The 101321-nt window shown below is 41.7% G+C and overlaps 1 protein-coding gene and 1 pseudogene across 1 annotated transcript; one reads left to right on the top strand and one right to left on the bottom strand.

Annotated features, from left to right (window-relative positions):
- Nucleotides 1-567: 567 nt before the first annotated feature.
- LOC114660378 (vascular endothelial growth factor C-like) lies at nucleotides 568-67185 on the bottom strand. The gene is made up of 7 exons (XM_028813047.2): nucleotides 66856-67185; nucleotides 46881-47076; nucleotides 35070-35260; nucleotides 15816-15961; nucleotides 8280-8383; nucleotides 4731-5070; nucleotides 568-1567 (listed from the first exon to the last, which is right to left on the bottom strand). Exons 1-7 carry the CDS (start codon nucleotides 66964-66966, stop codon nucleotides 1453-1455), a joined length of 1203 nt encoding a protein of 400 aa, XP_028668880.2. The 5' UTR covers nucleotides 66967-67185; the 3' UTR covers nucleotides 568-1452.
- LOC114660113 (small ubiquitin-related modifier 2-like) lies at nucleotides 50020-54812 on the top strand (annotated as a pseudogene).
- Nucleotides 67186-101321: the final 34136 nt, after the last annotated feature.

The following is a 101321-nucleotide window of genomic DNA, read 5'->3' as shown; positions in this document are numbered from 1 at the left end:
TTTGATTAGCTATCTTGTCTTGATGATGAATGACTCTGATCAAAGTGTTTGATCTTTTAAGTACATCCACACTCCTTCCTTTATCAAGCTGTAACCTAATTCTTTAATCCTTAGTCCTAAGCCATCCATCCATTCCCTGGATATACATTAATTAAAACGTCTTTTAGCATCTCTGCTTATTTCCCATTCCCAGGTAATAAACTAAATGGAAAAGAAACCGACTGGATGAAATGCATAAATTACTGGCACAATACAAAAGGACGCTTGCAATGCCTGTAACTGGTCCTGTAAATTCAGATCATCCTGGTTCAGAGTAGAATAATTAAAGTTTAATATAAACAGTCTGCAGTGCAAAAGTTGAAGATTTTCCGCATTAAGAAAGGTCTCCTATATCAAAATTAGAGGGTTCATAAAAGTAATAAATTAACTCATTTACTTTTTCTGGGAAATGTTAAATACCATTTGCATTGCTGTCATGAATTACTCTCCGCAGACAGCACATATATGTTCTGACGGAAATACACATAATTGTATACCGCTATAAAAGAAAAGAGTTTTTGTTAATACTTTAATCTTGCTGGTGAGTTTAATTGCTCATTTTATTATAATTTTACACATAATCTTATATATTACATTTACAATAATAAAACACACTGATGTCGACTGTAAAGCACATTTTATTCTGTCGTGCTCCCAGTCAAGGCACTTTGCATATTTCTGAGAGGACACATTGAAATTTGACCTGAGTTGCATTTGTTATTTGAGTTTTGCAACTCCATGAGTGTATTTGAACTTGACTGTCATCTTGATTGAACTAATGCAGGCTGTCATGTTGTTTTGGTACTTGTGTTCTAACCTGATGTATAACGGCATCCACGTTAATTTTGTTCTTCACTTTTCCAAATATCCTTTGCCAGGTTATCCATCATGTTTCAAACATTTCAGAAATGAGCCAGTATTGTTTTATTGGTCACAAAGATGGACAGCATCCCATGTGCGGTTATCCATACAGTGCTTATTGGAATCGCTGCTGTCAGTTCTCTACATAAGGTAATCATTTGTCTTTGGTTCTTTGTGTTAGCTGAAGATGAGGTCTCGTAAATAAATACAGTAAAATCCAGTGATCAGATGGCATATGTTTCATAACTCAATAAATGCAAGTCCTATTCTTCTTGAGTCCAGTGTAACTTTGCTATGAAAGAGTTACTGCTCTCTGTAATATTATAGGAGTCTTGCAGTTAACAGGCACACCCTCTTCATTTCCAACACAAATCTAGACATTGTTATCATAATTAGGAGCTTTGTTTCAAATGTCATCAGCTATGGAATAAATAACCTTCTGTCTGAATGTTTGCTGCCATCATTCTTCAAGTGTCCTTGAGTGGCATGTATTTGCTCTCGTTTCAGAATTTTCACGATTACTTAGCTTGTCGATGAAAGCCCACAATCCATTCAGTTTTCTTCGTATACCTTCATGTATTCTGGTAGGCACTGACAGACATAGTGGCTAAAATAATCCCCAGGCTTGCATTTTTTATTTGGAGTTCGGCAGGGCAATCTGTAACAACTGAGAATAATGAAGAAAAAACAAAAACAAGTTAGTTTTCCAATTGTTTCTAAATATTCATCTTTTTTGTTTTAGAGTGTTTTAGGTTTATGGTCTAACAGAACAATTTAAAATCAAATGGATTCCCTAACAAAGTTTGCTGTATAGCACTTATGCAGACTCCATATAAAGTATTCACCCCTTGAAAGTTTTTACATTTTATTGTTATACAACATTGAATCACAGTGGATTTAATATGGCATTTTTAACAATGATCAACAAAGACTCTTTAATGTCAAAGTGAAAACACATCTCTGCAAAGTGGTCTAAATTTTCCAGTAGCCATACCACAGGCACTTCAGAAGATGATATCCACCTGAAGCTAAGCATGTTCCAGTCCGGCCAGTACTTGGATGGGAAACCATCTAGGGAAAGCTTGGGATACTTCTAGAAGAAGTATTGGTGAGTCCAGCAGGGGGCGCTTACCCTGCAGTCTGTGTGTGGTTCCCAATGCCACAGTGCAGTGACGGGGACACTATGCAGTAAACATAGAGATGTCCTTCAGATGATACGTCAAACTGAGGTCCTCACTCTCTCTGGTCAAAAAGAGTACAAAGAGTAGAGTGTTTCCCGATGTCCTGGCTGAATTGCCTATCGCTGCCTGGTCATTCTAGTCTCCTAATCACCCCCTGTGTCTAATTGGCTAACTGTCTTGCTCCGCCCTTCACCACCTTATAACAAATGTATGGAGAGCATACAATATGCAATATTTCAAAAATGAAAGGCATAAACAGATATATTGCCCGGCAGGGTAAAGTTGGAGTTTGTTATTTAAGTGTTGCTGGTGGTCTTAACAGAAGACACACTATGTAAATGAATGAGGGGATGGCTGATTGGTTTTAAATTTCAGAATCAATCGGCCCTCCATCCTCATTAATAGTTTTTTAAAACTTTTTTCTTTGCTCTCCCTCTGCTTTCAGAAGTTCTCCAGTGGCAAGAAAAAATCTGTGAGCCCTTTGGAAATAACCACATTTACGTATGTATAAGTTTATCTTAAAAGATCATCTCATCTTCATTTAAGTTACAAAAACAAACAAGTGCAATCTGTTTTAACTGATAACTTATAAATTATTGCGTTGTTCTTGAACATATTGAATACATCATTCACAGGCATAGGTTGGAAAAAGTATGTCAACCCCTAGGCTGAAGACTTAAACAGAAGCTAACTGGAGTCTGGGGTTAGCAAACATGGAGTCCATTCAATGACTCGAGACTGGAGGGATAGTTTAGAGCTTCTTTGACAAATACAAAAAGACTCAAAGCATTTGAGCTTGCTATTCACAAGAAACATCCGCTGATATGACGGACTCCTTGCAACAAAGAGATCTCCGAAGGTCTACGATCAAGAATGGTGGATTTGCATAAAGCTGTAAAAAGTCATTTAAAGGAGTTTAGATAGTCATCAGTACACCGTTAGACATCCTGTGTATAAATGGAGATGACTTAGTGCTGTGGCTGCACTCCCTACAAGTAGCCACACTATCAAGATTGAATTGAAGGGTACAATGCAGAATGCACAGTGAGGTTAAAAAGAACCCCATGATTAGCAGCTAAATGCTTGACATAGGGATGGTGTCCATAGCAAGACAGCAAGGAGGAAGCCACTGCTCTCCACAAAAAAAAAAAAAAACAAATACTGCATGCCTGAAGTTTGCCAAAGATCATCTTGATACTCCACAATGCTATTAGGAAAAATGTTTTGTGGACTGATGGAACTAAAGTTGAATTGCTCAGGAAGAATACGCAGCAGTATGTATGGGCATACCAGCTGGAAAACACCATCCCAAAGGCAAAGTATGGTGGAGGAAGCATCATGATTTGGGGCTGCTTTGGGGCCTGGATGGCTTGCCATTAATTGAAAGGAACATGAATTTCCAAGCTTATCAAGGAATCCTACAGAATAATGTCAGGGTGGAGGTGCACCAGCTGAAGCTGAACCCCTATGAGATAGGGGGCCCTGAGGTTAAAATGTAACACTGGGGCCCTAATCCTAAAAAGATTTTTAATAGATATTCCTAACCCTTACCCTAATCCTAACCCTTAGAATTATGGGCCCTGATGTTAAGATTTTACTTTTGGGATCAAATATTCATTGTTAGATATTTTATTATTTATTAATATTCATATTTTAGGACCAGTGGGGGGAAAATATCCTTTGTTGTTAATCTCATTTTAATTTTTAAACTTTAAATTCTTGGTTGCCTGCCTTTGGAATTTTATTTGTACCTTTTATTGGTGGTGTAACTACCAATAAGGTTTTATTTATTATTTATTTATTTAATTTTCATTACTAATCAAACACAGGTCCAAATTTAAATATATTTAATAATTAAATTGGGATTTATTGAGCCAAGGCCACACTGTCCAGTTGTTGTTCCCCTAACCCTAAAAACTTACCCTAATTTGACAAAATGGCTTCAAAAAAAGACAATACAGCCAGTTGGAGCCCAGACCTCAACCTAATGGAGATACTGAGATCAAGAGAGCCAATAAACACTTCTGTAACAAAGAATGGTCCAAAATTCCTCCTGAATGTTGTGCAGCTACTAAAAACTCGTGTTGGCAGTAATTGCTACAAAAGGATCAACCTGTTAATTAATTCAAAGGTTCAGTTACTTTTTCCACAGCACACTTTGAGTGTTCAATAAAGACATGGAAGATTATAATTATTTTGTGTGTTATTAGTGTAAGCAAATTATGTTTGTCTTTATCTGAGACTTAGATGAAGATCAAATATCACTTTATGACCAATTAATTTAGAAAACCAGGTCATTCCAAAGTGTTCACATACCCTTTCTTACCACTATTCCGGAATTGTTAGAATAGAAAATATCTCAAATATTGATAAATCTAAAAAATAAAACAAGAAGACAGCATAGATGGTAGCATAGGACTATCTCAGGTGTTCATCTCCATCAATGGGTGAGACTCAACTTCCATCACAGTGAAATTACACTGTGAAGATGAAAAGCGCTATAACGCCTGATGACTGTTTGTGACCATGTTTTTTTATAAAAAAAATTCAGAACAAAAATGAAAAACTTTGGAACATCTACTGAAACATTGATTTATTGATGTTAAATGTTTCTACCCCTTCTAAAGTCCCAACTATGGTGGCACGTACCTGCAGTTTTTGTGGTTGAATTTCTTCCCTTGTAACCTACAGCTGTCAGTGTTTTCTTGACACTCGCACTGACACGTCTCTGCATTGGGTTTCCAACCCTTTGGACAGCTGCTCCTGCAGACACACTTGCAATTTTCCTCATCCCACCTCTGACCTGCTGGGCAGCCTTCGGGTCCTGGAGTCTCCAGGCACACACACTTGCACGAAGACTCGTCAAAGTGTCGTTGCCGGGCTTCGCACATGGCTTGTGTCACTCCATTTTCACATACACACTCGCAGTTCTTTTCATCAAATACCATATTGTGCCCACAGAAGTTATACCCGAGTGTGTTTGTGATACCTGCAGGAAAGGGAGAGGTACATCAAGTGTGTAGTGTCAGAATTCACTGATGTCAGAATTAATTGATGATATACAAGAAGTCAGGATCCACATCTATTTTTGTGATAATTTTCTAATGAAACAATAAATATGAAGGCAAGTCGATTAAGAAGAGGACAGTGACCCTTTGGCACTCCTGCCACCCCAACCTCCCCTGCCTCTGACAATCATACCCACTCCCACCATTTAGAACCTAGGAGCAAAAAACACTGAAGACTGATGTATAGGTAAAGGGGGAAAAAACAACAGTGGAGAACTAATAGAGAATGAATCCCACTGATTAAGCAGGCTAGAAGAATGAAAAGAACAATCTCAATGGGACCCAGCCAACCAGGTTGTAGTTGTCTGATCCAAGGCTGACCAATTCTCAGTGTATTTACCTGAAGGATGATTGATTCAGCATGAGGTGAAGTCAGGGACATTGAGTCTGAATACACCCTGCTCATGACCTCAGTTGTGGAAATGGCTGCTAAAAGCTGCGGTCTTAAAGTGGTCAAGTCATCTCATGATGTTAACCTGAGGACCCAGTGGAGGAAACCAGAGATGAGGGAAGCCGTCAGCCTGAAGACAATCTCACTGGGACTTGGACAACTGGGTTCTAGTTGACTAAGCCAAGGCAAACCAATTCTCAATGGATTTAATTGAAGCACGATTGATTCGGCATGAGTAAAATCAGGGACCTTGATTCCAAATAGAGACTGCTCAAGACAGGTGTGGAAGTGGTGTTAAAAGCTGTGGTCTTAAAGTGGTTAAGACAGCTCACAGTGGTAACCCAAGGACCTGATGGAGGAAACCAGAGGCGAGGGAACCTGTCAGACTGAAGAAGGTGGCCTTCAGGGAAATGCTGTTTGTGGGATCTCCTGACTCAGTTGAGAGGTACCAACAGGCTAAGACGACTGCTGCAAAAGTGGTTGTGGAAGCAAAAGATCAAGCATAGGAGGAATTAGGGTTAGAGAGGCCATGTAGAAAGGACTATCAGGTGGCCTCAAGGTTGTTCTGGCCAACTGTTTGATGCCTCAGGAGAGGAAGGTATGACCTTGCCCAAACTGTGTTAAGTACGTATGGGAAGGTGCTGACCTTCTCAGGAGAAATTGTACATCTCTGGGAGGAACTCCTCAACATAGTGGGCATGCCCTCCTATCAGGAAGCAGCATTGGATACGTGCAATGGAGGGGATCCCATCACCGTTGCCGAAGTCACTGTGGTGGTAAGGCAGCTGGGGTGGGATGAAATCCAAGTGGAGATGTTGAAAGCACTGGACATTGTGGAATAGCGTGGTTAACGCGTCTATTCAATGTTGCATGGAAGGCAAGTAAAACACCCTTAGGATGGCAAACTGGTGTGGGGGTCCCCATATTTGAGAAAGGGGACCAGAGGGTTTGTTCTCAGTACAGAGGGTTCACACTCCTTACCCTCCCAGGTAAGATATATACAAGGATGCTGGAGGGAAGAATCTGTCCAATGATTTGAGCCAAAGATATAGAAGGAACAATGTAGATTCCATCCTAGCCATGGAAGAGTACACCAGCTCTTCTCACCAGCTCAGTTGCTGGAGGGTGCATGGAGGTATGATAGCCCAGTCTATATGTGTTTTGCAGATTTGGAAAAAGCATACAACTGTGCCCCTCCACCTGCATTGTGGGGGGTGCTGCAGGAATATGTGGGAACAGGGCTGCTCTTGTGTGTTGTTCATTATTTATATAAGTTTATATCCGTTACTAGCGGTCCCCTGCAGCTCCACCCACGTAGTAGTGAAACAGGACAAACTTTAATAATCAATAAACAAACTGGTATTGCTAGCTAAGTGGAAGCAAGGTACTCTCCAAAACATGGTCAGAGGTAAACCAATTCGAACGGAGGCTGGCACGTGAGTGAGGAGGGCCCTGCCCGGCCCCCCACTCCAAACGTCACGCTTCCCCCTCAGCCTGCAGCCTGTCTCTCGGTTTAGTGCAAATAAACCACTCCTGCAAGCAAACTATTATACTAAGTGCAATGAGAGAAGTCACAAAATCAACTGGAATGTTCAAGCAAATTATAGAAAAAAACCTAATCTAAATCTGTTAAATAGTTCTCTTGTGACACATGAGGACAAAGATCTTACCTTCTGGTGAGACATCCTCTTGGTCGGATGAATCCAAGATCGAACTGTTTGGCCTTAATGACCATTGTTATGTTTGGAGGAAAAATGGTGTGGCTTGCAAGCCAAAGAACACCATCCCAACCATAAAGCATGGGGGTGGGAGCATCACGATGTGGGGGTGCTTTGCTGCATGAGGGACAGATGCACTTTACAAAATAGATGGCATCATGAGAAAGGAAAATGATGGAGATATACTGCAGTAACGTCTCAACAGCTCAGCAAGGAAGATGAAGCTCAGTCGCTCAATGGGTCTTCCAAATGGACAAGGACCGCAAGCAGACCTCCAATGTTGTGGCAAACTGGCTTAAGGTCAAGGTATTGGAGTGGCCATCACAAAGCCCTGACTTCAATGGGATTGAAAACTTTTGGGCAGAACTGAAAAAGCGTGTGTGAGCAAGGAGACCTATGAACCTGTCCCAGTTACAAAATTCCAGCAGCTTTTTGTAAGACGCTTGTGGAAAGCGACCCAAAACTTTTGGCTCAAGTTAAACAATTTAAAGGCAATGTGACAATATATTAAAATGAATGTAAACTTGTGATCCACTGGAATTGTGATATCATCAAGAAAATTTAAATACTCTGTGAACATTGTTGGAAAATATTACTGTTTCCCTGCACAAAGTAGATGTCTTAAACAATATGCCAGCTTTATAATTTGTTAACATCAAATCTGTGGAGGGGTTATAAAGTGAGTTTTAAAGAATTCATCCTAAGTGTATGTAAACTTCTGCGGTGGGCTGGCGCCCTGCCCGGGGTTTGTATCCTGCCTTGTGCCCAGTGTTGGCTGGGATTGGCTCCGGCAGACCCCCGTGACCTTGTAGTTAGGATATAGCGGGTTGGATAATGGATGGATGGATGTAAACTTCTGACATCAACTGTATTTGATCTTGAGAAGGGGTAAGGAGTGAAAAGGAAGGATAATACTGTAGTGTTCATGGGGATGTGACAGCAAAGTGAACAGCCACGGATACCATAGGACTGCCTGTAGAGGACAGCATGAGTACAGAGCAGTAGCACAAGCCATACTCACCTGTTTTCATAGCTGGCAAGGCAGGTTCACCATCTGACACACACTTACAGACACTGGCATCCCAAAGCTGACCGTCGGGGCAGGAAGCATCCATCTCACTGCACCTAGGAAAAGAGAGAAAGACAGAGACATACAGAGTCTTACCAACAGAACTAAAGGAGATCTTCTGTCTGTATAGTTTTGCGGGGCCAGATGTAATTCTTAAACAAGAATACACATCCGGGTACAATCCTTTAAAAAGTTTGTAGTTAACTGTGGCAAAATCCTGTGCTCCACTCACGGGGTTTCTTCCTAAAACACTTGCACCTCCAATTTCTCCAGTCCGTGTGTTTTAAACTGCAGCCAGGGTTTCACTGAACAAAAGACTTGATGCTGAGAGAACATAAAAAGCTAAAATTGCTGTTATTTATTCAGGAGCTCAGTAGCATAAGGTAGCTGAAGCTTAATGATAAGATTGTGTGTTTTATGGAACTGTGCAACAGAAGAGAGAGCTACTTCGCTGCAGGTTTTTTTTGTTCTTTATTTCACCTTATACAATTTCTTGTATTAAGAATCTGCTAGTTTTCGCATAGCCCTTGGGGTCAGAGCACAGGGTCACCCATTGTACAGTGCCCCTGGAGCAACTGCAGGTTAAGGGTCTTGCTCAAGGGCCCAGCAGAGCAGGATCTCTTTTGGCGGTAAGGGTGACTCGAACTGGCAACCTTCCAGATGCGTTTGAGACATGCTTCTCCCTGCTATGAAATCATTTTGTCATCTTGACTATTGACTACTGATTATGGATATACAACGTGTTTTAACACTGGCTGCTTTGTCGTGGCATGTTTGCATCTCCTGTTAGACAGTAATGTTAATTTCTTCAGTTATGTGTTTAGACGTGCAGTCCGAAGGTGGATATTGTGCAGCCTCATCTGTGCATCTACTTGGTGTCGTTAGCCAGATTTGTTGATTCAGGTGTTTTGAGTCCTAAATTCTGCACCTCCTGTGACTCTTCATTATCAGCTCTCTTAACGACATTCCCTTTTGATGGAGTGTAACACACCGTTTACTTCAAATGCATATTTTGCACTTCAAATTTTCATGCATATATAGTGCATCCGGAAAGTATTCACAGCGCATCACTTTTTCCACATTTTGTTATGTTACAGCCTTATTCCAAAATGGATTAAATTCATTTTTTTCCTTAGAATTCTACACACAACACCCCATAATGACAATATGAAAAAAGTTTACTTGAGGTTTTTGCAAAACTGAGAAATCCCATGTACATAAGTATTCACAGCCTTTGCTCAATACTTTGTCGATGCACCTTTGGCAGCAATTACAGCCTCAAGTCTTTTTGAATATGATGCCACAAGCTTGGCACACCTATCCTTGGCCCGACTCACACTACCTCACAGAGACAAAAAAGCAACTGGTAATAAAACAGAATGTATTAAACAATAATAAATTAAATATATGCAAACTACAATGATCCCACCCCAGTTCCCCTTATGGCAATATACAATAAACACGAATTCAACAATAACAAACCACTAACAACAACCACACACTATGAAGTCCATGAAAACGGCAACTGATGAAATGACGGAGGTTGACAGTCCAGAGATCGGCACGCTGTATGTGAATGTGAAGGTCAGTTCTAATGGTATTTTCTGATGAATGGGATCAGGAGTGCTCCTTTCTAAGCGGGACGTCAAGAAATCCTCAGACAGTCCTCATGCAGTAGGAAGACACCAGACAGTCCATACACCTGAAACAGGAGATGATCCGGGACAAAACAAGAATCCACAAGTAGAAAAACGGGAAGGCAAACAGACAGGCAACTCCAGACACGAAACACAAAAGACTTTCTCCTCTGTATAACTGGCGCTGTCTCCTTGTCCACAGCAGCCCCTGCCACCCTCAGCAGATGACCAATCAGAGCCACTGCAGGGACTGTTGGGAGTTGAAGTTTCATTCCCCAGTAGCACCGCTACACTTTAATATGCTATATACTTTCCCTAGGGATTGTAGATAATTCTTAGGCATTATACAGAATGACAAATACTATTTAGGTAAATTATGAAATCGGCTGATATAACTACTGATAGAACATAGTGTCACACACGTGTGAATAGGAGGCAGCTGATGGGCATGGAGAATAATGGTAACACATCTGCCCAGGGGGTGGCGGAGAGCACTAACGCTCCTTCTAAGTTCCCTTGTAGACCTTTCCCGGGATATCCCACCAGGAGCCACTGCCTCAACTCGGGACACGCCACTTCTGGTCCCGGCCCCCAGACTTCCTATAAAGCCTCACTCCCTTCCTCTGGAATTCAGTTCTGTTTTGGACTCTGTCTTGTAAACTTGACTTACATTCAAACTTTTACTTTTTGCAGCCAAGATACAGATTATACGGGTGGCGGCCCCAAACCTTTGCCATGTCTCATGTCTCTTCTTGTCACAATAGATATTGCGAATATTTAGTTTTGTCGTAAAATATTTAGCAAAATTGCATAATTATACAGCACACCTATGAAAATAATTAGAGGAAACATTGGTCACTTTGTGACTTTGTCAGTTTGCCTTTTGGAATTGCATAGAATTTCTAGGAAATGTTTGAAATTTTAATTGTTTCATTTTTTTTGATCGTTTCATATTTTGACGTGCCATTTTCATCATTTTATAGATTTCCTAGGCATTCTACACAATGCCTTATTTCACACATTGACGGTAACAGATATAATATGTACAGCATATAGGCTCAGTTATGGGTTGCCATCTGGACACGCTGGAGGTAGCAGAGGAGGAGAGAATGAAGACAAACATGATGGCCATTTTGAGAATTGCTGTACATTGAAGACTTTGAAGAGTTTCAGCCAACTAATTACTTAGTAGAAGTGTACCAAGTAACATTATTGAGGCTCCTTCATGCTTACGTCTGCAATACACCTTAATAATGCCTCACTGGGACTCCTCGTTTATCTTTAATTCTTTTGTGTTTTTTTAGGGGCGCCATGAGTTTGGATTATTGTTTTTTGTTATAGTGTTTCTGTGAAAAGCTACATTGGGTTGAAATTATGGCTTGGTCAGGTCACTACCTGTGTGGACTTCTACATTTATATTTATTTCTTAACATGTGCTTTTATTGATTTTTATTGAGTTTGAGAATGTATGTACTTTATGTATAATCTATATGGTAATTGTTTGATTCTTTGTATGGAGCTAACCGGTAGTGAAGAGCACTGTGAGAAGCTGTGTAGAAGTTAGGGTCTTCACTTCTGGGACTCACGACTGTGTTTATCAATGGAAGCCAATCCTTATTCTCCTTGTCATCTGCTATATCCTAGAATCCAGTGGAGAAGCATTTACAAAACAGAAAATTAAGTGAAATATGCAGATGCTTAAGATAAGCAATCTAGTGCAAGTATCTGCATAACCCACTTAAACCAATCCAAGGTGACAGAGAGTTTTTTATTGGGAGCATCAGATGGAAGGCAGGCATCTGCCACGGACACTGCAACTCCTACATATGCACATTCCCATAATTACACTCACACCGGACTGATTGACCTGTATGTGCTTGTAGATGTGGGAGGAAAACCACAAAAGACTCCTTCAGGCATAGGGAGAGCACAAAAATTAAACCCTGGACGCATGATCCATGAATCAGAAGAGGTAACCTCACCATTAAACTACCTGGGTATAGATATTTTGAAAGGGTGAAAGTTAAACAAAAGTAATGCTTTCTTTTTTCCACAGACATTAGCAGCAGCCTGTGTAATTATGCTCTAAAGCTCTTAAATCCCTGGGCATTAGCTCGGAAGTGAGAGAAATCAAATGTGGCAATGAGTAGGAGCTTCCTGGATTTAAAGGCTCAGTGAATGTCTTCGTCAAATCGTTTAGGAAAGACAGCTCTTTGTGACATCAGAAACCTTCTCCATAATGTGCTGCTTATTAAACTTCCATCAGATAAGTTCTATAGAAGTGTGGTGAGTATAGCGGTTTTCACTTTTGAGGTAGGGCTGTAGGCAGTGGTTTTTATCAGCTTCTGGGAATTAACATTCAAAAACATTTAATGAGAAGGAGCCATTCAGACCAACAAAGCTTGGCAATCTATCTATCCATCCATCCATCTTTATCCTGGGCAGCATTACAGGCAAGCTGGGAACTCCTCCAAAATGACGTCAAGTTGAGTTTTGAATGTCTCTGGAGTTCTACCACCCGCCACACTACTTGCTACCTTATTCCAAGTGTCCACTCCCAAATGTTTGTGCGAAACTTACCCTTAACAAGTGTCCAACTCAATTTAAAGTAACATCTGGGATCCACTGGACTAATTCCTTTCATACTTTTGAACACTTCAGTCATGTCACCCATCTTAATCTCCATTAGCTTAAATGGAAAAGGTTCGACACTTTCAATCTTTCCTCATAACTCATCCCCTGCACTCCTGGAATCAGCCTGGTCGCTCTTCTCTGGACTTTTTTTACTGTTGTTATATAGTCTGTGGACCAAAACTGCACACAGTACTCCAGATGAGGTCTCACCAATGTGTTTTAAAGCTCATTGCTAATTAAACAATGTAGCCCCCTGCTAATTATGGCCTAGGGCTGTAAAATCAGAAATCAGACTCAGTCCCCACCACTGATTCACTATGAGTGGGTTACATAATCTGCTAGTGTTCTGATTGTGGAAACAGTAGCTATGTTGTAAATTAAAGCCACATTTAAAGCCAAGCTTGTAATAACCTCTTAAATAAGCACTAGGAAACATCTGCCGTGAGGTGGAGGATCGCTAATTAGCTCTCCTTTCTTCCTCCTTTCCTTATTTTGCAAAACACTTGTACATGCTGTGTCTAAAAAAGTCTCTTCTGTCTTTGTACAGTCCGGTTTCAGAAGGAGCCACTCCATTGAGACAGCTCTACTGAGTGTAGTCGACCAGTTACGGTTAGCTGGCCAGCATGTCATGAGTCCTGATCCTTCTAGATCTCTCCTCTGCCTTTGACACAGTCAACCAGGAGATCCTTCTTGCAACCCTCTGTAACCTTGGCACCACCATGACTGCTCTCAAATGGGTTGAGTGGTACCTCTTGGACACTTTCACACTAAACTAAAAGAAGTGGCTGTTCAGGGTGATGGGTGTAAAACTGGCTCAGATACAGGAAGCAGAGGGTGATGGTGTGAGGAACCTTATCAGATTTGGCTGTTGTTAAGAGTGGTGTCCATCAGGGGTCACTGCATGGTGCTGCTGCTATTTCTAATATATATAGACGATTTGGATAAGAATATAAATAACAAAATGGTTAAACTTGCAGATGATACCAAGATAGGTGGATTAGCAGGTAATCTTAAATCCGCTGAATCATTACAGTAGGACTTGGATACCATTCAGGCTTGGGCAGATTTGTGACCGATTAAATTTAATGCAAGTAAATGGAATATACTGCATGTAGGAAGTAAAAATGTGACATCTAAATACACAATGGGTGGGGGGGGGGGGGGGGGTCTTAAAATTGAAAGTACACCATATGAGGAGGATTTAGGCGTCGTAGTGATCTTGACACTATCAACTCTCATGCTGTGTTCAGAAAAAGGCTAACAGAATGTCAGGTTATATAGCTCCCTGATGTGCAGAGTTCAACTCCAAGTTGGTTCTGCTCAAGCTTTATAACACACTGGTGAGGCCTCATCTGGAGTACTGGGGGCAACAAAAAAAGGACATAACAGCACGAGAAAAAGTCCAGAGAAGAGCGACAAGGCTGATTCCAGGGCTACAGGGGATGAGTTATGAGGAAAGATTAAAAAAGCTGAGCCTTTACAGTTTACTCAAAAGAAGATTAAGAGGAGACCTGACCAAAGTGTAAACCAGAGGCACATTGAAAAAGGGATCAAGTAGTGTGGTAGATAATAGGACTTGATGTTATTTTGGAAGAATTAAGTAGATAGAACTGGTAAGCTTCATTGGGCTGAATGGCCTCTTCTCATCTAGATTGTTCTAATGTGTGTACTGGTTAGGGTTAGGCTTAGGGTTCGCATACATCAGACAGGCACAGGGTTGCCTCAAGGATCAGTGCTTGGTCCTCTACTCTTCTCTCTCTACATAACCTCACTGAGCCCCATCATGCAATCCCATGGTTTCTCATTTCAGTGCTAAGCTGAAGATACACAGCTACTGCATACCTGTCATTCCCTCTTGAGAACAACACAATCTCAGCTAGACTCTCTGCATGTCTACCTGATATTTTAGCCAAGATGAAGGACCACCAGTTAGATCTCAACCTGGAAAAGACTTAGCTTCTTGTTACCCCAACCAGCTAGTTTGTTCAACTCCCTATCTGTGTACAGCTTCGCTCAATGTCACTAACACCTGAGAAGTCAGTACGCAACCTTGGGATGATGACGGATTAGCACCTATCTTTCTTTGACCATATTTCAACTGTCTCTCATTCCGGCGGAGTCACTCTGTACAACATCTGTAAAATAAGCCCTTTTTGACTGAATATGCAGCACAGTGTCTGGTCCAGGAATTGGTCTTGTCACATCTGGAATACTGAAACTCACTACTAGCAGGAGGACTGGCATTTGCCATCAAGCCACTGTAGTTGACTCAGAATGCAACAGCCAGTCCTGTATTCAACCAGTCAAGATGGACACATGTCACTCCTCTTTTTAATTTACTTCATTGGCTTACTGTAGCAACACACATCAAGTTCAAATCCCTGATGCTTGGCTACATACAGAGTATTCAATGGGTCAGCACCCGTATATGTGGAGACATTGGTGGGGTGCTATGCTCCGTCTTGCCCACTCACATCTGCCAGTGAAAAGCATCTAATGATGCCACTTCTGCATGGTATCAAATCTCAATGCAGACTCTTTTCCAATGAATCTCATAGTTGGTGGAATGAGCTGCCCACCTCCATCTAAATTGCTGACTCCCTTAATGTGTTTAAGACATGATTGAAAATCCTACTTTTCTGTAAATATCTGTTTAATTGTTAATTAATGGTTTTTGCTCTATGGGTATCTGCCATATTATTAATTGATCATTTTCTTGGTATGCTAGCTTTATATTTCATCACTTGTGGTGGTCAACATTTGTATTGTGTCCTACTATGCTTGTTTCAAAACAGTCCCTAGACTGATGCTTACTCGATTATGTTGACCTCTCTTTGGATAAAAGCACATTCTAAACAAACAGATGTAAATGTAAATGTATTCATTCATTCATTTTTCAAAACCAGGTCATGGGGACAACAGTCATGGTAGTGAAACCCATAAGGCCTTTTTCCCAGTCACACTTGCAAACTCATACTGTGGGATCCCAAGACGTTCCCAGGCCATCTGGGAGATGTAATCCTCCCAGAGAACTCTGGGTGTTCCCCGGGGTCTCTTCCTAGCTGGTTGTGCCTGTAATAAAAGGGAGGTGGGTCCATATCAGATGCCCAAATCATGTCAATTGACTTCTGTCAATGTGGATGGTCAGTCAGAAATGTAAATGTAGCTGCAAGCAAATAATACAAGCAATAAAAAAGGAAGGTGAAGCCACACTTACTGGACAGAACTGTCCTCAGCACTTCTTCTAATTATGGAGCGGGAGGGATGACTGGTTTCACTTCGTAGTCTGCAGCTGCACTCAGTGTGATTGACGAAACTGATGTCAATGACCTGCCCTGGCTGGAAATTTGTGTGCTCCAGCACCTAAAAAAGATAAGACAGACACAAAATATCCATCCATCCATCCATCCATTATCCAACTCGCTATATCCTAACACAGGGGTCTGCTGGAGCCAATCCCAGCCAACACAGGTCGCAAGGCAGCCCACCGCAGGGCATACATACACACCCAGGACAATTTAGGATTGCCAATGCACCTAACCTGCATGTCTTTGGACTGTGGGAGGAAACCGGAGCATCCGGAGGAAACCCACGCATACATGGGGAGAACATGCAAACTCCACACAGGGAGGACCCGGGAAGTGAACCCGGGTCTCCTTACTGCGAGGCAGCAGTGCTACCACTGCACCACCGTGCCATCCGACACAAAATATCATTGATGAAATCTCAGGATACAGAGTTGGATTTATTTTAATGTTGCAATCCATCATTTTCCAAATCCTACTTACAGTGCCCACAAAAATGTATTCAATCCCTTGGAAGTTTTCGCAATTTATTGCTGTAAAACACTGAATCCTAGTTGATTAAATTTGGCTTTTTAGACACTGATTAAACTTTTTAAACCCCTCCTTTAACCGTCACCTTATCGTGGTGGAGGGGTTTGCGTGTCCCAATGATCCTAGGAGCTCTGTTGTCCGGGGCTTTATGCCCCTGGTAGGGCCACCCAAGGCAAACTGGTCCTAGGTGAGGGATGAGACAAAGAGCGGTTAAACAAACCTCCTATGAAGAAAAACCATTTTGGACGGCGTTTTCCCTTGCCCGGACGCGGGTCACCGGGGCCCCACTCTGGAGCCAGGCCTGGAGGTGGGGCTCGATGGCGAGCGCCTGGTGGCCGGGCCTGCACCCATGGGGCTCGGCCGGGCACAGCCCGAAGAGGCAACGTGGGTCCCCCTTCCCATGGGCTCACCACCTATGGGAGGGGCCAAGGAGGTCGGGTGCAGTGTGAGTTGGGTGGTGGCCGAAGGCGGGGACCTTGGCAGTCCGATCCTCGGCTACAGAAACTGGCTCTTGGGACGTGGAATGTCACCTCTCTGAAGGGGAAGGAGCCTGAGCTAGTGCGCGAAGTTGAGAGGTTCCGGCTAGATATAGTCGGGCTCACCTCGACGCACAGCTTGGACTCTGGAACCAATCTCCTTGAGAGGGGCTGGACTCTCTACCACTCTGGAGTTGCCCCCGGTGAGAGGCGCCGAGCAGGTGTGGGTATACTTATTGCCCCCCAACTTGGAGCCTGTACATTGGGGTTTACCCCGGTGGACGAGAGGGTAGCCTCCCTTCGCCTTCGGGTGGGGGGACGGGTATTTACTGTTGTTTGTGCGTATGCACCGAACAGCAGTTCGGAGTACCCACCCTTTTTGGAGTCCCTGGAGGGGGTGCTAGAGGGCATACCTTCTGGGGACTCCCTCGTTCTGCTGGGAGACTTCAATGCTCACGTGGGCAATGACAGTGAACCTGGAAGGGCGTGATTGGGAGGAATGGCCCCCCCGATCTGAACCCGAGCGGTGTTTTGTTATTGGACTTCTGTGCTCGTCACGGATTGTCCATAACGAACACCATGTTCAAGCATAGGGGTGTTCATATGTCCACTTGGCACCAGGACACCCTAGGCCTCAGTTCGATGAATGACTTTGTGGTCGTGTCGTCGGACTTGCGGCCACATGTCTTGGACACTCGGGTGAAGAGAGGGGCGGAGCTGTCAACTGATCACCACCTGGTGGTGAGTTGGCTTCGATGGTGGGGGAGGATGCCGGTCAGGCGTGGTAGGCCCAAACGTGTTGTGAGGGTCTGCTGGGAACGTCTGACAGAGCCCCCTGTCAGAAGTAGCTTCAACTCCCACCTCCGGCAGAACTTCGACCACATCCCGAGGGAGGTGGGGGACATTGAGTCCGAATGGGCCATGTTCCGTGCCTCTATTGTTGAGGCAGCTGACCGGAGCTGTGGCCGTAAGGTGGTCGGTGCCTGTCGTGGCGGCAATCCCCGAACCCGCTGGTGGACACCGGCGGTGAAGGATGCCGTCAAGCTGAAGAAGGAGTCCTACAGGACCCTTTTGTCCTGTGGGACCCCGGAGGCAGCTGATAGGTACCGGCAGGCCAAGCGGAATGCGGCTTTGGTGGTTGCTGAGGCAAAAACTCGGGCGTGGGAGGAGTTTGGGGAGGCCATGGAGAATGACTTTCGGACGGCTTCGAGGAGATTCTGGTCCACCATCCGGCGTCTCAGGAAGGGGAAGCAGTGCAGTGTCAACACTGTATATGGTGGGAATGGTGCGCTGCTGACCTCGACTCGGGACGTTGTGGGTCGGTGGGGGGAATACTTCGAAGACCTCCTCAATCCCATTAACATGCCTTCCAATGAGGAAGCAGAGCCTGGGGACTCAGAGGTGGGCTCCCCCATCTCTGGGACTGAGGTCACCGAGGTGGTCAAAAAACTCCTTGGTGGCAGGGCCCCGGGGGTGGATGAGATACGCCCGGAGTTCCTCAAGGCTCTGGATGTTGTAGGACTGTCTTGGCTGACACGCCTCTGCAACATCGCATGGACATCAGGGACAGTGCCTCTGGATTGGCAGACCGGGGTGGTGGTCCCCCTCTTTAAGAAGGGGGATCGGAGGGTGTGTTCCAACTACAGAGGGATCACACTCCTCAGCCTCCCTGGAAAAGTCTATTCAGGGGTCCTGGAGAGGAGGGTCCGTCGGATAGTCGAGCCTCGGATTCAGGAGGAACAGTGTGGTTTTCGTCCTGGTCGCGGAACAGTGGACCAGCTCTATACCCTTAGCAGGGTCCTGGAGGGTGCATGGGAGTTTGCCCAACCAGTCTACATGTGTTTTGTGGACTTAGAAAAGGCATTCGACCGTGTCCCTCGGGGAATCCTGTGGGGGGTACTCCGAGAGTATGGGGTACCGGCCCCCCTGATAAGGGCTGTTCAGTCCCTGTACGATCAGTGCCAGAGCTTGGTCCGCATTGCCGGCAGTAAGTCGAACCCGTTTCCAGTGAGAGTTGGACTCCGCCAGGGCTGCCCTTTGTCACCGATTCTGTTCATAACTTTTATGGACAGAATTTCTAGGCGCAGCCAGGGTGTTGAGGGGGTCCGGTTTGGTGGGCTCAGGATTGGGTCACTGCTTTTTGCAGATGATGTTGTCCTGTTTGCTTCATCAGGCCGTGATCTTCAGCTCTCTCTGGATCGGTTCGCAGCCGAGTGTGAAGCGGCTGGGATGAGAATCAGCACCTCCAAATCCGAGACCATGGTCCTCAACCGGAAAAGGGTGGAGTGCCCTCTCAGGGTTGGTAGCGAGATCCTGCCCCAAGTGGAGGAGTTCAAGTATCTCGGGGTCTTGTTCACGAGTGAGGGAAGAATGGAGCGTGAGATCGACAGGCGGATCGGTGCGGCATCCGCAGTAATGCGGGCGTTGCATCGGTCTGTCGTGGTGAAAAAGGAGCTGAGCCGCAAGGCGAAGCTCTCAATTTACCAGTCGATCTATGTTCCTACCCTCACCTATGGTCATGAGCTATGGGTAGTGACCGAAAGAACGAGATCGCGAATACAAGCGGCTGAAATGAGTTTCCTCCGCAGGGTGTCTGGGCTTTCCCTTAAAGATAGGGTGAGAAGCTCAGTCATCCGGGAGGGGCTCAGAGTAGAGCCGCTGCTCCTCCGCATCGAGAGGAGTCAGATGAGGTGGCTCAGGCATCTGATCAGGATGCCTCCTGGACGCCTCCCTGGTGAGGTGTTCCGGGCACGTCCAACCGGGAGGAGGCCCCGGGGAAGACCCAGGACACGCTGGAGGGACTATGTCTCTCGACTGGCCTGGGAACGCCTTGGGATTCTCCCGGAAGAGCTAGAAGAAGTGGCCGGGGAGAGGGAAGTCTGGGCATCTCTGCTCAAGCTGCTGCCCCCGCGACCCGACCTCGGATAAGCGGGAGACAATGGATGGATGGATGGACACTGATTAACAGAAATGGGCTGTTTAATGTGAAGACAGTTCTCTTTAAAGTGGTCTAAATTAATAATGATACCACTAAATCATCCCAAGGGCAACTGACTTGGTTTTAGAAGTTACAGAATAAATTCAATGGAGACCCTGTCTGGAGTGTCAGTTGATTACAGTATAAATGCACCTGTCAGTATGTGGAGGGGCCAACTTATAGTTAGTCAGCATGGTGGCCTAATCTACACAATGAAGACAAAAGAGCTCAAGGGCAGCAGTGAGCAGAAGCACGAGCGGCATCTCACATACGCATGTAGTGTGTTTACAAGCACCAGAAAAGAACAGCTAAAAAACAAATGAAATCTGTTAGTAAAGTCCAACTGGGGTAAAAGACGACGTCCGATGAGGAGAAGTAACCAACAGTTGATCGCCCAACGGGTGGTGAAAGCTTAAAGCCGACGGCTTCTTAGCGATTCACCTGAACACAGAAAGCACCAATGCTCCTGCAGACAGGGATAAAAACGAACTTGCCGCTGAACATAAGTTCCATCCATTATCTGTCCATTGAGGGCCCGTTTGAATGTTGTGTATTCTGCAGCATTTACAGTTCAGGTTGGCAATAGAGACAGCTTCACCTGCCAAAAATGCTTAGTTAATTTAGAGTGTGATTTTGGGGAATCAAGTTAGGAACTTGATAGGGATGACTGTGTTATTATTATTCGGTGCTATCAACTCAGGTTCAAGTCCTAGCGACTAGATGAATTAAAGCTCTAAAAAGAAGTCAGTTGTGTTCTAGTCTGCCAAGATCCTCCAGAGTCATCCCCATGGTTGTTGTCAACATGTCCAGCCATCTGGTTACAGGTCGCCATCTTCGCCTGGTTCCTTTGATCTTCCCAAATATGATGTCGTTCTCCAGTGATCTCTCTCTTCTGATGATGTGACCAAAATAAGACAGTCGTAACTTCATCATTTGGGCTTTGAGTGGCTTCTAAAAACAATTTGTTTGTTCTTCAGGAGGTCCATGACACACATAGAATCCTTCTTCATTCTGTCTTGTTTCTTTAGTGTCCAGCTTTCACACCCATAATTGACCACTGAGAAAATGAGCGCATGGACAAGTCTGAGCTTCATTTTGAGTGTTATTTCCTCCCCATGAATATCTTATCGAGAGCCTTCATTGTAGAGTGACCAAGTGCTATTCTACGGAGTATGGATGACAGTATTAAGCAAACCGAAAACTGGATTGACTCGGATTGCTTAGACAATTCGGTTACTTGTGATTTGGCTTCAGTCTCTCCAGGTCCCACTGTAGTCAGTGTGTGGCTAAAATCAGCAGCATCGAATGGGTAACAGTGAGACAGGAATCTAAGAAGTCAAAGCCAAGAACAGTCCCTTGGCATGCAGAAGAGATTTTCAGCACTATGCAGCACACCGGTGGAGTCTGTGAACAATAAAGTGCTCATAACTGGCGACTCAATAATGCGGAATTATAGAATTCCAAACTATGTTAACCCAGCAGTTAATTTTAAATGATGCACAGGGGCAAAGATTTCTGATATTGAGGCTAAATTGGATCTTCTGGCCAATGATGAAGTATCTATCTTATTGCTGCATGTCAGCACTAACAATATTTATTTACAACAATGTGAGGTGTTAATGGGGAACTTCATCTCTCTTTGCATCAAAGCAAAAAGAAATGTCAGAATTTAATTGTGTCTAGTCCCTAACCAAGATTATAGAGATGGATGTGATTTATAGCACATTGCATTCCCTTCACTGCTGGTTAGAGACCTGGTGTGCAAATAAAAGCACAGCCTTTGTGAACAATTGGGATGATATTTGAAAACGCTCTGTATTTTTTCAAGAGAGATGGTCTTCATCCTAACTGGAGAGGATGTTTTGTTTTGCCAAAAATGCCAAAATATGGCAGCAAAACTGCCTGGCTGAATGACCAGAGCACCATTCAGGCCACAGTCTTGTGATTTTAAAGCACAGGCTGTTGTTTTTTCCACCTGTTACTGTCCTGTAGCTCTTACCCAGAATCCTGTTATGGGGCATCTGGTAAATTTAGTCATGAAGCAAACCTTAAGGAGCATAATAAGACCTAGAGATAAAATTATAGTATCCACTAGGGATGCCTGTAATAGTTATTTAAGTCAAATTAAAACAAATAACATATCACACATTCACAAACATCTTTGCAGTTTTAAAAGCTGCTTAGTAAACATTTGCACTTTTGCAAGTAAAGCTGCTTTGGTAAATTACATTATATTATTATAAATACAAAATCTGATTTGTGTCTTCTCACTGAAACCAGGCTCTTTAAATCTGACACTGTTCCCTTATCTGAGGTGTCACCAGACGGATACACATTCCTTCATAAATCTACAGATACTGGTCAAGGAGGTGACAAAATGCAAACTGTTTCTAAAAATTTAGGTGAATTCACATCCTTTGTTATTATTACCAACAGACATTAGCAGTACAAAAATAAGATCCCAGATGTCAGCATCACAATGCAGACCTAATACTAGCTTGGCAAACCCTGTCTCGCCTTGCATACGCCACTTTAGAAATTTTAATCTTGTAACAGAACAGGAAGTCTTAACTTTAATTTCTAAAATGAAACCTACCACTTATTCCTTAGATCCAGTGCCAACAAAACTAGTAAAAAGGGCAATGGATGTTCTTGCAGCACCTATTGTTATCATTATCAGCGGTTCATTATTGCATGGCGCACTACCTGATGCACTAAAACTGCCAGCTATCAAACCATTACCTAAACAGTCAGACCTAGACCTGCTTACGCTTAATAATTACAGACCCATTTCAAATTTACCCTTTCTCTCTAAAATACTTGAAAAAGTAGTCTCCAATCAGCTTCAGTCTCACCTTACACATCACAATTTATTTAAGAAATTCCAGTCTGGCTTCTGCACCGGTCATACTACATAAATGGTACTAACACGTGTTGTGAACGACATTCTGATATCCTCTGATCAAGGAAATTCCACTCTAATTATGTTGTTAGACTTAAGTGCCACGTTTGACAGCACTGACCATTCTGTTTTACTACACAGGCTGGAAACTGATATGTTTGTCAGTCCTTGCCTGGTTTACTTTTTATTTATCAAATTGAGTCCAGTACACACAAAAATGTGTCATTGTTTGAATCTGTGAATGCATTGGTAAGGGCACAATCAAATCAAATGTAATTAAGTAGTGATGAGAAATAACTTACTGTAGCAGTGCTACTTAAGAACTGCATCTCCCAGCAGTCCCTGCTGGGGCTGCTGGGGTCAAAGGTAGCCACAGGCAGTTAAAAGGAGGGCAGAGGGCAAAGAGAGAAAAAGTTTGTTTTGTTTTTGTTGCGGTTATCTGTCGTTTCTGCCTGCTGTTATTGGTTTTCTAATCTTTTTGTCCTGGACTGTATTCGTTTGTTGGGGTCTGGATTGTCTGTCTACCTGTACACTGAGAACTGTGTTGGATTATTTGGTTTTCCGTAAGAGTGGAGCGCTCCTGAATCAACCATCAACCATCAACATCATCAGTAACTACCGGTAGGACAGTAGTTTTCCTTCTCCGTTTCAACATACAGATCGCTGGACTTAACTTGGTCACTTTTGTCTTTCAACCTGTTTGGTATATATGGACTTTGCTGTGTGGTGTTTGTGTTTATTTTGTTTATGTGTAATATCGCCGAAGGGATCAGGGGTGGTATTACTGTTTCATTACGTATTTTCGGGTCATTATATTTGTAATTGTTTGCCATTCCCAGTGTGCTTTATTGTCTCTGTTGTGAGTGTGTGTGTGTGTGTGGGTCGATCCAAGGCTGGGGACGTTCCTGGGATCTCTGCTATTAAAATAAATAAATCACCGTCATCTTTGACGGTGTGAATCTTAGCGACCCCTGACTTTACCTTACTTTAATGGAGTAGCATTTAAACTTTGAATTTCAATTCTGTAAGTTATAATTAGATCTAATGTGTGGTTATAATTATGAGTTGGACTGTTGACAATTTGACAAAATCCTACCATCTCAGATAAAGGAGCGCTGGGTACTTTTATCTGATTGGCTGGCCCAGCCCTTACTCAGCTGTAGAATGGCCAATAGCAGGGGGACATCTTGTTGGCTGAGGTCTCCAGGACTCTAACGGTTTCTGGCTTGTCTGACTTGTTTTCTATAACCTGGCAGCGGGTTCTACAGAGACTGCATCTCTGTTGTTAGTCATTAGCACTAAAACATAAGTAACATGATAGTTAGAATTGGATACTAACCCTCACCTTTTCTGTTTCTCTTTTCTGTACTTAAATATGGCACTTGGCACCACGGCCCACCTGCTAAGTTGTTTTGCCTGCCTAAGGTAAAGTCATCCCTGATGGAGGATCGCAGGAATCGCGGGGTAGAGGTGTCCTTTCATCGGATTGGCTGGCCCAGCGCTGTTCCCGCTGTGGAATGGCCAAATGGGGGAGGCAGCTTGATGGATGAGGTCTTCCAGAACTCTAAAAATATCCAGATCTTATTATGTGATATCATCCATCCATCCTGCATGTCTTTGCACTGTGGGAGGAAACCCACGCAGATACAGGGAGAATATGCAAACTCCACGCAGGGAGGACCCGGGAAGCGAACCCAGGTCTCCTAACTGCGAGGCAGCAGCGCCATCGTGCCGCCCTATGTGATATCATCTACTGTTAAATTCTGGTCCATACTTCTAAAATTTTTATTTTTTTTACTTCTAAAAAAAAAAAAATTTTACTTTATATTGTATTGAGGATTTGTTCTGTTCTCTGTATTGTATTGTATTATATTGACCCCCCTTCTTGTTGACACCCACTGCACGCCCAACCTACCTGGAAAGGGGTCTCTCTTTGAACCGCCTTTCCTAAGGTTTTTCCAAATTTTTCCTACAAGGTTTTTTTTGGGAGTTTTTTCTTGCCTTCTTAGAGATTCAAGGCTGGGGGGCTGTCAAGAGGCAGGGTCTGTTAATGCCCATTGCGGCACTTCTTGTGTGATTTTGGGCTATACAAAAATAAACTGTATTGTATTGTATCTTGCTTTTTTCATTCCTGATAATCATTTTTTACTTTGTTTTTGGTATATTTGAACAAATTTGTATCCACATATATTGTAGTTGTGTATTTAGGGAGTAGTGTAATCTCTTCTTGCATTTTGCCTTGTAGTTTCTAGTATTGTATTGTATTCCTGGGGTGGCCATGACAGATTACCTATCTAGCTCTGTGAATATAGGATTACTTGTGTTATGTTTTGCGTGTTGTATTTACCCCACTTTTTGACTTCCATTGCACACCCAACCTACATGGATGGAGGCCTATCTCTGAATTGCCCTTCTCAAGATTTCTTCTATTCTTTTTCCCTACAAAAGATCATTAGTTGGGGAGCTTTATCTTGTATTCTTAGGGAGTCAAGGCTTAGGGGCTATCAGACACCAGCCCTGAGGCACTCCATGTGTGATTTTGGGCTATACAAGAAATACATTGTTGCTGTTGTTATTGTCGTCATAAACCTGAAGCCTAATTGTGGATGTCCTCAGCAGAGCTCGCCTACCTGAAGCATGTCCTTTTTGTGCCATATTTTGCACCTCATACTTTTTCATAGTATTTTTCTACTTACTCGATAGTCTGCATTTTGCTCAGAGAGCTTTATTTGGTAAATAAACCAAAGAATTATGGAAAATGTGGCAGTATGCAAAACACAACTGTAGTCAACCCTCAATGTTACTTTTTCAAAGAAAAAAAATGTTTCTGGCTAATAAAAGTTTATTGATGTTTAGTTTGCATGAATGTTTGCAGCGTGAAATGCAACTGAATGAAGTGGAAATTGAAACAACATAACAAAACATACATCCATCCTATTATCCAACCCGCTACAGTAATCCCTCGCTATATCACGCTTCACTCCATCGCGGATTTTATATGTAAGCATATTTAAATATATATCGCGGATTTTTTGCTGGTTCGTGGATTTCTGTGGACAATGGATCTTTTAATTTCTGGTACATGCTTCCTCAGTTGGTTTGCCCAGTTGATTTCATACAAGGGACGCTATTGGCAGATGGCTGAGAAGCTACCTGGCTTACTTTTCTGTCTCTCTTGCGCTGACTTTCTCTGATCCTGACGTAGGGGGATTGAGCAGGGGGGCTGTTCGCACACCTAGACGATACGGACGCTCGTCTAAAAATGCTGAAAGATTATCTTCACGTTGCTATCTTTTGTGCAGCTGCTTCCTGAAACGACATGCTGCACAGTGCTTCGCATACTTAAAAGCTCGAAGGGCACGTATTGATTTTTGCTTGAAAAACAAACTCTGTCTCTCTCTCTCTCTCTCTCTCTCTCTCTCTCTCTCTCTCTCTCTCTCTTTGTCTGCTCCTGACGGAGGGGGTGTGAGCTGCCGCCTTCAACAGCTTTGTGCCGCGGTGCTTCGCATACTTAAAAGAAAAAACAGCCCTATTGATTTGTTTGCTTTTCTCTATCTCTCTGACATGATCTGCTCCTGACGCGCACTCCTTTGAAGAGGAAGATATGTTTGCATTCTTTTAATTGTGAGATGGAACTGTCATCTCTGTCTTGTCATGGAGCACAGTTTAAACTTTTGAAAAAGAGACAAATGTTTGTTTGCAGTGTTTGAATAACGTTCCTGTCTCTCTACAACCTCCTGTGTTTCTGCGCAAATCTGTGACCCAAGCATGACAATATAAAAATAACCATATAAACATATGGTTTCTACTTCGCGGATTTTCTTATTTCACGGGTGGCTCTGGAACGCAACCCCCGCGATGGAGGAGGGATTACTGTATATCCAAACTACAGGGTCACAGGGGTCTGCTGGAGCCAATCCCAGCCAACACAGGGTGCAAGGCAGGAAACAAAACCCGGGCAGGGCGCCAGCCCACCGCAGGGCACACACACACACACCAAGCGCACACTAGGGACAATTTAGAATTGCCAATGCACCTAACATGCATGTCTTTGGACTGTGGAAGGAAACCAGAGTACCCGGAGGAAACCCATGCAGACACTGGGAGAACATGCAGACTCCACGCAGGGAGGACCCGGGAAGCGAACCTGGGTCTCCTAACTGTGAGGCAGCAGCGCTACACAAAACATTCCCTTGATTAATAATAATAATAAGAAGAAGAAGACTTTACAGTTATATAGTGCTTATCACACTATTTAAAGCTCTTTATATAAAGATTGGAGAGCCACCACCAATGTGTAGCATCCACGTAGGTGATGCAACAGCAACCATTTTTGCTCCAGTACGCTCACCACACTTGAGCAATTAGGTGGTGAATGGGTAAGAGAGATAGCCAATTAGAAACTAGGAAATGATTGGGAGCCTGAATGGCACAGGCTGTGATGGGCAATTTAGCCTGGACATCAGGATACACCCTACTCTTTACGAAGGGATCCTCTATGACCAGAGATAGAGTTGGGACCTTGGTTTTACTTCTCATCTGAAGGACGCCGCCATTTTACAGCATGGTGTCCCCATCACTGCACAGACCACAGTGTAAGTGACCCTGAATGGCCTCACCAACACATCTTCCAAGCTTTTCTTAGATGGTCTTCTATCCAAGTGCTGGTTGGGCCTGAGCATGCTTAGCTTCTGGTGGATGACCTGATCTGAAGTGCATGTGGTATGGCTGCCGGCTGATTTGGAACCAAGCAAATGAAGTAGAAGTGTGAAGACACCTGACGTCTCCTTACCCTGTTAGTCAGCAGTGTTAATAGAAAGGCCTGCTTTGATATTGTAGAGTGTCACTGAGGTCAGGTGCAAGTGAAATCACTAGAGCTCAGACAAAAGAGATTGAATACTCCCAGAGAGTGTGAGCAGACAAAGCCCAGCAGGAACACCTGCCGCAGATCGGGTGACACCATTACAGTAAGAGGAAGGTCCTCCTTTGTCACTGCTGCCTAAAGGCGCCATAGCGGTGCATCAACATGTTTTTGTTTGGCTCCGTTTTTTGGAACAGGTACTGCATTTGGAGTTTGCGTATTGACATTTCAGCCCCATTGTCTGCACATTACAAAAAGAAATAAAAAAAAAAAAAAAAAGATAACCGGTTAGGGCTGATCGGTTGTGCTGTGCGCCATTTGGGAGATCATGTTTGTGTCTTAAATGTGAGAAGTGCCAGGATGTGATATGGCGAAGGCGTCTATAAGAGAATTCATTGCACTTGTGGGCTGAGCCCTTCACTCCTACAGTGGACTCGGGGCGTATTCAGACCCTTCTGCTTTTGGCACACTTTGTGTTGAACATTTAATTTGAAATGGATACACGTTTGCTATTTGTCCCCATCAATCCAAACTCAATAATACTTAATGACAAAGAGAATACATGTACTTATAAAGGTTTGCAAATTTAATTAAAATCAAAAACTGAAATCTTTCATTCCTAGAAGTATTCAGACTTTCTACTGTGGCACTCCAAATTGTGGTCTGGTATCCCCAGTGTGCTTTCATTCTCCTTGAGATGTGTCGAGAAGTTCATTGAATTCCACCTGTTGTGGCAAACTGAATTATTTGGATGTCATTTAGAAAGGCACACACACGTATGTATGTAAGGTCCGCAATTCACACTACATGTCAGGACAAAAACATTCAAGGAACGCTCTGCAGACCTCCATGATCAAATTGCGGTGAGGCACAGATCAGGACAAGAGGACAAAGCCACCTGTAAAGCATGAAGTGTCCCCAGGAGGACAGGGGTTTCAACAATTGTGAAATGCAAGGTATTTGGGACCACAAAGACTCTTCCTAGGGTGGGTCCAAACTGAATAAGCAAGCAAGAAGTGCCTTGGTCATTGAGGTGACCAAGAACCCAAAGGTTACTCTAACAGAACTTCAGAAGTCTTTTGTTGAGAAGAGAGACCCTGTCAGAAAGATGACTGTCTCAGCAGCATTTCATCAATCAGGCATTTATAGTTGAGTAGCTAGAAGGAAGACATTCTTAAATTAATGGCATATGACAGCTTAATGGACTCTAAGAACATGAGCAGAAAAGTTTCCCTGGAATGATGAGATAAAACATTAACTCATCGGGCAGGTGTACAAGGACTATATCTGGTAAAGACCATCACCTGCCTGATACCATACCTGCAGTGAAGTGTGGTGGTGGCAGCATCATGCTATGGTGGTGATTGTAAGTAAAAGGCACAGGGAGACTGGTCAGAAGTAATGGAAGGATGAAAACATCCAAAATGTAGAGATGTTCTTTATGAAAACCTGCTCCATAGTGCATCCTACCTCAGAGTGGGGCAACGGTTCACCTTTCAGCATGCCAATAACCTGAAGATTACCATCAAGAAAATGTTGAAGTGGCTTTGGTACCAGTGCTTGAACTGGGCAGGTACTCACCAGTATGCAGTGCTGGAATTTCTGGTCATTTCCAGATAGAGTAAAAGCACCTTTACGCAAATCATTTAAAATTAATTAAAAGTAATTAAAATTATTGCATTGTTATCACTCTTTAATTTAATATTGTTCTTTATCAGTATGCTGCTGCTGGAGTATGTGAATTTCCCCTTGGGATTAATAAAGTATCTATCTATCTATCTATCTATCTATCTATCTATCTATCTATCTATCTATCTATCTATCTATCTATCTATCTATCTATCTATCTATCTATCTATCTATCTATCTTCAAGAGGTCTGTAACCCTTGCTCTTTAACTGAATGTTGAGGTATTCTGATGCTCAAAGCTTCACGGGGAACCCACCTCTCAATTCTTTGATCAAATGTCACTGTATCACCATAAACAGAGCACTGCTAGTAGTTTGGTTCTACTTCAAGAATGGTTCAGGACTGGTCTTGAGTGGGCCAGACAAAGTCCAGACCAGACTTAACACTAGAATTACCAGAGCCTACGAAAAAACTCGTAAATCCGTCCCACCTTAAATCGCGTCTTAAATCCGTTTGCACGTCTCTGCCAGAGTCCTTTGTCATCTAAATGTGCTGATAAACAAAAGCTACTAGCAGCCAGCTATTCCATCCCCCCACCGACTTAGAACGAACTTCTCCTAGCTCAAGCCTTGCCTTGATTTGATTATCTGGGATTGAAGTGGAGTTTTAGAGTGGAAATAATTCTAGCGTTATTTAGAATACACGCATTTCATGTGTGTTCCGTTTCTAGAGTAGTCTGTGCAAACACATTTTTAAAACAGAAACGTTTTTCATATTCTAATAGTAAATGACAAAATGTAGGCATAAACTATATAACGTATGAAGCCTGAAGTCCATATATCAAAGAAACACTTTCACAAAAGGTACAAATAAGAGAACACGTGCACTTTTATTCAAAAATATAACTGCACAAAAAAAAAAAGGCCGTGTTAGCATGCCACATTGACACACTTACTATCACCGCCGCGGTGGCGTAATGGTATCAGTTCCTGACTGGGAATCAGAGGGTGGCGAGTTTGATCCCGCACGGCTCCACTTCGAGAAGTGAACTGCTCTTATTCTTACAATTTTAGAATAACAACATAAATTTGATTTCAGTCTGTAACAGCCGGTGTAACTTATGATACTGGTAAAGGTTAGCTTTTTTTTTTTTTTTTTAATCCATTTTTCATTCTCGCAGTCGCATTCAGAATCAAAAAGGACATAAATACACTGTACACTGTACTGTAGTAACAGAAAAAATGACAAAAAAATGAGTGTTAAAAAAAAATCCTTACTTTTATTCCTTCTGATCTCTTTACAATGTCTAATTTCACTTCCATCATGATGGCTTTCCTCTTCTTCAAAGCACTACCATCTGAAGACTCTGACTTTCATTTAGGAGCCATGATAAGGGCCAAAAAGTAGCCAAAGAAAGCAATACAAACGGAACACTTGTGCTGCGCGCAACCAAACTAGTTCGCCCACGTAGTGTGTAAGTACGACACTAACGGCGTTAGTTTTAATTGGAATTTAGTGTTGTAAACTCGAAATGTCGTATGTCGAGATGTTGTAACCCGAGGACCCCCTGTACTAGTAAAAAAACTTTGACTAAATATATTTGTGATATTAATGTACCATTAACCAATTCAATATGTATTATCATGTTTAATTATACAATTGTACAATTGTACATATCTCTCTATTATAAAAAAAAATCTTGTAAGGCTTGGAAGGAGACGATTTTCTCGGAGATACTTTAATGTCCCGTGAGACAAGGCAGTGAGACAAAAGGACAGCTGTTGCACAGGCTTTTAAATGATTGACAAGCAGCGTGTCAACCAGAGCACGCAGTTCGGCAGCAGCAAGGTAGCAGATGATCCGACCGCCTTAGCATGTGTTCAATACCCCCCCCCCCCCCACAACGCGAGCAGCAGAGACGCGAAGTGGCAAAAGGACAGCTGCTGTACAGGCTTTTAAATGATCGACACGGAGCGCGACAAGCAGAACATGCAGTTCGGCTGCAGCAGCAAGCTAACAGATGATCCGACCGCATTTCCTTAGCGTGCATTCAGCAACCACCCTTCACAACGTAAGTGGCAGAGACACAAAGTGACCGGGGGTGGGGCGGGGGGGGGGTTAGTGAAGTGAGTAGTGGGCAAGGCCCCCTAGTATTATTATATTTATGTAACCATGCATACAAGTTCCACTGTACACACGTTTAACTGGGACACTGTGAAAGTAAAATTCAGGGCCAATACTAAGAGTGCTGCCTGAATCGCGGCTTTCTAATGAAAACGCCATTAACAGACACTTGGACTTGAACCCAGCATACTGTTTGCAGGCTTAAAAAGAAGAACATGTAAATAATAAAAAAAGACATTATGACCAACACGTTCCGTTCCAAACCCTACTTTATTAATCCCCCCCCCCCCCCCCAGCTGGAGGAGGAGTATAGGGACCTAATCAATGACTTTGTTAAATGGTGCGACTCAAACCACCTACACCTGAACACCAGCAAAACCAAAGAGCTGGTGGTGGATTTTAGGAGGCCCAGACCCCTCATAGACCCCGTGATCATCAAAGGTGACTGTGTGCAGATGGTGCAGACCTATAAATATCTGGGAGTGCAGCTGGATGATAAACTGGACTGGACTGCCAATACTGATGCGCTGTGCAAGAAAGGACAGAGCCGGTTATACTACCTTAGAAGGCTGGCGTCCTTCAACATCTGCAATAAGATGCTGCAGATGTTCTATCAGACAGTTGTGGCGAGCGCCCTCTTCTACGCAGTGGTGTGCTGGGGAGGCAGCATTAAGAGGAAAGACGCCTCACGTCTGGACAAACTGGTGAGGAAGGCAGGGTCTATTGTTGGCATGGAGCTGGACAGTTTAACATCTGTGGCAGAGCGAAGGGCGCTCAGCAGGCTCCTATCAATTATGGAGAATCCACTGCATCCACTAAATAGTATCATCTCCAGACAGAAGAGCAGCTTCAGCGACAGACTGCTGTCACTGTCCTGCTCCACTGACAGATTGAGGAGATCGTTCCTCCCCCAAACTATGCGACTCTTTAATTCCATCCGGGGGGGTAAACGTTAACATTTAACATTATACAAAGTTATTGTCTGTTTTTTCACCTGCATTATTATCATTCTTTAATTTAATATTATTTATTGTATCAGTATGCTGCTGCTGAAGAATGTGAATTTCCCATTGGGATTAATAAAGTATCTATCTATCTATCTATCTATCTATCTATCTATCTATCTATCTATCTATCTATCTATCTATCTATCTATCTATCTATCTATCTATCTATCTATCTATCTATCTATCTATCTATCTATCTATCTATCTATCTATCTATCTATCTATCTATCTATCTATCTATCTATCTATCTTCCCCTTCATCCCCTTCACCTGCTAGATATTGCCTTTGATTCCTGTTTGATTATTTTTCTTCTGATGGTGACACCTGGCAGGCTGACGAAAACTTAGGAATAAAAAACTATTTTAAGATACGTCGTCCTGGGTATGACGTTACTCTGCATCCAGCCCTGCATGTAGGCCGTCCAACCTGTTGGGAAAAACTTGGGGGTTGGTGGAAGAATTGTCACTCCAGCCACCATAAAAAAACCTCGCACTGTTCCACTCCATCTGAACTAGTGTGGTGCTGAGGCTGCACTCGGGTCCTAATCTGGATACTAAGTTGGTTTGTCATGTGGTGGGTGCAGCAATGCGCTGTATCAGTGTGTGCTCCCAACCTCTTAAGATACATGACTCATTTTCTCCCTTTCTGGATCTCTAACTACATTTATTTATTTTATATGTATATTAATTACATTAATATACATTATTATTTATACTTGTGTTTACACAAGCAAATTATTATTATTATTCTGTTTACACAATATTATATTTATATATTATTACTAGTGGGGCAAGCCCCCCTTGCGCCTTTGGTGCCCAACCTCCAGTTGCTGCCAGAATATTAGTAAAAAAGAAAAATTATTATTTATTGGTGTCAAAATCACGAAATTCTATAAATATGTAAAAGAAAAATTTATTATTATTTAACGGAGTAAAAATCATGAAGTGAGAATAAAATATTTACTCTCTTACCAGTTGGAGTATTCCTGTTAAATATGCTCGATGCACGACTTTCCTGTTATTTTAGTTTATAATTTAAATATGGAGTTACAATCTGAAAATCCAACAACATCACATTTAGGTTTGATAAATTCTGAAAAGAATAATACCAAACATATATATGTAGGTTTTAAAATAAACCCGATTTAAAGCGTGACAAAAAACGTCACATAAAATCGTTGCACTTTTAGGCTTAGGATTTTATATATAGAGAGTAGATTTTATGAACATGCCCAGGTACACGTGTGTGTTTCTGTATGACATCCAGTCAATTCGGTTGACCTTGGGTGGACCCCAATCAAGTTCTCATCACATCTCAAGGAGGACTAAAGCAAACAGGAGGCACCTGACCACGATGTGGAGTGCCACAGCAAAGGGTCTGAATACTTTTAGGAATGACTGATTTCAGGTTATGAATTTTAATTAATTTGCAAACATTTATGTGTTCACTTTGTCACTGAGTGTAGATTAAAGGACAAAAACAGCAAATTTATCCATTTAAAATTAAATCTACCACACAGCAATGTGTGTGTGTGTGTGTGTGTGTGTGTGTGTGTGTGTGTGTGTGTTTCTCAGCCTTTTTGGTGCCATGATCCATTTTTTTCCCATGTAAGCTTCTCAGCAGCTTCACCATCAGAGTGGGAATTGGGGGTTAGGGTCTTCCCCTTGGTGAATCGAATGTGATCATCAATGCCAGGGGGCTAACCAAGCACAATCGTCGGAGAAACTCACAACCCACCCATGACGAAGTGACGGAAGTGATGTCATTGTCGGCACAGGAACCAAGTAGGATTTCCTGAGAATGGTCTGCAAGAGACTGAGAGAGACAGTCAGCACACTCCGCCGCCCCCTCTAGATTGAAAATACCATACATTGCATCAATGTTCATATTGCCTACTACACGTCAATTTTGCTGCTACTTCTTTGTCTTGTCTTTGCACAATGTCTTGTCTTGTTTGTGTTTTAATATTAAATTTTAATTTTAATTCTATTTTTAATTTATTATTTGCACATAATGTTGTTACACTATGGACCCTGAGCTTCGCCATTTCATCTATCTGTATACTCGTATATGGTTGAGATGACAATAAAGTTCGCTTTGACTTTGACTTTTGACACTCTTTTGCTTAAGAAACACTCGTCTAAGAAATTACAGGTTAGAATTTCAAGTACTTCACACTTGTTTCCTTAGCTGCATATTTTAATTTTACTATTTCTAATACACTTTGCCTCCTATTTGATTGTTCTTCTGCTGCTTTTGGTTATCTTTCTCATCTCAAAGTGCTTCTCAGCTTTTCTAACTTTGTTGTTATCCATTGCCCTCTTGTGCTCATAAGCCCCCCGGTTAGCACTGCAGGTATTTGTCTCCCATGTATAGTAGCTGCTTTTTCATTTGCAATTTCTTTCTTAACTTCCTGAACTGTGGAGCTCTCTAAAATCTCCCAGTGCTTCTACATTTTGGCCTTTCCCACCAACTCTAAATCATTTCATCATCTATCTAAAGTCCTTTCTGTTGATCCCAGATCCCCTCCCTGTGTTAGTGATGGTTTTGAGTCCCATTATACCCAGCACTTCTGTGTTCATCTTCCATGAAGTCTACACTTAACATTTCTTCCTCTTCTAAGTTCTCATTGACAATCATCCACCTGGACGTACTTACGGTTTTGCTAATGAAGCTGTAACTTGTGTTGGTGCAGTGCAGGGCCTCATTGTCACAGCACCCTCCACAGCGATGTACCAGGACACATGATGGCTTGTAAAACTTATTGGTGATTTGAGGGAACTCCCTGGAGATATCAAGGCAGACCTCCCTTGGGGTGCATCGGGTCTTCTCATATTCCAACATGATGTCTGTAAGGAAAAAATGCAATCCATTAGCTGAAGTTGCTAGACAGGACTCACACAATGCCTCCATGATGTTTGGAATAGCATTTGCTGTATGTGTCAAATGCTTCAGGGCACGCATTCATTTTTTGATCTCCTTTAGTCGAGTAGAGCATTATGGTGGCAGGAACCAATCTTGGACAGAATGCCAGTTAAATAAAGCCATTGTTATTCATTATTATAAAAATAAATCAACTGAAATGTATTTTACAATTATTTGTATACAATGTTGGCTGTAAAGAATGAATGAGTTTGAGTGCATGAATGAGTATGCCCTGCGATAGACTGGCACTGTCCTTGTCGCAGCAAATTAAATTTGGTACACTGTATTAATCCCATTAATCTTGCTTCACAGTCCAGCTCAACAGGTGCCAGTAATGGAACTTACGCTGGTCTGCCAACTGCCATAAAACAGAAGAAGAAGAAGAAGAAGAAGAAGCTAAAACAGGAGAACAAACTAATGTGAAGGAGTTTTGTGAGTATTACCACTTCTTTGTTTCTGCTTTGATCATTTTTCTCGGGTTATTGGATTCTGTTTTCTGGGTTACGTATTGGCACTTTGTTTGCTTAGGGCAATAGCTTTTGGCTATTTTTGCTCTTTGAGTATTTTGCTTGGTCTTTCCTGTTTTTTCTAATAAATGCCATTTTTTAAAGATTTCTTTACAGAAAGTGCGCCACCTAGTGGTTAAGGGGTTGTCTCTTTAATCCCATTACTGTCAGTTTAGGTGCTTTCCCAACACAGGAACTTTGTTTTCTGGAACCAATTAGTTTCTGTACAATGTAGGCCCAAGGCCACTTGAGGTCCCAGGTCACTTTTGTGTGTTGTGTTCCCACTGCATAACAGGAACTGTAACCTTTACGCAAAAATATGTGACGTGCAAAGGAGACTGATGCGGTGCCAAATGAAGTACATTCAGGAGTTCATGGGGGGCCGCCCCCTTATTACTTCAACCCACACTGGGCTTCAAGGTAAACCTCCCCAATTTATTGCTTCAATGCACTGTGTGGCGTGCCACTCCAAGGAGGCAGCTATGATGTCCTCACAGGTGGCGCAGTGGTAGTGCTTCTGCTTTGCAGTAAGGAGACTGTGGAAGATTGTGGGTTCGCTTCCCGGTTCCTCCCTGTGTGGATAGCGCTTTGAGTACTGAGAAAAGCGCTATATAAATGTAATGAATTATTATTATTATTAAGAGTGATACAGTGTGAATGCGGTGCAATCTGCAGTTCATGTGGGATGCCCCCTCCAAACTTATTGCTTCAAAGAAATTGTGACTTCACAGGACAAATGATGGCTTTGATGCAGTGCATGATATGATGCCCCAGGAAGCCAGCTCTGAAGGTTGAGGTGCTAATGTGATGCGATTGGGAGTTCATGTAGGACCCTCCAACCTTATTGCTTCATAGCACTCTGGATTTCATGGGGAATTGTCCCCGCTTATTGCTTCAATGCGGTGTATGGCATGGGGCACCAGGGAGGCAGCTATGAAGAGTGATGTGGTGTGAAGTAAGGCACGATCAGGTGTTTAATAATTCTTTGCATTTATATAGCGCTTTTCTCACTATTCAAAGTGCTCAGCAATTGCAGGTTAAGGGCCTTGCTCAAGGGTCCAACAGAGCAGAGTCCCTATTGGCATTTACGGGATTCGAACCGGCAACCTTCCGATTACCAGTGCAGATCCCTAGCCTCAGAACCACCACTCCACTTCGGACCCTCCAAACTTATCGCTTCAAAGATTATCTTTTTGATGTGGTGTAAGACATGGCACTCCACAGAGGTGGTTATAAAGAGTGATGTGGTGCAAAGTGTGGTGCATTAGCTTCACCAAAAACTCCCCTCCAAAATCCAAACTACTAACAGATTTGTAAGATGGTGCCAGTGATTGTTATCAACCAATCAGCACAATACATCACCTGAGCCCCACCACACAATGATTCCTGGTTGAACAAAAAGTGCATACCCTGGAGTGTGAACTTAAAAAAAAGCACCAGAAGCTACCTACAAGGACCTACAAATGGCTCAAGTTCCTGTGGTGAGAATGTTACAAAGGTTCCTGAAGTGCCTTGTCCTGCAATAGACTGTTGATCCAGCAGGGTTGCTTTGTGTGGTTTGAACCCAGTGCTCCCTGGAGAGGCTCCACATCATTTACAACCCTGAAATTCATTAAGCAGGTTTGTCTTATGTTAGAACTTTGCACCTGACCACCCACAACCCTGAAATGGATCATGTGAGTCTGAGAATGTTATGGTTAAACCTGATCCTTGGAAAGAACCTTGGCATGGTGTTTACTATGGAAAGGCTCCATGTATAATAATGGCTGCCATTGTGTTGTTGAATGAGTTCCATCTCAAGGTACTTTAACTCTTTGAGGGCTGGATATTTTTTCCAAAAAACTTTCTGAAAAGCACACAAAGCAATGGTTTCACACTGAAATCAACATAAAATGTCTGTTGCTATGTGCCGTGGCCACCAGTTTGCAGTCCGCCACTCACAGGCAGCACGACAGCTGGCAGGAATGCGTGGCAGGCTGGCTGCCAGGCTGTCTTCAGTGGCAGTCGCGGTCACAGTGCTTCATAATCAGGTTTCTACCTCTTGTCATTGTATGTGGAGATCTTCCCAGGTGAACATTGCTCCACCAGCTACATGAAAGAGTTCAGCACCACGATCAGCTGGGGACCGATGAACTGATGTGTTTTCGATTACTTGTACTCCAACAAGTCAGAGTCCAATTTAATGATAATACGCAAAACGTTATCCATGAAGTATTTTGCTTTATACATTCGCTTCAGTCTCTCGCCAGATGTTGATGCCATTTTGGCTGTTGTTTCCACTTCGCTACTCACGCAAGTGCAGGGAGACTCGGTCAAACCAATGACGCTAACTTTCCTTCTAGCAAAGAGAGTCCAACTTAAACATAACAGCGAGTTTGGTCACCTTTTACAGTTGAGTACCACCGTCAATGCCTCCTTTTGACAAAAGTCGACATCCGTCCTGAAAGAGTTAAATAGATTTATTTACATTTTTTTTCTTTCTTCTGCAGTGTGTAATAACTTGTTCAATGTCTAGCCAGTGAGTCAGTGATGATGACTGAACCAGCAGGATGAATCAGAATCCAAGGTATGCATCACTCACTCTGTAACTTATTATATCATCCATTCATTATTATCTACCACTCTTCCTCTTTTTTATTTCATTAATACTATAAAACGTTCATTCATTTAATAACTTAACCTTAAGTTTTTAAAAATGACTGTGTTTTCTATTTTTAATTCTTTTCTTTTTTCCTGTGAAATGATCTGAATGAAAATTGTAGCGACATTGGTTAGCATTGCTACTGACAGATCCAGCAGCCTAGGATGGAATTGCGCATTAAGCTGGTAACCAACTGTGCATATAAGTTTAAGTTTTTAAGTTTTATACGAGGGACGTTCAAAACATTTCTGCACTTTTTTTATTTTCGTTGAAAACTGTGAAGGCGGGAGGAGTAGTAATTGGGCATTAAAAAGTTGGTACGACGCTGGGAAAATTACATTGCAAAGAAAGGTGACTATGTAGAAAAGTGATGTCATTTGTTTTTGAAATTCTTAATAATTAGAGTAAAAAAAAAGTGTGGAAACTTTTTGAACCTCCCTCGTATTTATAAAACTCATTTTAAATAACCCACCTTGACCTTAAAATAAATAACAGTTGAAAAAAAATTCTTTCTAAGACAAAAGAAAGTTAAACCAAAAATCTATACTATGTAATAAAACACTAAGTGGTGTGTGCGTGTGTGTCCAGTTCCCCCGAGCAATCTGATTGATCAGTTTGGCTTTGGTGACATGGTTGAAAGAGGACGTGCGAGTGTGAGACACATAAGGACGAGTGAAGGTGTAGGAGGAATGCTGAGAGTCACCTTCAGTGATGGGAAGTAAAGAAGAAGGCACCTCGAAATGACAGAGTCTGAGAAGCAGGGTTTATGGGAATGTGTGCAAAAGAGGAAGCGCCAGTCAAGAGCTGTTCAGACACACAAGGATACCGAGGATAGGTGCTGGTCAGTCCATTAAGTGCTATCATCTGAGGGGCTCCATTTGTGAAACGTAAGGTTTGCGCACAGACCAGAAATGTCGTCAAACTCAGATGATACAGAGTGGGAGTCACTGTCCGCTAGGCACAGTTTATGAAAGCACATGGACATGAAGTGGTGTGTGACCCTTTACGTCCGCGGTATATACACAAAGGTACACTGTTTGTGCTATTAAAGGGACATGAGCTCCAGACACAGAGGAGAGAAAAGGTCATGAAACTCTAATAATACCAACTACCCGGTATGGACAATGAGGGGTGATGTCCCTCAGCCGCCTCTAGGGCTCCATACGGGTGTTGACCAGCACTAGGTGAAGGTACATGTAGAGTAATAGACAGCAAATCATTTTTAATTTCTTTGACAGGAAATGTGGCTAGTAAAACATAAAAGACAACAAAGATAGTAGAGAAACCAATTCTAATTAAAAGCCTTTACATTTTTTTAATACATGGTGTTGTGGTGCCCGGCGGGCGTCCATGCCCGGCCGGGACGCCCAGGAGGAGTGGAGGAGGGCTTGTGCCTCCTCCAGGACATGAGGGGGCGTCCTCCCTGGTGGCTTTGGGGACCACTGCCAGGGGGAACCCCAATGCCTTGGGAGTGTTGGCCTTCAGTACTTCCGCCACACCGGGAAGTACTGGGGGGAAGAGACTTGAAGACACCCGGCGGACTTCTGGCTTCACCATGGGAGCTTCCGCCACACTGGGGTGTGGCTATGAGCCCTCAGGATCCACCTGGAGTCCTTCCGGGGGGAATAAAAGGGGCCGCCTCCCTCCAGTCAGGAGCAAGAGTCGGGAGGAAGAAGGACAGAGCTTGGTGGAGAGGAGTGGAGGTGGACTAGAGACAGTACGAGGCATTGTGTTGTGGCCAAGGACTCAAGGGGTGATTGGTGCTGCGGCACTGGGTTGTGTGCACTACTATATTGTAAATAAACGTGTGTTGGGTGAAACTATGGCGTCTACCTGTCTGTGTCCGGGCTGTTCCCCACAGTGTTTAATGAAGTGGACGGGTGTAGAATGCAGCTAAGCTCCCAAGAAATTCAGGCACATTGCAGTAAAGCGATAAAGCCCAAGGCTACGTCTACACCATCACATTTTCATTTAAAAATGGAGTTTTCAAATGACAACGATCTTAGTCCACAATGGAAATTTCACATTATTTACAAGACGAATCCTAATCCATACTGAAACACCCGAAAACGCATACAATGGAGAACTTCCCCTACGATGGGCATGCACGCATTGGCAGCAAACGCCTTGAAGGGACCGCACTGTGAAAAGTTCAGGGCCTTGTGAAAATCAGATTCTCGTGTGCTTTGTGCGTTTTTAGTACTATCAGCGGGATTTTGAGATTCTGATAGCACATTCACAGCATAGAAAAAGAAATGTGTTAATGCCAGTTTTCAGTTATATTGTCATTAAGTAAATACAAAGCAAATGTTAAAGTGACACTGAACAGAAATAGTGTTTAGCTCTGTGTTTATTCACGACATAAGCGCAGTCATGTAACGTGATGTCATATAATGGGACACCAAACTTACTCACAGCCAAAGTCTTTTATCATACTAATAAAATTTAATAAGAATCTTCACTGTCACCATGAAAAGAGTGTTTGACTTTTTATATATTCATTGTATTTACAAGTACAGAACATCTTACTGCATTAATAAAAGGGTAACACTTTAGTTCAGGTACGGCAAAAACGCATCTATTACCGTAGATACTCGCGTATAAGTCGAAAAATTTATGCCTTAAAATTCATTCAAAAAAACAGGGTCGACTTCTCCGGGGGGCAAAACAATTGTCCATAGAATTTGGGTAATGCATTGTACATTCAACGCTTCATGGTGTTAAGTCACTGGTCATCTTCCGTTTCCCATGGTCTTTGAAATAATTATAAGCCAGCAATACTATTGCTAATTAGCTAGTTTTTTTTTCTAATTTCATTAAATAATTCTTTAAACTGTGAAATACTTGAATTTGAGCATTAACTTTTACAAGTTTTGGATAACAAACATACCATTAGCTGCCACGTGCAACCAGATTTGGAATCAAAAGGCAACGCACGCTATCAATGCGATGCAAGCGCAGCCCGCGATTCAAAAAATTTCTCTGCCTACCTGTTTGTCTCGTCTGACAGTAGCTGAAAAGTAGCATCAGGAGAGAGCAGCCTGAAGTAGTCCAGCAGCGGGTGATCTGTCGTGTCCAACAGCAAGCCATGCTGTCTTGTGAAGTCCGGTAGCCAGTTCGGCTCCCACGGATCAATGTCTGGGTATTCCTCCCACGCGAACCTTGCTGTAGGTGCATCGGCTGCGTGACTGCGTTCAGCTGGCAGCCGATCAGCTGGCGTGGCATCGGCTGGTGTCCGATCAGCTGATGCCGGCTTCTCACTCTCTTCCTGATCACTGTCAATAAAATCCGATTCTGAAAAATCAGAGTCCGACTCAGCGATAATGTGCAAAACATCGTCTGCCAAGTGTTTTCTTTTCTGCACTCGCTTCGCTCCCTTGTGACATATCAACACCATCTTGCTTTTGTTTACATTTGTTTACATTTCGCAACGCACGCACACGCAAGGATTAGTTGCCGAGTCAATGAGTCTAGCAATTTTCCAAGCATAGAGGGAATGCCTGTGACGTGACAGTGAGATTTGTTGCCATTAACAGCTGATTGTCGCCCTTTATCTCTGATAACTGTCAAGTTTTACCCTCGACTTATACGCGCGTCATAACAAATTTCGTAATTTTTGGCTTAAAAATACACTCGACTTATCTGCGAGATCGACTAATACGCGAGTATCTACGGTACTCATTTACTGTTGTGTATCAAAGGCTTATTAACACATACAAAGCATCGGTAAAGTGGCTGTTCATCTGTGCAATGTGGCCTACTAAAATGACTTCACTTTGGAGTGGTCAGAGGTGACTTCAGTGATATTACATATTTCAGTATAAGATTTGTGGATCCTCCATATTAGAAAATAATGTGAAATACACAAATAATGTGCCATGCTGCACAGAGACAAATAAACGCGGATGCTTTGTAAACATTAATAAGCCTTTGTTATACAGCGGTATATGCATTTTGGAGTACCTAAGCTAAAGTGTTACCAGTACAAATAAAATAAAACTTCACAGAGCTGAAGCCACTTGCATGAGATATTGGGACAGGTTAGCTATTAGCTAAATTAATGAGCTTGACAGACTGAATGACCTCCTCTCATTGGTCAGATTCCTTACACTGCCCTCTATAATGTTTAGGACAAAGACACATTTTTCCTTGATTTGCCCCTCTTTTCCACAGTTTAAAATTACAAATCAAAAAAATTCAGTCATTGTAATTAAACTGAACATTGAAGACTTTCATTTAAGGGGATTTGCAGACATTTCAGTCACACAACACTTTTTTTGCACAGTCCCCCCATGTCAGGACACCATAACAATTGCAGGTCTATTAAAGCCGTCATATTCAGGACTTTGTCGCGTATCCCTCACATGCAATGACTATTTAAAGTCTGTGATTCATCGACATCAGTAGGTGCTGATGGTCTTCACTGGTGATGCTCTGCCAAGCCTCTAATGCGGCCATTTTCGGCTCCTGCTTGTTTCTGGAACTTGTACTCTTAAGTTTTCTCTTCAGAATAAGGAAGTACTGCTCAATTGGATTTAAATAGAGTGACTGACTTGGCCATTCAAGACGTTTATAGTTTTTAGCTTTTAAAAACTCCTGTGTTGCCTCAGCAGGATGTTTGGCTCATTATCTTGTTGAAGGATGAAGCACCGTCCAGCGAGTTTGGAGGCCTTTATTGGAACTTGAGGAGATCAGATGTTTCTGTACACCTCAGAATTCATTCTGCCACTGCTGTTAGCAGTTCCATCATCAATGAAGAGAAGTGTGCCAGGACCTATGGCAGCCATACATGCCCAAGCCATAACACCCCCAGCACCATGTTTAACAGATAAGGTGGTCAGCTTTGGATCTCAGGCCGTTCCATTTCATCTCCACATTTTGCTTTTGCCATCACTCTTTTGCAGGTTCATCTTTGTCTCATTTGTCCACAAGACCTTTTTCCAGAATTCTGAAGGCTCTTTGAAGTCGTTTTTCACAAACTGTAACCTGACCATCCTGTTTTTGTGGCTTAGTAGTGGTCTGCATCTTGGAGTGTGGCCTCTGTATTTCTATTCATTACGTTTTCTGCTGATAGTTGTCTCTGACACACACACATTGGCCCCCTGAAAACAGTTTCTGATCTGTCGGACAGGCGTTTGGGGGCTTTTCCTTTACCATAGTGAGGATTTGTCTGTCATCAGCCATGGAGGTCTTCCTTGGCCTACTAGTCCCTTTGCGATTACTGAGCTCACCAGTGCATTATTTCTTCTTCATGATATTCCAGACAGTTGATTTAGGCCATCCTAAGGTTTCACTGATGTCTCTAATGGTTTTCTTCTTGTTTTTCAGCCTCATAATGGCTTCTTTGAATTTCATTGACACAGCTCTTGTCCTCATGTTGAACAATGACAAACTGCAGACTCCAAAGGGTAAAAACAAGCCAAGGTATCTGATGAAGCCATGAAACCCACCTGGGGCCTCATGTATAAATGGTGCATACGCACAGAAATGTTGCGTAAGAACACTTCCACGTTCAAATCGCGATGTATAAAACCTACACTTGGCGTAAAGCCACGCACTTTTCAACAGTATCTCATACCCTGTCGTACACAAGTTCTCCGTTAAGTTTTGCAGACTGGCAGCACCCAGTGTCAAAGCAGTGCTACTGTTCCTCTGTGGTTACCCTTTCTTGGATCCACATCCATGACGGCGGCTCAAGTGCTCCTTGTAGAACTGTTTGTACTTGCAAGTTGCCGTGAGGTAATTGTACTTATGATACAGTTATAATATTGCACTTTATAAAGTGCGTATTTACATATGATGATGATATCATTTTTAAGATGAAATGCAGCAAAATATGTTGATTATATTATCAGATAAAACTTTGACTTTAACTACACGGTGCCGCAGCACTAGTGAGCCTGAGCTTCGTTCATGGTTTGTTCCTGCCTCGCGCTGTTTTCATGCTGTGGCTGGCACGACACTGGAAGGATAGATGGATAGAATAATTAAACATTACGAAGATATTTTGATGTTCCTTAAAAGTTCTGAAGAATCGGCTAAGCTTCTAAGCTTACAGATGGCTTAATGTCTATTACAGAGCTGATTGTGTGGTGATTGGGTATTTGGAGAAAGAAAAGTAAGGACAGGAATTGGGGGTTAGTACGTTTGAAAAAGACAGTACTTCTGTAATAAAGCATTTCATTGAAGGTCGCACGTGGCGCAGCAAGCATCTTACTGTAAGACATGAACAATCACTGCGCCACCGTGTTTCCCATGTTTAATAATATGCTTTAACTCATATCATCATGAAAATGATATCACGTATACTTCTCAGTGTTTTAATTACTAAGAGAGCTGTAATATTACGAACGTAATGGATTCTGTGCCCTGTCGGAGGAAGAGCACGTAGTGATTCAGGCACACAGAGCACATAGAAGATCAAATACAAAACAAAGCATTTAACGTGCTACTTTAGTTACGATGGGATTTGAGAAACTAGTAAATTAAACGATTTTAAGATGAAGCTTATGATGTTCTACTTTAATGACAAAATAAACTACGTGATTAAAGTGGAAATTTCGAGATTAAAGTTGACATTTCGTGCTTTTTTCACACTGTGTGCCTTTTTTTTCTCTGTACCCTAATAAGCTTTCATATGACACTCAGACGTTGGGCTATGAGTCGCCTTTTAACGCCGACTTTGATATGTGACAACTTTTTTATTTGAGCTTTCCAGTTTCTCCGACACGCTATGTCACTCGATCAACTTCCTTTTGTTGCTTATATAACTGTTTAAACCAACAAATGGTACGTTTTTCTTTGCCTCCATTTGGTATTCGCTGAAATTCTTCTGTTTTTCCTCGTACTTTTGCCATTGCCTTTTCACAGAACGCTGGGCTTAAGGGCTATTTATATTGATTTGCATATTCAAAGAAGTGTAATTCTGGGAGGAGTTGGGGCGGGACAGCAAGCGCGTGCACGTGCGTTTATTTCCACGCTGATCGGGATTTATGTAGCGGAAGAACGCGGAAGTTGGTGAACACACAGATTCCTGCATCTGGATTTTTCTGTGCGTAAGCACATTTCGGCTTTTGTGCTTACGTCATGTTATAGTGCGAATTCTACGCACAGCGTTATGCATGAGGCCCCTGAGGAATCACAAACACCTGAGACACCAGTTGTCCCAAACATGATGATGCCCTGAAATGGGGGGGACTGTATAGAAAAAGTGTTGTCATTTCTACATACTGTGTCCGAGATGTATGTGAATTCCCTTAAATGAAAGTCTGCAATGTGCACTTTAATCACAATGTCAGAATTGTTTGATTTGTGATTTTATACTGTGGTGCAGCGGGGTAAAGCAAATAAAAATGTGTCTTTGTCCAAATCATTATTGATGGTACGGTGTGAGGTTAGGTTTTAAGTGTGTCAGAAACAGACAGAACTGAGAAGTCACAGCAGAAAGTATGATATAAACATTGAATGATCTTGCTGATGCCACTCATAGCTTATTATCTAAGTGTCTCAATTAAGTTATAAAAACCTAACCACTTTACTCTCCAGTCTAGATCTTCATTTCAAATTGTTTCTGTAAAACTGAAGTAATGTGAAAGTGACAAAGTCTTTCTCGGGTCTGGAGAATGGCTGATCATATATTAACAAGCGGCACGGTGGCGCAGTGGGTAGCGCTGCTGCCTCGCAGTTGGGAGATCTGGGGACCCGGGTTCACTTCCCGGGTCCTCCCTGCGTGGAGTTTGCATGTTCTCCCCGTGTCTGTGTGGGTTTCCTCCGGGTGCTCCAGTTTCCTCCCACAGTCCAAAGACATGCAGGTTAGGTGGATTGGCGATTCTAAATTGGCCCTAGTGTGTGCTTGGTGTGTGGGTGTGTTTGTGTGTGTCCTGCGGTGGGTTGGCACCCTGCCCGGGATTGGTTCCTGCCTTGTGCCCTGTGTTGGCTGATATTGGCTCCAGCAGACCCCCGTGACCCTGTGTTCGGATCCAGCGGGTTGGAAAATGGATGGATGGATGGATATTAACAAGCAAGTAGCCTGATGATACTTGAAAATCAATTACAACTAGATCAACAGATCATTTCACTGTGTAAAAGCAGACCTGGAGTTTTCATTAAAATTAATACCATGGAACTTGTGATCCACAAGCCAGAAGGGAGTAGGCCAGATGCTGTATTTCATTTTTTTTTTTAGATTTCTCTGAATCTGGCAGTTGTGCCAGACGTTTTTGTAGAGATGATGTAAAACCCACAAAAGGCGATACGCTGATAGTCAAGACTGGGAAAAGCTCTCTTATCTCAGCTTTGCACGGCGCACCCCAGGCTCCACCTTCACAAAATGTGTCTGGAGATAAGTGATGAATTTTGAGTAACCCCATGAGATGCCCTGTGTCTCCCAGCTCTTACTTTTTATGGCCTCTGGAGTCAAGCCCCTAGCAAATATTGCTGCTTCCTTCATGTTGCCCCATGGGTAGTTCCACTCAACAGCTTCGCTGGGCATCCTGTCTGCCTTCCTGCGCAGGCACTGCTCTATGAGATGGTGTTCAGGGTAGAGGAGATCCACCAGCTCTCTGACCCTCAAGATGTAGGGCTCCAGGTGGCTCTGAAAGAACAAAAATTGAGCAGATTTAGCATCCCACCAGCTTTTAATCATTTCACAGCATGGGTGTATGTAGATTGTGCCCAACAGACTCAAGCAAAAGCGGGAGGCGCCACCATTGGGTGTGTTACTATATCCACCGATTTCATTGGTGTACCTGTATATTCTATTCATCTGCAAGGCAGGAGCCCTTCTTGTACAGGGTGCCATCTTCAAATATTCATAACATCCATGGACACATTTCAAGGTAGTAGAGCTCTTACCTGCTGCTTCTTTACACAATAACCATCTGTTTCAATCCTCTCAGATGTAATAATAATAATACTTTATTTATAGAGCACCTTATCATACATTTTTATATGCAACTCAAAGTGCTTTTCACAGATTAATCATCAACAACAATAAGGATATACCATAGTTACTTGGAAATAATTATTAATTATTATTACGATAATCTACATATTTTATATATAAACATTTACGTGTGGAAGTGTGTGTGTTTGTCTGTCCGGCCCGGAAATGCGAGACTACAGCATGAAGCTCAAAGAAAGCGACTCTGTTGTCAAAGTGAAACCTCTGAGGAGAGAGAAACTCGCTTAGCCGCTAATACACAAGTGAGGCAAGCAGACTGGCAAAATGAAACCTCAGAGGAGAGAGAACCTCGCTTAGCCACTAATACACAAGTGAGGCAAGCAGACTGGCAAAATGAAACCTCAGAGGAGAGAGAACCTCGCTTAGCCACTAATACACAAGTGAGGCCAGCAGACTGGCAAAATGAAACCTCAGAGGAGAGAGAACCTCGCTTAGCCACTAATACACAAGTGAGGCCAGCAGACTGGCAAAATGAAACCTCAGAGGAGAGAGAACCTCGCTTAGCAACTAATTCACAAGTGAGGCCAGCAGACTGGCAAAATGAAACCTCAGAGGAGAGAGAACCTCGCTTAGCCACTAATACACAAGTGAGGCCAGCAGACTGGCAAAACGAAACCTCAGAGGAGAGAGAACCTCGCTTAGCCACTAATACACAAGTGAGGCCAGCAGACTGGCAAAATGAAACCTCAGAGGAGAGAGAACCTCGCTTAGCCACTAATTCACAAGTGAGGCCAGCAGACTGGCAAAACGAAACCTCAGAGGAGAGAGAAACTCGCTTAGCCACTAATTCACAAGTGAGGCCAGCAGACTGGCAAAATGAAACCTCAGAGGAGAGAGAACCTCGCTTAGCCACTAATACACAAGTGAGGCCAGCAGACTGGCAAAATGAAACCTCAGAGGAGAGAGAACCTCGCTTAGCCACTAATTCACAAGTGAGGCCAGCAGACTGGCAAAATGAAACCTCAGAGGAGAGAGAACCTCGCTTAGCCGCTAATACACAAGTGAGGCAAGCAGACTGGCAAAATGAAACCTCAGAGGAGAGAGAAACTCGCTTAGCCACTAATACACAAGTAAGGAAAGCAGATTGGCAAAACGAAACCTCAGAGGAGAGAGAACCTCGCTTAGCCACTAATACACAAGTGAGGCCAGCAGACTGGCAAAACGAAACCTCAGAGGAGAGAGAACCTCGCTTAGCCACTAATACACAAGTGAGGCAAGCAGACTGGCAAAATGAAACCTCAGAGGAGAGAGAAACTCGCTTAGCCACTAATACACAAGTAAGGAAAGCAGACTGGCAAAACGAAACCTCAGAGGAGAGAGAAACTCGCTTAGCCGCTAATGCACAAGTGAGGTGAACACATCGACAAAATAAAACCGCCAAGGAAAGAGAAACTCGCTTAACCATTAATACACAAGTGAGGTGAGCACATTGGCAAAACGAAACCTCCGAGGAGAGAGAAACTTGCTTAGCAGCTAATGCACAACCAATGCGATTGATTGATTGAAGTGCCAGAATTCATGGTTACTAGGAGCCCAAGCTTTTTACAGCACTGGCTTACACAGCTAGTATATATATAAAATCCAACATCTGTCTGTCTGTCTGAATGTCTGTCCGCTTTTCACGCAAGAACTACTTAATGGATTTAGATCGGGTTTTTTTCTATAATTTGCTTGAGCACTCCGAGTGATTTTGCAGCTTCTCTCATCACGCTAAGCATTATAATTTGGTTCCAGCAGCGATTTATTAGCGTGAATCCAAGAGACAGGCTGCTGCCTGAGGGGAAGGGGAATTGTGATGTCAGGAGTGGGGAGCCGGGCGGTGCCCTCCTCACTCACGCACCAGCCTCCGTTCGAGTCGCTGTACCTCTCACCACATTTTAGAGCGTACCCTCCCTCCGTTTAGCTAGCGATACCTGTTTGTGTAGCGGACATTATCATCTAGAGATTGTTAAGGAGTAATGTTTCATGTTTTTGAGAGAGAGATCAGAGCTACATGTTTTTTAGAGGGTAGCTGCTGATTGCCAGAGATATCACAGCCACGTGCTCTTGTCCCCACGTGAGGGACGTTCTCCCATCAGAGCTCAGCACGATCAGATACAGTGCTAACGTTTGACATTGGAGTGTACCTACATTCCGCTTGGCAATACATACCTTCCCAACTTTTTACATTTTTGGCAAAGAGATCATAGCTGCATTCTCGCCCCAACAGCAAAACCAAAAATATTGTATAAGAAAGCTGTCAATATAAATTATTCTCAATACAAATTAAATTTTTTTAATTGATTTTTAAAGTTTGTCCTGTTTCACTACTACGCGGACAGAGCTGCAGGGGACATCTAGTTTCTAATAAATGTAAGTATTTTAAATAGAAAATCAACCTGGGCAATGTTAAACAGAATGTAAACACTCAAGTGCAAAACAAACCTTCACTCTTATCAGAAACAGGTTCATATTGTTTTCTGATTTAAAGCCTTATACATAAATAAGGCAAACGAACAACCAGATCTAATTTGCATTTATATAAAAATAAAAATATATACAGTATATAGGCCTATTTACGTTTGACAGGTGTACATGGCAACACATTACGCAGAGACAGTAAGATGTTATTAAATTCAGTAAAAATATACAAAAGCAAATAAAACAGTCCCTAGCAGATTCAGTTGATTAAGGATGGAGATGGAGTTCATGATTCCTAAATGTGATTTGTTGACCATCTGACACAGAGGAGAGGAAAGCAAAAAACCTTTCGGTACGTACTCAGTATTCACGTCATGCGTTTTAAGACACTTAGAGATCTTTCTGTAGACAATGGATTTGTATTTTATGGACAAGAATGCTCCAAATTCAACCTCACAGCTACAGCTTTCCTCCTATATGCAGACTAGAAATGTTATTATAAGAAACCTTCCCAACTTTCCACAACTCAAACTCATATCAGTCCCAAAGGCCATCTTAATGAAGATTCTGATAGTATTTCAACAATAACATTTCAAAGAGTCTACCTCACAAAGATCCTAGGGAAGGTTGGGAAAGGGACCCCTCAATTAGCATCCCAGAAAAGGAGTGGAACTCAGCCATCCATAAAATAAATTTCAATTCTATCTGCATCAAGCATTCCATAATTCAACTAAAGGTCTTCCATCAATCACATTTATCTCATTTAAAATCATCCAAAATGTACCCAGGGCAAGACCGAACCAGCAAGTCCTGTAGCATTTGGCTCCAGCATCAATAGGCCTCATGTTTTAGGAGGGTACCATGTCAGCATCATTTTGGACCAAAATTTTCACATACTTTTCAAAAAACCTCAACGTTACCATCACTCCAAATCCATTCTCAGCAACTTTTGGTGGACTCCCTGTCCTGGTGTTGAAAATCTTCGATTTCTGAACTGCATTAAGTTTTCATTAAGTTTAAATGATGTTGCTCAAATGAACCAGGATGAACTGAATTTACAGGACGTTAATCATGGGCGTTGCAAACTTTTCTTGTACATTCTTCCTGTATTGTACCAGTAATATATGCATTTGTTCTAGTCGGTTTCTTTTCCAATTAATTTATGACCTGGGAATGGGAAATGAGAACAGATTTCATAGAACCCATTTTATTTAACTTATAACCTGGGAAAAGACAGAAGCTGTAGGACTAGGAATTACAGAATTAGTTTACAGCTTGAGAAAGGAAGGAGTGCAGAGGTACTTGAAAGATCGAATACTTTGATCAGAGTCATTCGTCATCAGGGCAAGATAGCCAATCACACGCATGTTCTGAAACTCCACGTATGCATTTTAACATAGATATAACTTGTCCAATGGACCAGAAAAGAAAACGAAAAAATGACAGAAAGGCAGCATAGGAAGCAACGTCAGGGATCAAGAGACGTCAGAAAATGTAACCAATGAATAGCACCGATCGCCAAACCAAAAGCCAGAACAACGTCCACCCCTTGACATTTCTACTTTTCAGTAAGATTTTCAAATACTGTTTATGTCCAGACTTTGCTATCTTTCTTTTATTTTTTATCTTCTATTTGGTATTATTTAACATTACTAAATACCACCCAGCTTTAATATTTTGTATACTTTGTCTTTTATCTAGAGTGAAATAACGAGAGGCTGCCAAGTGTGGGCAAAAATTGCCATTTTCTTGCCTATAGGGCTTATCAAAAATATTGAGGTCACCCTTCAATTATTAGAACAACTACAGTAAACGTAAGACATTGTTTGGTTAGTAAATGGCATAGAACCAAAAGAGCTGTTCTTTTATGTGTGTCAAGACGACACGCGCATGTTGTTTGCCCAATGGGTCAATGTGATGGGTCGTTCCTGAACGATTCGTTCATTTTGAACGAATCTTTAATGTGACTCGGGAAGAACGAGTCGTCTCGTGGGAGTGAGTCGTTCAGTCGCGCATGCGCATTTGCGCAACTTTCTATAGTTTTTTTGAGTCTTCAGGTTTTTCGAGTCATTCGTTCATCACGTGACAGCCCCATAAGCTTAACCAACTCAGTCTGAGCCGGAAAGAGAATTGATTAGTTCATCTCTTGAGTCTTCGGGTTTGAGTCGTTCGTTCATCACGTGACAGCCCCATAAGCTTAACCTATGCAGTCTGAGCCGGAAAGAGAATTGATTAGTTCATCTCTCGAGTCTTCGGTTTTGAGTCGTTCGTTCATCATGTGACAGCCCCATAAGCTTAACCTATGCAGTCTGAGCCGGAAAGAGAATTGATTAGTTCATTCCTCGAGTCTTTCGAGTCGTTCGTTCTTTTGTCACGTGACCACTTACCGGCTCAGTAGTTGCGAATCATAGACTAAAGACCCATGTAAACAATGAATTAATATTTTCTGTTTCTTATAGCATTATAGTTTTGTCTTGTTTGTAGTGTGATCAACATTTGTGTAAGCAGTAGATGTGTTAGGGAGGTAACAGGTAACGTTTTAATTATATTTTGCTAAAATGAACGAAATGAACGAAATGACTCGAAAAAAGATTCGTTCATTTTGCTGAACGAGACTCAAAGGTCAGAGTCGGTAAAATGATCTGAACTTCCCATCACTATTGCCCATCATAAGAATGTCATCTCAAGATAAAGGAGCAGTGGAATCATCAGGAAGAAGGGTTCTTTCATTTGATTGGCTGGCCCAGCACTGACTCAGCTGTAGATTGGCCAATAGGGGGAGGAGGCTTGTTGGCTGAGGTTTCCAGGACTCTGATTGGGTTTGGCTCATCTGACTGAGTTTACTACAGCCTGGCTGTGATTTTACAATTAGCTGATGGACAGATCTTGTTATGGCTTTTCGTATATACTCGCGTATATAAGTCAGGACTTGATTTTGCCGTATAATTTCCGGTATTTTATAATGTCAGTAGTATAAGTCGAATGCAGAAAACTCACGCTATAGGTCCAAGAGATTATGATATGCTAATGCCCACCTGAGAGAGTAACCACGGAGCACACTGTCTTTATCTTCTATGCATTGTGCCTACGTGACCACACTGTAATACCCAAACTATTCCGAAGTGACGTTTGCACTGTTTTGTGTTTTTTGTATCTGACACCCTCATACACTTTATCATAAGAGCATCCCTTATCTACGATGGAGTGTTAGATCAGAAGAAAATACGAAGGTGGTTTTAAATTAAAAGTCGTTGAAGTGGCAAAAGAAATTGGTAAGTGCGCTGCTGCAACAAAATTCAATGTGACTGAGAAACTGGTGGGAGTTTGGAGGAAGCAAGAAGATGTAAAAAAAATGAAATGTCGCATTTTTGAGCGGGAGTATAAGTCAGGGTTTGATTTTATGATCGATTTTTCGGGTTTCAAGACCTGACTTATACGCAGGTATATATGGTAATTAGTTTCTACTTTGTTTTGATGTATTTTAACAAGTCTGTATCCTCATATGTGATAGTTCTGTGTTTGGTGAGTGGTATAAGTATTTTTGGATTTTTTCTTGAGAATTGTTGTGATGCTCTGTACCTGCACTTCATGAGGAGTGTTCTGCAAGAATAAAGTTTTTTGTACTGTTGTGTTGTCATTATGGGGTATTGTGTGTAGAATTCTGAGGAAAAAAATGAATTTAATCCATTTTGGAATAAGGCTGTAACATAACAAAATGTGGAAAAAGTGATGGGCTGTGAATACTTTCCGGATGCACTGTATATTGTGATATGTGGCCGGCTTGTCATTCCGGCCAATACTCCCAGGCCGCCAGGTGGAGCTTTCCCTGCAGCATGGACATGCCCCGAGTTCCAGCAGGGACTCATGGAATATGTAGTTTTTATGCACAGCCCTGCTGGATGCCTTGGGGACCACCAGGAGTCGCTGTAGGGAAACCCGGGGACTCTTATATGCCCTATAACCCGGAAGTACGTCATAATCCCAGGACAGGAGAAAGCGATGTACTTCCGGGGTGAAGAAAAGGACTGTTTACCCTGACCCGGGAGGAATAAGGACTTGTGGGTTGTGCCAGGAACCACTTCCGGGTCAGGGAGTATAAAGGACTATGGGAAAGCCCAGTACGCCGAGCTGAGCTGGGAGGTAGGGTGGCGACGTGTCTGGGAGTGGTGGTTATTGTATTGATTATTGATTAGTTATATATGAGTGTTATAGAGTATAGGGTGCTTGGTGCACATATTTGTCTAAATAAAAGTTATATTTGGACTTTTATATGGTGTCTGACGTCTGCTCAGAGGGTTCAAGGGGTCACGGAGACCTTAATCTCTCACAATATATACTGTATATATTTTTTTTTTTTTACCAAACTTAGTTTTCTAATTTCTATATTGTTCCCGCAACACAGAACTTGGGAAATAACACATCACTGAATTAGCCCAGGAGTCCAATTAAAAAATCTCTGGAGGTGCAGAGGGTGGGATGTCAGCATTTCTGCGTCACTTTTCCTTCAAACTGTCCACCGCATGGAGCGCATCCTCTGTTTTCGGCAAGCGCCCTGTTATCATTGTGGTCAAGTGAGATGACACTCCATTAATTGCAGCTTGTTTTGTGTGGTGGAAAGGAAGGTGTCAAGACAGAAAACAATGATCACATAAATATGAAAGTTGCTGGACAAGATGGGTCTGTGGTTCAATTCAAGATCAAAAGGCATACACCACTGAGTAAGCTTATGAAAGCTTATTGTGAGTGACAGGGTGTGTCAATGAGACAGATACGATTTCGGTTCGATGGACAGCCAATTAATGAAACGGACACACCTGCACAGTTGGAAATGGAAGATGAAGACATAATTGACGTGTTTCAACAACAGACTGGAGGACTCTACTGAAAAACATCCAAATAAACATTACTGTTTGGGAATTCTTCCTGCAACATCACACAAAATTTGGTTCAGAGTTAGAGGTTTTCATTTATAACTTAACTACTGTTGTACAAAATGGAAACACTATACATATAGCCTCAGTGTTGACACACCAATTTAATTATTCAGAATGTTGCCCATGTTATGTTGGACTAGACCTATAAAGGATGTGGTTAGGGGAGAAATGCTTTGGCTCCCCCATCTCTCCCTCTCCCTGCTTCCCGGGCTATTAAGGTAGCTGGTGGCACCTTATTTGAATCGGCTGCTCAGTATTATGTTTCTTTCTGTGGTGATTGAGATTTACGGGTTGTCCAAATTGCTTTATCCATCAGAGCTAATTTCACATAATCCAGCAGCAGCATACTGAGAAAAACAATATTAAATTAAAGAGTGATAAAAACACAGTGCAAGTTAAAAAGTGCAAGGTGGAGAGTGCAAGGCAGGTATAACAGACAATAACTTTGTATAATGTTAAATGTTAACGTTTACCCCCCCCACACACCCCCCCCCCACCCCAGGTGAAATTGAAGAGTCGCATAGTGTGAGGGAGGAACGATCTCCTCAGTCTGTCAGTGGAGCAGGACGGTGACAGCAGTCTGTCGCTGAAGCTGCTCCTCTGTCTGGAGATGATCCTGTTTAGTGGATGCAGTGGATTCTCCATGATTGACAGAAGCCTGCTGAGTGCCCGTCGCTCTGCCACAGATGTCAAACTGTCCAGCTCCATGCCTACAATAGAGCCTGCCTTCCTCACCAGTTTGTCCAGGCGTGAGGCGTCTTCTTCTTAATGCTGCCTCCCCAGCACACCACCGCGTAGAAGAGGGCACTCGCCACAACTGTCTGATAGAATATCTGCAGCATCTTATTGCAGTTAGCAGTTTTTCCAAACTTCAGCTCATCCAGACATACGTGAGGTCATCCATAGCTCAACGACGTCTAAGCAGGTTGGCTATCATCAGTGCCAACTTAGTCCTCACACAGAAGTGGCTGTCTGATGACCTCATAGATGACTTTTCCTTCAGAAAATGTAGACGTGCTGTTGTGATATGCCACAAAGAGACTGAAGAAACCTCTAGTGTAAACATCCATTTTCAAGTTTTGATTATTAAAACAAAATGTGCATTTGTTTATCCGTAATGTATTTATATAGTTGTTGTAAGAAATACTAATGTACTGGACTCATAGGGTTGCCAGATTAGAAAATTAGAAATACGGGACACTCTTAAAATCTCTCTCTATATTATTTTATATATAAATGTATACATGGTGCAGCACGGTGGCGCAGTGGGTAGCGCTGCTGCCTCGCAGTTGGGAGACCTGGGGACCTGGGTTTGCTTCCTGGGTCCTCCCTGCATGGAGTTTGCATGTTCTCCCCGTGTCTGTTTTCTTCGGGCGCTCCAGTTTCCATCCACAGACATGCAGGTTAGGTGGATTGGCGATTCTAAATTGGCCCTAGTGTGTGCTTGGTGTGTGGGTGTGTTTGTGTGTGTCCTGCGGTGGGTTGGCACCCTGCCCGGGATTGGTTCCTGCCTTGTGCCCTGTGTTGGCTGGGATTGGCTCCAACAGACCCCTGTGACCCTGTAGTTAGGATTCAGTGGGTTGGAAAATGGATGGATGAATGGATAGTAGTAATAAATCAATAATAATAACAGCAACTAAGAATAAAAAACAAGTCTGTCTATTCTGTATGGCCTTTATTACAAACCCCAGGCTTCACTCCTTGTATAACCCTAAATTTGGAAACCACATTAGTAAATATGCACAAAGTGGCATGCTGGGTGAAAGGCACTGTACAACCTAATGGTCAATGGACAAAGGAATTTCAGCGGGTTGGATAATGGATGGATGGATGTATACATGTCCCCTACACACCCAGACCAATATATTATGTAAAAGTAGAGACATCAGTTAAAAACAAAAACCAAGGATTTTAATGGGTTATGAGGAAAACAAAAGTAAAATCATCCATCCACCCATTTTCCAATCTGCTGAATCCGAACACAGGGTCACGGGGGTCTGCTGGAGCCAATCCCAGCCAACACAGGGCACAAGGCAGGAACCAATCCCGGGCAGGGCGCCAACCCCCCGGAGAGTAAAATCATTTGAAAATGATTTAATACAAGCTAAAAAAAAATTCTGTAAAAGTGAAATCATTTGAAAATATGTATTTAATACAGACAACACAGAAATATTATTATTATTTAATATAGGCAGTTAGAAAAAAAGTGGGCCATGGCAAGTAGTAACAACACACTTTGTCGACGCTGGATGTTGTAATGCTGATACAGAACGGTAAGAGTGTGGCCGTCCTCAGCCAACCAGAGCAACTGAAGAAGTTTCCTCGTAACATTTGGATTATTTTCATCAAGAGAATCTGAGAAAAGAAAGTATAATTACTTATAAAGTTACAACTAAGTACCGAAAATATACGGGACAGGGGACAAAATGATCAAATATGGGACATGGCCCATATATAAGGGACATCTGGCAACCCTATGGATTCAGGAAGGGGAGAGCCGGGGTGGGTGTGGAGGGGAGGGGGGGATTCCAAGAAGATTCTGTCCAGGGCCCCAGTTTGGGCGGTTTACAGTTAGCAGATTAAGAAAACTTGACGTGAGTGCGGCTTTAAAATTGTGAGCTATTGGTATTTTTCAAATCTGGTGTCGTTTATTTTGAGGTGATTTGCCGTATGGAGTGTGTTATGGATCTAAATAAATGCAGCTTCTTTCTTGATTCATGTGGATGGGTCTTTTAGGAACCAAAAATGGTTGTGTCATCGCTCTGAAGAACCACCTTAAGTTTTAAGAGTGCACTTATAGTTCTAAGCGTGTAGTGCATTAAAAAATAAAATCTAATTTAAACGTAACATAATGGCATAAAAGTAACAGTAAACATTTCAAGCCCGAGGCCAGCGATTGTATTACTCATGCCGTATTATCCGTTTGCCTGTGTCAAGTGTAACTGGAATCCTTTATTTTTTTTTTTTACTTATACTATCTTATACAAATTAATTAAGTCGTGCCTCCAAGGATCTCAGCTATTGAACGCGTTATTTAATTCATTTTACAGGAAATGTAATTAAGAAAAAAAAAATCCCCGAGTTAATGTTATGCTTTATCCTTGCCAGATCATTTTCCTGAAATCGCCCTTTCCCTTTTTTTTTTCCTACAGCATTCCCATTCCTTGCGGGTTGAATTCCCTAACTGGTTGTTACGGTAAAACAAATCCGCCGCGTGCCAGCCCCACTGTTCTGTATAAAATGACTAAACGGCTCCTCCTGCGCTTCATTTCTCGGCGTGCCAGGGCTTGAAGCGCTCCGTCTCAGTATCAACAAAGGAAACGCTTTACGGAGGACAAGAATGTTTATTTGTCTCTAATTTCAGAAAAGATTCACCTTAAAAAATTACACACCTGGAATTTCAGCGGCCGTGAGATACGGAAAAAAACTAACGCTACAAACTCAGCAACTCGTTAATTTTGATCGATTTCTTTATCATGATGGTTGACATTCTGATTCGAACACTTTTCTTAGGTCCCGTTCCGTCCAGTCCCATTGTGTATTGCTGAAACTGACGTGAGCACGTAATATATTTACAACTGACAAAAGAAATGCGCTTATAGCGCTTTCAGTACATCACGCATCCATCCATCCATTTTCCAAACCCGCTTATTTAGCGTAAGGCCGCGGGAGTCAATGCAAGCAAACATGAATGCCATCAAAGAGTAACCATACACACGCACACCCAACACACTTACTTGCGTCAGTTTGGCTTTGGAAATTCACCTAACCTGAATGTCTTTGGACTGTGAGAGGAAACCGGAGCACCAGGAAGAAAGCCACACAGACTTGCGTGGTACATCGGTGACGTGAACCCCACATACTGAACCATAAAGCGTGCCACTGCCATGGCAATTCTTCAGAGCGGTACCATTGGACTGGGGTATCCAACTGTGAACCTGGAGGGTTGCAGTGGCTGCAGGCTCCCATTCTAACCACTTTAATAATACTACTACTACTACTACTAATAATAATAATACGTTATTTATATAGCATATATATATATATATATATATATATATATATATATATATATATATATATATATATATATATATATATATTAACGGCATTCGAAGTCTGTGTCACAATCTGATAGTGTGGGTGGTTACCTACCAGGTAACGCTTTGTGGTTGGCCAGCAATCTGCTAACATCCGCCACGGTGCCCTCAGTTTGTGAAGAGCAGATCATAGAATGGTTGAAATAGTTTACTGTCAAATAAATGCAAAGAGTACGCGACACGTGTTTCGCCCTCATTCTGGGCTCATCAGGTGTACACACTCCACTGCACTCCCTCTCGGGAATCGAACCTCGGAGTCAGAGGCGATGCCCCTAACGTTGCGCCACGGCGTGTGGTTCGTTTATTTGACAGCATGTAGATCGATATATATATATATATATATATATATATATATATATATATATATATATATATATATATATATATGCAGTTGGAGATCCATGAAGGGAGAAAAAACGAATCACGTATCATAAAATAGTTTTATTCCTGAGCTTTCAACCCCTATCAGGGGTCTTCATCAGAGGATAATGCTTAGACTTACAAGAATCAAAGGCAATATATAGCAACACATTCAGTGGGGGGGGTGGGGGGTTTGTGACTAAGTCAGTATGATCAAGGGGGGGGGGGGGGGGGGTTGTACAGTTTAATTAATGTGTACATGTCCTTCTTAAGTTGGCATATGCTGGATTTATGTCCAAGTGTCTGTTGATGGCGTTTTCATCTGATAGCCAAGACTGGGCCAACTCTCTGGCACTTTTTGTACTGCCTTAAATTTTACTTTTACGTTGTCCCAGTTGAATGTGTGTCCTGTCGATTTAGTATGTGCATATATCAGAAGAAAGGACGCACTATCTTTGATATATGCACATACTAAATCGACAGGACACACATTCAACTGGGACAACATAAAAGTAAAATTTAAGGCCAGTACAAAAAGTGCCAGAGAGTTGGCCAAGTCTTGGCTATCAGATGAAAACGCCATCAACAGACACTTGGACATAAATCCAGCATATGCCAACTTAAGAAGGACATGTACACAATAATTAAACTGTACAACCCCCCCCCCCCCCCTTGATCATATTGACTTAGTCACCTCCACCCACCCAAACCCAAATACCTCACACCCCCACTGAATGTGTTGCTATATATTGCCTTTGAATCTTGTAAGTCTAAGCATTATCCTCTGATGAAGACCCCTGATAGGGTTTGAAAGCTCAGGAATAAAACGATTTTATGATACGTGATTTGTTTTTTCTCCCTTCGTGGATCTCCAACTGCAAATATGCAAACCGTATCACAGACCTTCTCTTCCATATATATATGCACGGTGGCGCAGTGGGTAGCGCTGCTGCCTCGCAGTTGGGAGACCTGGGGACCTGGGTTCGCTTCCCGGGTCCTCCCTGCGTGGAGTTTGCATGTTCTCCCCGTGTCTGCGTGGGTTTCCTCCCACAGTCCAAAGACATGCAGGTTAGGTGGACTGGCGATTCTAAATTGGCCCTAGTGTGTGCTTGGTGTGTGGGTGTGATGGTGTGTCCTGCGGTGGGTTGGCACCCTGCCCTGGATTGGTTCCCTGCCTTGTGCCCTGTGTTGGCTGGGATTGGCTCCAGCAGATCCTCGTGACCCTGTGTTCGGATTCAGCGGGTTGGAAAATGGATGGATGGATGGATATATATATATATATATATATATATATATATATATATATATATATATATATATATATTGTGTGTATGGGTTAAGTTTACATGTTCTCCCCATGTCTGTGTGCGTTTCCTCCCACTGTCAAAAGACTTGCAGAATTGGTGAATTAGCAATGCTAAATTGGTCATAGTGTGTTTGTGTGTGTTTGTCCTGCAAGGACATTTGCAAAACTGTTGATTTTCTTTTTTCTGAGAGCACCATCAAAATGTTTTGTGGACCTGAGCAGACCAATATTACTGAGGCCATCACCATTGTTTATTTTCAGATCTTGTATGATGGGCACAGGTTATCTAGTCATGTGTTGGCTCATTTTGTGTCTAATTATTGTTTGGCTGATAATTAAAAAAAAAGGAAAACATAACAACTGTTGTGTCATTTTCTAAGCCTGCTTAATACTGAAAAGGGTACTAGAGCATATCTCAGCAAGCATATGGAACAAGGCAGGAACAAACCCCTGGACAGGGCACCAGTCCATTGCAGGGTAACCCCCCCACATACAAACACACATCACACACACTAGGGCTAATCCAAATAACCCACGACTTTGGACTGTGGGAGGAAACTGGGACCGCTTGGAGAAAAACCCCACGAACACAAGGAGAACGTGTAAACCCCACGCAGGGAGGTCCCGGAATGCGAACCCTGGTCACTTTACTGCAAGATAGCAGTGCTGCCACTGCGTCACCGTGCCGCCCTCAATAATGATATTCGAAGTTAAATTCATAGACAGCACCTGTCATTTAAAGATTCCAGGGTTTCTTATACTTTCCGGTCGTAGTGTCCCACCCTCCACCTTGGTAAATCGAGAGAGATCGTTAAGAGGGGTTGTGAATCAGACGCGATTGTAGTAGAGACGAACCACCACCGTTATAAACATTTGCAACTTACCACCCACCGCCTTCAGGCCGAGACCCAGAGGCTGAGAAACACTGATTTAAACCATTTTTATTGCCAAAACGGAGTGAACTAATGACATTTAGTGAAGCTCAATGCCGGTCGTAGCCCATTTGGAGCCCACAGCCCTAGAAGGGGTGGATGGGCTTCGCCCCTCGATGTCCTTAGCGGGTAATCGGAATTATTAAGACTTCGACGACCCGCATTCCACCTCGGTGTCCGGAGCGCGCCCCTTCAGTTGCACAAACGACGCCCCTTTGTGTATATATCTTTAAGGATCGTGCGCACTTTTACTGTCATACACGGCGCCCACTCAGTATCATCAGTGTACGACGAACTGGTGGATTTTTTTCTTTTTTGCTCAACTTTGTGTCCCTTAATTTTTATAAATGGCGCCTTTCATATGACGGCGCTAATTAATTGACCGGTTTTTGGTAAAGCTCATACTACAACGAATGCAACGAAAACTGAGGAGAGTTCGGTCGATTTGCTGCAGCAGACCGGCCACATGTGTGACAGTGCGGAAATGAGAATTCGCTGCTGTCTCGTGTACGTCTCAGTGCAAGTGCCTTACCTGAGCGCATGCGCGACTCACCCTGTGATAGACTTGATGCGCACTGACTGAACCAGTAGGAGTAAAATCGCTCCACGCCCTTAAGCTTGATTTCATTCACAAAGCTGTTAATGGTTTATTGGCCTGTCAGGGCATAGCAGGACTCATACGCCGGCTGTCTCCCGTGCACACCCAAAGTACCATTCATGTGAATGAGTGAATTTAGTAGCAGATCGATATAAAGACAGAAAGAGTGAGGGTGGACACATCGGGTTTGTTAAAGTGATCGCTTCAGTGATGCAGCCTGAAGGTAAACTGCCTACTAGAATAAAATAACGATCTATACGAGAACGCATACACACACAATGCATTGCTACTTCAGTAAAAGCTACGCGCTTAGTTATAAAATTCAAACAAAGGTGCATTTCAACAAATGACATTGCAATAGCGAATAATTGCGATGATATTATCCGTAGCGACTTAAAATAACTATCGCATATTTCAGTTGCTTCCAATTTTGAAATAATACTGGAATGTGAAATTGTTGTGGTTAAAAATCTAACTCCTTAGCCACTAGATGGCCTAAACTGACTATCGGAATCAATCCATTAATTTTCTTTACCAGCTTCTCTTCTTTGGGGCTTCAGGATGCGAAGCCTACACTCTTAGGGTGTCAAAGTGGTTCTTTAGAGCGATGCCATACAAGGGTGGTAATGCCAACATGAAGGTTCCAGAAATATTTTTAAAAATTATTTAGATCCATAACAAGCCCCAAAAGTAACCATGAACTAATGATAACAAATATGAGAAATATCAATGGGTTCCTGATTTTAAAAGGACTCTTACTGTGTACAATAACCTGGGTTATGTTCAGGTTCGATTGCCCTGTCAGCATCCTGCTGGTTAGCCTACTATCCGTGAAATGCTTCTGTTTTTTCCACATATTAGGAACCTTTTGAAATCCTAAAGAACCAATTTCAAGTACAGAAAACCCTTCTTAGGATGAAATGTAGCTCAATCAAGCCAGAAGTAGACCTCATAATGTCTACTCTAAGAGGAACCCCAATAATGAAACTCTTGCTGGTTCACCCATCCCACCCTAATACTCAATTTCTCCCACTGGCCTCCTTCCGTCAGTCACCTAACTTGCACAAACTTCTTGTCAGCAGCTCACTTCACAGAGGAGAGCCACACTTCACCAGGCACTTGGAGCTGTAATGGGAACTGCTGGAGTCACTCGCAAATATGTCACCAACAATATCCTTCATCTGGTCCGTCAGTAAACTCAGTATTAAGTAAGAGGTCTTTTGCCGGCTAAAAATCGGAAGTGTCCAGCAAACTATACCGTTGAAACAGGGAGATGGCTACCAGACGTTTTTCAGGGGGCATGTTCACATCTGAAATCATAGCCACATTGATTTTTCCATTTGTGTTCCTTCACAGGACTTCAAAGACACCTTTCAAAGAAAACACAGAAGAAGCTCAGCTCATTCCCAGCCTGGGATCCCACATTTCTCCAGGACTCAATGACTGACTACCTTTTCAATCTCTTCCTCATGGCATCTTTTTCCTTCCTACTCTCACCTTTTCTTCTTTCACCTGCTGTAGCTTCATTTTCTTCCTTCTGTGTTATCTGCTCTTTCATTTTCACTTGTACTCCGGATGAAGGCTATGCAGTCTGAATCTTTAAACTTCTTTTCTATTCAGTGTGGAAGTAAACTTTAATGTTTTGAAAAGGTTCTTTGTCAAGCAGTGGTTCTTTGGGGAACAACACATCCCAATAATTGCCATTAAGAAGTTGTTGTTTTTAAGAGTGTATCCCATCAGTATCAGGTCCAACTCAATAAAAAACTATGGCAGCAGTCTGGCTCAGGGGTCACTCACAAAAAAAAACAAAAAAAAAAACTATCACAACACACCCAGTAAGTCGCCAAAGCTGGACAATCAAGTGAGTGAAGATTCATATTCATAATTGTGCAATTCCAGCCCAGGTAAGCTGATCCATGTCACACAGCCATCAATGCATTGAACAATCAAGTTATAACATTATAAAATGTCTTTATAGTGAGTACACTGTAAATCGGGTGCTATATAAATGTAATGAATTATTATTATTATTATTATCACATTAACTCTATTATTTTCTTTAAAGTGTATACATGGAATCATTGCTTCCATATGTACAACTTAACTGTTGATTTAATGCTGAAAAGTCTGTATCACCTGTCCATAATATACTCCTGTTTATAGATATTTTATACATTGCCCAGTTTAGAACAATGCATAGAGTCAGAAGAGCGACAAACCATTGTGTCTTATAACGAGCACCTTTCCAAGTTGATTCACATTTAAAGGGCCACCGTTTCCATATTTCGATAATGTGCACTGGCAAGTTAACCGACTCTCAAAGTGACAATACAGAGGTCAGTGGTTGTTGGCTTACATTCTAGCGACACTTCAGCTATGGGATTCCCCCTCCTGCCTGAATTACCGCCCGGCAGTGACGTTACAATCTTAGACATGCTGGCTCTGTAATGGCACTTTATGGTACTTTACTGGATTGTGTGGTTCCTTATTGAACAATTACTTGACAAAGCACCATTTTATTCTGGGATGGGTTCTTGACATGAAGAAGGTTGTTTGTGATTTGAATAACTTCTTAATATGTAGGGAAAAAAATGAAATCTTTAATGTATAGTAAGCTATACCTAAAAGTTTTGTGAATTTCCCCTTGGGGATTAATAAAGTATCTATCTATCTATCTATCTATCTATCTATCTATCTATCTATCTATCTATCTATCTATCTATCTATCTATCTATCTATCTATCTATCTATCTATCTATCTATCTATCTATCTATCTATCTATCTATCTATCTATCTATCTATCTATCTATTATTAGGGGGTTACCCCCTGCTTGCTTCACTGGCCAACCCCCCTGGTCTGCGCTATGTGCCAGCCACTTCTCGTCTCTGCCACTCGTGGTGTGAAGAGGGGGGCTGAACGCTCCCCAAGGAGACGTGTTTGCTCCTCCGAAACCCCCTCTTAAACAGAGATACAATGGGAAACAAATAGTTTTTTTTTAACCTCATCTTTGCTCGATCAGCTGCTGGAATAAGAATCTGAAAATCTAACAACATCACATTAAAGTTCCAAAAATTCTGAAAGGAATGATACCAAACATATATATGTAGGTTTTAAATTAAGCTTGATTTAAAGTGTGACAAAAAAGTGACATAAAAAGTCACATAAAATCGTTGCACAAAATCATTGCACTTTTAGGCTTAGGATTTTATATATACAGAGTAGATATATAATATACATATAATGTATATATATAATATTTATATGTACATAACATACATATCTATCTATCTATTATATATAATATATAATGTTTATATATATTTATATGTTCATAACATATCTATCTATCTATCTATAATATATATAATTTATATATATATATATATATATATATATATATATATATATATATATATATATATATATAATATTTATATGTGCATAACATACATATCTATCTATCTATTATATATATATATATAATGTTTATATATATTTATATGTACATAACATATCTATCTATCTATAATATATATAATGTATATATATATAATATTTATATGTGTATAACATACATATCTATCTATTATATATAATATATATAATGTTTATATATAATATTTATATGTACATAACATATCTATCTATCTATCTATCTATCTATCTATCTATCTATCTATCTATCTATGGATTTCAGTAGCAAATATTGTTCAGGAACCTTAATACACTTTCTGCAGTACCACCAAATGCTTTGCCCCTTGTCGTATTTTTGCAAGCTTGACTTTTTTCCTTTATATGTTGTGTTGAAACAACTGGAGGTCAGGATTATTTTACGTTGTTGCTATTTGACATTCAAAAATAAATTAACTTTATGGGCATTTACATCGCCTTGTATGTTGTTTGTGTGTAGCACTTGTAGCAGAATTAATTTAAAATCTTGCATTTAACGAAAAATATACACATATAAATAATTAATATCTTTTTTCATCTATAGTCAGCAAGATTATAGTTTAAATAACCGGAATCTTAAGAAAAAGCAAAAATGTGCACAAACGCAAAGCCCTCTTTTAATGTAAGTGCATCTTACACGTATCTTACAACACAATCCATCCATTTTCAAACCCGCTTAGTCTGCGCAGAGTTGACATTTGTTCTTTATTTAATGCACAGCAGCCTGTACTTGACAGGTCGAGAACACCTGAACTTAACCTGTTTGATTACATGCAGCAAGAGTCCTTTCAACATCAGGAGCCCATTGGTATTTCAGACATTTGTTCTCAACTATTCATGGCTATTTCCGGGACCTGTTATGGATCTAATAAAAGTTCACTCTGTGCCCTTCATGTGAATGGTTGTTTCGCTATTCAGAAAATGGTTTCTCTGTGGCATCGCTCTGAACAACTATTTTGGCACCTTCACTTTTAAGAGTGTGTTAACCACTGCGCTGTTTTGAACACATTTCGCTAGTTTGAATACAGATGTCCCCACAGATATTCAAGCTAAACTGAATCTCTGCATTTCCTGTATTTAATGAAACCTGCACTTACTAGTCCTCATTAACAGCGAAGGCGAGTCTTTCCTAATCCTAACCTGTTGATGCCACCCGTCTCATGGTGTGATATTCCCATGACAACAGGTTACAGTCGGCAGTTACGTTTTTGTTTATTTTTTTCTCTCCGTCCATTTTTCTCTATTTATTTATCTCTATTTATTTAGCATTAACAGTTGGTATTGAAAAGTAGAACGAGTCATTTGAAAAGAATAGCAGACGCGCTTACCTGTATTTCGTCAGCGTCTTGGTAGTAGTCGTAATAATCCTGCCCCGATTCATTCTGAAAGCTTGATGTTATGAGACAGAGGGTCCAGACAGTAATATGAATTCTGCACATGCTTTACGGGAACACAACAATCCATGGAATAAAAGTTTAATAGCACCTCTCCTTTCTACAAGTCTGATGCTTCAGTAGGTTTTTTTTTTTTTTTTTTTTTTTTTTTGTTTAGTTTTTTTGTATTTTCCTGTCAGCGCACTTCATTCATTGGAAGTCAGTGGCTGCGAACTTTCTCTGTCTTGTGCTTTAAAGTGAGTGAGAGAGAGAGAGAGAGAGAGAGAGAGAGAGAGAGAGAGAGAGAGAGAGAGAGAGAGAGAGAGCCCACGCCTGCCGAGTGACGGATACCCGCGCCGCGAGAGAAGGCTAAATGACGGCGAGCGAGATCGAGTGCAGCGGACGAGCTCTGCCATTCACGGGAGGAGCCAACATTCTGGGAGGGGTGCCACTCCAGATTTTTTTTTTGGGGCTGTTTACCTTTCACTACTAGGTGAACATGTTCAAACATTTCAAGCATTTTTTTTTTTTACTTATCTTGCCTCGTTTCATTGAATTAGTTCCTGTAAGTCTGCAGTCCAATTTATGATGCTTAGAAGTAAGAGCGGCTAACAAACAGCGTGTCTGTGGAGGATCGCTCAGTTTCAAAACACACAGTTCTTACTCAGTTCAATATTAGTGTCCCAAGACGGGCATTTGGTTTGATAGCAGGACAAAACACACTACACACGCATCACAAAGAACACAGTCATAAATCAGAAACTTAATACAATTGAATAAAATACAGTTATGAGCATAATACTTAACGGTGAAACATTTGATCAAGCATATTAAGCCATAAAAATTAAACCACCATTTTGACTTGACTAATGATGCAAATGCTAACTGTTCATGTGCGATTTTTTGCCAGTAGATGTTTATTAAAATGGAACTTATTTAGAAAATCAATAGCAGGTGGAACGAATGAGGACTTAAACTGGTCGCTTTTGATCCTTTGAACCTTGAACTTGTGACCTGATGGCAATAACTGAAGTTAAGAATCTAGTGAGGGAGCCCTGTCTGACAAAATGCACTCTGCTTACCATAACTTGCTTATTAAACAGTTAAGTCAAGTGGCTTTATTGTCACCGTATTGCAGTATATACCCTCTTAAAAATCAAGGTGCTAGAGCGGGTCTTCAGAGTGATGCCATAGCGGATCCATCCACATGAATGATCCAGAACAAACCTTTATGTATTTAGATCGCAACATACAATGAATAATCATGATCAAATGGTAACAGATTTGTGAAATACCAGTTGGTCATGATTTTAAAAGGCGCCATGGATGGGCGTTTGACGATCTCCTCACCGTCTTCATCAAGGTATGTGATTACACACCGGGGTGAGAGAGGGCACTGTTGCTAACATTCGCTTCTACCTTCTCTCTCCGCAGCACCGAGAAACCATCCAGTGTGGACACTTAACCCCGCCCCTTCTACTACGTATGTTATAAGCGGCCCAGCTACCCATAAAGAGGCGACATTTACAAACAGAGCAAAACACAAGATGGGGCTCCAACAACTGATCATCATTTCCGTGGCAAAGAGCAAAATTACTTTTGTTGTTTATTTTGCCCAAGTGGGCTGCCTATTAAAGTCAAGAGGCATATTTTTTTGTTGGACATTTCATTATTAAATGGGATGACCCCGTTGGTATCCCAATTATTCCTCCACTTTGAGACCTGTCATTCCTGCACGTGGCCACAAAGGACTTTTGCAGCATACATCCAATAACACAGGCTAAGTCAAGGTTTTCTTAATCTGTTATTGTCCTGTCACCTCAATAAACATGCTATTCTTGATAAGTTTCAGTCAGGTTTCAGAACAAATCACAGTACACAAACGGCACTCGTTAAAGTAGTAAATGATTTGCGGGTAAATGCAGACAGGCCGTTTATCTGTTCTCATCCTGTTAGATCTGAGTGCCGCATTTGATACCATTGATCACAGTATTCTTAGAAATCGCTTTAGTCAATGGGTGGGCCTCTCTGGCAGTATCTTAAATTGGTTTGAATCCTACCTGGCAGGTAGAAAATTCTATGTTAGTTGAGGTAATTATACTTCAAAGACACCTGATATTCTATATGGTGTTCCACAAGGCTCTATCCTGGGTCCGCTGGTCTTTTCGATTTACATGCTTCCGTTAGGTCAGATTATCTCGAGGCATAACGTGAACTACCACAGCTATGCTGATGATACACCACTGTACTTATCAATAGCACCTGATGACCCCGACTCTCTTGATTCACTGATACAATGTCTTACTTGTGTTTCTGAATGGATGAGTAGTAATTTTTTCAAACTGTAAAAGGAGAAAACAGAAATTTTAGTGATTGGCAATAATGGATATAATGAGGTTATTAGAAATAAACTTGATCCAGTAGGATTTAAAGTCAAGACAGAGGTATAGAATTTAGGGGTAACTATTACTCTGACCTGAATTTTAAATCACATATTAATCAGATTACTAGGACAGCATTTTTTCACTTAAGAAATATAGCAAAAGTTAGACCTCTTATAACACTACAAGATGCTGAGAAATTGGTTCGCGCTTTTGTTTTCAGTCGACTAGATTACTGTAACGCACTCCTCTCAGGACTACCCAAAAAAGACATCAATCAATTGCAACAAGTGGAGAATGGAGCTGCTAGAATCTTATTTAGGAAAAGAAAATCTGAGCACATCTCTCCAGTTTTGATGTCACTACATTGGTTACCTGTGTCATTTAGAATTGACTTTAAAATACTGTTTATATGGTGGCGCAATGGGTAGCGCTGCTTCCTCGCATTTGGGGGACCTGGGTTCGCCTCCCGGGTCCTCCCTGTGTGGAGTTTGCATGTTCTCCCAGTGTCTGTGTGGGTTTCCTCCCACAGTCCAAAGACATGCAGGTTAGGTGCATTGGTGATTCTAAATTGTCCCTGGTGTGTGTGTGTGTGCCCTGCGGTGGGCTGGCGCCCTGCCCGGGGTTTGTTTTCTGCCTTGCACCCTGTGTTGGCTGGGATTGGCTCCAGCAGACCCCCGTGACCCTGTAGTTAGGATATAGCGGGTTGGGTAATGGATGGATACTGTTTATAGTTTACAAAGCCTTAAATAATCTCGCTCCATCCTATATTTTGGAATGTCTTACACCTTACACTCCAAATCGTAACCTTAGATCCTCAAATGAGTGTCTGCTTCAAATTCCAAGAGCTAAACTTAAAAGAAGTGGTGAGGCGGCCTTCTGCTGTTATGCACCTAAAATCTGGAATAGCTGACCAGTAGGAATTCGCCAGGCTAATACAGTGGAGCACTTTAAAAAACTGCTAAAACCACATTACTTTAACATGGCTTTCTCATAGCTTCATCTTTGTTTAATCCTGATGCTCTCTATATTCAATTAATTATCATTATTATTCATGGTGGCTCTGTAATCCAGATTAACCCCTACTTTCTCTTCTGTTCTTTTTCCGATCTGCGCCACCACCACCTGATCAAAGCACTGTGATGTCCCTACATTGATTTAAGGCTAGAAGTCCACCTGACCATCATCATCAAGTTCTTCCATATGAACCCTGAATACAATGAGGACTGATTGAGGTCATTTATGTTTGAAAGAATGCTTAGAGTGGGCTGGGTGGTCTTGTGGCCTCGGAACCCCTGCAGATTTTTTTTTTTCTCCAGCCATCTGGATTTTTTTTTTGTTTTTTCCTGTCCTCCCTAGCCATCGGACCTTACTTTTATTCTATGTTAATTAGTGTTCCCTAAATTTAATTCTTATTTATTTTTCTTTTTTTCTCTTTCTTCATCATGTAAAGCACTTTGAGTTACATCATTTGTATGAAAAGGTGCTGTATAAATAAATGTTGTTGTTGTTGCAGCCTACCATATGTAAATATGTTACGTTTTGTTCTTTTCTACTTTTTTCCAAGCTCAAAGACCACCTTCAAATGCAAAAAACCTGCCCCAGAATGAAATGGTGCTTTATGAAGCAATGGATCTAATAAGGAACCACACAACCCAGTAAAGAAGCATAAAGTGCCATTAAAGACCCAGTATTTTTAAGAGCGTGCTGTGGCTCATAATAACTTTACTCAGGACCGTGGTGCAACATAAATACAGGACAAGTGCCAGACAGGTGAAAAACTATACTATACTACAAATAGGTGAATAAATAAATAATAGATAAGTCATCCATTCATTATCCAACCCACTATATGCTAACTACAGGGTCACAGGGGTCTGCTGGAGCCAATCCCAGTCAACACAGGGCGCAAGGCCAGGAAACAAACCCTGGGCAGGGTGCCAGCCCACCGCAGGGCACACACACACACACCCATGCACCAAGCACACATTAGGGATAATTTAGAATCGCCAATGCACCTAACCTGCACGTCTTTGGACTGTGGGAGGAAACCCATGCAGACACGGGGAGAACATGCAAACTCTACGCAGGGAGGACCCGGGAAGCGAACCCAGGTCTTCTAACTGCGAGGCAGCAGCGCTAAATAGATAAGTCAATTAGATAATAATAATTTGACATACAGGTAGATAGTTCATTCATTCAAAGTGCCATGCTAGAATCCTGATGTAGGCTTCGTTGTCATTTCTGTATTTGAGATTCCTCAATATGTCGAGTGTCTTCATTCCAGTTACTCATTGTAGCCAGCCAAACAATGTCAATCGCCAACGACCCTTTGCCCATTTACCATCTATCCATCCGGTCAATACTAATTCCTCTCATTTTTCTTTTCACAACACATGGCCAACAAACTGAATTTGTTTTTTCACAATCACCTCTAGCAATTCCAGAGACATTCCAGTTCTATGCAACACCTCCACATCTGTAATCTTTTTAGTCCATGAAATTTCCATCGTCCTTCTGAGAAACTACATTTCCACTGCTTCTAATCGTGCCTCAATAGCTTTGCCAATTGTCCAACTCTCACAACCATACAGAAGACCTGACCAAATGTAACATTTCAATATTCACTGTCGAATTGTTAGTGACATGCTTTTTGATAACAAAACCCATTCCATCTTTTTGAAAGCACTCTTAGCTATGGCAGTTCGGTGCTTTATCTCCTGGTCTGTTCTCGCATAAGCCGCCAACATGTTTCCCAGACATATAAACTGATCCACCTGCTCCAGGGCTTCTCCTTTCACCAAAGTTTTACAGGTAGGACAAGTTGCTTTCTTCAAGAATGCCGGCACCTAAGATTTCTTCCAATTTCTTTCTTATCACTTTCTTCTACTTTTGTTCTTCATCAGCTAATAGCACTGTATCATCTGTGTATCATAAATTGTTTATAGTCACGTCACCAACCTTTATCCCTTCAAGTTCTCTGATATACCACATGATCATTTCTCTATGTAATGAAAAAAGATCAGGAGACAAGACACAACCTTGTCTTGTTCCTCTCTTCTCTTCTGTATACTCACTAATAAGTCCTAGATAGTAGTAATAAATAAATAATAATAACAGCAACTAAGAATAAAAAAACAAGTCTGTCTGTTCTGTATGGCCTTTATTACAAACCCCAGGCTTCACTCCTTGTATAACCCTAAATTTGGAAACTACATTGGTAAATATGCACAAAGTGGCATGCTGCGTGAAAGGCACTGTACAACCTAATGGTCAATGGACAAAGGAATTTCTGCTAGATAGACAGAAACTTTATTAATCCCAAAGAAAACTGAAGGATTACAACTGCAGGCAGAAAAAAGGAACAAATACACTATATTGCCAAAAGTATTGGGACGCCTGCCTTTACACACACATGAACTTTAATGACATCCCATTCTTAATACATAGGCTTTAATATGGAGTTTGCCTACCCTTTTCAACTCTAACAGCTTCAGCTCTTCTGGGAAGGCTTGCCACACGGTGTAGGAGTGTGTTTATGGGAATTTTGGACCAGGAGAGCATTTGTGAAGTCAGGCCCTGATGTTGGACGAGAAGGCCAGACTCGCTCGCAGTCTCTGCTCGAATTCATCCCAATGGTGTTCTATCGGAGTTGAGGTCAGGGCTCTGTGTAGGCAAGTTCCTTCACACCAAACTCACCCATCCATTTCTTTATAGACCTTGCTTTGTGCACTGGTGGGTGTGCAGTCATGTTGCCATCCCCAAACTGTTCCCACAAAGTTGAGAGCATGAAATTTTCCAAAATGGCTTTGTAGGCTGAAGCATTAAGAGTTCCTTTCACTGGAACTTAGGGGCCAAACCCAACCCCTGAAAAACAACCCCACACCATAATCCCCCCGCCACCAAACTTTACACTTGGCACAATGCAGTCAGGTGAGTACCGTTCTCCTGGCATCCGCCAAACCCAGACTCATCCATCGGATTGCATGAATCGTCACTCCAGAGGACACGTCTCCTCTACTCTAGTGGCGGTGGGCTTTACACCACTGCATACGACGCTTTGCATTGCACTTGGTGATGTAAGGCTTAGATGCAGCTGTTCGGCCATGGAAACCCATCCCATGAAGCTTTCTCTCTACGCTGCACTGTTCTTGAGCTTTTGGAGGTCTGTAGCTATGGACTCTGCAGAAAGTTGGTGATGTCTGCACACCTCAGCATGCGCTGTCCCTGTTCTGTGATTTGACGTTGCCTACCACTTCATGGCTGACTTGCTGTTGTTCCCAATCACTTCCACTTTGTTATAATACCACTAATAGTTGACCATGGAATATTTATTAGCGAGGGAACTTCACAAATGGACTTATTGCACAGGTGGCATCCTATCACGGGACCACGCTTGAATTCACAGAGCAGCTGAAATCAATTATTTGGAGGGGGGTCCCAATACTTTTGGCTAGACCAGCATAATATTATTCAGCACACAATGAACATGACCACCTCAGCTGAGGGATGACTCATCACAGAGCCTGATGGCTGACCACAGAAGTGACCTGGCATGGCGCTCTTTCGAGTAATGTACTTGTTTCAGTCTGTTACTGAAGGTGCTCCCTTGTTTAGCCAAAACTTCATACAAGGGGGTGACAGTCATCGTCCAGCACAGTAAGCACCTTCCTGAGTGACCGTCTCTTCTATGACCTGCTCCAGTGAGTCCAACCTGACTCCCAAGACTGAACCAGTTATTTTAGCCTGTTGGCATCACCTGTGCTAATGCAATTTCCCCAGCACACTCCCACTTAGACTAAAGCAGTGGGCACTACAGACTGGCGGAAAACCAGACCTCAACCTCCTCGTGAAGTAGAGGTGACTCTAATAGAGAGTTTGAAGTTAGAGCACCTTGTTCAAGGAGTATGAATTTCATGACATTTATCTTGATTTTATCATAGCATGATTTGGACAGTAATTTGTGGTAGCACAGTAGCACAGAGATCCGTGCTATCATCACAACTAGATCAGTTTGCTGGTTTCAAATCTCATGATTGAAAGTTGTACATGTGGTGATTTGCACCTACTTTCCAGTTGTCCTTCCATGTTCAGGTTTATTTATTTAAGTGGAAGTTGCTAAGGGGGCCCTGTGCGTGTATTAGAGATTTGGACCTAAGATGGACTGAAATCTTATCTGGGATGTTTTCCTGCCTTGTACCCAGTGCTGCTACGTTAGGCTCCAGTTCTCCATTGTGACCCAGAATAGGGTTAAGCAGTTTTGACAATAATGTTTATTGATACCCTTATTTACTAGGATTTCAAAGATCATTATACACATTACAATTGTAGTCAACTTTTTTTTTTGTTTAATTTACAACTGACACACAAGCAAGTTACCTGACATGATCAAAATGACCAATAAGGCTACCTGTTACTTTTGTTTCCTTTTATGTACAGAGATTTCAGCAGTGACAAAGAGGACAGATACAGATGGAGTCTCAGTATTATGGTCATATACAGTATATACTGTATATTATGGTCGAAATTAGGTACTGCATGTCTCAGAAGAAGTATTGGGGCACCATCATGGTTGTCACTTTATAATATAGCCCAACATATGAAACAGAAGGCCCCGCTATGCATGCCTGTATAACTAAAAAATAGCAAACAAGCAAGCCAATCCTGTTTGGCAAATGGTTGTTAGGGATTTCGGAGCACCGTCCTTTGGCTCAGTCGAGTCAGAACTGACTGCTTCTCTCTGGCGTGGTGAGCTTCAAAGGCAGAAGACCAGAAGGGGTGGAGTCAATTGCTCCCACTGGGAGTCTTCTCGCTGCTGAGGAGGAAAAAGAAGATAAGAAGATTAGCATGAGTGCCCCCTCTTGGCCCAGGGTGGTATTACCTGTTTTAGATCCACAGATTCATGTGCATGACAATATATATCTCTCTATATACATATATATTCACGGCATTCGTAGTCTGTGTCACAATCTGATTGTATGGGTGGTTACCTACCAGGTAACGCTTGTGGTTGGCCAGCAATCTGCTAACATCCACCACGGTGCCCTCAGTTTGTGAGGAGCAGGTCATAGAATGGTTGAAATAGTTTACTGTCAAATAATGCAAAGAGTACGCGACACGTGTTTCGCCCTAATTCTGGCTCATCAGGCGTACACACTCTATTATATAAAAAAATCTTGAGTCAAGACATGATCATCTCGGAGAGACACTTTGAAGTCCCGCGAGACTACTTGCACATCACGCCCTAACAAACACCAGAAGGAAAAAAGTCTAACGTATCAAAATTCTTCCAAAATGTTTTAAGAGGGACAAAGGGAAATATTAACTTTTTCAGCACTCTTTTTCAAAAAAAGACACCTTGATGAAAGTGGTATGTGATAACAGGCTTGTCTTAAAGATTACGTGAAAGAGGAAACAGAAAGATCGCAGTTCCCCCTACCTCTTCCATAAAAGTCACCGGTTGCTGAGTTGTCTTTCTCTAACATCCTCTTTCATCTGTTTGAGAGTGGAAGCAAAGCACAGACGCTTACAGTAGACGCTACCACTAACTCACGTGCAGACTTTCATTTCTTATTCTGCTGTTAAAACCAAGAACTTAGCTCAGTTAAACTTCAAGGGCACTATTTAGAGGATCTAATAATAGAAACTGCACTTAAGGTACACCCTGAGGTCTGTACAGAAAACCAGCATGGTGAGTGAGAAGTTTTACACTAACCTATAACTTTATATACACAAAGGTGGTCCTGGGTCATTTGATAACTTAGTTCAGGTCACAAAAGGCACTAAACACACACATGCATTCCCACACATTTCAAGGACTCTAACTATAGTCGGAAATGTTGGTAGTGCACGCTGATCCATTAGCATTCACTATACTGCAATACAACAAATTCTCTCAGAACAGAAACAATTGGCAAGTGCAGCAGTCTGTATCACCTGCTAGACAACAGTCTCTAGTCGAAAACTAATGAAATAGCAAACAATGTTGCACAGTGGTTAAGGCTTTGGACATTAAACTCCAAAGTTGTGGGTCCAAATCCCACTACTGACACCATGTGACCATGAGCAAATCACCTTATCTGCCTGTGCTCAGTCCGACTAGAGGGACTGATTTTATACAGTATAAAGCATGAACATGTCTCTAATTGTAAATGAGGCAAAATGACAGCCTTTGCACTGTATATTATTTGCAGGGGGGATATTTCAAAGGGGTGTTTAAAGAAAGCAGCATGACATTTGGTAGATGTCATTTCACTGAGTTGTAGAATGAAGGATTACAAAAAATAAATGAACTTCTTCACCGCCACTTAGCCGGCCACTTAGGTTTTTTTACTGTTACTGACAGTAGTGGTGGTGGCAGCAGGAGTGTAGAACTGTAAAAGATGTAGAGGAGTGACGTAGTGACAGTTTGGATGTGACATTGTGGAAGGGGGTATACTGGAGCACTCTGTGCAGAGGATGGGACTTTATGTCATTTCCTCTCTCTCTCTCCATCCTGCTTTCTCTCTCTTACTGCTCAAAAAAATTAAAGGAACACTTTGAAAATACGTCAAATCTCAATGGTAAAAAAATCCTGCTGGCTATCTCTACTGATATGGACTGGGTAATGTATTAGGATTAAAAGGATGCCACATCATTTGATGGAAATGAAAATGATCAACCTACAGAGGGCTGAATTCAAAGACACCGAGAAAATCAAGGTGAAAAAAATGATGTGGTAGGCAGATTAGTCCATTTGGCTAAAATTTCATTGCAGCAACTCCAAATCATACTCAGTAGTTTGTATGACCCCCACATTCTTGTAAGCATGCCTGACAATGTTGGGGGGGAAGGCATGTTCCTAATGAGATGACGGATGGTGTCCTGGGGGATCTCCTCCCAGATCTGGACCAGGGCGTCACTGAGCTCCTGGACAGGCTGAGGTGCAACCTGGCGGTGTCAGATGGACCGAAACATAATGTTCCAGAGGTGTTCTATTGGATTGAGGTCAGGTGAGCAGAGCATGGGGGCCAGTCAGTGGTATCAATTCCTTCATCCTCCAGGAACTGCCTGCATACACTCACCATATGATGCCGGGCATTGTCGTACACCAGGAGGAATCCAGGACTCACTGCACCAGCATAGGGTCTGACAATGGGTCCAAGCATTTCATCCCAATACCTAATAGCAGTCAAGGTGCCGTTGTCAAGCCTTTAGAGGTCTGTGCGTTCCTCCATGGGTATGCTTCCCCAGACCATCACTGACCCACCACCAAACTGGTCATGCTGAACAATGTTACAGGCAGAATAACATTCTCCATGGCTTCTTCAGACCCTTTCACGTCTGTCACATGTGCTCAGGATGAACCTGCTCTCATCCGTCAAAAGCACAGGGCACCAGTGGTGGACCTGCCAGTTCTGGTATTCTATGGCAAATGCCAATCAAGCTCCATGGTGCCGGGCAGTGAACACAGGGCCCACTAGAGGATGTCGGCCCTCAGGCCACCCTCATGAAGTCTGTTTCTGATTGTTTGCTTAGAGACATTCATACCAGTGGCCTTCCGCTGGATTTTGCAGGCTCTGCCAGTGCTCATCCTGTTTCTCCTTGCTGCTGGGTTAAGGATCTTCTACGGCTCTGTCCATCTCTCCTAGAGTAACTGCCGGTCTCCTGGAATCTCCTCCATGCCCTTGAGATTGTGCTGGGAGACACAACAAACCTTCTGGCAATGGCATGTATTGATGTGCCATCCTGGAGAAGTTGGACTACCTGTGTAACCAAACTCTGTAGGGTCCAGGTATCGCTTCATGCTACCAGTAGTGACACTGACCGTAGTCAAATGCAAAATGAGTAAAAAAAACAGATGAGGAGGGAAAAATGTCAGTGGCCTCCACCTGTTAAACCATTCCTGCTTTGGGGGTCGTCTCATTATTGCCCCTCTAGTGCACCTCATTAACACCAAAGCAGCTGAAACTGATTAACAAGCCCCTCTGCTACTTAACTGACCAGATCAATAGCTCAGAAGTTTCATTGATTTGATGCTATACTCTGATTAAATTTTTCGAGTAGTAATAATATATACATGTGTATAATATACATATATATATATATATATATATATATATATATATATATATATATATATATATATATATATATATATATATATATATATATATATATAGTGCATCCGGAAAGTATTCACAGCGCATCAGTTTTTCCACATTTTGTTATGTTACAGCCTTATTCCAAAATGGATTAAATTCATTTTTTTCCTCAGAATTCTGCACATAACACCCCATAATGACAACGTGAAAAAAGTTTACTTGAGGTTTTTGCAAATTTATTAAAAATAAAAAAACTGAGAAATCCCATGTACATAAGTATTCACAGCCTTTGCTCAATACTTTGTCGATGCACCTTTGGCAGCAATTACAGCCTCAAGTCTTTTTGAATATGATGCCACAAGTTTGGCACACCTATCCTTGGCCAGTTTCGCCCATTCCTCTTTGCAGCACCTCTCAAGCTCCATCAGGTTGGATGGGAAGCGTCGGTGCACAGCCATTTTAAGATCTCTCCAGAGATGTTCAATCAGATTCAAGTCTGGGCTCTGGCTGGGCCACTCAAGGACATTCACAGAGTTATGTCCTGAAGCCACTCCTTTGATATCTTGGCTGTGTGCTTAGGGTCGTTGTCCTGCTGAATGATGAATCCGTCGCCCCAGTCTGAGGTCAAGAGCACTCTGGAGCAGGCTTTCATCCAGGATGTCTCTGTACATTGCTGCAGTCATCTTTCCTTTATCGTGACTAGTCTCCCAGTTCCTGATGCTGAAAAACATCCCCACAGCATGATGCTACCACCACCATACTTCACTGTAGGGATGGTGCCAGGTTTCCTCCAAACGTGACGCCTGGCATTCACACCAAAGAGTTCAATCTTTGTCTCATCAGACCAGAGAATTTTCTTTCTCATGGTCTGAGAGTCCTTCAGGTGCCTTTTGGCAAACTCCAGGCGGGCTGCCATGTGCCTTTTACTGGCCACTCTACCATATAGGCCTGATTGGTGGATTGCTGCAGAAATGGTTGTCCTTCTGGAAGGTTCTCCTCTCTCCACAGAGGACCTCTGGAGCTCTGACAGAGTGACCATCGGGTTCTTGGTCACCTCCCTGACTAAGGCCCTTCACCCCCAATCGCTCAGTTTAGATGGCCGGCCAGCTTTAGGAAGAGTCCTGGTGGTTTCGAACTTCTTCCACTTACGGATGATGAAGGCCACTGTGCTCATTGGGACCTTCAAAGCAGCAGAAATTTTTCTGTAACCTTCCCCAGATTTGTGCCTCAAGACAATCCTGTCTCGGAGGTCTACAGACAATTCCTTTGACTTCATGCTTGGTTTGTGCTCTGACATGAACTGTCAACTGTGGGACCTTATATAGACAGGTGTGTGCCTTTCCAAATCATGTCCAGTCAACTGAATTTACCACAGGTGGACTCCAATTAAGCTGCAGAAACATCTCAAGGATGATCAGGGGAAACAGGATGCACCTGAGCTCAATTTTGAGCTTCATGGCAAAGGCTGTGAATACTTATGTACATGTGCTTTCTCAATTTTTTTATGTTTAATAAATTTGCAAAATCTCAAGTAAACTTTTTTCACATTGTCATTATGGGGTGTTGTGTGTAGAATTCTGAGGAAAAAAATGAATTTAATCCATTTTGGAATAGGGCTGCAACATAACAAAATGTGAAAAAAGTGATGCGCTGGGAATACTTTCCGGATGCACTGTATATATATATATATATATATATATATATATATATATCATCATGCATGTGAGCATCTCTTTACAGGCTCTGTGGATGTACATAGTGACTAACTGGGAGGACAGGAGGTGTTATTACTGACATTTTCATCTCCTTCTCTGTCCACAGTGCTCAGTAACCACTCCGTGAGGCCAGCTGACTCCACCTCTTCCACTTCACTCTCCATAACACCATAAGCTTCTCAGAAGGAGGTGTCATTTTTAGCAAAAGCCATCTGCCGGATCAGAGCTTCGCTACAGAGAGACCTAACTTATGGCTAACCAGCCTATTGCTTTATTTTGATTTTCAGTCCTGTTTTGTGTGCCATGTATGCTGAAGAGCATTATTTTTTTGTTATAGTTTAGGATATTAAACGGGATGACCTGATTAACACCACACCCTTTATGGAGCTGTCATTTCTGCACCCAGGCACTATATGTATAAAAATGAAATTAAAAGGAAGGTTAAAGGTTATATCCATTATGAAAGCAAAGAAGATAAAGGACACAACCTTTCGCTCTTTATCCCTTATCAGATGTGCAACAGAAAAGGAAACATAACTTATGGTATGTAAGGGGAGAAGGGAATAAAGCCAGGACACAATGACAGATTTGAGTATCGGCTACTTAGGACTGCATGGGACACCTGCGGGGTGAACTTTTCAGTCCGTTAGGGACTCCATTTATGTAACTAAAGGGGCACATGCTCTGGACACTGAGGGGAGTCTCCCCATGATCACTGAAGTTTAGTAAAACTGTTTGTGCACCATCACCCATGGGGCAGTGTTTATGAAAGGTAAGGAGTGCACACTCTGTAAATTTCCGCAGTATGTATGTGTGAGCTCTGGACACTGAGGTAGACTAAGACTTTATGAAGGGAGATGTGAATGAGATATTTGCATAGATTTGGTGGTGGATAGAAAGAGATTGAGGAAATATCAGTCAGTTTAATGACTTGTGGGTGGAATGGGAGGATTACAGTCTCATTATTGGGGCTCCTCTTAGAGTGGATGTATGAGGTCTACCCCTGGTTCAGTTGATTAAATGAATTCTTTCAGGTGACACCTGTTTTCGAATCCTGGCCTGTTAACTGACTTTATGATGTTTGCATTGTTCATTCTTCTGATTTGCAATAGGAACTCCCTTTTCAACAGTCACATTTCAAAAAATGTAAAAGGTGTTATCTTTATTCATGGTAATTTTGAAAGTATTTATGAGCCCTGATCAACTGGTGTCCCACCCAAATTTGTTCCTTGTCTTTCATCTGTTGTTGCTGGTAAATGGGCCCTGAAAGAGATAAAGTACATATAGAAAATTAAAGGTTGAATGTTTTTCGTAGATAGAATAACACATCAAGTTGCTTGTGGCAAACCTGAAAAAAATGCTGATAGGGAAAAAAGAGCAAAGAACCACCTCAGTTAAACAGATGAAAGAAAAAAAAATCAAAATGCAATCTGCTGGTGCAGCACGCCTCCTTATTAAAGAGGTACATGCAGTTCCAGTGTGCTGACAAAGCCCATCAAGTTTAAAGAGCACACACTTCAGTAGTCACGAGTCTAAGCATGCCAGAGAGAACTTCTTTGCACTTGAGGTCCACTTCAGTTATTTTTATAATGGGAAAATAGATTCTCTGTCTGCCACCATGAATCTTGTGCTATTGGATTCATAAGATATTACACCAAATAATCATATAAAAATGAGACCACTGAGTCCACGTGCCTCACCTCATTAGTTAATTGCTCAGTTCTTTCAGTATCTCCCCCTTTCCTTCCCCTTCTCCTTGTCTTCTTACTGTATAAGATTCTAGGGTATCCACATCATAAATAATGGCACGTGGATGCCCCAATCCCCTGCCTTAACCAGTAATGCTCTGTCTCTCCTTACTTGAATCTTTTCCAACACATAATTGTCTTGTAATACCCTGTGATGGATGGCAGGTCTGGGCTAACATCTCCTCAACCTGCTCCTTATTCTCGTTACATGTCACATAGTCACCCGCAAACATCATAGTCCACGGGGACTCCTGTCTAATTTCATCTGTCAACCTGTCCATCACCATTGCAAATAAGAAAGGGCTCAAGGCCGATCCCTGATGTAATCTATCCTCCACGTTGAATGCATCTGTCACTTCTACTGCAGACCTCACCACTGTCTCACTTCCCTCATACACATCCTGTACCACTCTTACTTATCTGCCACTCCCGACTTCCTCATACAATACCACAGCTCCTCTCGAGGCACCCTGTCATATGCTTTCTCCAGGTACACAAAGACCCAATGTAACTTTTTCTGGCCTTCTCTATACTTCTCTATCAACAAGCTCTGAGCAAACATTGCATCTGTGGTGCTTTTTCTTGGAATTAAACCATACTTCTGCTCACTAATCATCACTTCCCTTCTTAACCAAGCTTCTACTACTCTTTCCCATAACTTTATGCTGTGGCTGATCAATGTTATCCTTCTGCAGTTACTACAGTCCAAAACATCCCCCTTATTCTTAAAAATTGGTACCAATAGACTTCTCTCCTCAGGCATCCTCTCACTTTCCAAGATTGCATTAAACAATCTGGTTAAAAACTCCACTTCCATCTCTCTTAAACAACGTCATGCTTCCACAAGTATGTCATCTGGACCAACAGCCTTTCCATTCTTCATCCGTTTCATAGCTGTCCTCACTTACTCCTTGCTAATCCATTGCACTACCTGATTCACTCCACATCATCCAACCTCTTCTCTCTCTCATTCTTTTCATTCATCAGACTCTCAAAATACTCTTTCCATCTGCTCAACACACTCTTCTCACTTGTGAATATGTTTCCATCTTTATCCTTTATTACCCTAACCTGCTGCACATCTTTCCCAGCTCGGTCCCTCTGTCTAGCCATTCGGTACAGGTCCTTTTCTCTCTTCTTAGTGTCCAACCTCTCATACAACTCATCATATGTTTTTTCTTTAGCCTTTGCCACCTCTCTCTTCACCTTGTGCCTTATCTCCTTGTACTTTTGTCTACTTTCTGCATCTCTTTGACTATCCCACTTCTTCTTTACCAACATCTTCATCTGTATACTCTCTTGTACTTCCCCATTCCACCACCAGGTTTCTTAGTCCTCCTTCCTCTGTCAAAATGTCACACCAAGCACCCTTCTAGCTTTCTCTCTTACCAATTCTGCTGTAGTTGCCCAGCTACTGTATCTGGTAACTGTTCACTGCCATCCAGTGCCTGCCTTACCTCCTCCCTGAAATTAACCTTACAGTCTTCCTTTTTTACCTTCTACCATTTGATCCTTGGCTCTGCCCTCACTCTCCTCATCTTCTTGAATCCCAACATCATCCTACAGACCACAATCCTATGCTGCCTAACTATGCTTTCCCCTGCCACCACTTTGCAGTCTCCAATCTCCTTCAGACTGACCCTCTTGCATAGGATATAACCCACCCATGTATTTCTTCCTCCACTCTTGTACGCCACCCTGTCTTCCTCTCTCTTCTTAAAATATGCATTCACACATCCATGTCTATCCTTTTCACAAAATCCACTACCATCTCACCTTCTGCATTTCCCTCCTTGAGACCATACCTGCCCATCACCTCCTCATCCTCTCTCTTCCCTTCACCAACATGTCCATTGAAATCCGCTCCAATCACCACTTTCTCTCCCTTGGGTACACTGTCCACCTCTTCATCAAACTCACTCAAGAAATCTTCTTTCTCCTCCATTGCACACCCAGCTTAAGGGGCATATGAACTAATACCATTCATCATCACACCTTCAATTTCCATCTTCATAATCACCACTCTGTCAAACACTCATTACATCCCCAAAATACTCTTGACATAATCTTCCTTCAGGATAACCTCTGCCCCATTTCTCCTCCCAACCACACCATGGTAGAACAATTTGAATCTGCCTCTGATACACCTGGCCTTATTCCCCTTCCATCTGGTCCCTTGCACGCACAATATATCAACTTTTCTTCTCTCCATCTTATCGGCTAACTCTCTCCTTTTACCAATCATACTGCCAACACTTAAAGCTCCCATCCTGACTTCCACTCTCCTGCTTTTCCTCCTCTATTTCTGCCTCCGGACACTCCCTCCCCCTCTTCTTCTCTTTTGACCAACAGTAGCGAAATTTTCACCCAGCACTCTATGGGCTAACAGTACTGGTGGCAGTCGATGTTAACCTGGGCCTTGACCAGTCTGGTATGGAAATGTGTATTGTTGTCCGCATATTGATCTTGAAAGATTTTACAACGGATGACCTTCCTTCCCCACATTTATCAAGGCTTGGGACCAACATGAAGAAACACATTGGTCTGTACATCCCCCATGGCTGGGTTAATAATAATAATAATAATAACAATAATAAATAAATAGATAACTTAAATAACTTAATGTGAAAGAATTTGCAATAGGGCACCAATGTATTCCTAGATACTTTCCTTATTTGAAATGTGTATGAACTGTTCATTAGAAGCTCCTGTTTGATCTCACTGAAGTAGATCACATGAAAAGCTTTCCATTAAGACCAAGATCACTGTTGCAGTCTTATTGGTTTGCTAGTAGTCACATGGTAATGGAGTTGTAGCAGTGCTACCGCTGGAAGGACTTCATTTCCCAGCAGCCTTAAAGGGGATTGCCCTCATTGGATGTCTGAAATGGGTGCAGGGGGTGCTTGGGACAAGAAGGGCCAGTGGGAAACTTGAAAAGCGACCTGCAAAGCAGCAAGTGGGGGGGATCTGTGTTCTGTGTATCCTGTGTGTCCCGTCCTAAGTAACCACTGTAATGTCATTTGTACCCTGGATCGTTTCTCGCAAGGATAAATGGACTGTCTCATGCCTGTCTGTCGTGTGAATAGTGGTGGATTAGTCGTCGTGCGTCCTCAGAGGGAGCGCAAATCTCACCCCTCACCACTCAGAACTACAGGTAGGACTGTTTAATTCATTTATTACGGAAGCTGTTCCTGGGATCGTCATTGTCATCTTTACTCCACTCCATTTCATCTGTTTCCGCCGCATTGGAACTGTATAAGGACATTGTTGTGAGTGTTTATTGTTGTGGTTGATTGTTGGGTTAAAATTGTATCGCCGAAGGGGAAGGGGTGGGTTGTCTTATTTTTGTTGTTTGTATTTGATTTTCCATTTAATATATTATTTATTCATTTGTTTGTTTCATGCCTCTGTCTGTGAGTGTGTGCAGGTCAGGCCAGGGCTGGATGCGTTCCTGGAATCCCCATTGAAAAAATAAATAAATCACTGTCCCATTGACGGTGTGAATCTGAGCAACACTGGACTGCTACAGCATGACAGACAGATATAACCCTTAGCTTTTTATGTATATGGATTTTGTAAGACGCTAAGGGTCGCTGTTGCCCCTTTAACCCCAACAGACAGACGCTCAGGACACAAAGTAAAAGCACTAAGAAGATATTTAATTATTTTCTTCTCAATAATAGCACCCTCAAAGCACCAAATCCACAATTTCACAGGCAAGTAATTCACTAGTCACCACAATACTCTCAATTCTCTCCTCCACACTTCCTAGCAAGCTTTGTCCACCTCCACCTGACTCTGGCTTGCTTGATGGGTCATCAGCCGTCCATTATATAGTTCTTGATCCGGAAGTGCTGGGAAATCAAGTGAGAGGAAGAGCAGAAGCACTTCCGGATTAGATGGAGAATTCAGGTTTTAATCAGCCCGGAAGTACTTCGGGGCTTCTGTCGTCGTAGTCCATTAGTACTTCCGGGCTACAAGAGAAGCATGACTCCCCAGGTCCTTTCACAGCTCTCCGTGGCGTCACCCACGGTGCCCAACAGGGCTGAGAAACTGAACTCCAAGTTCCAGGGTGCCCTGCGGGAATCCGGAGCACTGCTGCATTTCAGGGGAGCTGCCATCTAACGTTTTGGGGGAGGCAGTGTGCACAAATAGCTGCCTTCCCCCATAGTTCCATCTCCAGGGTGTCCCGGCTGGGGTGAGCTGCCAGCCATCTCTCACAATTTATATAAGTCTTTATATTTGGATATACCAGAATGTGATTAAATAAATTTAATTTTTTGTTAATGTACTTTTTTGTCACACTTGTGGGACCCCATTAGGGTGGGCTACAACACTGACTACTACTACTACTACTACTAATAAGAATTATTGTAAATATTATTAGAATACTAACCACTGAGTATTAGTAATAGCAGTTATGTGCTCCAGTGTGGTGCTTCTATCTCAGAGCCCCAGGAAACAAGGGGCCAGTTTTTCAAAAATCTCACACTGGTGAGAAGACTTGTGAGACTCTCGCTGGCTTTCTCGAAAAAAGTGAAACACATGGTCGTGTGTGAGAATCAGTGTATCGTGTCACTGTCTCAAGAGGTGCAGAAAACTGTCAAATGGTTAAATCTATGTGGTTCTGATCGTTCAGAAGATGGAAAATTTCCATGTCAATTTTACTACACGCAATCTCCTTAAGAATATAAGAGCAACTGAGCCTGAACAATAGAGATGCGTCAGGCTAACACCATGGATCATTTAAAAAAACACCCACGTTTTTAATTTGGTTCTTTTGTAGCTACATTTCATTTCTACTCTTAACAAAGTAGAAGTGCATATAATTATCATACGCTTTAATGAATCTGTAATCGTTATTAATATTTCTTTTCTGGTCCTACTGTTGGTGGCATTCTGTGCCAGCACCTCCTGATCAAAGTCCTGTGCAGCCACCTGTGACGTTTAAATGAAAGTGGATACCTCAGCTTGACAAGAGACCCACTGTGCTAAATCTTTTAAAATGATACCTAAAATAAAGAAAGAAAGAAAGAAAGAACAACTTAAGCACTTGTAGTCGACTGGAATCTGTCTTTCTCTGCATTGTAAAAAACGACAAAGAAGTCAGAGGCACGTAAGGGCGAAACAGAAGTTTTTATTTTCCTTTCCAGAAAGAAAAGGGGGAAAAAAACAGGGCTTCACACTAACGGCTTCTCCCCTCTGCCTATTAAATAAATTATAAATTATTGTAAACAAAACGATTAATACAAAATAAATAAAATAAAAGTCAGAAAAAGCTTGGGAAGAGCTGAAAACACCACCTACCCCCAACAGCATCCACCGTGCTTCTGGTAGCAGAGGTAAGAAACGCGGTGCCTGCGGGTCGTGAGGTGTAACACTAACTAACGCCCGTACTACAACATATTATACAAGTGGTATACTACTAACTATTTACAAGAATTAATTAATTTTGGGGAAGTTCATAACTAAAACAAAACAAAATTCTAAGTAACATATTACACTTTGGGCGGCACGGTGGCGCAGTGGGTAGCGCTGCTGCCTCGCAGTTGGTGGACCTGGGTTCGCTTCCCGGGCTCTCCCTGCGTGGAGTCTGCATGTTCTCCCTGTGTCTGCGCGGGTTTCCTCCGGGCACTCCGGTTTCCTTCCACAGTCCAAAGACATGCTGGTTAGGTGGGCTGGCGATTCTAAATTGGCGCGTTTGTGTGTGTCCTGCGGTTGGTTGGCACCCTGCCCGGGATTGGTTCCTGCCTTGTGCCCTGTGTTGGCTGGAATTGGCTCCAGCAGACCCCTGTGTTCGGATTCAGCGGGTTGGAAAATGGATTAATGTTACACATGTTTATGTTGGTCATAATAGCTAGTGGGAGCCGGGTGGACTTTTGGCCTGGAACCCTTTAACTGGTGTTTTAAAAAACGTTTTCACTCCACACTGACCATCTGATCTTATGAACAGACTCATATTTAGATACTTAAAAACCAATGACTCTTAATTATATATTTATCTTATGAATGTGTGCTTTTGTTTTTTTTTTTTTATATTTTTTATTTATTATTAGTGCTGGGCAGCGAATACATTTTTTAATCTGTGATTAATCGCAGACAATCACAACAATCACATTGTTATGTGTAAAATTCAATAATGAACTCAAAAGTAGTGTATTGCATGTATTTGGTTTGCAAACACTTTAAAAAAATAAGGTGCTTTTTAACAGCAGTATTCCCTTTACATAGTAGCAGTTAAAATATTTCTTGTAAATCTCAACTTAAACATTAATGTTATCAAATCAGATATGAAACAAAAGCTATTTGCCACTGCCAGGGCATTAACGTTTTATCTAGTTTGTTATAGAAAAACAAGTTACCCTCAGAGTCCAGAGCCACGATCATAACATTATAACAGGCACCTTCCAAGCAACAGCAAGTTAACATTTCTAAATCTGTTTTCTTCTTTATCTCAACAGATAACCAGCAGAAACATTTTCTTTTATCAGGAAGCAGCATAAACAGTCGTACATTCAGTAGCAGCTCTTTTAGGGCTAATATTTTTTCCAAACAACTCAGTTTTCTGAAAAGCGCACAAAGCAATGGTTTCACATATAAATCAACATAAAACATCTGTTGCTACCAGTTGTGCCTGCTGTTGGCGCCTGTTTGCAGTTTGCGGCAGCAGCGGCTGTGTGGGGGGGCGGCTCGACGGCCAGCAGGAATGCGCAGTGGGCTGGCTGCAGGGGTGGCAGTTGCAGTGAGACGCAATATGGTTTGTACCTCCTGTCATCGTAAGTGTCTGTCCTCCCAGGGGAACATTGCGATAGGTGCATCAGCTACATGAAAGTGTTCAGCACCACGATCAGCTGGGGACCGATCATCTGATGCTGGTACCTCACTTTAATTTTCAATCTACATCTCCAGATCACTTGTGTCAAAATCGGAGTCCGACAAATCAGAGTCATCCACGGATTATTTTGCTTTAAGCATTCACTTTGGTATCTCTCCATATGCCATTTTGGGAGCTGTTTGCTCCCTCGCTACTCATGCACGTGCAGGGAATCGAGGTGAAATCAACAAAGTTAACTTTGCTTCTAGCAAGAACATATAGAAAAGTGCTGTAACAAAAAGATCACTGATCTCTGTCGATCGCTAGTGAGACTGAGGCTTTCAAAATAATAATAATAATAACAAAAAGATAGATAGATAGATAGATAGATAGATAGATAGATAGATAGATAGATAGATAGATAGATAGATAGATAGATAGATAGATAGATAGATACTTTATTAATCCCAATGGGAAATTCACAAAAACTGCGTTAACGAGCGATAAAATTATTATCGGTGTTAATTAACTAATGCGTTAATGTGACAATAATGCGTTCACTTGCCCAGCCCTATTTATTATTTTTCTTTTCTAACTTTACTTTGTTTTTTCTTTGCTTGCAACTATTTCTTTAACATCTTGTAAAGCACTTTGAGCTCCATCCTTGTATGAAAATGTGTATTGAAATAAATGTTGTTGATGTTGTTGATACCAACATATTCCCCAGAAGAATTAAAGACAATGCAGAAGTGGATGAAAGATGAGAAAGTATTGAAAATAGATATTGAGTGAGGAGTAAGTGAGGAGGAAAAAGGCAAAAAGGATTATTTAAAAAGGGAGAACATTTAACGTCAACTTTCTGTTAATAGACAACTAAGGTGGCAGTCCATGCTGGCCCCAGAAGTTCCAGCCCTTGATGCTGTGTGCTGGCTTTCTGAGTGTTTTTTAATTTTTACTATTTTTGTTGTTGTTAATATTTGTGCCTAGAGACTAGACTATAATATTCTTGTGCATTTCATATGGAATTCATTTATTACAATTTTTCTAACATTGATTTCTCGAATGCCCTCAATATGTCTATAATTTTTATTTGCATTTCTTTATAAACTTCTACTTCCATCAAAATTTTAGGTGACCACACCTCTTAAAGGAAAGTTTGTTGGGGTTGTGGTTTCATTTCATTGGTGAGAGATACTGTACTTGCATCTCACCAATCTTCCTGCAAGCCTTCAAGAAAAGGACAAAAGAACCTGGCAAGAGACTAGAGGGAAGTGCAAGGGTGAAACTGAAGTTTCACTGGCTGAATCCCAGGTCACTCACTGCCTATGCACAATTTTCAGGTTCTTCTTATCTCTATGTGGGCTTTTTACCATATGCTTAGTTCTGCAAATCTATAGTTAATATAATTGGCAGCTCTTAGATGACTTCTCCGTCGTAGTTTGGATTGTTAATAGAGATGAGCTGGAGCTCAGAATCCTTGTGGAGGTTTCATCTTGTGGTGCAGCTCAACATCCATCCATCCATCCATTTTCCAACCCGCTGAATCCGAACACAGGGTCACGGGGGTCTGTTGGAGCCAATCCCAGCCAGCTCAACATCAGCAAGACAAAAGTGTTTGTGGTGGACTCCCAGTGTGATGCACAGCTTCTGAAACCAATCACCATTCAGGAGGAGGAAACCAGTATAATACATGCATGAAACCAATGCAGTGCATACATAAACCATTGCTAGAGCAGCAGCTCAATAATATATGAAAGTAAGCCAATAAACTTCAAACACAAACCGACAACATACGAGCATAAACTGATGCAGTTCACTCACAAACCTATTACAAACATGTCTGAACCAGTGATATATACAGTAAATGCAAATCAATATACAGTAGTTCATATGCAAACCAGTAGAATAAATACATATACAAACCGGTATTGTTCACACACAAACTGCTGTGTCTGTGTGTATTGAAGCGGTCGCTCCCATTTCAGTAAATACTCTGACTGTTCTTCTTTTGATTGGAATAAAGTTAGATTTCTTGAAGCCTTTGGACTCATTGTTATCTCTCGGGTGCAGGACAGTGACTCACGCTGTCACACACGTGCGCATGGGAGGCAGCTAAAGGGCTTAAGTAAGGGTAATTCCGAATCAGACTGGGATGTGTCAGTGTGCACTGACTCTTTTTCTCCCTTTCCTGCAGACCATTCACGGGAGATTCCACCTGGACCTCTTGACGTCACTTCTGGGTCCAAGCCTATTGAAGAAGACCTTATCAGCTCCAGCCCCTGTGATGTCACGTCCGGGCTCAAGCCTATGGATGAAGACCCCTATGTGCCCGACCCCTTTGACCTCACTTCCTGTCTTCCCCTTTAAAAGCCTCCACCTTTTCCCTATTCCCTCAGTTCAGTTTTGGACTCGGTTTTGTGCACATCAGTGCTGTTATACATTTTGCAACTTTGCATCCAGGATACCAATATACGGGTGGCTGCCCCAAACCTTTTTATGTTTTGGTTTTTGCGACATCACAGTATATCTTCAAACAACAATGCAGTTGATTAAGTAAAGCTTGGGACACCTTTTCTTTATACTGTTTTTGTTTCAATACAAGTCAAAGTAAATTTACAAATCATTCTTTTGGTGTTTATTAGCATTTTCTATTCTGTCCCAACATTTTTGGAACTGCGGTTGTATAGAAAGACCAATAATAACGCACTGCACTAGAACTCGGAGTGGTGGCTCTGAGGCTAAGGATCTGCGCTGGTATCCCGAAGGTTGCCGGTTCGAATCCCTGTCATTGCCAAAAGAGATCCTACTCTGCTGGGCCCTTGAGCAAGGCTCTTAACCTGTAATTGCTCCAGGGGGTGCTGTACAATGGCTGACCCTGCGCTCTGACCCCAAGGGGTATGCGAAATAACTAACAAACACTGTTGTAAGTTGCTCTGGATAAGAGCGTCTGCTAAATGATGTAAATGTAATCCTTTAAGGTTATGTACTGTATTGTCCACTAGAGGATATATGGGAGAGTATTGGCTTCCAGCCGTTTCAGTCTTTCTTTAGAAATTGGACATTATATAATACCAGTAACGGCTCACTGCACGAAAACGTGCAGTGAATACACTTGCCTTGAGCATTCCTAGTTTTCATCCTCTTTCTCTGTATGTTTAGCATTCATTTGCTCAGAGGTTGATGCGCTTGCTGCTTCCTGAGCAGATCTTCGTTTCTTCACCCTAGCGGCCCGCTTCTTCTCTTCTTACATCGGCATCTTTTCGCGTTAAAACTGATTAAGTCAGTGTTTGTGTTGCAATTACTTAGTACGTTTTCTTTAATTGTTCACTTAAGCTGGCACTTAAGTCTTCAATCTGACTCAAGAATGATTTAAGATATGAAGAGGTAGGGATGAGAACGACACCTGGACATGTGTGCCGCGCACCCGCTCTGCTGGCCGCTGCAGAGAGTTGATTCTACATTAAAATAAAATAAACATAAAAAGAGGAATAACCCTGAAGGTCAATCATCGCCCCAAAAGTGGATAGTAGATGTCATGTAGTATATGTGTACCAAATTTCAGGTCAATCAGTCAAACGGTTTGCGAGTTACAGGTGATTTAAAATCATGAACAGACAAATGGACAGCCACGGTAGTGTATTATATATAAAGATCTACAATAAAATAAAATAAAATAAAAAGAGGAATAACCTTGGAGGTCAATCTTCACCCGGAAAGCAGACAGTAGAGGTCACATAGTATATGTGTACCAAATTTCAGATCAAAAAAAATGGACAGCCACGGTAGCATATCTCTCTATTATAATAAAAAAATCTTGGGAGACGAGACTTTTTATCCTGCGGCAAGACGTGATCTTTTGAAGAGACATTTTGGAATGAAGTCCCGCGAGACAGACTTTTAACATGAGATTCTTTTAAGTCACACCCTACTTACAACAATATTCAAACAAGACCACAGTACTCGCACCTCTCAGTCTTGTGAATGCTTTTGTCAGACACACTTCTTGCACTTTCAGCTCTTATAAATTTTAACGTTTTTCCTCAATTTAAGTTCCCAATTACAGAAGACGTATTATGTCCAAATCTTATTGAAGAATTTCATCACAAAGGGTTATCAACCGAAGAAATGAGTACATGGGCAATCCTAGCACCTAGAAACAAGGAAGTCAAACGAATTTACGGCAAAAATGTCGATCAGTTAGACGGCAAAATGGTTAAATGCATATCAATAGACTATGCAGAGCAGTTGTTAGTGATTATGTGGAAGATGAAAACAACAACTTACAATATCACGAAAAATATCTACAACCGTTAACAATGTCCGGTCTTACACTGGCCTAATTACTGCAGAAAGAAGGATGCAAAAGTAATGTAGTACATCTTCCACGGATAACATTACACAACAAAGGAGATCTTGATATGCCATTTGTATTAAAATATTAACAGTTTCCCGTTAGAATAGCTTTTGCAAAGACAATTAACAAATCTCAGAGCCAAACACTCGAAAAGTCGTTTTATTTAATAGAGAAAAAGAAATGAAATGCAATCATGGGCAGTTACACGTGGTGTGGATGTGACTCTTCACATGAAAATTAAAATCTATTTAAATTGTACATTCACATCCTTATACGTGAGCAGCAGAACTGGAAAGAGGCTAGCGTGTAGAGCTGGCTAGGGGGTTGGCGAGTGAAGCGAGCGGGGGGGCAAAGCCCCCTAGTTATATATAAAGATGGAGATTCAGAATAAAAGAGACTGATATAAACAAAACTAGAGCACCTAGTGAGTGATGGTGTTTATTGTTATTTTTTTAAATTCAAATATTTATACAGTTTAGGAGAGTTTTTTGTTTTCCCTTCCCCACAGCGTCAGGAGAATGCATCCTTTGTGTACCACATCAAGTTAGCAGGCTGTAATTGAGCTGCCATGACACAGAAGTGTCTCAATGGCCTGACCACTCTCAGTATTAATTGGAAACGGGGAGAGAAGCTATAAATCTTGATTCACTTTCTCTGTTTTCCCATTACTCTGAGAGCGATAAACAAACTAGAGGTTTACTGAAATTAATGCTTTGGTAAAAAAAAGATCTCCATTATCTAGAGATAAATTGAGGATCGCAACCTGAAACAGTGCACTTCAGGAAACCATAAAACCTGAAAACGTCTTTTTCGAAAAGTGGATCATTGAAAAACCTTGTGATGAGTGAAGATCGATGATGAAATCTGAAGTAAGAGCTTCCCAAGGACAGTTTGTTGGAGGATATACTTAACATCTTACTGTGACACAACTTTTCTTCATTATGGGCGTTGCCATGTTTGATTATGGTTACTTTGGTTTAGCAACACAATAATGACCAGGATTAGCCAAGATTGCAGATAGCAACAAACAAACTCTCTTCATTAGTGTGTGCTTTGCTTTAAAGAAAACTCTGCAATTTTTTTAATATACTTTGTTTATCCCTGAGGAGAAATTGCCTTTTCATATGAACTTTGGGGGTCAGAGCACAGGGTCAGCCATTATAGATAGATAGATAGATAGATAGATAGATAGATAGATAGATAGATAGATAGATAGATAGATAGATAGATAGATAGATAGATAGTAAGGTACTATATAGATAGATAGATAGATAGATAGATAGATAGATAGATAGATAGATAGATAGATAGATAGATAGATAGATAGTAAGGTACTATATAGATAGACAGATAGATAGATAGATAGATAGATAGATAGATAGATAGATAGATAGATAGATAGATAGATAGATAGATAGATAGATAGATAGTAAGGTACTATATAGATAGACAGATAGATAGATAGATAGATAGATAGATAGATAGATAGATAGATAGATAGATAGATAGATAGATAGATAGATAGATAGATAGATAGATACTTTATTAATCCCAAGGTGAAATTCACATTCGTTGTACATTCATTCATTGTGCAGCGCCCCCTAGAGCAATTTTCAGGTTAAAGGCCCAATGGAGTAGGGATTGCTTTGCTGTAATTTTTCTAGTTGGCAGCAAATTGCACTGAAAACAAACCACATGGATGTAAATGACCAGGGAAGTACATCGACCCTGATATGAGATACCTCTACCTTCACCTCAATGGCACATCATGATGATCAAAATTGGGGCTGCAGTAAATATTTCTTTTAAAACCACAAATGTATTTTATAGTTCTGGGTTCCTTTTTTTTAAATTTTTTTTTAGAGGAAGGCAACTGAAACTATAAGAAATCTAAAAATGATGATAAAATACTAGTAGCAGTAGAAAAACCCTATGAATCATTATGCTTGTTTTATTGTTTCAGGTACTTTCCAATTTAAAATTGCTTATATCTGTTTTTTTATCCATACTTAAACCAAAGCAGAAAAATTTCATAACCAAGAAATAGTAAAGAGGTTCTATGGAATTCACGCTTCTCTAACATTTACAAATAAGTTATTATCATGTAATTGAAACAAAATTTCTTGAATGTGTGTTACATGTTCCACTATGTGCTGTGAGAAAATTAGATTATCATGAATAGAAACCAAGACATAAACTCCCAATAAATCTCAAAATGTGTAATTCATACATCTTTTCCTGCTTCCCTTAAACTCTTCCACACTTCTGTTGAAATTTCATCTGGTCCTGTTGCTTTTCCATTTTTCATTTTTTTTCAGCGCCTCTCTTGTTTCCTTATAAATGTGTACAATCCCACTGTTCCTCCACTCCTCTGGTATTCTCTCCTGTTCATAGATCTTCTGTTTAAATCCCACAACACATCTTCTTCCGCTTCTCCTAACCTCTTCCACGCTTCTGTTGGAATTTTATCCGGTTGTGTTGTCTTTCCATTTTTTATTCTTTACAGTGCCTCATTTAGTTCCTTCCTCCTTATTCTTGGTGCTAGCTCTTTGTTTGGGGCTCCATCATCAAATACTACCCTTGAATTTCTTCATTCAACAGCTTTTGAAAGAACCTCTTCCATCTATTCTTGATCCTACCAAGCTCACTCAAAAAGACCCTACCTTGTTCATCTTGCATGCACTTTATCTGACTAAAATCCTTTCCAGCCTTGCTCCTAACCTTCACTATTTTATTGTTTTAGGTGCTTTCCAATTTAAAATTGCTTATATCTGTTTTCCATCCATACTTAACTCAAAGCAGAAAATTTTCATAACCAAGAAACAGTAAAGAGGTTCTATGGAATTCACACTTCTCTAACATTTACAAATAAGTCATTATGTAATTGAAACAAAAATTCTTAGAAGTGTGCTACATATTCCTCTAAGTGTTGTGAAAAAATAAAATTATCATGAATAGAAACCAAGACATAAACTCCCAATAAATCTCAAAATGTACACCTGACTGAAAGACTGCTGGCGCATTTGCTAACCCGCATGGCATTACAAAGAAACTAAAACTCAAGAGGAGACACTAGTGAGATCACCGGGGTATTTTTTCCCCAGAAGAAACATCTTAGAAGCATGAGACCAAAATGTCTTCCTTTTGTTTCTTTCAGATCTCATTCTTGTCTAGGAGACACCAGAAAGGTATTAAGGAGATCTCTTTTTAATTTTTCATTCCCTTGGGCACACCTGCTCTGAAGTGATTGTATGGCTGCTGACAAGACGCCCACATTTGGTCATGAACCTGAAAAAAGTCCATTACGTGTTTGGTTGTCCATCCATTCATTTTCTATTTCCACTTATCCAGGATGGGGTTGCTGGACACCTGGAACCTATCAAGCCCACCAAGCAATGGGTGCAGGCAGGATCAACCCCTGGACAGGGTACCAGACCTCTACAGAGTGAACACACTTGCACACATTGGCCAATTTAGCACTACCAGTCGACCCTAACCTGCATGATTTTAAACTGTGGCAGAAAACCTATATAGACAAGGGTGAAAACATGCAAACTGCATGCAAAGAAAACTTATGGTGTGAATCCTGGCCTCCTTACCAAGAGACAGCAGTGCTACACACTGTACCACCCCTTTCTGGACTTTTCCTCAAATTTTTTATAGCGTTTGGTTTTGTAAATAATGTGGACCCTGTTGCCTGGGTTAATAAGAAAGCGATAATTGGGGGGAAAAGTTATTTTTTGCAGTGATTTTATTTTGTTCCCTGTAATCCATATACTGTCAAAATGAAACATCTTTCTTTTTTTGGTATCAAAAAGTAGACAGAAAATCCAAATTACAGTAAATCGAACATAACCATGAATATACCAATACAAACTAAAATGCCTATCCCACTGGTGCTACACAACACAATGTCATCAGCAAAAATCCTGCACAAGGGAGGATTGTTTTTTTATCCCATGATTCAACACATCCATAACCAGATCAAATGATTTCTAGAAGATCCCTGGTGCTGGCCCTCTCTTTTTTATTTTATTTTATTGATTTTATTAAAAATCACGGGCGGCACGGTGGCGCAGTGGGTAGCGCTGCTGCCTCGCAGTTGGGAGATCTGGGGACCTGGGTTCGCTTCCCGGGTCCTCCCTGCGTGGAGTTTGCATGTTCTCCCCGTGTCTGCGTGGGTTTCCTCCGGGCGCTCCGGTTTCCTCCCACAGTCCAAAAACATGCAGGTTAGGTGGATTGGCGATTCTAAATTGGCCCTAGTGTGTGCTTGGCATGTGGGTGTGTTTGTGTGTGTCCTGCGGTGGGTTGGCACCCTGCCCAGGATTGGTTCCCTGCCTTGTGCCCTGTGTTGGCTGGGATTGGCTCCAGCAGACCCCGTGACCCTGTGTTCGGATTCAGCGGGTTGGAAAATGGATGGATGGATGGATTAAAAATCACACAACATTCCATACAAATAAATCAATTTTTACAAACATAAGATCGAATACAAATCAACCCCCACCCCTGAGAAAGAGAGCTAAGCTAGCAGAGTAAAACTTAAAGCTACTAAAAGTAAGTAAGTAGATGAATTAATAAGTGAATAATGATAAATGGAGAAGGAAAAAGAGGGGAGAGAATCTGCTTCCTCGGTGCTTTAAAAGCTTATTCTAAAATGTTATGGATTAGATCCTGCCAGGTTTTGAAAAAGTTCTGCACAGATCCTCTAAGTGAGAATTAGATTTTTTCCTGTTTCAAATAGTATGTAAAATCAGTTACCTACTGACTTAGAGGAGGTGAGTTAGGATTCTTCCAGTTGAGCAAGACAAGTCTATGTGCCAATAGTGTGGTAAAGGTGATTCCAGTTTGTTTGTCCTTCTCCACTTTAAGCCCATCTGGGAGTCCACCAAACACAGCTGTTAATGGATTAGGAGAGATTGTGACACCAAGGCTGTCTAAAAGGCATTTAAAGGTTTTGGTCCAGAATGATGTTAATTTGGTTCAGGCCCAATACATGTGACCCAGTGAGGCTGGAACTTGATTGCACCATTTGTAGGTTGGATCTTGACCTGGAAACATTTTGGACAATTTTAAGCAAGACAGATGTGCTCGATATATAATTTTGAGTTGAATAATTGTATGCTTTGCGCATATGGACCTTCAAGTAGATTCTCTGCATTGCTACTTTCCACTCCTTTTCTGAAAATATTGAGTGAGAGATCCTTTTCCCACTGTCCTCTTGGATCTTTGAAAGGGAGGGACTGTAAAATGGTTTTATATATTACAGAAATGCTCAATATTTTTTCCAGCATAGAGGTAGGTGGGAGGTGAAGAAAATCGGGCAGGTTCTGTTTAACTTTTTAACCGCCAACTCCCTAAATATTCCCCATGCCAGGAGAAATCTGAACAATTTTCGTTTTTTTACTTTACATTTATTCAAGCAGTATTTACCTGCTGAAATACCTGCTGAAATGTTTCAAATAAATGGTCAATCAAAGGACGTAGCTTGAACAAGCGGTCACGGTTTGGATCTTTCATATCTGGCTCAGATAACGGGCAGCAGTCCAGTTGAGATGCTGGGGATACACCCACTCATCGCCATCATTCGATGCGCCATCATTCACAGTATCATGCAGTGCACGTTGCTGATCATCATTGTCGCTAAAATCTTCTTCAGAACTGCTACAATCATGATCAGAATTATTGTCCAAAATCGCCTGCAAAACCTCACTTGAAGTCAGTTTATGTTTCGCCATATTCACAGCTTTCACTTTCGAATCACATCACGTGATTGGCCAATACAAGTGCAGAGTTGTCGAAATACAACGTAGTAATAATACCCACGCCAAACTGTCAGTTATACTACGCGCCAGGCATTCACATAACCACAGGCAAATGTGCCGGGTAATTCCGGCAGTAAGGCGTCAGCAATAAAGCTACGATGCCGGATATATCCGGCAGAGAGCGGTTAAGGGGTTAACAAAGTTTCTGATTTGAAGATAGTGAAAGAAATGTATTACTGGAAAGTTAAATTTGGAATGTAATTGTTTGTAGGATGCAAAGACATTGTCCATGTACAGATCTCTAAGTGATTTAGTCCCAAATGTTTTCCAGACATTAAAAATTGCATATGTTTGCGAGGGTGGAAAAAGGTGGTTCTCAAGCAGATGTGCCACAGATAAAAGCTTCTTTATCTTAAAATGCCTCCTACATCGATTCCATATTCTGAGTGAGTGAAGCACAATTGGGTTGTTAGTATATTGGCGATAACTTGCATTTATTGGGGTACAAAGCAAAGAATATAAAGAAGTACTGCAGGATTTTATTTCTATTGGGGACCAAGCCTGTGTATATTCATCTATTTGTGTCCATGTTCAGGTTTTAAAAGCTTGTATATTTGCTGCCCAGTAATAAAATTGAAAGTTAGGTAGAGCCATGCCACCTTCTGCCTTAGGTCTTTGTAGGGTTGCTCTTTGGATATGTGGATGTTTTGAATTCCAAATAAATGTGGTTATGGTTAATCTAATTTCTTAAAAAAATTATTTATTGATGTATATTGGAATGTTTTGAAATAAAAAGAGAAGCTTAGGAAGTATATTCATCTTAACGATATTAATTCTTCCAGCTGAAGTGAGATGAAGGGTTGACCATCTATGCAAGTCTTGCTTAAGTTTTTCCATACAGACGGCAAAATTGTGTTGATAGAGAGCTTTATGTCTACTTGTAATGTTTACCCCTAGATTTTTAAACTGATCTGCAATGATAAAAGGGAAGGTGTCCAATCTAATATTTCTGTGCTTAAGAATTCACTGGAAAGAGCACACTTTAAGTTAAATTAATTCTGAGATCAAAAATCTTTTGAAATTCTGTAAGTGCTGTTAGGACCACAGGCACAGTATTTTATGGATCTGATATATACAGTAACATATTATCTGCATATAGAGCAACTATCTGTTCGAGTTCTTCTCTGATAATCCCCTTTATCTCATAAGCATTTCTACAGTGAACTGCCAGTGGCTCAATGGCGATTGCAAAAAGCAGTGGTGACAAGGGGCATCCTTGTCTGGTACCACGTTTTAGTTTAAAGTAGTCTGAATTAATGTTATTAATACAAATTGAAGCTTCTGGATTGGTATACAGTAGTTTGATCCATGCACAAATCTTCGGGCCAAACCCAGATTTCTCCAATGTAGTGAAAAGGTAGTTCCATTCAATCATATCAAATGCTTTTTCTGCATACAATGCTAATAATATCTCTGGGGTGTTTGACTTTGCAGGTGAATATATGACATTAAACAGGCATCGAAGAATGGAAGCTAAGTGTGGGCCTTTAATAAATCCTGTTTGATCTTGTGATATTACCAAAGGCAGCACTTTCTCCATCCTTCAAGCTAGGACTTTGGAGAGTATCTTAACATCATTATTCAGAATTGAAATTGGTCTGTAATAAGTCCTTATTTTGTTTAGGAAAGATGGTGATTAATGCTTGGCGAAAAGTTTAAGGTAGAGTTGTATTGTCTCTAGCTTCTGGAAATGTTGCTAATAAGAGGGGAACCAGCTGAGTGGAGAATTTCTTATAAAATTCAGTAGGGAAGCCATCAGGGCCTGCTGCTTTCCCACTCTGAAGTGACATTATAGCATCTAGTATTTCTGATAGCACCAGAGGTTTATCCAATTCCTCTGCACCGAGAGTATCTATTTGTGGTATTGGTAATGCATCCAGAAATGCATTAGATTGTGTCTTGTCTTCTTTAAGCTCAGTAGAATATAAGGATTTATAGTAATCTCTAAATGTGTGCATTATATTTTTATGGTCAATGATTTTGTCCCCATTTGTGTTGGTGATTGCTGGGATTGCATTGCAAACTTCTTGCTTATGGATTTGTTGAGCTAAGCTCTTATTAGCTTTCTCTCCATGTTCATAGTAATGATGTCTTGATTTAAAAATGAGTTGTTCTATTTCTTTAGTTGTCAAGAGGTTGAGCTCTGAATGCAGTGCCTGCCTTTTCCTATGAAGTGCCTCACTTGGACATCTGGCATGTTCTTGGTCTGTTCTAGTAAATTTGTTGATTAGCTCTGATACCTTCTTGGTTTCTAATTTATTTTTGTGGGAAAAATATGAAATAACCTGTCCTCTTAAGAAGGTCTTCAGGGTTTCCCAGAGTATTCTTGCAAAGACCTCTGAGTGATTTTGTTCTCATCTGATAATAAAAGTGGGTTAAGACGCCATCTGCGAGATGAGTATGTGGGACATAATGATTTTAGCTCTAAAATCAAAGGGGTATGGTTGGAAATAACAATAGCGTTGTACTTGCAAGATTTAATCGTAGGCAAGAAATTGTTATCT

Source organism: Erpetoichthys calabaricus, chromosome 11 (genome assembly GCF_900747795.2).
Source record: "Erpetoichthys calabaricus chromosome 11, fErpCal1.3, whole genome shotgun sequence".
NCBI classification, from domain to species: domain Eukaryota; kingdom Metazoa; phylum Chordata; class Cladistia; order Polypteriformes; family Polypteridae; genus Erpetoichthys; species Erpetoichthys calabaricus.
The sequence above is the reverse complement of the archived record's forward strand: the minus strand, read 5'-3'. Positions and strand labels throughout refer to the sequence as shown.

Coding starts and splice junctions, on each gene's coding strand:
- LOC114660378 (XM_028813047.2), bottom strand. CDS start 66,966: ATGTGCAGAATTCATATTACTGTCTGGACCCTCTGTCTCATAACATCA. Junction 35,261..46,880: donor GACTCCAGAGGCCATAAAAA/GTAAGAGCTGGG, acceptor TTTTCCTTACAG/ACATCATGTTGGAATATGAG. Junction 1,568..4,730: donor TTCAACCACAAAAACTGCAG/GTACGTGCCACC, acceptor CATTATTCTCAG/TTGTTACAGATTGCCCTGCC.